Here is a 124,959-nt window from a genome sequence, read left to right as displayed (position 1 = left end):
AGGCAGGACCCCCCCTCGGAAACTCTGCAGTGCCTCAAAAGTAAAGGCTGTCAAAAGTTTTCTCCTCCATTATTTCCCCTTTGGAGTCAGAGAAAACGCCAAACGGTCCAACAAAGAATCTTATCAGAGGTGCAACTAAGAATAGATTCCATGGTTGAATAGTTTCTCAATTTTAAAATGGCAGAAATAAAAAGTGAAGCGTGAGTCCACCCAAAGAAAAATCCACAGCTATGCTTTGATAATCGATTCATTGTTTGATTAATCTGGATTCTTCATTCGTCTGTGTGTAGGGAAAATCTGTTTGCAGCAACATTTTAATATCGCAAGAAAAACTCAACAGACGCCTTAAGAGAGACATTTGGTCCAAATCAGTTGGACATCCTTATTTTTAACATTTATATATATATTTGTTTCAATGAAGGGGGACAATGATGTTTTCCAGAGGGGAGCAGTTTAAATGTGGAAGTCAGAAGATACACAAAACCAAGTTTCAGGTTCCAGCTCTTATATTTTTAAATTCTCTAATAAAGTGAATCATTGGGGGTCCATGACAGTTGATGAACACAAAACAATGTGACGATTTAAACTTGGGATAGGATACTGTGATTTCATTTTAAACGACTTATTGATTTGTTGAGAAATATTTGACAGATGAATCAACAATTAAAATAATCATTCTGTGCAGCCCAGTTATAATCACAACTGGCTAAAATCCCAAGGGGAAATCCTCAAACTGGCCTGTTTAGTCCAATGAGCAGGTCCAAAACCTAAAGATGCTTAATCCTTGATCACTGAAGGCCAAACGTGAAACTACAGAATACTTTGCTTTTTTTATGTATAGAAAAATGACTTTTATTTTATTTATCAAAGTAAAAGAGCGTGTGGATGTCTGGACACGTGTTGTAGATGAATAATGGTAATGTGTGGACAAAAGGAAGGTTTGAAGGCTTTCAAAGTCACCTTCTCTATGTCAGACCCATTACAGATGCCCACCCTCATTCCATCCCACCAGGTCCACCCACTGACGGCTCCTGCTCTGAGTCAGCCCCGGGTGTCATTAGTACCCCGGGTGTTATTCAATTCATAACCACTGGCTGCGACTGTCAGTGTCGTAAGGCTACGAGACTTGGCAGACAGCCTTCTTTCTCTTCCTGTTACATCATTCATGCTTACCTGACTGGAGCTATTTCTGGCCTCCACAGTACTTTGTGCCGCTTGAATAGGCAGCCTTTTCTTTGGAGCATCTGCAGATGAAGCAGTATTCAGTCACAGGTTAAATCTGAAAAACCTTTTCCTGTAGATATCCTACTTGTATATACTTTCAGGTCCCTGTCTGGATTTGGACAATAAATCATTAAATGAAACGTCGGCGACCGCAAGGACTGCAGCTGCAGATCCGCGTGTGTGTGATCCTTCAGAATAAGGCACCGTCCCTGTGAATCACGTCAGGCCTGGACTGTCGCTGCGTGGCTGAACTCAGCTCACCCTCTCCCTACTTTACATTCCCTGATAGTTCGAGTTGAAGGGTTTGCTCGATTCCCTGTCGAGTCTCTGTTTCCTCTCCATCTGCTCCGTTCCCATAAGTCAGTGTCTGCTGTGTCAGAGCTACTTCCTGAAGGATCTCTGCTCCAAAAAAAGGCATTCGACATAATTTATTATCGGGTTTTACAGACTGCGCTATGCATCCTCTGATTAAAGAAAAAAAAAAACTATGCAGCCACACTTTGATTTGTTAAGCCCCTTCTCTCATTTAATCAGATGGTGATAGATGGTTATAGCTCTGACCTCGTTTCCTGAATCTAGGCTACTCACACATAACCTACATTTCCGCCAATTGATCCGGTGCTGCAGCCCTTCACAGGCTTATTGTTTATGATACATTGCCACATAAGTGAACAGTATGTGCTTGGTGGGGTCATCTTGGCTGCTTGATACATACACTTGTAAGAAAATATTGTGTTGTGTGTGAGGACCATGTAGACATTTCTCATCGTAACTCAAGCAGTCAGAGAGATTTATGACTGTGGGCTATTATTAAATTTCAGCCTTCCACTGTTGAAAATCCAATTCCTTTTTTATTGATCCTCCTGATGTAGCGATACATTTCAATGGCTGTTTTAGTGTTGACACCAAAACACTGCAAGTAGCAGGAACTGACGTGATCGCCTAAACAATTACAACGTTTTCGTCAGTTACATTTTTGTCTTCTTGGTATAACATTCAATTATTTTATATCTGTTTTGAAAGCGGGACTTGACTTTAAATGAATGTTGAATCCCGAGCAGATTTTGGCTTTTAGTTAACCCACATGCATGTGTTTTCATGTGTGTGGTTGTGTTGAGTTGACATCAAGGTGGCTTAGGGGTGAATGGTAGCAGAGGTTTTTCGTCACTGCTGCAGGTGGATGTGAGTCAGTCACTGCAGTTGAGTGTGCATGTGCATGAGAGTGTGTGTATGTTCCTGTACCTGCTTGATGTAACAGCATTGCACTTAAGCTGCCAAGTTGGCCTGAGTGTGCGTGTTGCATGAAAGAAATGTGAAGTAGAAGAAGTGAGAGTCAGAAAAAAAAGTGCTTAAGAGTTATTTTTCATGAACTTTTCATTTTAGTGTCGGTTACTATGGCAACTGATTACAATGAGGAAAGTATTTTTGGGATAAGTCATGAATTGCCAATCAAAATGCAATTTCTCAGAGGGGGGGGGGGGGTGAAGGTAAGGGTTGGGTAACATAACACACGTTAAGCTTACGTTTTGCATTCACTGATACAGGCGTGTGTGCGTGGTGTGCGCACATCTGCAAGCGTGGTGAGGAGATCTGCTGTAGTGTGTGTGTGTGTGTGTGTGTGTGTGTGTGTGTGTGTGTGTGATGTGTGTGTGTGTGTGTGTGTGTGTGTGTGTGTGTGTGTGTGTGTGTGTGTGTGTGTGTGTGTGTGTGTGTGTGTGTGTGTGTGTGTGTGTGTGTGTGTGTGTGCGTGGTGGACAGCAACGGATTGTAGATCTTTAAAGATGTATGTGTGAGTTACGTCAAAGCTGGTAAAAAGGTGCTGCAGAGGGAATCTGGGCTTTAACTGTACACTGAAAAATCTCAAAACACTTTTCCCTTTGAATGCTTATACAGAAAAGACATCTGCAAAGTTATATGTGGAACTATTTAGCAAATGCTAAATAATGAAATACCCGCATCCTCCCTCTACAATTAGTATTCCTGCTGATAAAAATGATAAATACAATCTGTTAAATCCTGAACTATGCTTTAGCCTTTTACTTGCATGTAATTGAACTGTAGCGTGTGTTTCTGTTTCTGTGTCTCATACTGATGCATTCCAGCAGAAGGCTGCTCGTGTGTTTCTGGGTTTTGCTCTGACCTGAGCAGTTAGTCCAAATCTGCATAGTTGCACTTTTAGTTTCCTGAGTCAACACTCGTGCAGAATGTGAATTTGTACTTTCCGTGCAGAGACAGGAAAATATGTCTCAAATGTGCTGAAATTCCCTTTCTACATATACCGTACATTTTTATGCAGCATATTAAAAATTCACAGTGTGATTCAATTGATCTTGTTGCCTGTTCTCTGTGTAAGAGGAAAAATAGAGGAGCCTTCAGAGATAAAAAAAACAAAAAAAACAGATGGCGCTCCTGTGAGTGACTTTGTCTCTCTCTGTGTGTCACAGTGAAGAAAGCCAAACTGGATGGACCCCAAGGTAAGACCTGGAAATGGAAAGAGGTAGATCTCTCAGGGGAGAGCACTTGCTGTTATGTGACATAAATCTCTAAGGAGACAGAGTACATGTTACACGGTTCAGCTATAAATGGAAATAAAGGAATGGGCGAGTGGATAATGGATGGAAGACTCTATTTCTGCAGGAGCTGACTCTGAGGTTATTGTTGCTTTTCTAACTCACAGGTGTTTCATCCGTTTCTTCATCTCTCTTTCCTTAACAGAGAAGTTCAACACGTACGTGACTCTGAAGGTACAAAATGTGAAGAGCACAACCATCGCCGTCAGGGGCGACTTGCCCAGTTGGGAGCAAGACTTCATGTTGTGAGTCCTTCATCATCAAATCTATCTCTTGTCTTTATCTACCTACCTCTCCCTTCCTCTTTCCTCTCCCTTCCTCTTTCCTCTGCATTCCCTTTTCATCCTCTCATCTCTTCCTACATTTCAGCAGCTTGAGTGCTTTGTGTTTTTTCCTCTCGCTTGCTTTCGATCAACCTTCCTTCCTCCCTCCCCTCTTTTTTACTCCTCCGTCCCAAGTGCCTTTTATCCCTGTGTTGTTTCTCGTAGCTCTTCCTGTCTGCATCTGCACCTCCTCCTCTTTTTCATCTGCTCTCCCTCAGCACTACTGCTCCTCTCATCCTCCCGCTCCACCTTTGATACCTTCCAGCCCCTCTTTTTCCCCCTCTTCTGTCACTTCCTCTAAACACAGCTTCTTGATATTTATTTGCTCAGCCCCTCCTCTTCCTCATCCTCCTCCTCTCCCCATTCAACCTCACTTTCTACCCCATATTCTCCTCATATTTCTGCTCTCCAGGCATCACAAGCAGCTTTTCCCACTTTCAAATGACTTAGTCTGAGCTTGTGTTTCAGTACAATCTTTAAATAATTACTCAACAGTACAATACAGTGGGGTATTGACAATGCAGTCCTGTGCATTTGTATGATGTTCGGAGGCGTTGAAAGTTGTGCTGGGGTTGCATCAGTGAAGCTGTGTTATGTAATGTTTGGGCTGCAGAGGAAGCCTCATCCCCTCCTTCAAAATGCCTTTGAATGCCATGAATCAAACAGGCACTTCTTACAAGGAGTCACCACTGAGAGGGGAAATCCAGTCCCCCTATTTCTTAATTAAAGTTCCCACATTGTTGCTCCAGGCATGTGATACTATCACCTCCTCCACAGTCATCCTTACACTCATCCCTCCTTCGAGATGAAAAAACAAACGATATATCTGTATTCCAATACGTGCATATATATGTATTACTAATAATAAATGAGTAAGTGAACAATTTCGATAAAGTAGATAGATATTGATTGACAGTATAAATGGGGAAGATTAAAATTACAATATAGTCACTAAAAAGGAAAGTGACAAAAATATTTACTCAACATTAAATAAAGTAGAGAGGTTTCACTTTTACCGCATGCTAATTAAAAGATGGTTTTTAATTGGACTTTAAAAGAAGAAGCTGTTATAGAAGACCTTAAGGCATATGTTAAATTATTTATAATTTTAAATCTTTTAATGGTATTACATAGCTGCTAGTAACTCAAAGCCACCTGAAATGTGACAGCAGATGACAAATAGATACTACCGTTTTGTAAAAAAGTCAAGTGCCAATAACTTAAGGTGCCACTCATTGATGATGGACTGTATTTTATATTCTCCTATGTAAATTGACTGTAACTCTCAGGTAAACGATTTGAGTCTGAACTGTGGTTCTATAAAGTATGGAAATAGTCAAGTGAATACAAAGAACTAAAAATGTGCTTGCAGATAAGTTAGTTATTTTCCTAAATGTAAGTTAACCTTTCTCTCTTTCTTTCCCTTCGTAGTGAAATTAGCCGCCTCGACCTGGGTCTGACAGTCGAGGTGTGGAACAAAGGGTTAATCTGGGACACCATGGTCGGCACTGTGTGGATTCCCCTCCGCAGCATCCGGCAGTCAAATGAGGTTTGCTGCTAACCACCACCACCACCACTTGAGAAAGGCTGTAGCTGAACACTCTGTTCTCAGTCACACTTCAGGGGATTACGGCAGAGTTTCTGGTCGCACTTGCTATTTGTGTGTCATCTGCATGTCTGTCTGTGCACAGGAAGGTCCAGGGGAGTGGCTCACACTGGACTCTCAGGTCATCATGTCTGATAATGAGATCTGTGGCACCAAAGATCCCACTCTCCACCTGGTGCTACTCGACACACGCTTCGAGCTGCCTCTCGGTGAGAAAATCAATACGTAAATAAAATTCAGGAATCCTGAGTAGGGGGAAGAAATGTGAATATCAAGCTATAGGAAAACGTCAACCCTCGAGGAAAGGGGAGAGTCTCATGAATAAATTGTATATGTCTGCGTATTTCCACAGCATACAGTGATAAATGAACACCAATAATTTCTGACTGATTAATTAAGCTAAACTACTTTACAGCAGAATGTGCTCAAGGCTGTTTGTGTTTGCATCAGTGTCAGAGGAGAGGAGTGATTGTGTCTTTTCTTTCTCAGTGATCAAGCTCTTAGCATTGATTAGGTGTCATTTTCATACTGTTTCCTCTTCCTCTAGTCAGTATCTGACACCTGACTCCCCTATTTGGGAAGTTTTTTTCTATTTAAAGAGGGTTTGGCTTTTGGGCTACAGGTTAAAAGTCAAATTTTCAATTTCATAATGTTCTTAAAAATAGGTTGTTTTGCTTGAATTTGTCATCAAGTGGATTTCATTTATTAAATAGGACAAAACGCTGTTTCTGGATTAACTATTTTTAGAGATTTTGTTCTTTTGTACCTAATTTTGTTTGTGTGACTTGTGGTTTTCAGATATCCCAGAGGATGAGGCAAGGTACTGGGCGAAAAAACTGGAGCAGATCAACGCCATGCGGGACCAAGATGTAAGCTGTCACCCTGTTTGATTTAATACCCCAACACAGCCTCAAATTTAGGAACATAGCTAGATGATTCATATGTTTAAGAAAAGGAATCCAACTATACATTTGCCTTTCTCTTCACCCAAACCTTGTATATAGTAAAAGACCTTTCTCTCTTTCCATGTCACCAGCTGAGCATTTTTCATTAATGTGCATTTGTAATTCCTCTAGTATTCATACCAAGAGGAACAGGAACGCCCTCTCCGTGCACCGAGCACCCAGTGCTGTAAGTGACCGATACATTTTTGCCCAAACCAATCGTTTGTTTGTGCTGATCAAGAGAATTATGCGTGTAAATGTTGAGTTATAATTATATTACTTAAGCCCAGCGTATGCATTATGTGTGTAACCACACATGGGTTGTTTTGTGTTCGAGGGGAAAAAAGGGGCCTGGATCGTTGCACTATAACGGATCAATAGCAGTATCAGATGTCTGGAGGCGAGCTGCTCCAGGATGCTTCTGTGTCACTGGCCCTGTCTGCTGTGCTTGCTGAGCCAGCGGTGTGGGCAAGGTGGAAAGCACTCCTGTGCTTTCTCACCATTCGCCGGTTCCATTGAAGTATTAATAAAGAAAAATGAATGTTTATATTTAGACATCAGTTCAAATCTCGACTGACACACCTCCCCCCTTTCATTGCAGGTAACTGGAACCTATGGGGAGAACAACAAAGTAAGAACTAACTAACTTACCCCTAGTGTAATCTAGCCATGCAAATACGTTTTATTTGCCAAGGTGAATGTAAAAAAAATGTAACGTTACTGTAACTGCAATGACTGCAGCTTTCAGTGGCTTTGGTAGAAGATAGTTGCGTTGAAAGACAGTGAGTTTTGTGGAGTATTCTGATGAGTGAACTGATCCTTTAACACCAATGGATCCTTCGTTTTTAATCCAGTATGCTGCAGTAACTGCAGCATACTGGATTGCACTGAACATACTGCTCACAGAAACCTATAGTACATAAAAAATACAAACATATGCATCAGTGGGAAAAAAATCCTTCCATGTATCTCTCTCTCTTCCCCTCTCTCTCTCTCTCTCTCTCTCTCTCTCTCTCTCTCTCTCTCTCTCTGCCTGCCTGCCTGCCTGCCTGTCTCCTTCTCTATCTCTCTCAATCTGCCTGTCTCCCTCCCTGTCTATCTCTCTCTCATGCTGTGATGAACAGATGGTCTTATATAAGCGCCTCACCCACACCACTGCAGCGATTTATCTCATCTCTCTTCACTCAAAAGAAAAAAGGAAAAGGAAAGAAAGAGCAGGGGTGTAGTGATAGATGGCGAGCCAGTGCAGTGAGTGAGACAGAGAGGGACGCAGGGAGTGAGCGAGGCATGCAGGGACACGGGTGAAGAGAGAAACAAAGTTCGCTGCCGGTAATTAGTGTTTACACGCCCAGACAGATGGAGATGAAGGTGTAAGCATGGCACCAAGCGCCCTTGCCCCTCCCTCCTCAAAGTAGAGAAACAGTGATGGATAATGATGAATGATTGATAGATGGTGGTTTCTTTTTTTCCGACTGATTCAGCAGTGTTAAAGTCTCTAAGCACTTCCGTATGGGGTGTTAAGCTCTGATCTATGGGAACCACAGAAAACTGAAGCATCTCCTTAGTACGCAGAATGGATTTATGGTTGGTTATGGTGATGGAAAGAGAAGGAAGTCCCTGATGGTTTCCATCATGTGCTCCATCTGTGACTGCACTCTGAATGACCTATATGGGTTTCAGCAGTGGCACACTGCCACCTCATCTATGTTATCTTTAATTACTAAAGTACTAGAAGATTGGTTCAGTGCTGATTACAGTCTCTTATCTCTGCGCCACATGACAATGTCGACTGGGATCACAGCTCTCCTATTGGTTCCTCTTTTCTCTTGCTGTAATTTTGTTAAAATCTTGAACTTCCTTCGTCTCGCATTGCTTAACTCTGTGGAAACAACATACAGTAAAAAAGTGATTAATCTTTTCTAATACTATGACTCTACGTGCCTTTGTGTAGATGAGGATCCAGACAGTGCTGTGGACGACAGGGATAGTGACTATCGCAGTGAAACCAGTAACAGCATCCCCCCTCCCTACTACAGCACATCTCAGCCCAATGCCTCTGTCCACCAATATCCCATCAGCCACCAGCACCGCAGCTCCAGAAGCCCCTCCTACCCGCACTCGGGCAACAGCCAGGACCCCGACTACAACAATCAGAAGACTGTCAGGTGTGTGACGGCTCATTGTCAATTAATCTGTCAATAATTAATCAATTCATCATTTGGTCCAAGAAAGGTCAGAAAATTGTGAAGAATTCTTATTTAGAATTCCCATAACCCGTGGTGGTATCAGATAGTTTGTTTTGTTCAGTTAATGGTTAAATTCTGATTCAGTTCACGATTATTTGAAGCAGTAACACAGCAGCGTCTCACATTTGAGCTTGGTTTGGTTTTTGAGCTTATGTATTTCCGCTTGATAATTATTTTATTGCAAAACTATGTAATTCATAAAAGAAGAATTAAGACAATCCTGCTTTTACTAATTAAGAACTTAAATGCACACGTGTTAAAATGAGCCACAGCACTTAGTAGTAGCTCATGGTGGCTAATGATAGCCAGTGGACTTTAAGGAAAATTTGTTTGGTGATAAATGAGAAAAGGCATATAATTTAGGTTAGAAACCAAGTTAAAACAAGACTTTGTGTTTTAGTGCTAGTGGATCAGGTTTGACTTAGCTGAAGGACCTTTTCACGGATGACATTTTGTCCTGCCCTATAAGGACAAGCACATGGATAATGTCTGTGTCCCTGAACAGAACCTGAAAGGTACCCATAAACTGAAGCAGCTTTATTATTTCCACCTTTATTTTTCCTACTGTTAAATAAATAAAATGATCTTCTTTGAAAAAGGCCTATTATGAATACACTAAGTAATATTCTGCCAAGTGTGCATATGCGAGCCCATCACTTGTTCCACCATACTAAGGTGTGGAGACTTGGTTCGGACAAAACTTTTGAAATTACATTCAGGTTCAGGCCGGGTTTGGTCACGTTGGCTCTACTGGCTTCTTCACCCAAAAAATTGATACGGTTTTGGACCAAATAAAAACAAACAGAACTCGGTCGTCCCTACCAATCCTCTCCTTCTTCAGATTTGTGTATGATTCTACAATTTCTGGGCCTTCACTAACACATTTCTCACACGCAAAGAATGAATTCCTTCTTCATCAATTATTCAACCAGCAACCTAATGGTGAATACTTAAGATTATAGCTGGTTGTGTATGTTTATCGGACAGGGCAATTCCCCCCAGTCCATCCTTCTTCACCCCCTCCCTCCCTCCCTTCCTGTCCACGCTCTCCTCTCTCGACCCTCTCCACCATCCATCCTCCCTTCTCTCTGTGCCAATTTTCTTTTTTTTAAAGTCTCATTCTTTAAAGAGTATAAATACTTTTTTCCTCTGCGATGCCTATCTGAGTGTGTTCCTTTTTCTTTTGTTAGCATTCTGCTCTATTTCTTGCTGCTAGTCTGCTACTCTTGTATCCCCTGTGCTTTACATTGATTAGCCATCAGCATTATTCCTGGTTACCTCAAGACATGTAGAAAAGGGTCTAGTAGAGTACACAGTGTACATGCTGTGTTGTAATGAGTGCTGTGTAAGCATTTGCAAGATTATGGTTCATAAAGCTATGGTAAACCATTTATTTGACAAATGTGTACATGTTAATTAGTTCTCATATAACATGGCAATAATAACATGTCTTCTCTTCTCTTCTCTTCTCTTCTCTTCTCTTCTCTTCTCTTCTCTTCTCTTCTCTTCTCTTCTCTTCTGCAGCCCCACCGGGAGCTATGCATCGTCGGCAGAGTTGAGTCGGTGCAGCAGTCAGCTGAGCGAGGAGGATTATGGCGTTGAGTACGGAGAGAGGGACCCTTACGACGAGAACGACTCGTACCACTCCTGCCATTCCTCAGTCAGCTGCAGCAAAGGCTCTCCTGACTGGGACCCTGACGAGACTCAGGGGGCGTACAGCGATGAGGGTGGTTACAGCAAAGACGGAGGAGAGGAGGTGGCTCTGTACGAGGAGGAAGATGCCGGACTGTATGAGGGAGAAGAGGATGGCCTCTATGAGGATGAGGAGATGATGTATGATGATGAGGATTTGTACAACTTGGAAGGGACTCTCAGTGAGGACATGGAGCCTCCTTTCACTCCCACACCAACGTCAACTGTCCCTCCAACTCTCGATGTTCCTAACTCCAGACCTCCTCTAGAAAAACAGTCGACCCTTCAACAACAGCAGCCTGCTACTCAGCCCTCTAACCAAACATCCAACCAGGCTCATCCTCCTGGTGTGGCCGCAGCAGCACAGCCCCAATCTGGTCAACCAACAGCCCAACCACCTAAACAGCCCATAGCACAGCCACAGCCACAGCCACAGCCAGCCCCATCAGCTACTTCCTTCTTTTCAATGGCCAAACCTCTTACAGCTGCAGTCTCAGGCTTGGCCTCTTCTTTCCTCTCCTCGGTTCCCACCGCCCAGCCCGCCCAGTCTCAACCTCCAGCCTCTGCCGTATCCCAACAGCACCAGTCTGTGGCAGCCAGCTCTGTCCCTCCATCCCACCCGTCCACCGTGACTAACTCAGCCTCTCAGCACCCCTCCACGGCCACGGGTCCCTTATCCAAACAGATCCCAGCATCTGCAGAGCCCCAATCCCAATTCAGGGATCCTGCCACCACACAGTTGGCTGCCCACAAGGACCAGGCTCCCCTGCTGGAGGAAGAACCATGGCTAGAGGAGGAAATGATGTTGGAGAGTGAGGAAAGGACGCCTCCAGCCCAGTCGGAGGAGATGTTCCCCATGGAGGAGGAGGAGGAGCAGTATGAAGATAGCAGACCCCCGACGCCAGAAGAGTTAGAAGAGATACCACCTGAGAGGTAGGAGATGGGGGTTAAAGGGAATGAGAAGACAAACAATGCAGTTATCATGAATCCCAGAAGGGTGTCAGACATTTTTGATAAAAATCTAAAACAAGTGTTGTTTTCTTTTAGCCCTCCAGTTATTGAAGAGCCCAAAGAGCCAGTCGATCCAGCAGTCAGAGCCAAACAGAACTGGCTCGGGCTTTACAACAGGGTCTTAGAGCAGCTGCGGGAGGTAAGGTCATAGGTTTATCAAAGGTTCACTCACTCCAAACTTCAGTCCACAACAGTCTAGTCCACTTCTTGAGTTGTAGGCCCCCCGATAAAAATATATTTCTGAGGTCAAGAGCCTCTAAAAGTCTCTACCAAGTCTTTGAAATATGTATATGTGGTGCATTATTAATGTGAAAGACAGGGTACATACAGGAAGTACTTGAGTTCTATTTTGATAAGTTTTAGGTTTTTTTACTAGACATCAGGAAGCAGTCTTAATGTGTTTCATCTTCTATAATTGATCCCTTTTGGCTTTCCTGAAATAAAAACACTTGACAGACATTAGACATTATATTTTAGTTTTGCAGCACCACGCCATTGCTTGACAAAGTACTGTTTGATTGAGTTGTACACGTTAAGTTTTGCTTGATCAGTTTTCACTTGCATATTTTGTTCATAAATTATGTTGCTATTCATTACTTTTGAATTCAGTTGTGGATATGATTAATCACTTGCTTCAATGTTTATGTTGCTGTATGTCACGTTTCATTTGTGTGCACTTGGCTTCCCTTTGTTTGTCCTTTTTGTTTGTTTGTGGCAACCCACTTTGTTTTCTTTCTAGTTTCATGTCATTGCCATAGCGACACTCGCATGCACTTTGCTCGACCATCATTGGAGCATGTTGAGAGGTAGGTACAACATGACCTGGTTGCTTGAGAGAAAGAAGGAAATGCATGGTATCATCACAGTACACTGATAACAGAACAGGCAGTGAAGCCCCCATCACAGACAGGCTGATGCAGTAATGCTAATTTTGATGTTTAATAAAAGGGGCAGACAGATATGAGTCATGAGACAGGAAGGTAGCAAAACCCTGGTAGAAGACCGGAAGGGAACGAAAGCAGATTCACTGAAAAGGAACTGGTGACATGGTGAAGGTTACAGACTGGGGTGATGAAATATTACGCAGTAGTTGAGAGAGGTCACGGGTACACAGGGAAGCACAACTGTGAGCCACAACTGAGAAACAGGTGAGCAGGTTGACGAGACCATAAAACAAAGTCTGGTGACATCTGGTGGACGGCTGAAGAACGGCAGGTCCGGGGGAGATGAAGGGGAAAACCTGGCCTGGCAGAAGGGAGCAAGGGTGGGAGACAGGTGGGAGGAATTGGGAAGCAGACGGTGACAGTAGCAGATGTCATGTTTTACTCCCTACAGTCTTCAGACAGGCCCAGTCACTTTGCACATTCATATTTACAACAATTGTATCCTTTCTCTTGTATCCTCAAAGAACTGTCATCCAGTTTGATAGGACAGGACATACATGGGGCAAAAATTTTAGATATGAGGAGTTTGGTGAAGCAGTTTCATTAGCAGATAACTTTCAATCTAGCTATTCAGCTGTATTCATGTTGGATACGTAGACTAGAAAATGAAAACTAGAAAAACTAAAAACTTGAGTTAGTAACTTTATTTTACTGAGATCACTTCTGCTTCTTCTCTCAGGCTCGAGGAGAGACTTCCAACTCACTGTGGTTCGGTAAAGGAGGGTGAGTGTCCACTGCCAATTCTTCCAGTAACACACAATACATCACACAGTGTCAAGGTATTACAATAACTATAGAGGTTAAACTCCATAAAAATCTTCCTTAGATCATCGTGGAATCCTGTCCTTACGATTGAAAATGCCCTTTCTTTAGTCTGGGAATCCTCCTTTCTCATTCACTGGCTCTCGGCCAGTGAGTATTGAACTGCGGAAGGCTGTCCTGACTTAGCTGGCAGGTCATTTGTAGATGAGGCAGACCTCGGAGTAGAACTGGGGCTGCATACTAAACAAGAGCTAAGTTTGCCAAATAGAAACCCAGCAATTAAACCCAGGTGTATGGCGTGTCATTCCCACTATTTGAGATGAGGCAGTCAGTGTAATTAAACTTTCCAGTGAAGTCCTTGAGAAGTCCTTGACTGGAGTCGCATTAGAAACAATGACTGAGGGAAATGCATAAGATTTATGGTAACAAATTCGAATTTCATAGCAAGAACTTGTGATTAATAATAAAGGATTTGATGAATAATTTGACCAACTGTAAATACTGATGATTATATAATGCCTTACCTTTCTTTTTCAGAGTGGGAGGTGCACTCTACAGCATTGACAGCATGCCTGACCTTCGCAAAAGGAAAGCCATTCCTCTTGTCAGAGATCTGGTGAGAAACACACCACAACATGCACCTGTCTTGTGGGGTTCCCTGAAATAAATTGTTATGCAGACATTATTAGTTTCTCTGAAAGTTTTACAATTTTTCTGCCTCTTGTGCATTGTTGTTACATTTTCTTAAAAAACCTCTGAACCTGATCTTTCTCTTACCTTTTTTCTCGCAGGCTAACCATGTTGATTTGGTCTGTATTTGATTCGCATATGAATTTAGAGCTCACATACAGTATGTGTAGTGTTAATGTAATAACAGTAATTAATCAATTCATACTAGAGGTCAAGGCATACTTGTCATGGCACAGTGATGTGCACATACACATGCACACAATGTACAAAAAGACTCACTTGATATTCCTAACTTATGTTCATATCTGTTTCTTTTTTCTCCTCCTGTTTCTTCAGGCCATGGTGAGTCCCACACATAAATCAAATATAAATCTGACTTCCACATAGAATTTAGCATTCCAAGACAAACACTCTTCACCCTCTTTTTCACAGTCTCTGGTGCAGAACTCTCGTAAAGCTGGCATCACATCAGCCATGGCTTCCACCACTCTTGGAAATGAAGAGTTGGTGAGTTTCCTCTTCCCTGCTTCATTTTTTAAAACTCTGTCCAGGGTTTTCCAACATCTAATCATCATCAAACTTACATTTCTTTTCTCTGTGACCTTTGCAGAAGAGCCATGTCTATAAAAAGACTCTACAGGCTCTGATCTACCCCATCTCCTCCACTACTCCTCATAACTTTGAGGTGTGGACAGCCACCACCCCCACCTACTGTTATGAATGTGAGGGGCTGCTGTGGGGTATCGCCCGCCAAGGCATGCGCTGCTCCGAGTGCGGCGTCAAATGCCACGATAAGTGCCAGGACTTACTCAATGCCGACTGTCTGCAGAGTAAGGATACGCACACTTTTGCACACATGCACAAGTTAAACACTGTAAAGCACGTGCACCTCTTCTGAATGAGGTATACACACACCCAGTCCTCCACAAAGACCCAAACCTATTTAGCTCCTCTTCTGTATCCTTCTGCCCGATTGACATCCCATTATTCTTGTCCTCTATCCACTCTCATATTCTCCTCCTTCTTCCTCTCCAATTTATCTCCTGAGTAATGTGCTGTCATACCTCTGCCTCTCACTTCTCTCTCTTCCAGCCCTAGCCTTTGCATCTAGACACAAGAAGAGACTATCTAATTCCCTGCTGATTTTGGAGTTAATCTATACAGTCGCTCCCCTCTCTTCAAAGACTCTTTTAAAATCTTGGTGCCAAATCATCTGTTGGTCCTATACACTGTGTATATCTAATGTTTTCCTGACCAGGTCAGGGGTTAAGAGAAAATATAGTTTCTGCCATAACATTGGGAGGTTTGGTGTTTGATCCACAGCACATGAAATGTAAAAGTATTTCAAAATTGATGTGATGCCAACTTAGCTGGGCTTTAAATAGATGAACTGCAAGGAACCGGGAGATAAGCCCCTGTGCCTATGAGCCATGTTACCTTGAATATATTTTACACTGTCCTCATATTCTTCGTACACCCCTCACTGTATTCATCGGTCTCATCAGGAGCTGCAGAGAAGAGCTCCAAACACGGGGCTGAGGACCGCACCCAGAACATCATCATGGTCCTGAAGGACCGCATGAAGATCAGAGAGAGGAACAAACCGGAGATCTTTGAGCAGATACAGGAAGTGTTTGCCCTCGACAAAACAACACATGCCACGCACATGAAGCAGATCAAGCAGAGCGTGCTCGACGGGACCTCAAAATGGTCGGCAAAGATCAGCATCACTGGTTAGTTTATTCCTTATCTGAATTATGGATTTAAGGAGAGAGGGACATACAGGACAGCTTGTACAGCCCATTAGTTGTTTTGAGCTGTTTAAATGAAACCGATTTACTCTCAATAATTTCTGTTGCGGATGAAGATACTATAATGTCTTACAACAGTGGTCTGGTTTTCTTTTTTAAACTATTGATGAGAACAATTTTCTCTGATTATTATGACCTGATGTGTACATTGTGAGACAGCTGCCAGGGTTTTGTTTGAATGTCTCCTGTCTCTCCCTCAGTGGTGTGTGCTCAGGGCTTGCAGGCTAAAGACAAAACAGGCTCCAGTGACCCGTATGTCACTGTTCAAGTTGGGAAGACCAAGAAGAGAACCAAGACTATCTATGGCAACCTCAACCCTGTCTGGGAAGAAAATTTCCACTTGTAAGTGGGGTGTTTCCCAAGATTATGTTTTATTTAATGTCCATTTTATTATGTTACCCAGAGTTATGTATACCTATGTATTTGGATCACAAGATACCGTACTGTACTTACAAATAAGCCTTTTTCTCATTCAGTCCACAATTGTGATTGTTCCTCTGCACAGACGTTGACTTCTTCTCTTTGACAACATTTTCTGTCTCTGCCTCATCTAGCGAATGCCATAACTCATCCGACCGCATCAAGGTCCGCGTGTGGGACGAGGACGATGACATCAAGTCTCGTGTGAAACAGAGGTTCAAACGTGAGAGCGATGACTTCCTGGGTCAAACCATCATTGAAGTCCGCACTCTGAGCGGGGAGATGGATGTCTGGTACAACCTAGGTGAGTGTTGTGAGATAAGAAAAAAAGGCGATGGAGAGTTAGAGGTGGATAAGCGTCAGTCACACCGAGATAGCAAAAAAGAAACGCGTTGTTGAAGTACATGTCTGTAGATTAAGATATATTTCAGACAACTAAGCAATACGTGTTTTCTTTTTTCGAGAGACAAGAGAACAGATAAGTCTGCTGTGTCGGGAGCCATCCGGATGCACATAAGTGTGGAAATCAAAGGGGAGGAGACGGTAGCTCCTTACCATGTCCAGTACACCTGTCTACATGAGGTCAGTCTGATTTGATCTGGATGAAATGTTCCAAGTATTTTCATGATTATTTACACTTGAAAAAAACATTAAATAAGCAAGAGAAGCGCTCTATTTCTAGTTAAGCAGTTCTAGTTAATTATTTTCTTCTGTCCTTTTCCTTTTAGACTTTATCATTAATAATTTGTCTCAGGTTATTGAGCCTTTTTCACCAGTGTATAGGGGGATATGAAAATCCATATGAGACTGTCATGAAGGCCTATAGACTATTTCATAGTTTAATTATAATCCTGTTACCCTGCAGGATTGTGAGTGACAACCAGAAAATTGGTAAAGAACAGAGAAATAGTCTTGGCGGCAGCTTTGTTCAAATGGCTGAACAGCAAAATCTGAATGAAGCTGGATTCAAACACATTTTTAGTTTCCTTTTGTTTTCAACATTGTCCTACATCACAAAAAAACTGTCTGGAAAGATGCTTTTGAAATTGATCCTTCTTTACATTTAAGTTCTTCAACTGCTTCATCCTAATACTAACACAACTGCTATTGGTACCACTACACAAAAATATACTTATACTGCCCTTTCTCCATGTTCAGCATCTGTTCCAGTACACCACTGAGGAGCAGAACGGCGGTGTAGTAAAAATCCCTGATGCCAAAGGAGATGATGCCTGGAAGGTGTATTTTGAGGAGACGGCTCAGGAGATAGTGGACGAGTTCGCCATGAGATACGGAGTAGAGTCCATCTACCAGGCCATGACGTCAGTCCCTCTAACATCACACAATGTTTGAGTTTGAGAGTAACAGTAATTGGAGGAGATTAAATCAGAAATTAGAGTAATTGGTTTTGTTTTACTTGCGACCAAAATAGCTTTAGCTTTTTGATTTTAGATAGATAATGACTAGATGCTGTTTATTTATTCATTAATACAGTGAAGTAGAGGAAGTAAGTTAGTATGTCTTCTTTTTTCCACTCCCACCCCGCAGCCACTTCGCCTGCTTATCGTCCAAGTACATGTGCCCAGGAGTGCCCGCTGTGATGAGCACCCTGCTGGCCAACATCAATGCTTACTACGCCCACACCACCCAGTCGTCCAACAACGTGTCTGCCTCGGACAGATTTGCTGCATCGAACTTTGGCGTGAGTCCCTGAGAAATACTTTATTATACATAATAATAAATACTGATATTATGTTCCTTCTCCATAAATCTGACAGAAAATGACAATAATGAGTTTAAAGTGGCCCAGGCTTCTCCCCCAGACATCCTGTCAGCTACCGCCTTAGATTTGTTTAGTCAAAAGTAACTGTGTGGGTGCGGCTTGTTTCTGAGATGTTTGTTCTGTCTTTGTGTATTTTCCTCTTAGAAGGAGAGGTTTGTCAAACTGCTGGATCAGCTCCACAACTCCCTGAGGATCGACCTGTCCATGTACCGGGTACTGACACTTTCTCTCTACCCTAACAAATGCAAAAACATTTAGTTTGTACTTACTTACTTCTACAGTCTCTTGGTTGCTGTTTGCAAACCAACTCATGTCGGCCACATCTGTTTATGCTGTTTCTGTGTGTACATGAGTATGAGACAGTCTTTTCTCTGTTTTGAGTTAGATGAAAATGCTAACATTTACGTTCTTTGTCTTTCTAGGGATCTGAAAATGTGTGAACTTTTTATGCATTTTCTAATCATTGCTGTGTGTGTGTGTTTTCAGAATAACTTCCCTGCCAGCAGTCCTGAAAGACTACAAGATCTCAAGTCTACTGTTGATCTCTTGACAAGCATCACATTCTTCAGGATGAAGGTAAGAATTACTTTTTCTTTCTTTTCTTTCTTTGCCTTTTCACAGAAGCTTGTTACTTTAAGATAACCATGGGACACCAGTTAGTTAGTTTCCAGTTAGTTAAGTAAAGTCACCTCAGGCACAAGCTGAGAATCAACTTAGCATTTCCCTATCCAAACTGAAGACACAACCCCCTGCCAAGACCGTGTGTCTCTGACAGACACTTTTTGTGGAGTTTTCGATTTACCCAGATGTGGTGTAACATTTGCTTTCAGGTCCAGGAGCTGCAGAGTCCCCCGAGGGCGAGCCAGGTGGTGAAGGACTGCGTGAAAGCCTGTCTCAACTCCACCTACGAGTATATCTTCAACAACTGCCACGACCTCTACAATAGGGAATATCAGACAGACCCTGTAAGTCTGAGTGTGTGAAAGACAAGTGCTGCAGTATTCTTACTTATTAACACTTCTACTTTGCTGTCATCTGGTAGAAAACTGTGTGAATCCTCAACCTATTTCTGTTTCCAGTCAAAGGCAGTGCCTCCAGATGAGCAGGGTCCCAACATCAAGAACCTCGACTTCTGGTCCAAACTCATCACTCTCATCGTCTCCATCATAGAAGAGGACAAAAACTCTTACACGCCTTGTCTTAATCAGTGAGTGTCTCCTCACAACATCAGTCTACTTCTAATAATGTAACATGTAGAGACAGTGATGGAGATTTTAAAGCCAGTTTACGCTTTAAAGACACTAAAGCACAAAATATCAAGTAATAGAATGTGAGGAGGAGAGTGTCAGAGCATCAAGAGAAACACAAACATTTCAAACAGTCAGACAAACATTCTTTGTTTGTTTTGAAGCCACAAGAATCGTCATGTCCGTTCAGAAATAAAGAAGATAAAGTATAAAGAACATAAAGATTTGTCTAAGAACGTCAGACTGTAACAAACAAAGCATCAAAGTGTACAAATGACAACAATATATTATATTGCTGTGAATGATTTTTATTTGCAATTCACCCTCAGCCGGAACGGATAGTCCTTTCTTAACAGCTTTTGTGGGTGCGTGGGTGTAGTTTGGATTTGGATCCTAGCCTTCTAGAAAAACTGTAAATTCAATATTATGATAATGAATTTTATTGAACTCAGTTCTTTTGGGAGACAATGAGGACAATTTCATGGTAATTTAATATCACTGGGATGCATTTTTCTCTCTGTAGCAGCTAAAAATATACAGAGGACAAAATGACAGAGTTGTCTTGTTAAATAATAATGTACCATTAATGGATATAGAGCCTGATTCAAGCCTGAGTTCTGCCTCTTCTAGGTTTCCCCAGGAACTGAATGTGGGCAAGATTAGCGCTGAAGTCATGTGGAATATGTTTGCACAAGATATGAAATATGCCATGGAGGGTAAGTTCTGTTTGTGTGTCTGTGTGTGTATGCGTGTGTATGTGTGAGTTATTGTGTAGAGGTCACAGGCCTTGGAGGAGCCATTAGTTTGTGTCACGAGTGTGTTTTCAAGTGATTGTTTTATTATGTGTAAACTACAGCACATTTGAAGAACGAGTGGAGAGGTGGGACTTTTTTCATCCTGTCTTTCGCTTTGATATTCAGAGCACGAGAAGAACCGCCTGTGTAAAAGTGCAGATTATATGAACTTGCACTTCAAGGTGAAGTGGCTCTATAATGAATACTGCAAGGAGCTGACCACTTTCCAGAAGCACGTCCCTGAATATCCAGCGTGAGTATCTTCCATAGAGCATGCACACTTTTCCTGCTACCTTTGCCACAGTATTCGAAAACCTCACGTTGCACGTTCTTTTTTTCATTCTGTAGCTGGTTCGAGCCATTTGTCATCATGTGGTTGGATGAAAATGAGGAGGTGTCCAGAGATTTTCTTCATGGAGCCCTGGAGAGGGACAAAAAAGACGGGGTAATTGCTTTTATCTTCACCTTTCACTTGTAAAATATGCTTCCTGGCATGCGAACGGTTGCTTGCTGTTGCTTCAGCAGGAAAAGGCATACATGAATTTCCCAAAATGTCAAACTACTGCTATAACAACCAATTCCAGTTTTCTTACAAAGTATTTCAAAAATGTTGATCTGAAAAGCATAGAAAATAGAAAAAGGAAATAATGTGAGACAAAAGTTTGAGTCAAATTAATCAATTCAATCCTGTTGAGGCAGCGATAAAAAACAACCTGAAAACTTAAATGTGACCTACCTGCAGCACCCCCCCACCCTCCCCCCCTTAATTTTTTAAAAATATATATTCATGCATTTCTCATGCAGATTCTGGCAGTTCACATAATTTCTCCTCACTCAGCACATTCCAGGCTGAGAGGGGCAGGTTGAATGTCTCAAGGCAATCAATAATGACTCGATACCAAAGGCAACTGGAAGAAACTTCTCTGCAGAGAGGAGCAGATGCTACAGCACAAGTCGATGTGTACTCACAGACACACACACACACCATGTAGCGTTTCACAATTCGTCACGCTCACGCCTACATATCCAGGCAGCAATGAGGTCGATACAAAGCAGCTGAAGATTCTCCTGGCTCATATGTCAGGGATCCTTTGGGTCCAATTAATGTCGCCCGAGGCAGCTTCTGCTTCCCTGTGTCAGCGAAACCGCGGTCTCCCGGCCCAGTCATACACCAGAACACTGTTCACTTTTTAGGCTAATGGCCGGCCTGTTAATGAGAGCACTGCTCCTCATCATAACTCTCTGATCACCTCCATCGCTCTAACACAAAAGGCTTTCAGAGGAATCTTCCCGACAATCTTTTGCTGCTAAAGAGGGACTAATTTCATTGTCTGTGATGTGTAACAACACTGTGAACTCTCCCCACGGGGTCGCCCTCAGTGGGAATTGATCCTCCCGGTAATTTCAGTGCTAGTCAGCTCACATCAGCACCATGAAGCGGCCTCTCATACTTTTCCCCCTGGTCCCGTTCTTTCTTCTCGTTCTCCAGTTCCAGGTCACGTCAGAGCACGCTTTGTTCTCCTGCTCGGTGGTGGACGTGTTCTCTCAGCTCAATCAAAGCTTTGAAATCATCCGCAAACTGGAGTGTCCTGACCCGCAGATTGTTGGGAACTACATGAAGAGATTCGCCAAGGTGACTTTGGCCTCCTAATGTTCACAAAACACTTTTTTACCTCAGCTATCACTGCTTAAAAATATCTTACATGTCATTTCTCGCTGTGCTATGCTCTGATAACATTATTTTTATTTGTCTCTCTCAGACCATCGGCAATGTCCTGTTGTCTTATGCTGACATCATAGAGAAAGACTTCCATAACCATGTCAAGAAGGAGAAAGTGGTAGGTGTTTGAGATATCACAACGTCTAAGACCACATGATGTTATAGACAGAAATGTTTGGTTAACGAGGGAGCAGATACAAATTTGTGTTGGCACAAAAATAAAGGGCAGTGAATAATACTGAATAGTTTCATTTGAGCTGCTCCAGCAAGGCTTTGTACCAGTTTTGTGTACGTGGCCAGGCTGATTAATTTCAGCACAATAAATCCCTCCTCAGTGTAACGGCCGTGCCCAGGTTGCAGTGTTTGAGTGAATTAGGACTGTGTAATTAGCTGAATGTGGCGTAGAGTCGGGGAAAGTGGGCCGCACTCCCAGAGAGACCAGGAGCCCTCGGAGGAGCAGTAATTACTGAAATCCCCTTCTTCTCCTGTCCTGCATCACCAAGTGTTTTCGCCTACGAAGCTATAAAAAAAGTTAGGAGGACTAACTTTGATTGATTACAGCAAAATGCTGTGTTTGTGTGTGTGTGTTTGTGTGTAATGATTTTTCTCTCTCTCTGCTCAGCCGTGTATCATCATCAATAACATCCAGCAGCTCAGGGTTCAGTTGGAGAAGATGTTTGAGGCCATGGGAGGCAAAGATGTGAGTTTCAACACACACTGTTATCGTTGGGATTTTGCTGTTATGACATGACCCTCGGATAAATTATATCCATCTTCTTCCAGCTCAACTTGGATGCCAGTGACTTCCTGAAGGAGCTGCAGAACAAACTCAACAGCGTCATGGATGACCTCAGCCGCATTTTTGCAGTCAGGTTTGTGTGTTGATTCCTACAAATGCGATGCTGCAACAAGCATCTCCAGTGGATGATTGTCATGTTTGTTTGTTTGTTGGTTGTGTTGCAGTTTCCAGCCTCAGATTGAGGACAACGTGAGGCAGATGGGGGATATCCTGGCTCAGGTCAAAGGTCAGACTGTACCAGCCAATGGCAGCGTGGTTCAGGAGGCCGACAACGTCCTACAGCCCATCATGGACTTTCTGGACAGCAAGTGAGAACCTCAGCACTTTTCAAGAAACAACAGACTGGTGTTTCCATGGTTTTCATCAAATCTTTGATCAGATTCTTCATCTTAAATCCGATATTTCCCGATTTTAAGCAAATTTCTGCTTTTCCAAATATTATATCTCATATTTAGTGAATTAAATACATTTTACAATTACAATTCAAGTATTATTCTGGAACTGGAATTATAAAATACAAAAAAGGCCCAACAGTCCCCTCACGAAACCACATTTATATTCACTAGACCCAGATTTTATACACTCATGAATATCAGTCCCCTAAAGATTAAAGAATTAAAAAATATATAAAGGCGGGTCTTTCCTGACCCACATCTCGTCCTTCAGCGAAGATTCAGGGTAATTGGTTAAGTTGTTATTGTGTGATCTTGCTTAGAGACAAACAAACAGATAAATGGTGAAGAGATAATCTCCCGGATGAAGGTCAATATAAGCTTTAGTTGTGTCTTCATATCAGTAAGTGAGATTCTGTTTTGTGTTTCAGTCTGTCGCTGTTTGCCAAGATCTGTGAAAAGACCGTCCTGAAGAGAGTGCTGAAAGAGCTGTGGAAGCTGGTGATGAACACAATGGAAAAAACGATTGTTCTTCCAACCCTCACGGATCAGTCGGTATGAGATGATTCTAGTATTAAAAAAGACATCACTCCTATTTATTTCCATCTTTCCTTCTGATTTTCATTGCTTTTCATTGCTGCTTCCCATTGTGACTGTACATTAACTCATCTATCCTGCCATTATCCCATTCTCTCTACTCTCCTGCTTTTCATAGGTTAAAGTAAGTATGTGTGAGTGTGAGTGTGCTTATGTTAGTGTGTATCTGTGTGTGTGTGTGTGTAGCCTCTGTGAGCATGACAAGACACTTATTCAACAGGAGCCGTAACACCACTATCAGTGCATTACAACCTGATTTTAGGTGCACAGTGCACTGGTGACAACGTAACACATTCAAAATATATTTTCCATTTAGTTTTCACTCAAGTTTACATGCGAAAACTAAATTTAGTGTAGCGTTTGTAGTTTGACTCTTTTGCCGTTCACTCCTCAAACTCATCTCTTGTGTTTGCAGCTGCTTGTTCTCACTTCACCTCCTGAACTCACCTCCCACTTTACAAACCACCTGATCTCTTAAATGTCACTTTGACTGTACTCACGCGTCGGTGTGTCCGTCTTCTCCACAGCAGGGCACCCAGATGATCTTCAATGCTGCCAAGGAGCTGGGCCAGCTTTCTAAGCTCAAGGTGATGGACATATAAGGCAGCAACAGTGACAGAACAGCAAAAATATGAAGTGTTGACTGACTCCTGTGTTTGATCTGTCCTGCAGGAGCACATGGGGCGAGAGGAGGCCAAAGCTCTGACTCCTAAGCAGTGTGCAGTTATAGAGCTGGCACTGGACACCATTAAGGTATTGTGCTGTCTGTTACACCAACATAGCAACATCAACCTCCGCCAAGGCCCAACAGTCCACTTATGAAACCACATTTTTATATTTATTTGGATCTGCTCCAACTTGCTCACACACACATAACTATCAGTCCCCTGAAGCTTTTTCTTATCAAGATGAAAAGCACACATGACCTATTCTCTGGGAAATCATTGAAAATGTTGAAAAATGCCCTTTCTCACAATGTTAAACATACGTGGGAAAATCCGAACTAAGATTTAACATGTTCTTCACTGACGGGAACCACATCCTTCAACCAAGTTTCACATTAATCCATCGAGAAGTTTTTGTGTAATCCTGCTGAATACAAACAAACCAACGCTGATGAGAACATAACCTCCTTACGAAGGTAATAATGAAAAATGGTTCTCACGCTCTAAACATCAGAGTGTAAATATATTATTGTTAGCTTCAGTCTGTCGGTATGTAAACACCAACATAGCTGTTTGCTTTACATTAGTGCCGATTCAGAGATGTTTTCAAACCAGTCAAACTTGAGTGTTTTCTTTGTTGATTTTCTCTGTGTGTCTCTCTCCTCATCTCCACTCTAATAAGTCTGCATTTGTCACATCTGTTTACGCAGCAATACTTTCATGCTGGTGGCGTGGGCCTGAAGAAAACCTTCTTGGAGAAGAGTCCAGACCTGCAGTCTCTGCGCTACGCCTTGTCTCTGTACACGCAGGCCACGGACAAACTCATCAGGAAGTTTGTCCTCTCGCAGAACGCTCAGGGTAAAACTTTAATCTGGATAACACACACACACACACACACACACACACACACACACACACACACACACACACACACACACACACACACACACACATACAGTCACAGAGCAGGTTCAAATAGTTTCACACAAGTGCACAGTCAAAGAGCTCTGGTGCTTATTCTCACTGTTAGTACGGTTTATGGAATTAAATGGGATTAAGGGATTAAATAGAGTAACTTGCTTACAGTGCTGGGAGAAATGTTTAATCCATTGCTTCACTGAGTTATAGCAGAAATACTGCATTGCATTTATATATACTGTATATCTAGTTAGATAAAGAAAATGAAAAATACATTTTACACATTACTTGGCCTGGTGTTCAAACCAGTATCCATGACTCACTCTGTAGAACTGTATTTTCATCTTTTAATGCTGCTCTCTGTCTCCTCAGTCCACGGAGGGAAAGGGGTCAGGTACTCGGCAAACGAAGACACACCGCCAGAGAAAGGTACGAGTCAGCAGTGTTCCAATGTAAAGTCTGCATGTCCCCCAGATCGAGTGGAGGCTGAGAGGCGGATGAAGCGAGAGCTTTTTACTCCAAAAAACTTGTGTCACAGTTTGGATTCTCTCATCAAGTGTATATAGAGTCAAGAATGAATTACCAGCTTTTATTACATTACAGTTTGCCATTTTCTTAGAATAAGAGCGAGCACACAAGCTGCTTTACCCAGCCACACACGGCTCATCTGATTATCACAGAGAACGTGTGTGAGTTTCTGCAGGTTTAAATATAGTTCACAATCTGCTGATCCCAGCTCTTCAAGTTGTATATCTCAGCTATTCTTATTTGCAAACAGCAAAAAACCCAGGTTTAGGCCAAAGACAAATGGGCACAATGTAACACACACACACACACACACACACACACACACACACACACACACACACACACACACACACACACACACACACACACACACGTGATCAGTCCCTCACTGAGTTTGTCTCTGCAGCATCTGGAGTGGACTCTGTTGGCGAAGTGATCATGACCGTGGATATCTTACCCCAACCAAATGGAGAACACAAGATCAATGTCAAAGGTAGAGAACAGTCCTCATCAGTGTCATGTGTTCTAACATCTGTCAGCTATGTGTCTGTATCTGTTCTTCTTCTGCGCCTCCTCCTACCTTCCCTCTGTGCCGGACTTGACGTGCCCTTGTTTTCCAGTGGTGGCTGCGAATGACCTGAAGTGGAGGGCGCAGGGCTTCAGGCCTTTCGTGGAGGTTTACATCATCGGCCCTCACCTCAGTGACAAGAAGAGGAAATTTGCCACCAAGTCCAAGAACAACTGCTGGTCTCCAAAGTTCGGCGAGAGCTTCCAGTAGTGAGTACCCACTCTACCTGCTTCAGAGAAGGTTTGACCAGATGATCCAGATCCACCAGTGTTTCTATTTGTAGTATGTTTCTGGGTCGTCTGTCCGTCTCATTCTTGTGAACGCAGTATCACAATGCTTTGAGGGAATATCTTCAAATTGGTGTAGGTATTCAGTATTCAGCTTGGACTCAAATAGAGCTCCTGCTCCAATAAGCAGTGTTGGAAACATGACACCTAGATGAACTCGGTCATTCAATGAGATGAGAGAGCGCCTCACTTCGCAGAGTGTCATGATATGGAACATGAAGCACTGGGGGAAAACAAACTTATACTGACGATGGGAAAGAAGTCAATCTCATTTTCAGCAGATTTCCTGCATTTGGAAAAACCCACATATAATTTGGTGTGAAACAAGTACAATTTAACTTAGACTCAAACATTAAGTTCAATAGATTTCAGTGCTCAAAGGTCACAGTTACCTCATAGGAGTCTAGACATGTGTATGTATGTATGTCTTCTGAAACTGCAGTGGTTAAAGAGACAAATTCCATTTTGTCTTGTTGCAGCTCCCTCGGCACTGAGGTGGGTCCAGAGAGCTACGAGCTGCAGGTGTGCGTGAAGGACTACTGCTTCGCCCGGGAGGACCGCACCGTGGGAATGGCCTTGCTGCAGGTGAAGGAGATAGCCAGCAAGAGCAGCATCACCTGCTGGATGCCGCTGGGAAGACGGGTCCACATGGACGAGACGGGCCTGACGGTGCTGCGCATCCTTTCCCAGCGCAACAACGACGACGTGGCAAAGGAGTTTGTGAAGCTCAAGTCGGACCAGCGCTCGGCTGAGGAGGGCCGCAGCTGAGGGGGGAGGAGGAGGAGAGAGAGAGGACACACGTGTGCACAAGGACAGCAGAGACCGGAGCGACATAGTATAATGCACACATGTCGTAGTCACACCCACATAGATAGGCAACCATGTGCAACACACAAGCACACACATGAAAACGCTCTATTGTACATATATCTGCATACATTATGCAACATTTACATAGCAATGATATCAATGCAAACACCGAGGAATAGGTTTTTTAAGAATCCGGTTTCATTTTGAATATTTCAACAGCTCGACTCAAACCTCTCAGTTTAACATTAGCCTCACATTAGCAAGCACCCGTCACTCCCTCTCCCCTACAGCACCTTTTTATACGCTGTCAAGTTCGATGTGATAAAACGCAACGCAGAACAACGACCGTGTGAATCGATTGAGAGAGACCACAATGCACTTTGCTTCTGTGTCTTCAGGAGGTCCGTCCCCGCCCTGCTACGATCTGTCCGTCTGCCTGCCTGTGTTCCCCCCCCCCCCCATTGTTTCATCTGCTTCGTCTACTCACGGTGTGGTGACGTGATGTGTGAGGTGACGATCAGGCACAGATCATGATCACAAAACAGAGGAAACACTGACCTTAGATCAGTGTCCAAAGGGGAAACATCTCTCCCAGTCTGTCCTGTAATGTACTAAAGTCCTGCATGTTGACTCCAGGACACTGTGATTGGCTCTGATGCAACCAAGGCAACCACTCCCCTCCCACACACACACACAAAAAAGAAAAAGGACGCCTCCAATATTGGACCCATGGGAGCATGGTGCATATAACCCTGGTACCGTAATGTTTTTATAGATCACACCCGACGAGACTTTGTGATCCTGGAGGAAACACAGTGGAGCGGTGACGAGCCTCACGTGCGATGGTGTTGACCACAGTGTGCTTTTTTTTAAAGAAAAAAATCTCTAATTGCTTCACATCCCCAAACGGGGCAACACTCCGGCATCGAGCACATCCACGAGCCCTGGAGAGCACATGACCTCCTGAGGGATCCGTGGACTGGGATGTGACTTTACGCACCAAGGTCGGTGCTTCTGCTGGCAGACGGCTGCTCTGCCACAGACACACACACACACTGTCTTTCATGAGGGACACTGTGGAACTTGAAAAAATGTAGTAACAATCCACCTGAAGCCTGAAAGGACTCGTCCCCCTGTGGAACACTCTCCTCCTGGTCGCCTGCACACGCACCCAAACCCCCCTCTTCAAGGCAATAGTGTGTGTTTGTACGTCCACTCGTGGTTTTTAGCACTAAAAGAACCCTGTGTGAACACTGCTGTGTCTTTTGTTAGTGTGTGTGTGTGCATGTGTGTGAAGTTGTGAGTGTGCGTGCGTGTGGGCTGTGTGTAACACCTGCTCAATGGGCTCGGACATTGTGAGCAATATACTGTCCCTACATCCCCCAAATGTCTGCGCTGTCAGTTTAACTACAGGAGCACCAACTGCAATATCCAGATCCAAGAGATGGGAAACTTACGATTCTTTTCTCCTTTCTTTTTTTTACTTGTATATTTTCTTTTTATGGACTCATGAAAAGCTTTTCCTCACATATTTTGGATACGAGAGAAGGAAAGTGTCTGTTGCTATTTTTGCCTTCAGCCGGACCAAATTTGCACGAACCAGGGCTCATGTTTGTTTGTTTGTTTCTCAGAGAAAGAAGCCATCGGAGTCACCGCCAAGCAGGGGCGGTGTTCAAGTGTCAGTCTCGCCATGTGCTTTCGATGATCCCCTTTATCGTTCACTCGCCAAAAAAAGTTTCACGGTCTGGCTCAGCGCTCAGCGTGAGAAACTGAAGCTTCATGATGTCGGTAAAACGCTGCAGGATGTTTTTTTTTCTTTTCCTGTCAGACATCTCTGCTGGCCTGTCACATGTTTTCTTTACTGAATACTGTTGAATGCTACCAAATACAAATCTTCTGAATGTTATTGATCCCCAGCAGAGCCGTCTTTCTTTCTACAATCGACTAATCAGCGACATCTAAAATCAAGACCTGCTCGGGAACTCACCGACTCATGCATTTTGATTGAGGCCTCCAAATTTCACTGAAATCAATGGATCATGTTTCAGTCCTGCTTGTGTTTGTGTGTGTTTCTAGAGGGGGAGGGGTGAACTCGCGTTTTGAAAGGAGCCTTCCTCCCCTTCTAGTGTGAACCACAGTGCAGTTATATTCTTCTTCATGTGTTAATAACTAAGTCATCCCAGGGCTCAAGATGAGACTTGACGAAAAAGCAACAAAAAATCGAATGAAGGTCCACTTCAGGGCTTAGTCGGTTGCCTGCTTCATGTATTTACGCAAACAGACGACACTGCACACACACACACACTCTCACACACACACACACACATCTCTGCTCAAGCACAATAGGGCACATGTACGATGACACACATGCATGCATGCACGCCGACACAACTCTGTTGAGACCAAACGATGCCCACTCTGTGAATAGAACCAACTTACAATTGCATGATGGGAAACTTTATTGTGCCAGCACGTGTCTCTTCGATGTGACTTGACTCTTGTTTGACATTTCTCCTTGTTTTTGATTTCCTGAGCTATGTAATAACGATGACTCATCAATGTTGTTTCCTTTTTCTGTGTTTTTCAACAAGGCTTGTGAATACGTCTCCTGTAACCAATATGAATGTGAACACAGAACTCGCATGAGAGAATTATTTTCTACCGAGGATGTTTCTAATTTGTTTCTTATCATTATCGATGGTTCTTTAATGAGGAAGAATTGGAACTGGAATGCAGCCTGATTGTGATCTGCTTCCTATTAAAGGGACGTTTATGTCACGATCTAAACGACTGCTTTGATTATTGTTTGTGTTCATGAATGTGTATTTGTTCTGTTATTAGCAAATTAAAGCATCTGAGCCTTTAAAGGAAAGACGTTTTAATCCACATATTAAAAAGCCATGAATCAGAGCAGTGTTGGACCAGACGCTGTGTTCGCTCACATGGAGACAGCTGGGTGTTCTGTTGACACAAACCTGCAGCTGGAACAACTGGCTTCCACTGCAGAGAGCGCTGGGTCTGTTCTGTGTGACCTCTGACCTCCCTGTGAGGGCGGGGGGGGCGGGGGGGCATCACACAACACCATTTCACACAAGTCGAACCACATGTTGGAGACGCTCAGACCACAGAGGGGAGAAGAAGCTGGAAAACAGCAGCGGAGGGATTCGAGAACCTTTTGTGTTTGAACTAAGATTGAAACAAGAAGAGTGTGTTCATGTTTTTATTATTTTATTGTTGGTGTTGAAACATTAGATCTCAAGTTGAGTAAGCACAGACGTGCTTTGAACCAGGACAGGACTGATGGCTAGTTTGATTCAGGGCTGTTAACTAACAAAGACTTCCATTATCAATTCGTTTTCCAGGTCTTTTCTGTATGATTAAAACATGAGCTCTATAGAAAGTCAGAAAATAGCAAAAATAAATTTCCATCCCTTGTCAATTCAATACAACAGCAAACTCTTGCATTGATGCACTTATATTTTATTGTATTTATATATCTGTCACTTGGGCTTAAAATATCTATATTCTTGCCAAATATTTTGTTGTGGATTGATCACATAAATCATATTTCTTTATATAATATTGGGGAGAGGCCTTAGATCATTTTTTCGTCTAAATTAGTTAGTTATCAGGATTGTGTGGTGGATGCAGGATGACCTGAGGAAGATCATTCTCATCATTTTGATCCCTTCTTCATGTTGAACAGAGAAAAAACGAAAGCTCTTCCAATACAAAGGCTTCATGAGAGAATTTAATCATCAAATCGATTTTTAATTACTTTTCCGTCAACGCATCATTTTTGCATTGCTCTGAAAAACCTGGATTTCTATTTGAACGTTCGATCCAGGTTCCGTGCATCATTTAATACTTGAAGAGAGCTGCAGATTTCACACCCATATTAGTCATAGTGTGATCTGCGGCTCTGATGCAGGCATCTCTACTGCCACCATGTGGTGAAGTGGGCAGCTGTTCCACTCTGCCGCACTCAGCAGAAAAAGAAGAAAGAAAGAAAGACACAAGATACAAGTTTCTTATTTTACAGTAAAAAATGAAACCAAAAACAAGACTTTATTAAAGAAGCATAAAAAATAAAACTCTTGATACATTTCTCATAACCGTCAAGTCAGCTCAAATTATATGATTATACAATTTTCCCGGGTCACGGTTAAAAGGTCCATAAACTTTCAAATAAAATATATTTCAATTTTAAAATTTCTTCAATAGTTTTCTCATTGTTATAAATTGCCTATATGTAGTACACAGGAAATAAGGAAAATAAAAAATGGAAAATAAAAATAAATTTGAAGTAATAAAAAGGGTCACATTATTGTCTGGGATATTTAGGTAAGCAAATAAATTGTAAAAAATAAAAAGTATAAAAAGTTTTTTTTCTTTTAAATCTTAAAAATTATTAGCTAACGCCAGGTGGCTTGAAGACATGCAGATGGTTAACTTACAAATAATGATACATGTTCTTTAGAAGCTACACTTATCTTCAATTAAGTCATTTTGCCTTTTAAAACGAGATCCCAATGATTGTATTCAGGGTATTTACACACACACATATGCACAGACGCCCAGGTCAGGACTGAAACCTAGTTAGCCGACGTTTTTACATTTTGGTTCTGCATACAAAAGAGACTTAAAGCAAAAATAGGAGAGCGGAGGCTTGAGGGGAGTGTGTCACCCCTTACTGGCATAGCTCTCTTTGCATCCCCCCTCTAATCACAAAAAAGGTCAGAGGTCACTGGCTAGCATGCCTCAGGAAACCCTGTTTTCAAACCTTTAGGAAGGAAATGGGGGAGGGGGTTACGTTTGGCTAAAAAAAGTAAAAATCAGAAGTCAATCTGGAGAAAAAAAATGGTACCTTTTTCTTTAAAAACAATTAATCTACTGTACATTAAAACCCTAACATTCTCTCATTGGCCAGTAACGTCCCAGTGCAGCACCAGGAATCTCAATAAACCCATCTGGCAAAAAAAAACACAACACATTTTATTTCTTTAACACGGCGACTTGGACAGTTTGGAGAAGGGCTTCGAGTTCGGCCTCAACAGACGCACGCAGCGGTCGAAGCTCATCAGGTCACTCAGACACATTCGCAGCCCTGCATCTGTTCTGAGCGTGTACGGGTGAGGGGCTCGACTGCAGAGCCCGGCGAGGGGATGGGTTACCGGTTTCGCCGAGAATGAGAAACAGGGGTTGTCGGGTCTATGGTGGGACGCTGCGGGAGACTCTTCAGAGAACTTAAACTCTCCCGCTACCAACTGCGTTTCATTGGTTTGTCAGCGGCGTTCAGTAGGGAGTTGCACCGAAGCACCGAGGGATAACCTTCAGGCAGACGACCAGTTCAGCTCCTGGGCCGATTTGTTTCTACATGTGTGGAATCTAAATGAATCATCTGCTGCGCTCGACCAGGACAGCTGCTTATTAGATTCCCACTGCCCCCGTCACCCAACAGCACACAGACCGTCAAGACAGCAAATAAGTTGAAGGTCACGCTGGCTGGAGCACCAGAGCACAGCAGCTACTTCCCGTTTTCACCAATTATTACTCTACAGATTACCCTTGGTATTAAAAACCCCGCCCTGATCTGCGAGCACGTCTGGGGAGCAGGACGCACTGTGACTGCGTTGCCCTGTACTCTATCGACAGGATCTGAATGTGAGGACTGTGAAGGGACAATCAAAGAAAAACCAGCGGAATAAGAAGCAAAACATTCTGCAGCTGCTGGGATTTGAACACAGAGTGTCTGGAAGCCCTGGATGACCTAGCTACTAGCTGCCATAAAAGATACGTTGATTCTTTTCCTACTGTGTGAAACATGTGATTGATTGCGTGTGTGTGTGTGTGTATGTATGTGTCAGAGGAAGCCCTTAAGAATTAGGTGTGTGTCGTTTGAATTAAATCGTCATGGCTTGTCTCATTGTATGAGCCGATTCCATGAAATGTTCGGAAGGGCCACAAAAACGTACCGGGGCGGCAACGTCGCCCCAAATTGTCCGTACAGTATTAACACTATAGGAGGCAGTTACTGCAAACTCTTTAAAAACACAAAGACAAAAACAGAACACGACCGCCTCCGGAGTTACCCAGTAATGCTATGAAACACAGGACAAATCAAATCGCAAACAGCTAACCATATAGTGCACTACATTTGGCCAGGAGTACAGCGCTATATGAGCATGACAGTGTGTCATCTGAGAGAGTGCCATACAGCTTTGCTGTGAGAGTGGGGTGGAAGACCAAAACTTAACAAAAACAGTAAGAGCTGTTTCTTTTTGGCTTTTTAGTTTTTTTAGTTTTTTTTTTACATTTTAGTTTTTTAGAAGAGGGGCTGAGGATTACAGTGCATGAGAAAAAAAAAAATGCTTCGACTCGAGCCCCTTGTTATTGTTTCATGTGGGAGGAGCGAACGTCTCTCCTTGAGCTGGACAAAAACATTCACGAGTGACATCAGAAAAGCCCTATCTGATCCTAGAGTTCAAAACATGTCTGTGAGCCACACACTCGACAGTCAAGAGTCAAACACAAGTAGAAAACACGGAATGAGTCGATCCGAGTGTAACAGAGAGGATGTGAGAGGAAAGGGTCTCGGTGTGGATGGATCAGAGCGTCGGCTTCCCATAGGAGTGAGAGTGAAGCAGGAGGAGGGGGGGGCATAACAATGCAGAGGTGAAGAACAGCATGAGCGAGCGTTACTCTCACACATGTCATGCGAGAGAGAGAGAGAGAGAGAGGTGAAGTGATTGTCAGGCAGCCCAAACGTACAGACCTCAGACACATGCCTTCATTATCACTAATGGTTCGTTTCTGACTTATTCAAGAGGATTAAATTAATGTGAATCGATGCAGCGGCCACATTTGAAACGTGAGGCAGACTCATCCAAATTCATCCAACACGTTATTGAGTTTGACCAAGAACAACAAGACGTCTATTTATAGCATTCATTTGGCTTCACTGATGGCTAATTTTTCTTCTGTGGCAACGAGAAACAAGGAATTCATCCTTAAGAGGTCCCTCGGGCGCATTGTTCTGCTAGGTGCCTGACTACATGCCGACCTTTGTCAAAGTCCCAAGCTTAAGAGGATAACAGCCACCCCGCCGCTTCGTGTCACAAACAGCATGAATGAGAGCGGAGGAGAAATCGGGTGGTGTTGGGGGGGCATTTGTTGCAACTGTTTGAGTCCTGTCAAGAACATTAAAATAAGGAGTAGAAAAGTGCAGGCCTCAGTGACAACTTCATCGAAAAATATCTGTTAAGTACAAAAGTGTCAAAAGGAAAGGCTGTGAGAGAGAAAGCAGGCAGAGATGTGAAGAAGCCAGGATGAAGAAATGTGGAGACGGACCGGCGGCCAGTGGTGCACGCTGCTCCGGCTCCAAATGAAGGCCTGAAGAGAGATAAGACACTAGGTTCCTTCCATAAAGTTCACCGCCGAGAGACTGTCTGAGCCCCCGTGGCTGCAGACCAGTTTCTAGTAACTTCACTCTTAAAATAAGTCAGTCATTATTATTATTGTTATTATTCATCTTGACAGATATCAGTAATAAATCAACATCCGCGTGGTATCATCATCTCTAGTAATGTATTTATTATGGTCCGTCATGTGTGTGAAGGGTCTTAGTGTGAATCCTTCCACCGCCTCCGCCGGTGCCCCACCCAGTCCTCTTCCTGCCCCCACCCCTCTTATACCCCCCCCATCCCCGATCTCTTAGGAGAAGATGCGGATGCACTGTGTGGTGGGGATGTGGCAGACAGGGCACTCCGGCTCACTTGACTGGCAGATTTGCCCGGCACACTCCATGCAGAACAGGTTGTGGCCGCAAGGCACCAGGGCTGCCGTCACCTCGCTCTCAAAACACACGAAGCAGTCCCTGTTGACCCCGGGGCCGACCCCGACCAGGCCCGCCACCCCAGAGCCGCTTTTCAGTCGACTCAGGATCCCAGAGCTGAGGCCCACGCCGCTGCTGCCTCCCTCGGAGTCAGTTGGGGAGCCGCCGGGCAGGGAGGAGGCCGAGCAGGAGGAGTAACCTGTGGACGAGCCCCCGGAGCTGGAGCTGGATGCCCCAGAGAAGGAGCCGCCTCCTGCGCTGCCTGACTGGAGCCAGGAGAGAGTGCTGAGGGGGTCACTTTGTGCACGACGGGCCAGGGGGTGATCAAGAGGACCCACACCTGCGTCCTGAGGCAGAGTTGGAGACAATCGTGGAGTGATGGCGCCGCCACTGAGCCCACTGCTGTTGCGACGTAGAGGCTGCTGCTGGGAGGAGCCGGCTGTTTTATTGCCGGTTCCACCGTTGGCAAAAGGAGCCCAGATGTTGGCAGCACTAAACTCAAAGCCCAGTTCATCTGAGGAGGGCAGCCCCGGGGTGGAGTCACCCCCGAACGTGAACCCTCCTCCTGTGCTGCTGGAGCCTGTGCTAAAAGGACTAGTGGGACTGCCCCCCTCGTTGGCTTTACGGGCGGTGCTGAAGCTTTCTGAGTTCACACCGCCGTTGTGCGCTTGGTAGGTGGATGAGGAGGACACCTTTCGGCTGGAGGAGTGGTGCATGGACATGGGAGCAGTGGAAGGAGGGGAGGATGGAGGAGGAGGAGGGCCAGAATGGTGGTTGTTAGCCCTGGACCACAGAGCCGATGGCAGCCCTCCGTTCAGACCGGCCAGGCCTTCCAGGCTGACATCGGTGCCGTTGGAGTGGAAGTCATTGTCTCCCTGCAGGTCGACAAAGGTTCCAGTCCGCAGGGTGATGTGGGTCTCGATCTCCTCTCTCGCTCGGTCCACGTTCTCAGGCATCCCGGTCACCTCGAACACGGGGTCCTTCTCTCGACTGGGTGTCACGATGTAGGTGTGAGTCTGCTGCTGGATGCGTTTGATAGTTGCTCCCTTTGGTCCAACAACTAAACCAACCACTCTGTAGGGAACCCTCACCTGGATCAACGATACATAAGGAAAGAGACGTTAATGACTGAAAAACTCAAACTTGACTTCGTAGAGATGATAAAACAAACATCAAATCATTTCTTTATTAGTTGGTAAGAGTAAGACAAAAAAAAGGAGGAGGATAACTAAGTCCCAGGGGTTTCTGTACCTGTATGGTGGTCTGTCCTGGGAGGTGTGGTGGTCCAGGAAGAGACCCTCCTCCTCCTCCCCCTCCTCCCCCTCCTCCTCCGGGTGCGCCAGCTTTGCAGCGGGACGCCCGGATCATAGAGAAATGCTCGGCCGCAGAGACAATTTCACGTTTGGCCATCTCCACATCCTCTCTGCGCCCTGTAACGATGAAGACGGGTTCCTCGCCCCTCACTGGAGTCTTAATGTAGGTGTTTGTTTTGGCACGCAAGGCCTTGATCTTACAACCTGGAAGATGGCGAGAGAAGAAGCTCAAATTAGTTAAACACAAAAACACTCAAATAACCCCAAGTGTGGGTAAACAAAGTGTTTATTAATACTTTATTAAAAAGAATGATACTAGAGCCCTGCAACAAATATTTTCACTGAGGTTGCAAGGTCCAGTTTTGGTGATTTTGATCCAGTAGTTTGTGATGCTATTGTTTCTATTTAATCTCCCCTCACTAAAACAAACTGGGCATTAATCGACTTCTCAACTCTAAGCAGCCGAGTTCAACAGTGCAATAAACCACAGCCTTTAAAAAGACAAGTTGAATGAAAACCTTGTTAAAACCCGCAGAGACAAAACCCAAACGTGTTTCGAAGGACTGTAGTTGGAACCCGTCTGCACCTATAAATAAGAGGAATTGTGTGAAAATGTGGGCAAATAGTGAATCAGCGCACTGGAATCCATTGTGAAGGGGGAAAAAAATTATAGGGAGGTGGAACTCCTGCAGATGTCATATTTAATATCAAGACTTCAAATCATATTCAAATTTATAGTTAAATCACTCTGCAAGACTCAAAATTGGTATTTGTGCATATCTTGCTGTCATTTTGCAAATATATCAAATCCATTCATATGAATATATTATATAAACATATTTGTTATTTAAATGTAGTGCTGTTTTTTGTCTGTTGTTATTTGAAACATTGCTGCTGTAACAAGGGAATTACCCTATAGATCTGTTATCAGAGCCAGTTATAGCAGCATGTCTGCACTTTATTTATTTATATATATATATAAAGTGTTCAATGGCTGCTGCACTGCTTGTGTCAACTCATGTCGCCTCCTCCAGCAGCGCCTCCTCCCGTGTGCTCCTGTTTCTTTAAATATGGACGCTCGGTTCCCGGCGACCAATCGGGCGCACGGAGTGTGATGTCATTGTGGGAAGCAGAAAGCATGGCTTTTTCAAACAAAGAGAACAATGCCGTAAGGCTGCCGCGGCCGCCACAGGTAAAACCACAGCCCGGGCCGTGGTTAAAGAGTGGTGCGCGTGTGGACGAGAAACAATAGAGACGCGTGAAGTGGGAGAAATGAAGGCTGCGTCTCGGAGGCGAGCGGCGGCAGCAGACTGGGTGCAGGGCGTAACACCGCCCAGTCCCGTGTTGGTGGTTCTGTCTAAATCTGCTCAGCTCACACAACAAAGATCTGACACACGTATCACAGAGTTGTGAAAATAAACTCAGTGCGAAAATCGGCCTCCTCTGCTGCGTGGAGGGCTCAGCGAGCAGGTCTCGGTGTGTTTCCTTTGTTAGGTGCAGGCAGCTAGACATGTCCAGACTCCCGACAATCTGCCGCTTTGTCTGACCCTCTCCCACCCCTCCCCCTCCTACTCCCCAACCACACTCTTGTCAACGCATTGTCTGAATATCGCTCAAAAGCACATGTAAATACAGCAGGTTTGGCTTTTTTACGAAGTGATCGCGTTATGGTGACGTTAGAGACACACGCTGTTAGTGCAGGGAGAGCAGAGAGGCTCGAGCAGGCTAATTCAACTTCACAGACCCCTCCTCCCCCTCCAAAACAAGGAGCCACCCAAACAAAGAACCACCAGGCTGCATGCTGCCGCGACAAGCTGCACATACACGTACACAATGTATCATGACCACAACAACAACACAAAGACACACATTCATCTTACCTTGTCTTCCTACGATTTCAGCCACATGCTCGGAGCTGGGCACAGGCACACATTCAGTCATGTTGACACTTCTTTTCCTGCTGCAGAGGACGGAGCTTTGTTCCCCGTGGAGCATGGGGTGCGAGCCGCTCATGTGGTACCCGCCGGAGCCATAGTACTCCGGGGATGGGGAGCAGGACGAGGGCGAGTCCCGCGACCCACCGGGATGCTCCAGCATCTGTAGGTCCATGTAGCCCCCTCCACCGACGCCGTTGCAGCCCTCGGAAGGGGGACCCGAGGTCCCGTCCAGAGAGTCGACCAGTCCGCCCCCACAGTCCACTTTCTCCAGGGCCATGAGTGACAGCTGGTCCAGGGCGAAGCGGAGCGCCTCTTGGTGGTCCTCGTCCCGGGACTCCTGGTCCGTCTCTCGGGTCAGACCGACCCCATTGTGCTGGCTGCTGATCACCATGTCGTGGTCCAAAATCTCAGGGTGGAATAAAGGGCTAGGCATAGTCTCTCCGTGGATCTCACATCAGATCACGGATGCCTGTTTGTTGGGAGTGATCTCTTTCCACCTGAAAAAAATAATAAAAATAATAAGTTAATAGTTTAGTTTCTTGTTAATAACAGGCTGGCGGGCAGCAGCGTTCAGCCGCGAATCATTCATAGACACCAGCAGACTGGAGTTGTGTTGATTCGGGCGCCTCGCTTTGTCTGTTGTTGCTTCTTGTCTGACAACTGAGACCATCCGGGCGGCTCGAGTTCCCAGAATAAAGCTAAACCTGCTCTGACACAAGTCAACAATCTGCCTCCAGACACCGACACCCCTTTGTGTTTCTAACTGTAGCTGCTGCCGTGTGAGCGCAATATGTAAATGAAACGAGGATAGGGGCTGTTGTTAGCTCCAGCAGCCGAAGCTAGCAGGCTAACTCCACATAGTCGGCACTCAGTCACGTTGCCGACCCCTTTGTTTGGGAGCACCGCAGCTAGCTGCTAGCTCCGCGCTGTCAGTCCAACTTGGGCTCTTTCTCAAAGGCAGCCGAGCTCAATTTTCTAAATTAAACAAGTGCTGAAACCACACGAACTTACTTTATCTTGCCTTTGTCGACGGGCTCCTGTCTTCGGCTGCGGTCCAGCTCTCGTAGGGGGGAAAATGAGAAGAAGCCAGGAGAAGGAGCAGGAGGAGGAGACCGGAGCTCAGCGGCGCTAGGGGAGCTAGCGGGTTAGCTACCTAGCTAAACGGGGGGGCGTAGGAGAAAAACGGTTAAGAACGAGCACCGTTGTGTTGTTTTCTGTCTGGAGAGAGAAGCCTTTCCCCCGGGCAGAGTCACTGGCTCCTCGTGCGGTTCACCGTCAGGGACACAGCGGCTGGAGGGGAGCAGTTACCTTTTAGTTCAAATATAAAGCAGTGGTTTTGGGCTCTCTGATGCTGCTGCTGCTGCTTCTGCCGCCGCTGCCGCTGTTGCTGTTGCTGCTTCTGCTGCTGCTGCCTGACCCCGGTCGCTCCGCCGCCTTTGTCTCGCCAGGCGCACGCCGCTCCGTCTCCCGCACACGGCACTGACGTCACCCGCGACCCAACAATGGGTTCAAAGGCCACATGCAGCAGGAGGAGAGCAGCATCCACCCAAAGCCACTGTCACAGCCATTGTGTCTGCGGGACGCTGGTGTTCGATCCCCCTCCTGTTGGTGCAGGTCCCGATAAATTGTGCTCACGGCTGGGTGTGTTCATCATGGCTCCCAATGAGATGTTTTGGCTGCTCCAGCTCCTGCACTGGAGGATGCTCATGCAGTGTGTGCGTGTGCATTTATGTAAACATTAAAAGATCTCAGATGGGCAATTATTTCATGTCAAAACGTAAGAATTACAAAGAAATAACCCCAAGCACCGACCATACTAGTGTTCTGAGTAAAAAAGATCATTTATATGTCAGGTTTATGTCTATACTCACATGCCGATACAACAAAGAGTTGTGTAACGATAACAACAATGAACTGTAGAACATACATGTAGTACATAGCACCTTTCAAAATGCAATCTGATGGATCACACAGCACTACAGCACGGCTGCTGAAACAAAAACGTGTTTCAGATGAGGAGAGTAGAAATAATAAAAATTTTGCTAAGATCAGAATTTTCCAAAAGCACACTTATAAAGATGTGTTTTTTAAGAGGCAATTCGAGAGGAGAATGAGTTTGCCAGACAGAGATTAAACGATCCCTTTCTTTATTTGTGCCAAAATCACTCTTGGACAACACAAAGAGAATTTACAATTAAAAAGACACATTGTTGTTTTTCCTCAACATACCTGTGTCTGAAGTTTTTATTTTATTTTTCCTTAATTTACAAGTTGACATGGGTATCAACAGGCTTTAAAATGTAATGACCTTTAAAGAAAACAACCCTTCATCCTAAAATGAGAATCCATCTTCCTCTACCTTGAAAGTATATGGAAGGTAATAGGAGATACATATCACCCAATAAAGCACATTACTCCACCCAGTGTATCAATCCCCTTATGAAACCACATTTAAATTCACAAGATCCAGATTTTTATTTGGATCTTGACCAAATTGCTCACACATAAATATCAGTCCCATAAACAAATCAATGACCTCTTTGCTGAGGTAATAACTGACCCACAAACCAATAACAAAACAGCTGTATTTATTCAACAGTGTCACAGTGATACAGAGACAATAATGAATCTTGTAATGAGGTACAGTACACCAGGTTATGAGGTACATGAGTGTTGCATTTGTTGTTTTGTATTTTCTTACGGTACACACATTTTCCTTTACTGAATAAAATCAAACATGGCAAAACAATACTGACAATTTTTCTGTCAGAACAAATAACATGGCTTAAACCAGGGGTGGGGGACCTACGGCCTCCGAGCCCTATAAGCCCATCGGACAATTTATAAATATTTTTAAAAAAAGGGAACAATTTTTTTTTTTCTTTCAATAAAACAAAAATAATAGCAGAATATTGGGTCCTTCAGTCTGGCCCCTTCTGGTTGTATGCCAGTCAGGTCCCAGACATACCTCGAGACACAAATATTACAAATCATTGCTGACAAGCATCATGGCAACTCTCAAGAAATGCAGATGCTTTCCAGGAGAAATGGACAAAAAGAGAAGAAAATTGAAGTGAAAAGACAAACAGGTGTGTTTAGTATGTGGGGGCCATTCTCAATGTTTAACAATTCTGATCTCGAGGACCATCACAGCTGGAACCATGTTTAACTAGTAGAGTTGCAAGGACAAAAGCTCTTGGATAAAGTAAACACTCTTGAGCAGAGTTCACATGAAAGTGACATATAGACAGCTTTTGTGGGGCACAAGCTAATTGCTAAGTAAAGTATTCCAGTTTGCCAGTTTGTTGAAAAAAGCTTCTGCAAAACAGATTACTGATATGGCACAAGATATATATTAAAAAAAAAAAACACTTGACGCCAGCACAAGAAACGCACAGTTTTTTCTCTCTGGCCTGCGATGAAACAACAGACATAACAAACACATTTTTGTGCGTGGGATCGCTGCTGATTAGGACGTGAGGGAGGACTGGCTGTCTTAGCAAGCCATGCACAGCACTATGATAGGTGGGGATTAACTTTAATACAGTCTTGATTTTGCAACAAGGTCCCTAAACTTTAAAGGGACCTTTTTGTAAATGGAGTCTCAGCTATGGCGGAAGGGAATTCGTGGCATTGGTCAAAACATTAAATAATCTTAGTATCAATGAAAGTGATTTAGATGTATGCTACTGTCTCAATCATAAACACATCAATCATATTCCCTGCATCACACTGGTATTATGACAACATGAGGGCTGCACAGCTGCCAGTTCAAGAGCCTACTAATGCATCCTGAGACGTGCGATGGTTGAATCAAGGTAATATGCCAACACCGCCAGGGAGAAAGTAAAACACCTCATGGAGAAGAAGGGAAAACCTGTTGTGCAACTGAGTGATAGCAAGCTGCAGAGTGATCTGGCCTTCCCAGCAGACATTTCCAACAACCTCAAGCTCCAAAGTCCCCACCAGCCTCTTAGCTCCTTGCTTTCAAACGTGGGGCACTTACAGCTGTGGTAACTGCAACTAGAAAGGGGGGCAACACTGTGAACTTTCCTGCTATGCTAGGACATCTGAATACGCTGGAGAGTCTGCAAAACTCCTTCAGGCGTTTGATGATTGTTACAGGACATGAAAGGTAAACAAACATCACATTCGCTAAGCTGTTTAATGTGGAACCAGCTGATGTGCCTGACGACCTATAACATAAAATTATCAAAACTACAAAGCAACAATGAGCTCAGAGCCACCACAATTTCTGCGGGAATTTTATAAATTGTATGCGCGTCCTGAAGAAATACCTAATTCAGAGCAGACATGTAGTGACGATTGCGTCTCTGTTTGGGACAACATGTGGCTGAGAGCAGCGTTTTCAAAGCTGAAACTGGCAAAGACTCAAGACTAACCGTTGCAAACCTAAAAACCCGGCTGCGAGTTGCATGATCACTACCATCTGCCATCTGACGTCATCAGAGACGTTAGTGTGATATTTGCGTTCAATCATTTAGTATGCCTCTTGATGGATTTTCTCAAAATGAAATGGGCCCACCCCGGACTTAAACTTTGTAAACCATGTAAACAAAGGTTATCATGACAAATAACAGCACTTTGAATTGTAAAACCTTTATCAAATGAGCTCAATAGGATCATTCACAGCCACACGAGTGCTGCGTGCATGTAAACATACTGCAACCTACTAAACACTACCTACAGTGCCAGAGTTCAAATATAAGAGCAACATGTGCTTCTTGAACAGTTAAAAAGGAACACACTTGAGGTTCTGAACATGAACTGATACGTCTCTCACACAAACACACACACACACTTTTCATTCACATACATCAGGTTTGTGTTTTTAACTTTGAGCTTGAACAGCTGTTAACTGAGTGTAACACTGCATTGAGCACCATCCAAAACTGTCATACAGAGGTAAAAATTTAAACTCAAAGTACCCTTTCAGGGTTACATAGTCAAATATAAAAAAGAAGAAAAGAAACAGATTTTTGTGTATGTTAACAAGACTTGCAGAACTTCTGCTTAGGGTCTACTTCATGTAAACCTTTATAAAAAAAATCTTCATGGAGCCAATTTCGGGTAAATAAAACCAGTTTACCAGCAAACATCACGTCGGGCCTGTAGGAGAGATGAGAAAGAGACAGGTTACAGGTTTAGTACTTAAGCTTTTTAGAGTAAAAGATTAACAAAGTCTGTAAATGGATAGAGAAATACAAGATGATGGCAGCTACACACTGATCATTAGCGTACCTTGGCTATGATTCCTCCTTGTCCACCTGCTCAACCTTCTCTTCTAATTTTTCTTCTGCTGCTGCGGCTGCTGTGGTGTCCTCTATATGAGCCAACATGTCAGCCATGAGAGCCTCCTCGAGCCGCCTCCTCACACTCTGCACCATGTCCTCCTGCTTCCTGTAATAAATAAATAAGAATAAATAAATGAAAGCTAGCACCAAGGAATTACAAACCTATCATGGGAAATACTTGAGGAGCAAAAGGATTTTGTCACAACATCCTCATAAGAACTGCATGTATTGCCATTTCATGTTTTTATTCACTGTGCACAATATTTACTCGGTTGTTTTAAATCACATCCCAGCAAAACACAGAGGGGATAATTTAAGCCTTAAGTTTTGGTTTGAGTGACAGCAGGGACACTCACCACACTGACCAGAGTTAAAGCAGCAAGACAGGACAACAAGAGCACAGTGGATGTCTTCCACAGCCAGTCAGACAATGTACGTGATTATAGTCGAGTCAGTTATTACCAAGATATGTTCTGCAAAATCTATTTTATAGTGGTGGATCGCCGCTTCAGGTTTGGGGCAGACACACATTGGGCACACACTTGGTATCCAGAATTTATGAAGGGCGCATTTAAAACAGTGAACTATGGGGGTCACACTTGTCAAATACTTTTATTCTGAATATTTTAAGTATATTTAAAAAGCATATTTACTTACGAAAAAAGTTGAAATATATTTTTACCTTACAAAAATAATGAGGTACTATTGAGTACAATTTTATTTATGCATTTTCAACTTCAGTACATGTTTGCGTACTTCCTGCACCACTGGTACCAACTGATAAAAACATCTACTTAATATAGATCGATGATGGCACCGCTGTGCTTCACATGTGAACCTCTTACCTGATGTCATCATCAGTCACTACGAAGGCTTTACAAAGAGGCTGGGATGTGTTCAGCCACACTCCAGGATTTTTCTCCACCGCAGCAGTGAGCTGTCCGGTGACGGGGGCAGGGCTGGTGTGCAGCGCACTGGCGATGGAAGAAAGCAGTGTTTTATCTGAACATGCAGGCCCAACACCTAAGGACAGTAAAAAAAAAAGCAGAGGGACATGTTAAGCTTGTAGAAAAATCTTACTTTGAATTATACATGGCAGTCATGAGGCTGTTACTCTCACCCTGTAAACCTTTGGGAAGATCCATAGTTTTCACCAGTTCCTCCGCAATATCAAATGCATTTAAGCCGCTCAGCTTCCTCTCCCAGAACAGCTGAAGATTGAAGCAAACCAAGAAAAAAAAGGGCCTTGTTAAGTTTTTAACAGAATGTTCTCCAAATTGAAGTAATGCTTTTTGTGAAATGTATACAGATATCTGCTTCAGGGCAAATTCACCCTTCAAAACTAAAAAGAAAGTCCTGACAAATCACCAGGCTTTCAACTCTGAGGAAATGACTCAAATTACAATTAGCAGGTAAAGCTGATTCCTTTGACTCTCATGCAGTTTAACTTTTTACTGATAAAGAACTGAAACGTGCTCGCAGACTCACTTGCTTGGGTTGGTCCACAGCTTTCTGGGGATCTGTCTTCACTTTGTTGTTGGGGTGATTTGTTACCTTGGTCACCGGCTGCTTGAAGATGGAGGCTGTCTGTCGAACTGGTAGTGTTGTGTTTAAATCAGGTTTCAGCTGTAAGGAAAATGACAACATGAATCATTGAACCAATCTTTTATCATGATTAAATAAACCTTTTCAGAGAAATATTTAAATGACGTGGTACTGAATATCTCCTGTGGTAAAGTCTCATAACATCTTAACTATTGCTTAAGTGGGAAACTTAGGCAGAAGAATGTTGTTTGGTACAATGAAAGTGATCATACTTGGCATTAACATGTGTCGAGTGGATAGATTTTAAGTACAGGAGTATTGAGTATGCACTGGAATAGACAGGGTCTGTATTGTCTGGATTTCTCCTGTTTGTAATTTCCAGTATACAAGGTACGAGAAGTACATTCCTTCCTCAAACCTGTGGATCCATCAGGATTTTGGTCATTTCGTACAGTCCCAATTTCCAATTCTGTTCGGATCATGCCAGATGCAGGTTGATGCCAAGTGTGAACACATGAACTTATTCTTGGGGCCTCTTTCAAAAAGTACAATAAAAACCACTGTGATTAAATTATGTAAAACAATAACATGAAGAGGTCTAAGGGGAGGTTTATATATAAAGACATTGTACATTAATAGTTTAATTAATATTGTGTGAAACCCTCAATGACCGACTTTTTGAGGATTGTGCACATTTTGTCCACGACTTCAGATTCTTGCTTACAGGTGTGTGAATGTGTTTTGAACCATATTTGCTGCAGCAACTGGACCAAAAAACATAAGAGCAGGAGTTTCTCAGATTGGGATTCGTAAACCAGGGTTTATGGACTTGTAATGAGTAATTTGATGTGAAACTTTTGTGTTGCATCTGTGGCAGAGAACAGGAAATCTACATGTTTGCAACTCCTAAGGCATTTTTATCTGACTTCAATTATACACAAACCCCCACACACACACACACAGGCATGTGACTACATTCTACATCATCTCTCCAGAAGTACAAATTCCATTGTCACATGTGCTCAGTCTGTTTGCAACAAAAATAGCTTCATACCTTCATTTCTGTTGAAGGGTATATTTTCCCACCACTTCAAGCATTTCTGCTCCATAATACAAAACACAGTCTCACCCTGATTTGATGGTTGGTTTCGTAGTGATGCTTGTGCCTGCTGCGCTGCACTTTGGTCAGGAGAGACCTTCCAGCCCGGGAGTGGCTGGCATTCACATCTGGGTGTAGGTTTCCACTCAGACCACGGACTAACTGGGGCTTGTTGAGAATGCACTTAACGGGTATACTAGAATGAAAAACAGAAAAAACAGTATCACATGACTATTCGCAGCAAGAAAGTTCCTGGTTCGAATCCTTGTTTGGGTCTGTCTCTGTGAAGTTTGCATGTTCTCTCCACGTGTTTGTGGGATTTCTCCAGCCTCCTCCCCCCATCCAAAGACTTGTTGATCAGGGTTAAATTAGTTTGGAGAGTCTAAATAGATTGTAGGTGTGATCGTGAGAGTGAATGATTGTTTGTGTCTGTATATTTCGTGCAACCATCAAAGAACAAGTGGTGAAGATAATGGATGGATCATAACACTTCACAACCATACCATTATTCAATTAAATAACCAAACAATAACATTCAAATGTAACACTGAATTGTCTCACCAACCTATGTTGTTGCCATGTCCCCAATCCCACCCAGTCACAGCCCTGGGCCGCTCCTTCAGTGACAGAGCAATTAACATCAAGTGTCTAAAGGAGACGTATAGCAGGTCTTTCCTACCTGCACCTGTTAGGTTGTATAATCATCTGTGCTCCAAGTAGAGCACAGACCTCACACACCATTTCTGGGACTGAGCTAAAAATCTGGTTTAACTGGTTTTACTGGGCAACACTCATTCAGTATGTGCAATTCATTGGGTGACTTGCACATCGTCACACTGTAAATATTGTGTTGACGTCATGTATTTCAATTCCATCTTTATATTCCCATATTTACTTATTACCGATGCTTATTTTTTTGTGACTGTGCTCTGATGTGCTGAAACGCATCTCATATCCTTATTGTCGGTCCAATCAGGGATTATCTTATCTTTTATTGCCTGTTTGAGTTGGCAACGACTTATCAAAATCATAACAATAATGATAATAAACGAACGTTTAGATTAACCTTCTTCATAGCTGAGGCCACTTCTCAGTTCATTCTGATTGTGGAGACTTCTTCACGGGCTCAAGTTGGATTAAGTTTTCTAAGGTCAGCTCAGTGTGAACAGTCTTTGAAAGGGATCGGAAGGGGAAGGTTTTCCCTCCATTACAGATGCATTGACAAGGAGTCAGATGTCACAGAGCACATTAGTACAAAACCCACACAGTGTTTCAAAGCGGGGAATAAGTAGAAACACTTGAGTGGATGTTCTTCCGGCGAGTCCGATAAGACGATCTGAGGTGGATTCATTAGCTGGTGCGGCTTGCTAATTGACAAACAGACTCGCTGCCCATTCAAATTGTGAATTGTAGACGTTTCGGAGACTTGCGGGTAGATTGCATAACGCTGAGCTGCACGTGGGACAACTTATTCTTTGTCTCCGTGTTGTATCCTGGAGGTTTCTATCCGAGCTGCGGTGAGAGTGGCGGGGCCCGTCGCACCGCCAGTCAAGCGTGTGTAAACAATGAAACTTAGCTAGCTAATCAAGCTAGCAGCGCCGCTAACGTCAATAACGTCAGCGTAACCGGCGGCTAGCATATCAATTAGTGCAGTTTAAAGTTTCCCGGTGTGGTAAAACTACAAATCCCTGCAGCCAAAGTTGAGCTACATTGACTTGTAGTGTAAATAAATAAGACAGACGCGTTCATTAGCAGCTGAGTGTTTCCCCATTACAGGACGTGTGTATGTGTGTGTGCATGCGTCTATTTCCTGCACGCAAACTTTCACCGTAACATCTGCGCCTTTTTAAAAGTCCCACCTTTTCCTCTCCATGGTCCCGCTGCGTCCCGCTTTCCTCGCCTGTACCGGGGGCTCACGGCAGATCTGAAGCCAGCTCTGTGCTCCTCGTCCCGGTCATGAATTTTCTCACCGAGTTCCGTTTGTTATCGATCCTTCTGTCTGTCTCCGCGACCTGTGCCGCTGTGGATCACTCCGCCGGCCCCGTCACAGGAACGAGCGCCGCAAATCCATCCGCCACACCCCCGTAAAGGCTAGTCCGTATAGTACAATGATCTCACATACAGCAACAGGATCTTCTTCTGGTGTAATGTGGAAGTGTACGCGCTTCCAGGTGCATTACCGCCCCCTGCAGGATAAAGTATAATTGACACAATATACTGGAATTTATGGTTTATTCTCATTTTGAATGAATTTTTTTTTTTAAACAAACCTTGATCGCGCCAGTGCAAGAGACAATTTTTTTTTAAAATGCCCCCTCCCAATAGTTCCCCTCCTATAACCCACCATGGGGTCTTCCATGGACTGTTCAACCATAATTTAACAAGAGAGGTGAAACATGATTGTCCTCTACTCATGCACAAAGAAGATTATCTTATATTTTCTCTGCTGCATGCGACTCCAGAGTGGAGGGTTTCAATTTATTAATTTGGACAGTCGACAGCTCACATAACGTTATGTCATGAAATGAGGTCAGTTTCCTGATGCTGAGATCACGTGGGTCTTACAGTAGCAACTTGATATGACTCAGATATGACTTCTACATAAAAGTAAGCAGTGGTGCAGTGACATCATTGGGGACCAAAGCTAAGCTCCACTATTGTGTTTGCATTGTGGAAACGATAAATGTAATTTGACATGAGATTGAGAGCAGGGAAACAATGAACTTCATTATCAGTTAACCCATTGTAAGTGGAATAAATATGCACAAATGTAATACAGGATAAATCTCACATATTTTACTTATTCTCATCAAAACAATTACAGCATGACATAAAGAAAATATTTTTATTTTGTGAATCAGGTTTGATCCACGGCTCACACAGAAATGATGATTACAAATAAATACCTAAACCCAAACTGATCAGGAAAAGAAAAAACTAAGAGTCCATTTATCACCCCTCTTTACATTTTCCTTCCATTCATGTTTTGGGAGAGGAAAAGTTGAAATGCCAAATCGTGGTGCATTTCAGCTGGATGTTGGTGGTGAATAGGTCGATGTTGACTGAGCTGCAGGGTGAAGATGACCGGCTTCCAGTGGCCTGGCATGTAGGTGGACAACAGCGCAAGGTACCGGCTGCAGCAGGTTCTTTTCATTATTTAAATCTTTGAGTTAAATGTAGAACTGACCTAGAAGCAGAAAAAAAGAATAAGGACCAGGCCAATCCAACATCAAGGCTAGGAAGAAAGTTTGAGTGATTTCGTTAAAATTGGGGTGTAAGGATAGACATGATTTGTACAGACACTTTTCCGAAAACGCCACAGAGAAAGTTAACCAAAGCCCGACAGGCTCTTTATATTGTATCCGAACTGGTTTCCCTGATTACAGGCACAGGCAGCAGAAAGCCATTGGAGGAACCAGCCAACCTTACGAAACCCAAATATCATTTCAAACACTTTCTCAAGTCATTTTTCGAACATACCAGACTAAGTCGGGTATCCACACGATAATAATAAACTCAATTAGTGTTTTGAAAGCTGCAGATGAACGGCCCTACTCAGTTACGAGAACATAGGTTTTAAAGACATGCTCAAATAATTGAGCCCCCAAATATATTTTTTTTTTATCTCCTTTTGCAGATCTACTTTATTAGTAAGTTGCAGAATTGTTAAAGACATTAAGAATTGCAGTTGTTTAAGGTTTTGTAGCAGTTTAAAGATTTGAAGGTGACACCAAAGGTTCAACACTAAATATGTCCAGTGGTCAAAGGTGTTTTAGACATTTCTTTCATAATAGAAGCTGCTACAAACATACAAACATACACTGTCCTGGATTCTGGCCTACTGACTGGCCTAAATGCCTGGTTTCTTGACTCTGAGTTTAACTCAATTCTCGAGTCCCAGCTGAAGACATGTAACCCTCAAGTATCTAACCATGGATTGTTTTCCAAAATGATGGATCGTGAGGTGGAACCATTCACAGCAGGTCTCTATGGGGAAGTACAGACCTGAATAAAGGCCAAAGGCCCCTGGAAGGACATGTCCTTTATTTCAATCAAATAAACTCAAAGATTAGATGTTGGACATTAGAAAGATAAACAAAACAGCAGATTTCCCACATCTTTTTATAAAATAAATGTTATAGGTACTCTTTTTATTGTATCAAGTATGAATACAAGGAACATGCAGCCCTACAATCCCAACTATGCTCGCTGACATAAATAAATATGTCACAATGCCACAATATGTGATATGTCCTTCAGAGTTTCTGGAAAGTATTTCTGTCAGATGGAGGCATGTAGTCATTTCATGCAATGGCCAGTCAGGATTAAAATCAGAAATTGGGTTGAATTTCCATCCATCGCTGCCCGTGATCTCCATATGCAGGTCTGCCCCTGTTTATAAAATGTAAACAGCCCGTCTGAGAGGTACTACCCTCCTGTGCCATTTTTGCAGGAGAAAGATCTGTGCCCAACAAACTTGTATAGCTACACAAAAGACCTTGATGCTGCACGTAGATGGGTGTGGGCCTTATCAAAATCAAACACCCCATAAATGTTTTATACATTTGCTGAGTAATTATCTTTTACCATCCAGCTTTCCAGAAACAGATAGATTAAGAGCATTTTGAATTGATTAAATAATACAGCGTAAAAGAAATATGACTGAATAGTTTTAACATTCAAAAACTAATTTAGATGTACAACAACAGTAAGCAGTGCCAGAGTATTGTCTTCGGCTCTAAAAGTGAGTGCGGAAGTAGCAGTGAATCCATTTCCTAAAACAAATATGATACTATCTACACATGATGTTTTCCTTACTCAGCAGACCCACCTCATCCACTGACTCTTAACACCTGCAGTCATCATCTCTTACCTGGCTGCCATTACTCTTCCTTTTTGAATTTGCCGTTGATGATGGGAACATAATCCAAAAACAACCTCCAGTCTGTGAAGTGGACAAGAGCGACTCCTCCAACGCCGCCCCATAGAGCCAGAGTGGGGATCCTGTCAAGAGGGTCAAGATTTACCACACTGAGCATATTTAAAGTGAATGTAAAATGAAATCAACTGAAGTGATCGTAGAAGGTTCAATGCACAACTATGCTGTTGGTGAGATTCTAAGGAACCGGCACAATTAGTAATATTATTCAAGGTCAAGCTGAAGACAAGGACTGTTTGGTTCTGAGAGGAAAGATCCAGTTGATTTGTCAACAGGGAAGTTATTCTTTGCACAATGAACATCAAACATCAGGCAACAAAGATTTCTTTAATATAATCCAATAAGCAACATTAACTTAAATATTTCTTTGTTTATTGTCTTGAATACTAATAGGATTTCTTATTATAGCTTCACATACAAAGGTTGCTAGTTCCTTTCCACTTCAACTCAGCTGCCCTCAGACCAGTCAACATTTTGAGACACAGATTGACAATTTTTTCTGTCTTATCTTGAATGATAACAACAGCATCAACCTTTCGACTGAGACCAGTCAGCTAGTTCGAGTTAAAGTGGTCGTGTTGACACTTTTAACCTGAAGTTAGCTGCCAGGAAGCTAAAGTTAGCTCGTCCCTACTACAGCTGTGACCTCGGCTAAGCTAACAGCTAATGTTAGACAAGGACACGTTGAGCCTCTGACGGTCCTGAGTCTGTTCCTTCACTTCATCCAGAGCCCGATGTTAAAATGGAATCTTACCACGACTTGGCGATGGACACGTACTTCTGACCGATGACTTTAGTCAACATTTTGTCTGAGATGTTTCCTCCTGACGCCCGGTGCGCGGCTGGAAGAGCTCAAAGGAAGTAACGAGTTGGCTTTGGTGATAACTACTACGCATGTGTACAATGTACTTCCGGTTTTTACCAAAATAAAAGACCCATTTTCACAGTACAAGCTGGAGAAATCAGAATGGCGGCCCATAGTTATTTCTCTGGTCTCAGCTAAGGGATGGAGCCCTGAGTCAAAATAACTGCTATACACCCCAGTTTACATTATGTGCATACAAGGAGCATGTTGTTACAGATAAGAGTGTAAAATAAATTAAATAAATAAAGTGTTTGAGTTTCAGATGTAAACAGCGTGGTGGCCAAATCCAATACAATTCAAGTAAATAGAAATCAATTCTTTACATGTAAAGAAAAAAAAAGTAGAAAAGAACTAAAACGCCTCAGTTCTGCTCCTTTGGTGTGTGTTCTCGTGAGAACTGCTATGAGGAGGATAGCAGAGGATCTTTAGGTCTAATAAGACACTGTTTCAAGTCAAATTTAAATATTTTCCAGTTTTTTTTAAATGTTTGACTAATCGTACACTATTTACTTCAATTCTATTAGATTTAGCTGCAATGCTGTTTACCCCAGAAAGTGTTTTGTGAACTCAAACACTTCAACCATCCTTCCATCAGAATAGTGGTGAGTAGATGAGTGAATTAAAATTATTTGGTGAACTATCCCTTTAACTCAAATTAACATTTGTGTATTTACCAACAGCAAACCTCAAACCAGTAAGTACTCCCGCACTGGATTAACCTATTTGCTTCTATGGCTCTGTACAAAATATAATGAAGCTGCAATGTGCATAAGACTGCAGTGTTTTACACAGTGCTGCTCATGCATGCACCCTAGTGAACAATTTAGTTCTTAAGAGTCTTTATTGGATAAACTCAAATAAAATATTAGGATCAACAAAACCCAGGTTCACTTGGATTACCGGAAAAGGAAAATCAAATCAAGTGTTATTTGATTTATTGAAAAAGTCACTGGAAAAAATGCGCTTTGTTATGAAAAATGGCACATTTATTGCTACATTAGACACAACAGTCCTCGGTATCTACTTTATATATAAAAAATAGGAAACTGGAGGCACTTTGAGGACATAGCCTACATAGATGTTGTCCCCAAACATGAGTGAAGACAGAGATATGTTGCAGGTCACCTGCTGTGCAGGACAGAAAAGGGTTTGTCAACAAATAATATCAGGTGTTTGTCTTTAAACTTGGATACTGTAGACAAACATATCTGTTTTGTTAAGAAATAAATGCACAGGTCTTCAGTAGCGATTTTCCATATCACAACAACACCACATTTTTCCTGCAGAATGGGTAGGGTAACTTACAAAGAAAATAATGTTTGGGGCTAGTCCATGGGGCAAGATTTGTAAAGAACTGACAGGTAGAGGTAAAACAAATACTGTCACATATCAGTATCGGCTTACGATAATGATTAAGCAGATAAGGACACATCATACAGCTGTACATACATATCAATGCACATGCCAGTCAAGACCAAAATTATATTTAACAGAACTAGTACATAATACATGAGAAGTTTTAAGTTTTTTCAGTGTCAGGTCGAAGACCAGGTTATTACTCATCTTACATCTAATGATGGACACTCAAGCAGTGAGCATCGATGAGTGTAATTCTTCATTTAGATGTTCAGAGACACTGTCAGATGTTACTGAAGTATATATGTTTTTATACATCTGTATTATAGAAAAGGTACAACTTATAAATCCTTAAATGCAACATTATCCACCATGTAGCAGAGAAGTATTCAGGCACTGGTGAGCAACCATTATCAAAACTCCCAAAGTCAGGGAAATGACTAAGGCCACCCTATTTGATTCATTTTATGCTTCATATCATAATGAAACACTGAATTATGTTGCAGATTGACCGACCCCTTCTGCCCCGTTCTCAAACCAGGCAACAAGCTCATCACAGAGTTGCACGTCAGGGACAAGACAGGGGTGTATGCAGAAGAAAATAATTGTTGTGTCATTCAAAGAAAAACTGTTGCAAACACCAGAACAATTCACTTACAACTGGCTTGACGGGTTTGTGTTCAAATGCATTTTCTTTCTTTAAAAAAAGAGCAATATCACAACATGTGATGGTACAGCCAGATCATTTTGTCATTTCTAACATTTCTAAGCACCTGGCACGAAAAAATAAAACACCTCACTTTGTTCCTGGAATCTAAACTGAGAGTCATCTTACATTTAATCAATGTAAACAAAAAAAGGAAAGAATATTCCAAATGATAAAAACAAAACTCATACATCTATATTACAAAGTAAAAAATAAAACAGAAGAGAAGGGAAACGTCGAATCAGTTCTAAAATAGGAAGATCCTTACAACATGATTTGCAATTGTTCGAAAGGGAAAGAAATAAAAAAATCCCTAAATGCTCAACAAGGAGCAACAACCAGAACAAGTCAGTCAATGGCAAAGTTTGCAGTAACACTCATGACCCCTTCAATACTCTGAAACTGCTCTGAGACTTACATGATGCATGTTCAACACGTTGTAACAGTGTCTTTACATGATTTGTTGTGGGCAGGCTGACGTGAGTCAGAGGCTCTATGATGAGCACACGGCTGAGACTGAGTGACTGGCTTGATGAAGGTTTAAGATTTGAGGAGGATGCTTGTGTGCTCGAGTCCAACAGCAGCCTCACAGAGGGAAGGTTGGGATGTCCACATCTAATTAAACATGCGTGTGGATTCATTTTGTAAAGAGTCTTTGCTTGTGTTTGCGCCAGTGGTGTATCTCTCTCCATTCCACTTACATGGCAGTGACAATAACGCATGTACAGGACATAAAGAGATAGGAATCAGGGATACAAGATTGAAAAGAAAAAATTTCGACCACATGTTTAAGTAGCTGACTGTGGAACTTTTTAGCAAAGCATCAAATAAAAAATAAAAATACAGCCAGGATTACCAGCATATCAAAAAGAAGAGTCAGCTCTGTGATTGGCCACTCGATCCTCCCTCTGTGTCTCCAAACCTGCCTCAGTTATTCAGTCATTACATTAGAGGATAGCAATGGTGTTTTTTTAAATCTTCAACAAACACTATGGCCTGTGTCTTTAAACAGGTTTTTGTTCAGACATAACATAAACTCAGATGTCCGTCTTTGCTTCTATAGAATGTAAGACCTTCCTTTCAGATGGGAATGCCAATAATTATCCAACGATGAAAATCCTAACTCTGCTCACATGAGCAGTTGATCCAAAAGTTTTATTTGATCCAAACAAGTTTTGCTCCCAACATGTAATGCATTTTTCAAAATGTTTTACAAAACATCACAAGAAAGTCCTGTATCATGTCCAATTTCCACAGTCTCCAAACCAGAGTCCTTGTGGTAAAATGGATGAGTGTGCTTCTTCATCAGGGATGTGGCCACCTGCGTTGTCAGTATTTGTGGTGCGTGTATGTGTGTGTGTATGTGTGTATGTGTGTCACACACTTTCCAAAAGTTGCTTAACATACCGAGATGCATGACAATGATGGATTAAGGCCACGTGTTCTAAGGGCTGTATAATCAACAGGAACTGGGAAAAAAAGGAGAATGAAATTAATAACATTCTCACAAAAAACACAACAAAAAATATTTTAGTTCATTGTAGTATCTCACAAATGTGACCAATCCCACTGTAGAGATTCTGATGACTGACCTGAGAATTACATATGGCTAACAGGGTTGTGTCCATCTCCACCCAATCCAGGGTGACCCCCACCAAGCTGCATCTGAGGGTCCACACCTGACACTTTCTCCTCCTCTCTCCTCTTGAGGCAGGCAGCCTTTGGATTCAGATTGCGTTCTTTTGGATAAAAAAGGACAAATATACCGATTAAGATCACAATTGAGGAAAATTGAACTGATCGCTTAGTGCTGACATGAAAGCAGAGCTTCGGACATAAAAAAAGTGCCAAAGTAGACAGAGGGAAAAATTATGGGTAAAAAGCAAGACAGGAAAATGAAAAGAAGGATGAGAGATACAGGGATTTGGCAGAAGGGATATAATTCCTCCAAAAGTCTCCCTTTCTCCTATTACTCATTTTTCAAAGTGTGTGACTAGCACCTTCCATCCAGTGATGATGAGAGGCGGTTGGTTGTCCAGGTGGATGGGACTGTCCTGTGTTTACCGACCTACCTCGCACCTGCTTCTCAAGGCCCATGATGACCTGGACAGCCTGGTGCAGGATGATGAGCTTTGTCTGGGCCTTGTCGTTCTGCATGTGGACCTGAACCATCCTGCCCAGCTCTCTGAAGGCTCCGTTTATGTCGCGAACACGCACCCTCTCCCTAGTGTTGTTGGCGTGGCGGCGCTCTCGCTCCCTCAGCTCCTTCTCCTCGGCAGTGAGGTTTTCATCAGTCACAGCGACAATGCTGCAGCTGCTAGGAGAACGGAGGAGGGGGGTTGGAGGGGCTGGTTAACAAACCCAAATCACAACCCTGGCTGAACCTTGGCTAAAACTTTAGTTGTACTGGTTTAAACCCGCAAGTATAAGACAGTGTTTTATTGTTTATCCTCGTGAGAATTGTTCTAGTATTTAGAAATAGTTTTATCTTTTTGTGTCTGTGTAAGTTTGAGGTTGACTTTAAGCCCTTGGACTAGATGAGACAAGATGAGTGAGATTGCTGAGAACAATCCCAGTGGAGTCTTTGCAGTGTCGCAGAGGAGGGAGGAGACAAACGCATGAAATAAATTCATAATAAATATTATTCCTTTATAAAAAATAAATTGACATGAGCGAGTTCGACATAAACGATTTTCAGCCATGAACCGATGAACTACCGATCAAGATACCACAACTGACTCGAGCGACCGGGTCTAATGAATATTTCGTGTGCTACGCAGATATTTTTTTTTCAAGTTGTCGTTAGGGTCCACGATGGAAGTGGAGGGGATGTGGTGACTGTCCAGCAAAATGAAGATATGAGAGAAAGGGAGAGCGGGGAAGCAACACCCTCTGCCAAGTACAGTACATAGAGAGAAACACAGAGATAAAGCCGAGGGGAGAGACAGAAGGCCCCGTGTTAAATACATCAGCACTAAGAGATGCATTTATCTGAATGTGAGGAGAACAGAATCACAGTTGCCATCTGTAAAAACGAAAAATGACAGGGGGAAAGGGGAGTAAATGTATGAATGTAAAGGGTTGTTGAAGCACAGACACAGCAACATAGCTGAAGATGGGTTGATACACGTAACGACAGACAACCCTGCTTTCATGCACTAACACTCACTATGGGTCAAAGGTTAGAAAAGAAAAATGTATGTCTGAAATGAAAATGACTTTATCTTTTAAAGTATAATGAGGCAGCTGTATATTCAGAAAAATGAATAAATGAATAGATGTTAATCCAGTCAAGGGAGAAGCAGACAGATGTGTGAACATGTTCAAAGGGGAGACAGACAGGCAGCTGTGAGACAGGCCAACACATCAGAACAAACAGCCGTCCTGTGTGTGTAACCAGAGGACAAAAAACTCAGAAGATGAGCTGGAGAATGGGCATGTCTTAAAAACAGTCACGCAGCTTCATTTCTTTTTCTCTCCATGGTTCGGTTTGATCGTTTTTCGGATCAAGTGGAAAAAGTATAATGCAAAAATTCTCATCTGAGAAAGCAGTATTTAGTAACCACCACGTGTAAAGTGAGGTTAACTGACACACGTTATTCAAAAAGATTTTAAACGTCCAACATAACATGTCATGAGCTCAGAAGTGAAGCTGTGTGGAAGTTTTCGATTTTTGTTTGGATGCTTCCCCCTCCTCCTCCTTCCGCCCTGGACCCCCACTGACCTCGAACTTGCTGCTCCAGGTTGACTATAACGTTAACGGCCTGTTGCAGTACGATCAATTTGGTCTGCTGTTTCTCATAGCTCAGGTGGAGCTGACACATGCGGCCCAGCTCCTTAAAAGCCTCGTTGATGTCCCGCACACGTAGCCGCTCGCGGGTGTTGTTTGCCATCCTCCGCACTTTCTCCCGCTCAACCTTAACCTCCACTGGCAGATCTTCATCATCCTCATCATCCTCATCCTCATCATCCAGACTAGTGAAGAACCAATGGCAGATGAGAAGGTAAGCAAGCAACAGTTGGGTGATTCACTGACAATTACTTCTGAAATTCCCTGAGCAATAAAATTTGCTACCAATGTCAGCATTTAGTTAAAAAAAATCGAAAAAAGTGTGGAGCACATTAGTGTTTCGTTTTAGAAATATGGCTCTCCTTGACCAAACAAGAAGAATATGAACAGCAATGAGGCGCAGCAGTGAAGCTGTAACTGAAATAAATAAAAATATTTATGGATGGATTATGGATAAAATTATGTAATTTCCAGCTGCGGCACTGTTTGCGATTGTCACTTTAAGACTGTCAAGATTAGTTCCCATTTCATGAGGGGTGGATCATTGGCCATGTAACTGTCTCATCTGTAGTTCAACTTTATGGATTGGTACCGAGTACTGGGTGACACAAACATTGAGGATAAATGTAAGTATTTTAGGTAGAAAATAGGAACCTGATAAATCTTTAAACCAAAGTAAAACTACTCAAATGGTATTAGAGTTTAACCGTAAATTACATCAAAGTTTAAAGTTGTTAATTATGAATAACATGACTGTTTGAAGTATTGCTCATCTTCATGTGATGATGAGGTAAAAAATATTACAAGAATATATGTTTAACGATTAGTCTCTATCAACATGCAATATAACCAACACATAGACTGGTATCCTTAGGTCTAATGTTGAAATACATGAGATATTAATTAGGTAGGAAGCTAGACATGTTGAAACGTTTAAAGACTGTTTTAAAAATAATGCTAAACTACGGCAGCATCAAACAGTACGTCATATGTCCGGATGGATCAATATGTTCCTGAAAAGAATTGTAGGTTCATCGACACCTTGTATGAAGTCGGTTCTTCATGTCTTTTTTCTCATCATCTGACTTGTCAGTAAGGGAGCAGTTGTCATCATCCTCCTTGCCTTCTCTTTTAATATCTGAAGAGCTGGAACGATTTAGGCCTGCAAACAGAATTCACACATAATGGTACAGATATCAATTAGACCCATACATGTATTAGCTACCAGATCCACAATAGGAACTGGGATATTTGCCCAGTCTGATATGAAAACTAATCAGAGAGGAAAAGAGCAACAGAAAGTCTCACCATTAAAACCTTCAGCCTGAGAGCCTGGACCAGATGTGGAGCCGTGGTGACCATGCAGAAGTCCTCCACTAGAGGGCAGACCAACAGAGTCCTCGTGGTGACCGGACACCTTAAAGGAAACAATTCAACTATTTTTCAATTCCCTTGTTGAAGTTTGTAAAATTGGAAAACGTACAACATAGTAATGATAACCTCTCTGACTTTGAGCCCACTCTAACAATTTTAAATGTATTCAGTCATTGGTTGATTGATTGATTGCTACTATTCACTTTTCTTACCAGCCCAGGAAGGCGACTGGCCAATCCAAGTGCTGCAGTGTTGAAGCCAGGGGGAAGCCCTAAACCAGACGTCAGTAGAGTGTGCATTTCAGCCAATCCTGGAACTCCTTGGGCGTTGGTGTGGCGCTGGAGAACATTGATGACTTCTTCCAGACGGTCCTCCATTTTGCTCTGCAATGGAGGGTGAAAACCATGAACAAAGAACCAGATGCATATTTCTAGAATTGTTTGTATATCTTTGACATACTTAGAAAATATTTTGTTCGATATATCAGACAAGAAAGAAAAAAAAAGAGGAGCACGGACTCACCATGGTCTGAATGCCACTGTCAAAGTTAGGTGAAGGTGTGGCCTGGCCAGAGGAGCGAGCCCACTGAGATGCAGAGCCTGGAGAAAAAGATGAGGATCACAAGGTTCATTCAGACATTTGAGCACTGAAAAAATATCAACTGATCTTATATTATATAAACATTTTAATACAGAAGTAACACTCACTGCACTGTTTTTCATGTGCTGCACTGGTATAGTTTCTTACAGGCCCTTGTTATGACACATTGTATCATTGCCTTTACCTTATTGTCACTAGTGCATTGTACAAACTTGATGTATTTGTTGCACTGTCCTTCAACTATAAGTCATGTTGCAAACCTGTTTTAGCTCGCCTGGGAAACTGTAGAAAATAGATCAGAACCTGTTCACTCCCTGTGAGACTGGAACTAAACTGGTTGTAGGTATCAGAACACAGATATAATAATGTATTCCTTCTTAATGTGTGATGAACCAATTCAGAGACAAATAGGGAAGCGACCCCACCCTCTTTTTATTTTCTCTTCCTCTCTCATAGGTTATATTTGGGTGGGGTGTGTGTGTGTGTGTGTGTGTGTGTGTGTGTGTGTGCGCGTGCGTGCGTGCGCGCGTGCGTGCGTGTGTGTGTGTGTTTGAAAGATCAAGAGAAGATTCGGCTGTGGATACATTTACTCATAGTTCCACTTGCATTATGTACAGAAAAAGAAACCGTTGTCTATGTAATTTTTATAATTGCTCAAGAACATAAAACAACCAGACATTCAATAAATACATGGATATAATACCAGCATATGTTCCCTTTAAATATTTATCGCTGAGACATTTCTTACAACTACCTTACTACTATATCAGATGACCTAAATTTCAAGATAGTCTTGCCTGCCAAACTTATCTCAGTTCTATGTTTGTTCAGTGCTAGCACATAAAAAAAGGTCTGACTGAACTCGGTGACACAAGTGCGAAGATTCAATCTGGGTTATTTAAATTATGTAGACCAATCTGATTTATCAAGGGTGTTCCTTAACAGTGCCAAGCTCATGTTATAAGATAGCAGTCAGATATATTGTGTTTATTTTGACTATGCTTCACTGACGATACTGATACTGATCATAATGAAATTTGCACCAGAGAAATTGAAGGTCTATCAAAAATAAAGGATCTCAACATGTTTCCTTCCACATTTCACCCAATAGATGGAGCTACATTGTCACTATGAACCATTCACAGTCTGAATGAGAACAATACATTCGTCAAATAATGGAAAGTTTAATGAAACAGCAGTCGATAAGAGCCAGCTGAGCTTTAAACCTCAGGTCAAAATGACTGCAAGTACTGACTCACCTGAAACAGCTTGAGGTGAGCAAGAGGGAGTAGATGGGGATGGAGGGAAGCCGTTACTGTTCGGGTCTGAAGGATAGATCTGGACACAGAAGTTTTTGTTTATAATCAAATAAACACAATTAAGAAAAATAAAGTACTGTACAAAGAATGTTGCCTAAAAATATGCGTTTTTATCATTACTTACAGATGCCAGGGCCTTTCCGATCTCATCACCTGAGCTTCCAGGAGCTTGTCCCCGATTGGCTTGATGGAGAAGGAGCACACAGCATTTTGCTCAGAACTTGACCTCAATAACAACTCAACTATGTCACAGAATAACAGGAAAACATTTAGAGCACATTTTTTACAAAGAAAGGATCAAAAACTTAAGGGTTTACCCATAATAGAGTCACTTCCAACAATAGGGGGTGTGTGGTTGGAAACACCAAAGCTGCTGGAGCCAGAGAGGAAGCCAGCAGGATGAGCCCCATTCACCTCGCTACCATGCAGGGGGTAGTTTTGTGGAGAGAGGGGCAGTGGCTGCCGTTTCTAGTAAGCAAAAACAGCAAACAAAATGAAATCCACAGAAATAGGCCCTCGATGATACATTTGTCAAAAAGTGTCAAAAACCTCATTATGTCTACATAGAAAACAAGTCCAGAGTGTGAGGGCAGGGCTCACCAGTCTGTCTTGGGGGTTAATGGCTGTGAAGGGTCCATGCTGGCTCATATGGGGGGTGTTGCCCAGCATGGAAGAAAAACCCGGCTGAACCATCGACCCGGCCGGGCCCCATGGATCGGAGGGTGGGTGGAGGCCTTCTGTCAGGGGGCATCAAGTGGAGGAGTGGGGAGTAAGAAGGGCGAGGGATAACCAGCCACAGCAGATGAAAAGACAATGAAGGCCACAGATGAGACATGTCACATTACTATGATAACTTCATTTAACTAGGATGCACCATTTAAAACTCTGGCTTTAACACCTACATGTGGACTTCCAGAAGGAACAATTAAAACTGTATAGGTAACACAAGGAAGATTTAATCAACTAATCTATGTAGTTGCACAGTGCTTTATCCTTATTTACCAAAACTGTCTCCCAACACAACACAATGAAGGGGAGGCAAATAATGTTTAACTGACCTTGCATGTAGAAAGGTGGTGGGTAGGGGTTTCCTGCCTTGGAGGATGTGTAACCAGCATTGTCCCTGTTAAATTCCTCTCCTGAGGCTGATGCATACACCTACAGAAAATACAGAGAGAACTTTTCAGCCTTGTGTTTAAAAATCTTCATAAAAATGATACATGACTATAAAAAAGATGAACTGTTTATCAAACTATAAATCCCAAGTATTGTATCTGTGGAATTTGTGTTACTTCATAAGGAAGTTATGTAGGAGCATCCCTGTGCTTTTGTAGGTGGGAGAAATTATGATAAATAATGTATTATTTATCCTTAGAAAATAGTATCAAGACCTGTTCGAGTTAAGACTTCAAAATAAAAGAATTATGTTTATTAATTAAATACCCAATTAAAACCAGCTCTTAGGAATCTTTAAAAAACCTTGTTATGTTACCGTCTAGTTTTATTACCTAACTCAATAAACAGACTGCGGCAGCATATCTGCAGACTGGAGCACTGAGCTTTAAGTATTGAATGTGCGGTGTCAGTTGTTTTATTGGGTCCTGTCTACCATTTCCGTGAGGCTTTTATGTACCACCCTGTTAAATCAAAACATGCCGAGAATGGTCTACAGATACAAAATTCAATCTTTTTAGCACAGTGACTTGTGACCATATAGTGGGATCTGCTGTGGGATTCAGTCGACTTTCGAATGCTTATAAAGGCACCAATGTTCTGAGCAACCAATCCTTCTCAATCGAGTCTATTCTAGACGGAAATCAAGTATCAAAATGTGTCTGCAAAACTTATATCCAAATGGACTCAAGTTGTCTCCTGTAATTTGATTAAATGGAGAGAAAAGGAGAGGAAAAAAGAGGGGAGAGGAGAGGAGGGAACGGAGAGATGCACTCCTAATTACTGAACCATCTGTCGAGTCTTGGACGGCAGCCAACTCTACTGGCAGCTGGGAAAGAGGGATGGGGGAGGGAGAGAAAAAAGGGGAGGGCTGTTGTTCGTGGTGGTGGTGGTGAGGGGGAGGAAATAGGCTGCCCAGAGAGCGAGAGTGAGAGAGAAAAAATGAGGTGGAGTAAGAACCATCAAACCCCAGTATAAATTCCCTCCAGTGATCTGACGAATGCATTTGGCTGAGAAGAAGAAACGTGGCCATAAAGTAAAGGGTCTACAAATACAACACACTATAAATACATACTGCAGATGAGTGACTGGCTAAACAAGTGGCTTTTCCCCCCATTTTTTTCTTTGCCGCACTGGTGAAGATACACAGCTGTCAGGCTGGACGACCTGTATTGCAGCTTTTCTACTGCTATGCAAGCCAAGGAGAGGCTTAAGATGCCAAATGGGATGTGAAAATGAACAGAAACATGAAAACATGGGCTCCCACAGATAGAATGCAAAGTCTGAAATGAAGTTCAGGGATGCAGCCTTTCTGGAGGTTAGTACTCACTGATGAGGGCAGGCCAGGGGGCACCTTCCTGATCTTTTTTGGCTGGGATTCTGAGGGTAGAGAGACAAATCACATAAGAATACTTACACAAACATCTAAACTTATTGCAGGATTGAATTATACAACAACCAATGAAGAGATTCATATGGTCTGGGGGGCTAGAGTACCTAATAAAGGTATCTGACTTTGTGACTACTCATTAATGTCTAATAAACAGTTATTCTATGCCAATAAGATTAAAATATTTCTTCTGTGAGAACAGATTTCAGTTTCTCTTATTAAGAAGAAGAAGTGAGAATTCTCAGACACTTTTTAATACCGCATCAGGAGAAGTGATGATACACATCAACACCATTTTTACATTAAGAAAATTTAAGTTTTTCTGATATAAAACTAACAAGATCAGCAGGATTATGCAAAAAACGACTAAACAGATTTTCACAAAACTTGGTGGAAGGATGGAACATTAGACAAGAAAAAACCCAATCAATTTTGAAGCGAAGCAGCACTTAGGCAAATTCAGGATTTGTATTTTTGTATCACTTTCTACAACATTGCCATGCAACATTTTCTGGAATTTTTTCTGATTTTAGAGGGAAAATACCTATAGATCCTTATGACAATTAATCTGGCATTTTAAGGGGACTGATACATATGAGCGTGTACAATTTGACACAGATTGTATTTTAAAACCGTCGTCTCATGAGGGGACTGTTGGGCCTATGGTTTCTACTAATTGCCCTTCTTCTTCTGTGTTCAACACTTGAGACAGTCCTTTAGTCTTACCAATGGGGTCCTGTGAGGGTCTCCTGCGAGTGTTGCTCCCCTCATAGGAGGAATAAAACTGGGAGTTGGACTTCAGGCCAGACGGGGAGAGGGGATCAGGACTGGGCATCGGTAATCCATTGGGCATAAAGCCAGGCTAAAGACAGTAAAAGAAAAAAAAACGGTTTTGCAGTGTAACAGGACAGGTATGAAAGAAAATCTGATACTAATACTTTAATTCTGACAAATTTACCTGTGCTGCAAATGACGAGTATGGCCCTCGGTCAGCCTTCCCTGTTAGGAGGTTGGAATATTCAAAAATCAGGTCATGAACGTGAGAAGTAGGCTTTTATGTCAATATTAAATCACAATCTGGCAATTCCCTATTCCTCTATTTCAGTGCCTCCATCTGCTGTGTGAGTATACATGATGATGTGTAGTATTTATGGCTGTGAAATAAAAAACAACAACAAATTGGACTATTATAAATGGTTCAGGGCAATTGTGCCCAACCTCTGTCCCCTCCCGTGACAGTTAAACAGAGGAGAGCTATAGCCACAGTCCCGGGGGAAAGCCTTGTTTGTGCATGGGTGCCCTTTACACCCCCCCTGCCCACACTGAACACACAAACTGGAACACACAAACAAACCCCTCCTCCACATCCTCCCTGATTACCCTGCTCCCTTCATCCATTGCCACCAAACCATAAAAATGCTTTACTCTGAAGTGGTACATTATCGTCTAACCTGTGAAAGGCAGCTCTCTCGAATAAACAACTCAATGCTTAAGCTCAGTCACACTATCCATTGAAATAAATGTGTGCATTTCATGTTCTTCAGTTGTTAAGTCCTTTTATTAGGAACACAGAATGTCCCCGTTTAAAAAAAGATGTGAAAGTTGTGGTTTCGGTGCTCAAACAGCTTAGTTCTACGTAAACCTTCTTACCAACAATCCCAGGTCCAAATATGGGGGCAGAGGCCATCCCCTGCTGTTCACCATAAAGACCTTCTTCTCCATAAGCCTGAGGGAGAGACAGCAGAGGCTTTAGGGATATTAATATACATGAATTAAATCAAGTAAAGCCAATTCAATTATGTAACAAAACAAACTGGTCGAATTGGTTAGTAAACATTGTCCAGTTTTGATGTGAACACTTAAACAGGTCGGACAGTATTCTGATCTGGCATTATAGAAATAGAAAAACACAAATTACAAAAAATAGTTTATTTTTGAATATACATTACATCTGTGAGTGCACATCACTTCTTTTATTGTTTGATGTAAGGTCATAAAATCTATACAAAGATTACAATAGAAATTTAGCTAATTATTTTCCTAATCCTACATTAGCTTGTGAGCATTATGTCTTAAAGCTGATTCTCAGATGTCCTGAGGTGATTACCAAAATGAGCCTCAACATTTAGGAAATACTTCACTACATCAATGAAAACTTACATATAGGTGGTTGCATTTCATTTTAATGAAGTCTACAAATGAAAAAACTAAATCCAAGGGCATCGGTCCAGTAGATGCGCCATCGCAGTGTAAAGCTTTATCAATATGCTTTTCCTTCCAGGCAGCGTTTAGGGTAGCCTTGTCAGAACATGGGTTGAGCTCAGAATATCTTGTACTTTAAGCTGTCTATTGATGTAAACCTATCATTTGATCATCCAATAACTGAAAACCTGTTTGATAAAGTATCAGAAATATACTAGACTGGAAAATTGAGGCTCTCTGAACAAGTGGAAATACCCAATGAAGTACAAACCAATGATCTATGAGATATACAAATGTTAATGAGAAACTCATTATTGTGGCAGAGTTGTTTCATAACTCCTTCTGAAAAGTGTAATGTGTAACGTGACATAGTTTTATCGTTCACTGTGAATATGTTTACGCTATTGTTCGGAGATCATGTGTAAAATGTTCCCAGTGTACAAACTGGTGCTTTATTAAAAGGTAAAATGCAGGCCTAGCACTTCATCATCTCATAGTATATCACTAAGTTTCAGTGTAGTAAATGAGGATGAATCGTACCCGTCCTTGGTTGAAAGATGTACTGTTCTGTTGTCCTGGTCCCCAGTGACTGGACCCACTCCTCTCATCTATACCTGGAAGACAAAGATTAGGCCCATTAACCTCCTACACATTCATCAAAGGTGTTCAAGCTTTGCTTTGGAAAACCGAGTTCAAATTCAGAGAACGATGACCTGCGTTGATGCAGGTTTTTTAAGGTCGCTCAGAGTAACCTTCACAGCTCACACAGAGACAGCACAGTGACAGTCACATAACATGGATATGGGCTGTGGGAAGTTTGAATAATTAACACCCAGTATGAAGCTTCCCGAATCATCCTCGACATTCTTCATTCTCCCACTCCACTCCTTCACATTTTCCATGGCAACAGTCATTCATCAGCCATCTATTCTCTCACATTTGGCCGACACCTTCGTCTCCACGCAGACGCAAAGTCTCAATCTTACATGGCCGACACACAAATTGTCCCTGGCCAGAGCACTGCAGCTTCCACAGAGGCTAGCGTGTTTAAAATGAGTGATTTTTAAAGATTGGTGAAGCAGAAATATCTGCCCGTCCTCTTCCTCTCCATCTCCTCTCATACTGCTACACACCATCTCTAGGGGAAAGCTGAAGCTTAATTGCGTACTGATTTGCATAATTGTGCATATTAATGAAGCTTGGCTCTATGAATATTCATATTTTTGTTTTGTTGTCTAATTAAAAAGCGGAGAGGGGAGGGGGATGGGGTAGAGGCGGGATCGAATCATGACAGGATCAGCAGTAGAACAGAGTGATGGGTCCACAGCAGTGAGAGCTGCTAGATTGCCGTGACAACTGTGATCTATACGCACGACACCAGCAGAATAAGAGATGAAGGAGGCAATGTCTTGTCCCATGTCTATGGCTGACTGTCACTCTCCCTGTCAATCAAATACAATAAAGCAAACGCATGAACCATTTGTTTCTGCTGGAACTCATGAGTATCAGAGTTTCAGACAAGAAAGGGCTCTTAATCAATATTTTCCTATTCCTGGGGCTTTTGTGTATTAGAAGTAAGATTTTCAACATGTTAACTAACCGCACAGTATAAGTGTATTATATAGTGCATATTTAAGAAGTGTAAGTTACTCCTATGTATTTATATTCTGAATGTAACTTGGCCTGCTAGCATCAGTTTCGAACTGTTCTGCTAATTAGAAAGACAGATATTTTCTCGTTTTTGCTTGTAAGCCAAGAAAGGTAAACTGTCACCATCCATTCCACAAATAGCAGGATAAGTGCAGCGCTCACTGTCTCCACAGCCATCTTCTATTAGAAAACGTTTCTCCAGCCAGGTGAGAGGTAAAAGGTGTAATAGATGACTGGCTGTGAGGAAAGTAATCTGAGAACTAATGAAAATTCACACCTGGAGGAATGGTGTTGTGAGATAAATGTTAATGGTACATGGAAGAGTAGACATGAAATATAAGGTGTTAAATGATTTTAAATAGATGTAAATTAACTCACTTCATGAGCTGATCTGATGACAAGTAGAGGAACAGAACTAAAGGGAATTTTCAGCAGGTTTTAAAACTTGCTGCAAATAATACTGATCTCTTGACTTAATTAAGGTAATCACAAAAGAAAAACAGTGAGTGTAGGAAGATGGTCTCTTATCATAAACTCCCCCTAAACTTAAACCTATGTATCCTGTAATATCACATTGTCCTCTCTACAAACACTATAATATTATAATGCAGGTTTATATGCCATCAGTGCTGTTTGCAACTTTTTGATGGCATCACAGAGTATAGCTAAATCGAAACTAAGTAAAATGTGTAAATAATATGTGAAAACCCAGTATTGTTTGGGTTGTTGTCCCTTGGCCTGTTCCACCGTCCTGGGCAGAGTCTTGGAGTAATAAAAGAGTTATAACAGATCACTGTGCAAATTATTATCGCATATAAATTAGACATGGGACCACAGAGGTATGAAACTAATTCACATTTTGACTTGAGTGTCAAAAGGACTTTGCCAGAACAGACAAGCTTTATTAGCGCCATTATCAAAACCTTGAGGAAAAACATGAGTAGTGCGGCGCTCAGACAGACTACCAGGACTGGAAAGGGAAAAACGAAGAAAAGGGTGAGTAACATCAGACAAATTCTCTGGTGAACCCCAATGCACTTCTCCTCCCAGCATGCAACGCCCCTTTGAACATGGATGGTCTATAATTACACAGGAAGAAATACTGGAAACAGACAGCCAGTCTGAGTCATAGGCTTTATGAGAAAAACCTCTTGAAACATACATTGACCAAACTTGCAGACATGTATTTTTTTCACAGGAACACTGCCCCAGGCACCTATAACTGAGTGTACCGTTTTGTCTACACACCTTCTTCCTTCCCTTGGCAAAGTGACTCACACAGACACAAAGCATGATGTCAGATCAACTCTCAGGAGAGTGAACACTGTAAATGAAATCCTGAACAATGTACAATAACACAGGCCAGGCTGCTGTAACCCGTGAGTCATTGGAGACTTCTCAAACACAGCCCACTGTGCCCTAACCCACTAAAACAGCTTAGAGCCGTTGAACTTACTATGTGTCAAATTACATATGCACACATTTGTCAGGAGTTACCTTTTTAAACTCCAAATCTATTGTAACTTGAACACTCACGGGCTCTGTGTGTTTAGTTCACATCTGTTTGAAAAATGGAACATTTCATGCAAATTTGAAACTACCCCCCTTCTACGTCTGCCCATACCAAAGTTTAAAAATATATTTTAGGACTCTCGGTTTCCAGTGACCAAAAAATGAAAGTGTGCTAGAAAATGTCTTTAACTGACTGGTAAAGGGATTGAACAGGCACATTAGGACCAGAGCGGAGATATTATCATCACTGGAAGCGCTGGCAGGGAGGATCCCCACAGCCACACATGTTAAACCTCCACATAACCAAAACCTTACCCATTCTGAGGTAAAAAAAGAAAAGAAAAGAAAAGGCAACGAAGTCTGAATGGAAAACATGTCGCAGCTGCTCCACAAAGAGCAGGAATACAGATTGAGTTCAAATTTATGTATGAATCTGTACCAACTCAACACAACTATTGATACATATTATCATATTGCACAAACCTCAATGCAACCTGATATTTCTTGATGAACGTGTTGGTAATTATCTTGCCAGCACTTCTGTGAACAATCTCAGTAGAGAATTATCAAATATACTTAAAAAAACGTTTCACATGATTGCTGCATCATTAAATTATTCTCTACAATCATACAGTATGTGTGTATGTATGATGCAGGACAGCTGTCCATATTTCTGAATGTAGTTACATTTATAACCTTTTGTAAAAACACACATTTTCATGCTGATACGGGAAGCTGTTCGTCAAGAAGAAGCAAACAACAAATATTTTACAGATAAGAAGAGAGGCTGCTTGATGCTCCAAGGGTAGATTTTGGTCAGAGAAAATGTTAAGGCAAAGGGACAATGCCATGAAGGGCCGCTGGATTGAACATCTGAGTCTCTTTTAAAAGCATGCACCATGGCTTGACAAAAGAACGTGCAAGTGGCTCTCAAATGAAAAGAAATAGAGCCCCATTCCCCCGCCCTGTCAATGCTTGCCTTGTCTTTCATCTTAATTCAATATTCCGTGTCATAATATGGCCAGTCACCAAAGAGCCACTGCACATCTATAGATACAATGGCGACAGTGGAAGTTTTGCGTAGGGCAAGTCGCTGTGTAGTTGCAGAAACAGACCCAGAAATGTTTAAAAGTTAACACATTGTTGTATATGTCAGCATAACAAAATAAAAAACTGAAGGAACTGTGATCTCAAGTATCTCTGAGGATGTTTAATAATAGTATCTAAATGTTTTTCTTAAAACTTGAGGTAAGTGCTGGGATGGCAATGTTTTTAATGAGGATGGATAATAATACACTGGTTGAAAATTTGTTGTATGAAGAGTAGAAGTAGGGTGGGAGTAGGATGAGAGAAAAAACTTTTTCACAGAGAGGTTCAAATAGAGGAGATTAATTGAGCTGTTCCCATCAACCCCCACCACTTCGGCCTTTGTCTTTAGCTGACTGAATGGCAACAGCTGAGAAGGTGAGGGAAGGGACACGTGCAAGGGGAGGGTGTAAAGAGGAAATGACACTTGGTCTAAATTACATAAATTAAGCGTAACATTTCTCCTAAAGTCCTTTTCAATAATCTGTGATCAATAATGACATTTTTTTAGAGCCTTTTATATTGTCTGTAGCTGCGTTATTATATGAATCATTTTATAATCACCACAAAAAAGGCCCCCATTTCTAGCTATGGGTGATAGAAAAGACAAATAGCTTTTTTGACTAGATCAATAAAAGAAAAGCATTTATTCTATTAACATTACACAGACGAAACAAATCTAGAAAAACCAAAAACCAACACAAATGATAAGAAAAACAGTTACTTAAATGTCCAGTGTGTAAGACTTAGGTTAAAGGGATCTAGTGGCAGAAATTGAATATAAAATATTGATGTTTTCACTAATGTGTTCAAATCTAAATAGTATGAATTTTTGTTTTCTTTACCCTAAATGGGTCCTTTATATTTAAATTTACATCGTGAGTGGGTCGTCTCTACCAGGCCGCGATGTTTTTTATAGTAGCCCAGACTGGACAAACTAAACACCTTTTGAGTATTTATGACGACTGAACACTCCCCCCTGGTTCTCTTTCATGTTTGGAAGGGGAGAGCGGGGTGAGGGGTATTCAGCTGCAACCTGAAACTTCCCCACTAGATGTTACTAAATTCTACTTACTGAACCTTTAAGCCCTGTCCACACCAATGTGGATATTTGCTAAATGAACTTTCATCTGCATTTGGACATCTTTCTTGCATTAAACTATAGGACTAACATGGACAGCAGGGATAAATGTATTGGTCTTACCTGAACCTCCAAACTGACTGCTGGCGAGAGTAGTCGGCCGGTTCTTGCCGTTTAAGGCTGGAGGCGCAAACATCTAAAATGAGAGGAATGAAATCGTTAAAAAAAACAGTGGGAGTTCATCTAAGAGTTAAATGAGTTGACCCCTATCGTATATTATATCCAGTATCCTATTTAACCAACTGCTACAATGGGCTAAAGCAATATACGCATTCCAGCATCGGAAGTCTTGTAAAAAAAGGTGGCGGATGTACGCGCTTCAGTCCCTGACTGGCTGACCCATTCAGGGTTACCTTGATCTTCATGCACATTTTAACCTGCTTGACAACAAATCGAGTTCTAGTCATTTGTAGTTCTGGTGGCATAATGAACTGTATAAGATGCATACTGAATCTTCAGAGGGATCTTACCGCGCTAAAATCCAGCAAGTCGTTGAGCTCCTTGTCGGTTTCCACTGCAGCCATGCTCTGCTGCTGTTCACTTGGCCCTTTCAGTCTCAGCAAGTGACTATAAGCAGAGGTAAGGAGAATGTGAGTAAATTTTCCCATTTGTGAGATGTTAAATATTTTACCTTTAATATAATACCTTGATTAAGATTATGTGACAATGTAATAGCTATGACTATTGGTGTAGTTCAGTGCCTAATCTTAAGTAAATGAGGGGGATATAGTCTTCTATAGTCTATAGACTACCCATTCGCAGAGCTGGAGATAGACCTTTGTTGATTCCACTCAACGGTGTTCAAGTAATGTTATAACTTAACAATTACACAGTGTTAAAACAACAAAAGCTTCCATTTTATAAACAATGTGTTATTTTAATTGTTGTTTGTGAGTCCTGTAGTTCACAACATTGTATTCTCCAGTTAGCCCGCTGAACTGATTCAAGGTAAATCCTCCCATGTTTGTGGAAGTAGATTTATAATATGGGTTTAGGAGGCTTAGCATGTCAAATATCTTAATGAATAGGAGGATTGATCCAAATTATAAAAGCAACACCTAACTTGTAAGAAATGCTTTATGACCATTTTATATAGTGAGACATATAATCCCAGTCAAAATGGACACTTACAATGACAATCTAACATTGATCATTCAGTATCTAAACAGTAGATTGTGCTTCAAGTGGAGGAGACTCAATTAATTCAGGCACATAACCTACAACCTTACTCAATCCGCTTTTAAGGGAAGGTTGTGCAGGCACATGTAAAACTTTCAACGACACATTTTAACAGTAAATAATCACGTATAACTATGTCATAAAATAGCCCATCCTTGCCTGAGACAAAGTGAGAGTTTGTCTGAAAGCCAATATCTAACATGGGTGACAGTGGTTCATCCACAGGCCACACTGTGCTTTGGCTGCTTCCTCTCCCTCATAAACCACCCTGCTCTGACAGCTCTTTTGAATAACTCACAGTCATAAGACAACTTGCTGGAGTCTCGAAAAGGCAATTTTCACCGTCAAGTTCACAAGTGGATATGCATCAAGTAAATGCAGGCCGTGTGTGTAAAATATCTAAATATATTATTACTAAATGAGTTGGACAAACCAGCAGAAACACTTAGCACTAGACAAGCACTTTTACTAAAGGTGGTTAAAGATGTTGATTAAATTTGAAGTTTAATTTTTCATACCACAGATTGTGTTTTCATCAAGCAAATATATGTTTACAGGTGGTTCAGCTAGTTTTGTTAAAGGTTTACTTGTTGCCACTGGAGCGTGTTGTCACTATTTTGGATGGTCGCCACTTTAAATAATGATGCAGAGTCTGTGTACCTCTGCAGGTTGCCCTAAAAACCTCGTACATGTTTCTTTTTTCTGTGAGTAACATGGTTATTGGTGAAAAACTTGGTGGAAGGACTCTTCATTGGGTCAGGAAAGAAGCCGTTACATTTTGGGGAGGTAAATTTAAATATGTTCTGATAAGGAGATTGTTGGGCCTTGGCAGGGGTATGCACTCCACTGACTGTCAATCTAGTGTGTCATTGATCTGTTTTGCAAATAGTTTGCAAAAGAACAAATAGTACATAAACATATAATAGTTCAAGGGATTTAAACAGTTTAATCTCCAAAGTCCCTTTTTATAATCCGGTGACAAACATGAGAAACATGGAAAAATAAGATTAAAAAAAATGTGTATGTAAAGCCGATAACTCAAAACTAAACTGCACCTGATTTTATTGAATAAAGTACGTATAGAGTATACACTTGACCATTTGGTTTTACACTTGCATCATCTAATATATAGTGTAAATGGTATATAATGTACATGGTATTGGATTGGAATCTTGAGCTCTTTCACTTTACTTAAATGTACTTTATGTAAAATGTCTCCACTCTTTTAACTTTCTTTACATTGAACCATGACTGAGGCTGATCCGTCCTTCTTGTCCAACACTTTTCTTTGTATTGTTGACCCATAGGTATGACAACATGAAAACTTTACACTGCAACTAGATCAAGACTAAAATGAAGAAGCAATGTGAACAGGGGTACAATGGTACCACAGTTGCTCAAAGACAGATGCACACAGTAATGACCCATTTACTGAATAATGTGTTAGATAGCTAACTAGCTGGCTACTTTATTGAACTCAAAGGGGAATTTATAATCTGAGATCCAGCCAAAATGTGTGGACTCTACATCATCTAGTAGTTTCTGTGTCAGTGAGCTGAGGTCAAAATGGGGGATAAGTGTTTTAGCCCCTCCTAACAAATGGAAGTGGCTTGTCTGGAGCACCCCCACCTTGGGCCTAGCCCATTTGGAGAAAACTTTAGAAGCACGAACGGCCAAACAAAATGTCACACCTGGTGTCAAGACGGGGGACGGTGTGATATCGGGGGACCGTGTTTTCATAGCTCATCGATGGGTTACACACTTTTACGTTTTCGAACTTTAACGAAAAAAACCTGTTGCCTGCGCTCCCGTCGAGCAGGGGACCGAGGCACCGATGAACACAAAGACTGGGGCTGCCCAAGTTAAAGCTGAGGAGTCAAAAACACCAGAAAACCGCACAAAACATCAAAAACGGCGTTTAAAAGTTGGACTAATTGTATATAAAACCATGCAGGGAGGACAGAATGTAGCTTTGGTCGCATTCGTGCATCGTGTTTGTTTGTTGTTGGCGAATGTGCGTGAAAAAATAACACTTCTGAGTTACACTTTTAACACGGGTTTTATTAGCATTGCTCAATTTGGTTGTTTACACTTAATCCGAGTGTCTTGAGCTACATCGGTAAAGCTGTAGAATGGGTAACGTGAACGTGTGGCCGTTTGCAATCTGAGCTAAAAACACGTCTAATACGTTTTTTTCCAACTGTTACGTTAACGTCGCGATGCTAACATTTGTTTGTGGGGGAGCTACTGGTGCTTCAGACAGCTAAACCCCGAGGGGAGCTAACTCAGTCTCATTACATGCTAACGTGCTGTAACGTTATAGCCACTTCGAGTGAACAAAGAAGTCTTTACCCGCACGCACCAGCGGCTAATACTGAGTAATAACACCGCGGAAAAAAACCTCGCTCGGGCCGAGGGGGAGACAAACCCTGAGACCCCGCTCTTCCCGGCGGAGGCTCCCACTCAGCGCAACTTAACGATGCGCGTAAAACTTGATTATTACTCCGGTAACAACGAGACACGCAACTTCTGTTCCGCATGCACGAGTGTGTGTTGATCCATTTACCTGGAATCAGTGATGTGGCATCCAACAGGGAGGAATCAACGACTGGAGTGGAGCGAGGAAAAAACACAAAGTTATGGAGAGGGTCCTTCCTTCCCCCCGTGGTCCGGACTCACTGCCGCGGGTTTGATATGGATGACGAAAGGCGAAACGAATCACTCCTCCGCCGCCTCACCTCGATGCCGTCTTCGTCACAAAACTGAAATCACGCATCCGACACGAACCATTACTCTGATGTTAGTCTGGTCCTCGGATCGTTAGAGAAAAAGCTCGCGTCTCATTCCCCGAGAAGACATTTTAACAGCCTCCACATTGTCGGGTTCCAGTGTGGTATCCCTCCGCAGTGCAGCCCACGGGAGGACGCTGAAACATCAGCGGTGTCCAGTTTCAGCTAAAACCGTGCGAAGCAGTTTTCGACGTTGTTGATGTCGATGCGATTCGGTAAAAAACTGTACAAAATGTCCCCGTGTCGCGTCTGCGAAAAGAAACACACGGAACGGTAGGAGCACCGATTTAGGGGGGGTCTATTTCCACTGGCGGAAGGAGATAGCGGAAAAGCCCCACAGAGCCGACCACTAGAAGATGGAATGATAATATCGGAGGGAGGAACCAATTGGATGCGAGGAACATTTGATTGACAGGAGGGACGTCCAAATATGTTTCAGCATCACCCTGTAGGGGAGGTTCCCTCCGCCTGCGGCTGCTCGCCTTTAAATGTTGTTCTCAATACTGAGATAATGTTCTTATCGTGTGTGTGTTCCTAATGTCACACAATGATAAAAATGCTATTATGTTTCAATAGGATTTAATTTTTTAGTGTTGAATATACTGACATAAGATCAAAGTTGGTGGTGACCTTGCTATAAACAAAATACACATTATTGCAACGAAAAACGATGTACATATCCCTACAGCCTAAAACATCCCCTTATATTAATGACTTCACTCTTTTATCCTGTAGTTTATTAAGTCCAATGTTACTTTAAATATTACACACACACACTACAAACATTACAGGTATCTTAGAGAATGTTAATTACAGTGTCTTATGTATATTGACATTATTACAACAAATAGTTAATATTAAATTATATGTTCTATTAACTAAAACCAAGTTTTATTGTTTATACCAGCGTTTAACACTAAAATAACATATGTAGTTACAAACTGTTTTGAGAGAATCCGAGCAATATTTCTAGCCATCATAATGCCCTACATTTGGGCAATGATAATATTAGAAATCTTTCCATATGTTGTTACATATTATGAATTTGTGCAATAGTTTGGTTTAGGGTTTGGGTACAGGGAAAATAAATCATGTGCAGTTGCAGAAGTCCCTGACGTGTTGAGTATAAAATGAGCAGGCAAAAGACAATATCCTCTTCTCTTTCTCAAACTGGAATCAAAAGACTTAGTTCACAGAGGTGGCATGGCCGCTGTTATTTCTTGAGTTGTATATCGGGTGGTTATGTAAACAGGGCTGCAGTTAATGTCAGTGTTTGTTTTGAGACCTTCTAGAGAAAACCTCAACTGGTTTGAGGGGGGAAACAACCTAAATAACATCTGTGCCGGCCTTTACGAGAAAACGCAGCCATCCACTGCACTTTGTGGTTCACAACACATGCACATATGGTTAGCAGCATGCGTTGCACACATGCAAGTCACACCTGTATGCCATCAACCTTTGTTCTCATGGTATAATATGTTATACCTTGAGAACAAAGTAAAATAAAACGCTGATTACAAAAAAATCTGAAAATGCATGCTTTGAATTGTACAGACAAAGACGAATGGAGTCGGATGAGAAAAGCTGCAGGAGCTTCATATGTTTTCAGCGGGTTGAGGCGCATTCAGTCAGTGTGAGCACATCAACCTCATTATGACAAAACTGGTCTCATGTCACCGCTTCACTTGTGATACTCCCACAGTACACCTGGGGAAAGCTGGCACATGTATTCGCCATGGAAGTGATCATATCGCAGCTCCACACGAAAACATCAAACAATGTTTGGTTTGTCGCCTTTAAAAAAGTAGGACAAGCGACATGGAGGCAAATCAACATCAAGGTTGAACCGTGAGGTGCAAGACTCAAGAGGAAAAGCTATATTTAGATTGGAACACCATTTTCCTAACCCCAAAGTGTGCACCCCATTCTCCACCCACTCTTTCCTGGGTTCTCTCTACTTGTAGACAAGCACTAAAGCTTTGTAAATGGGTTACCCCCATGCAGCCACCCACGCATCAGGTACAGTATGAAAAACCTAGGGCATCCTGTTATGACTTTTGGTTTCCTGTTTCCTGTGAAAAATACAGCTCCCCCTCTCTCTCTTTCACACTCACACACACACAAACACACTCACACTCACATTCTCATCACACACCAAACAAGAGCAGGGCTGGGATCAGCCGTCCCAAATATATCAGTTTTAGTGTTTGTAGTTAGAATCCTGGTTCGAGTATTTTTGGAATATGTTCGAGATAAACATCATGCATGCCTATGTAAATGATGAGGTGGCATGTTTGAACCCTTTGAATGAGTATCACTCAAATGTAGTGCTCTCGTGGTCAGCTTTGAGAAATGTAAAAAGCCGCAGCGTGGCGAGGAAGCCATTATGCTGTAAGGTGACAGGAGCAGCTGTTTTCCCCCCGTTCTTCACAACATTTAATTTGTTTTTACTCCATGTATACATCTTCTCATCTCACATGCCAGGGAGGAAGATGCACAAGTGCCAAGGGACCACTGAAACAGCAATAACAGCGGTGTGTGCTCGTGTGTGAACCAGCGACCCCCCCCCCCCCCCCCATCCACACACACTATCACGTTAGGCCCAAAATATAAAAATAACACTGTTTGTGACACACAACATGCGGCCCCTGCCACCCCCCCTGCCGAGATACCTGAGCATTCTTCTCTACAGGGGTCAGACCCATCACTCATTGATAATGAGCAGGAATCTTTCTGCGTTCCTGCCGTGGCTCTAGTCTGCCATGCTCAGTGACGCTGTGCACAGTTAATTGTCTTGGCACAAACTCAGAACCCCATTTCCTCCTCTTTTTATGTTGTGGCTTTCATTGATGCTGGAATTTTTTATTTTTTTTACATACTACACTTATTAGTGCATTTTCTGACCAAAGAATGTTTTTGCATTAGTTTCAGAAGGCTGTTGTCATCTTGTTTACGCTTGATGAGTCTAAAAGCAGCAATGTTCAGTAGTTGTGTAATAATCAAAGCGTCATCTATTCTTTTTTTACCAGGCTTCCACTTTTCTGAAGAGCCTTCACACATTGTATTTCACATTTCTTTCTGCAGGAGAAAGCACAATGACACATCCTGCTTTTTCCTAATTTTGAGCTCATCATCCCCTCCCCCTTTCTTGCAGATTGGAATTCATTAGCAATCAAAGAGCCACTGACAAACGCCCAATCCTAATTACCCTCTCATTTGCATGTTTGCATATTAATGACTGCAGACATTGCTGTTTTTCTGCTGCAGTGGTACCCCCCCCCCTCCCTCCCGTCAACGCTGCTCAGAGCCACTCTACATACTGCAACACTGTCTCTCTCAGAGCTCGAGGCCTCACACTTTCAGACTGAAGTTGAGAGACACTAAAGGGAGGACGTTGCATGATCACTCCAGACATTATACAAAGCTCAAATAGAGTAAAAATAGTGCAACTGTTTGTAAATATGTCAATTCTGTTTTCTTATTTTCTTGGATTTATATTGCATGTTTACTAATCTATCACTTTTACTGATGTCTTTGACTATCCTCTTTGCTGCTGCAACTCAGCCAATTTCCCTCTAATGGGACTAATTGAGGATTATCTTATCTTATCTTTCGCTATTAACCCATTCACACACACACACACACACTTATTCATACAATGCATCTATGTGCAACACTTTCTCCATCACACATAACTCGTACAAAGCCAGTATTTGGGGTTCATTATCTTGCCCAAGGACATGTAAGGGAAAATTCAACCGACCAGGTGTCTCACTACTGTGGCCTTGGCAAACAGGGAGTTTGCTACAGTGGACGGACACAGCAGATAGACACAGAGGAGGATTTCATATCTTTTTTCTTATTACGTTTTATGAAGCACCTCTCTGTATTAGTTCTGGCATGTCTTCTTTTTAATATTATGTGTTATGTAATGCCTCTTTGTATAAGTTCTGGCCTGTGTGAACTTGCAGCCAGTTGTTCCATTTTGAGCACCCGTGCTTGTTGTTAACTATGCAGAGCTTATTATTATAAAGACTCAAAAGGAACTCCGGTCAGAGAATTTCATTATTTCAAATCTCAAGATGAATTTCCATCACAAACTCTTCAGAAGATGGCATGGGGGAGAAATAGATCGAACCGCTGACCTGGTCAGTGGACGGGCCACACTACCCTCCTGAGCCACAGCCACCTACATCTCATCTTATGCTATTTTATCTCATCTTATATAACTAATGCAAAATTTACACAATTCAGCACTCAGCCATGGTATGTTATTTATCTTGAAGTCCACAGAGCCATATGCCTAATATGCTGCCCCCATCTGGTGAAACAAGCGTGAGACAGAAGTAATACTCCAGCAAATGAGGAAATCATGTTGGCATACATACAATTTATTGACAATTAGGACTTAATGAAGACAAAATGGTGGACGGTTTTACCATAGAACATCTATTGTAGTTAAAAAGAGGACATACACAAAATGAATAAATCTAAGGGAGTGAAATGCCCAAATCCTGACACAACGTAGAGGGCACTTGAATGGCAAATCCGTGGTCTGTTTGTTTTGTTAAAATACAAAGAAATTAGTCAGCTGTGAGCGACGGCAGTGAATCACAACACAGCTTGCTAAGGAGATTGATAAATCAGTCTTGTAACAGAAGCTTCTTTTCAAGGTCTGAATCTCTGGTCTTTATATAGGCAGCCTCAGCATCGCTTATCTGAAGCCATTGATACCAGAACAGGCTGAGGACGCCATTTTCAGTATCTAATAAACAACCCCAACACACAGAGAGGGCGGTGGGTGCATTTGAAGCTTTGTCGTGAGTGTCATACAGAAATGTTTTAAACACTGTGCTGAAGAAATCGGTCACATCAACAAATGGATTTAAACATTTCCTGGACTTACTCATGACTTGCTAACACAGACACACATAACCTGAACTGTTCAATACAATTATATGATTCTTACCCTTATGTTTGCATAATACATACAAAAAACGAATTTATAAATTAGCTGTTTCTGCCTGTACACATGTACAGATACTTAACCACCAACTGGGGCTGACACACTCGTACTGGAAGCTGCAGAACCCTTTGGAGGAAACAAGATGAGAAAAAACAACAGTGAAAAAGAGACACGGAAATTATGCAGAGCTACAGTATTTATCTATTTTATTATTATCATAAGAGATGAATCTTCCAGTTTTGATATAGTATATACGTCTGTATGACTGCAGGGTTGTAACAGTTTACCTGAAGGAGGACGTGGCACATAAGACGTGTATGTGTACGGTTTTAGGCAGCAGCTTTTCCGTGTTTTTATATAGTGTGTGAAGGGCAAGTAGATTGTGTGTTCAGTCTGCAGTGCACGTGGGAGTGCTTGGTTGGTTCAGCCCCGTAGTTTTACAAAGCCAGCCAACAGAATCTTCCTCCTCCGCCTCAGAACGCTGATAAACGTGTGGTCCTGCAACAAAACAATCCAAGATAAAATAACCCTAACCCTTATACTGCACAATCAAAATTCAAAGGTCGAAATGAACAAAGACTGTGGTGCTGACAATGAGTATTCAGTGAGTATGAATTTAAAATCATGTTAATGAATCAGCCACAGTTGCGTGTTAAGTGTAGGTTAATAAAGGACACCTAAGCAATGTTGTCAGGCTACAATTCTCTCTCATCGCTCTGAGACACAGTCCTTGAAATCCGAGGTGGAAACACCATGTGGTAGTTTAAGAGGAGGCTGAAATACAGTAAAAAGCTGAAAGAATATTTGAACCTATCACCAGCAGCAGAGGGTGACACCATCCTGATTTAGCCAGGATCACAGTTAATCCCAAATTGAATCAGAGGGCCATTATTCCTGTTCTTAGATTATTACCTCATTTACTATGTGGACCAGGAGTTCAAAGAAAGACATGACTCTACCATGACCTGGAATAGGATTCAAGAGTTTTATAATTGACATTTCAAATAAGACTGAAGTAAAAACACAGATTCTATTGAGAAAGACTAGATTGCGGAGATGTGCTGTGTATCTCTCCCTCACTACAGTCCAAGATGGGTAGTCCAAATATGGCCTTTAGTTCTTTAGTATCAGGAGGAGGGATGGGGTAGCGGCCGATCGACAGACTGCACAGAACAGAGGGTTCCCTGGAGTCTCTCAGGCTTAACAGTACACATGGACAGTACAGAGCAAAGTCAAGTTTTTATATTATATTAACAAATATGACTGTTAAAGCATTAAATGTCAGGTATCAAATGGCTAAGATATTGCTCTGAGGCCCATTATTAAAGCATAGATAAGAATATATGGTATATATATTTTTGTGTTTAAAAGTCCATTGTGTAGGATTTAGTGTCATCTATTGGCAGAAATTCACTATGATATTCATAGTTTTGTTTGCATTAGTGTATAATCAGAGAAAACTAAGAATTGCTGTCTTTTTGTCACATTATAAGGGGCCATTCATATGTACATGGGGAGCAGATCCACTACCACCAGTGGAGTCCACTGAGTTTCCCCAGTAGACCAGAGTGGACAGATCAAACACTGGTTCTAGAGAGGACCTTTGATACCATTACTATTAATATTTTGTTGTAATATGCAATTTCACCATTAGATGTCCCTAAATCTTACACATTGGACCTTTCCACCCAGGCCCTGTTTGAAATGAGGTTACTGATGTGACTTTCAATTGGTCAGAGTGATGGTGAAGAACGGAACAGAGTTCAGGTTTTCATAGCATAAAACTTACCGACATTAGGGATCACGTCTCCACAAAAGGAATTGGCCATTGAGTCTATGAGCTGCCCAATCACACAACTTGATCTCACCACGTGAATTCACCAGCGTCACATCTGTTGGTAAAAAGTTTATGCTAGGAAAACTTCAACAGACCTGACTTTCATAACAACAAGCTACAGTATATGACAATTATTTACATAAACACGAATTAGTCACTTAGATTTTATCAGTCGTTGGTACGTGCTAAGTAATACAAATGCTTTTCCAAAATTTGAATAAACTCAATATTGTGCATTTGCCTCAGAGAGGAAACTGTTATGACACACAAATGTCAATAATCAACTTAATGAAAATTCTCACACCTCGGTGCATGATTTGGTGTTTTTCTCTCAGGTAGGCAAGGCCTAAGGAAAGAAATTATTCAGGTCAATAAGTGTAAATAAGCATAATGTGAAAACAAAGTCAGGAACAGGCATGAAACCCCTCCAGCCCAATGACGAGTGTGTCTGCATAAGAAGTCCATGATTTATTTTGAGATCGATACAGTAAACAGTAAAGCAATACAGTAAACTGAAAGACTTATGAAGAAAACTTTTTCTCAAGACTTCATGAAACTGCTTTATCTAAACAGAACACTTTAGGCAAGCCACTGTTTTCTTTAATACCGATAACATCATATAATATGACAATAAAGCATGCACTCGCAGCAATGCTGACCATTCTCAGAATCTCTTCTGGGATCCTCTGTGCTTCTTTCAGCCCCTGGTCCACAGATCCACCATCCAGGACAACAGAGAGAAAAACAAAGAACATTATGGGAAATCACAAAACACACGATTTCAAAGGTGCATATCTTTACTGTGACTGTAATGTGCACGTACAGTGTGGTGAAGCTATTAAAAAGGCACAGGGGGTCTCAACTGGTGGAATGCACACACAGGGTTTTTCCTAACATATATAACACTCAGGCGCAGTGATTTAACCAAATGAACAGGAGAACTATCTGCTGCTCAGCAGAAGGATGGGCTTGCGTGTGTTTGAACACATCTACTATGAGTTTTTCACAGTTAATCAGCTTTTAAAGTGTTTGGTAAATCCAGATTAACCTGCAGGAGCTTCTGAAAGCTGCTCTAACGTGTTCTGCTGCCACAAAGGAAACATAGAAAATCTCCCTGTGTTCTTAACTGCAGAAATAAACTAGTAAAAAAATGCGTCATACAGCCAAGAGGGATGTCTGTCACAGATGGTGAAAAGTGTGAAAATTATGCAAGAGGACTGATGGTGAGGAATCGACTCAGTATGGTAACAAACTTCAGTTGACAAAAGCAAAGGATTAAAGGACATTAGTTTTCACTTAGTGATTATATTTGTTTTACTCCTCTTGCTAATGTCTGTGTGTACTGTGAAAAACTGTAACCTGTGTTGTGCCTTTATAAATATTGTAATGATAGGAGTCCAATACACAAAACGCCCTGACCAACCCCCTCTCAAATAACTCTGACAATTATATGTTCTCCAAGATGTTACTGCTACCACAACAAGTCTCGCAGCATTGAGACCTGACTTTTCACTTCTTAACAATATGTATTCCAACAATATTTGTGCTGCTGTTACAAGATGATCAATATCATTCACCTCATCTGTCAGTGGCCCTAATATTTTGGCTCAATAGTTCAAGAACAATTGGGAAATATAACCAAAAAATCTATTCAGGGATGAATGGATAAATACAGCAATACACACACAGGCGGCCTTCTCCAATTCTCTCATCACGTGCTCCATGCAGATCTCTCCATTGCTGTGAAAGGCCCACGGTGTAGGGAGAGTTGCACTTATATGCTCTCGGACAATCTGGTTCCTGAGGTCAGGTTTAATGTCTCGATGAATGAGCTGAAAAGAAAAGAGGGTTTAGAGAGAGGATGTATTCAGAATTCAGCAGTTTTATATTATTATTTAGATCAGTGAGGTTCCGAGCTCACCTTTCTGGCCATGATTATTCCTGGTGGTCTGTGGACCTCCATGCTGACTACACCTCCAGCTCTCAGGTACGATGGAAGTCCTCATCTTTCAGCTTGTTTCCTTCTTCTGCTGTTCATCTAAGACCGGCTTCTCCAGTATTTCTAAATGTGCCCTAGGAATGGGAATAAACCCTCTTTCAGATTGAATTGACAAATGACTGTTTCACATCTCATTGAGTATGTGATGTTAATAATTTGGTCAGTATAGGATAACTTACTCTGACACAACATCTGTGCTGGTGGAGCTGGTTAATCCATTACCAGTAGGAGCAATGTTTAAGGGAACTGGTCTCTTTTTAGGACCCATGATTAACTATGGATTCACTATAGCCTGGGGTGAGGTGACACTCACAAATATTAATTTACTAAGTCTGTACAAAAGGTATTGTTATTTCTGATCAACATTAGGATTTAACTGGGCTGGGAATTAACTAACTAGTTATTTTATAAATGATAGATTTTATTATACCCGGGTGAACTATAATCAAACCCACGCATGAGTTTGTTTAAATAATTATTTCCTGAGAAGAGATGCAAATCACTGCCTACTGGGATAGTGTGATGCTGCCTTTAGCTAAAGTCATCGTTAGCTAGGTTAGTGGTGTCACGTTACACGATGATACAGAAGCACGGACATCGTTACGGTCACTGTCTCAATGTGGAGTCAATACTTTTCAACTGGATCTACACAGAACTGAGTACTGGCAGAAATACAGCCGTCCCTCTCCGCTAGCTAACTCCATTTGCTAGCTGACCACGTTCAACGCTAGCTGTTAGCGAGCCACAGTTTCCGTTCCCTTCCAGCACCATTGTCCCACGACCCACCCGGCTGTTTAAATCACAAACACCCGCTGGTAGGCGCTGTCGTCTCGGTCAGTCGTCTACTCGTCCTTCCGCCACCGTCTTCGTAGAGGCTTTGATACCGACAGACAGACAGACAGACGCCGGGTCCGCAGATCAGCAGCGGGCAGAAGGCAACGGTGCTTCGGTGGAAGAAGACCCGCCTTTAGCTTATCTCTGATTGGTTCATTTTAGGCGTGAAGAGTGGTGATTGGTTTACATTTCCGACGGAGATCCAGATAAGCCAATCATAGTCACGACAAGGTGGGCTTTGTTCCATCGAGCCGAAACCCTCGACATCGACCTGTTGAGGGATATAATCTCGCGATGTTTCATAGGTGGACAGTCAGCTGTGCAGTACCAGTAAACAAGATTATGTGATGACTCTATTACCAACTGTTCACTATTGGAGGTAAATAATATACAATATGTGTTTCTTACTATTTTAAAACATTTTGCTGATATAAGCAGTCCCGTAATAAATCCATCTTCATGAAATTGGTATAATGCTCAGTTTATGTTAAGTTGGTGTGAGAGAGGTGATCATCGGACCTTACGATCGTGTCGGAGGGTGCAGTGTGTGGAGCGGCCGGACTGTAAGTATGCAAAGAGCCACATATACTTGAATCAACCCATGATTCACCCTTGGGTAGTCTCCAGTGTACATAACAGTTCCAAGTCTTAGCAATATGGCAAAAATAATCTAATGATTCAACTTATTCTGTGGTGTTTGGAAAGAGAATGTTTCACCATCTCCTAAGAAACACTCAGCATCAAATTCAGCATCACGTCCCCACACGCTAAAGCAACACCCAGCAGACATTACACATAATCAATAACGTTAGCAACAATAACAACCGTAGATATCTAACAAACATGAAACAATGATATGCCGTCCTGTTCAGTGCTGCTACAGAAGCAAGTACAAGGTTTTCTACCTGTTACATCTGATCGCCTTGAACCTGTGACCTGATGATATTACACTACAGCATCAGTTGAGTGGGTGAATGGTGTCCTGTGCTCCTGATGCCAGTGATGGCCTCAGGAGATATAGAGCGGGTTGTCCTCTGACCACAAATGTGGCAGTTTGATCCCAGTCTACCACATTCTGCATGCTTAAATTTCTTTGCGCAATATACTCAAACCCAAATTACCCCTGAAAGCTGTGCTGACGTGAGGTGTAATAGAGAAAGTGTGAATGGCAAAAAACTGTACTGTAAAGCAGTATAAGTACCATTTATAAAGCGATTTTGGGGCAGATCCAAATGAATAAATATATTTATTTATTTATAAACAGTAATGTGCATGATTGTTCAGCCTTGTCTGAGGTTTACTGCTCTACTAAGAGCTCTTCTGGTTTTGAAGGCTTTTTCTCTCACCACTCAACTCTTGCTTTGTGATTTCCCTTCAGCAGGTGGCACTCTTGTCCATTTTTTTTACAGCCTTCAGTCGTATGCGCCTGGGCTCTAGCTGTTTCCTTTGGACAGCAGCAGTGGCAGCTTTAATAAAATAAGAGAAACAGAGGCAGGCGAATCAGAAACAAGATCTGGTGAGTACGCTCTCATTCAGTTTAATCTAAAACATTTCTGCACCCTTTGTGGTCAACATCTCTTGGACTGAAAATGCTGCTGCTCCTCATGCAATAGGCCTACTAAGTCCAATTTAGGTGACAAGATTTCATTGTATCACTTTCGCAGAATTACGGCTTAAAGAATATAGATATTTATTTCTGTTGGTCATATTTCCCACATACCTTCTGATGGGTTGGACCTGGCTGATGAGGTCCGGCAGTTGTCGGTTTATGGTGTCCTGCAGCAACATGCTACAAACAGCAGCCGTGATGCTGAACCTGCCGAAAATCAAGTATGGCAGGATTTTACTGTAAACTCCTGCAATCAGAACATCAGGCGCTCTTTGTCATCGATCTGTTTATTTCAATGGGTTGCATCCATAGCCCTTTGTCACTTCTGACATTTCAAACATTGTCAAACATTGGTGTAATAAATATTATTAACTGGTTCATTAGCACAGAGCCATCACTAGTGGGATGAGTTGAATCTGAGTTTTTTCGAGTCCAAATATCTGCGACATATTAAAGATACGCACGAATCTGATTCTTTTGGGGATGAACAGAAAGATACACTGCTCTGATGCTAAAAATGTAATTCAACCTCCGGATAGCAAACTTTACACAGAAAGCTAAATGACAATGCACAATATATGGAAAATATGTAAGGCCAAAGTAAAATTTTAATAAAACTTATAGTTTGGACATTTATGGATTTCTTGACCATGACAGAGAAGATAATGTTCTTCGGGAGATTATATACTGTATGTGTGTCTATAAATTCTGTAGTGTCAAAAAATACTTTATTTTTTAATGACAAGACATTTTTTTATTAAGTTAAGCTGCAGTTGCTGTAACTCCATCTATGTTTTTGTATATAAATGGTCTGCATTTATTATATTATTTATTTATTTATCTATATTTTTGGTATTTACAGTTTTATTGGACTTCCACTGAATGTTTAACAAGTATTAGGTACACAGTATGTTCACTCATGTGTATCCAAACCTCTCTCTCTCAAAGTACTTTGGTTTGAAATCAGTAAATCACATACAGAGAAAGGATAGTGCCTATTCGTGCACCCTTGGAGTCAACCACTAGTCCCATGTTCCTTACGACAGTGGGGATCAGCTCAGGAAAGAACAAGAAGATAAAGCTGTAAGCAGCAGACACGCCTATCCGCCCCAGCGAGCCCAACACCTGAAACATGAGATGCATGTCTGTGGATAAAATAAGAAAGAAAACATTAAGAAAAGAGCCCAGATTGAATCAGTGTTCTACTGAGTGTGTATACAGTACAGACCATCAGGAACCACCTTGATGATCAGAGGCATGATGCCACAAAACATCGTTGAGGAGAAGAGGAGAATGGGTCTCGGAGCCCGGCTCACCAGCAGCCAAGAGGCTATGTACATCACAATGTCGATGGCTGCAGAGATGAAGCAGTTGAGGTAGATGTTTCCATTCATGTTACTAGTATTGAGAGTGAGGCCATAAAAGACCATGGACACAGACATCCTGCAGAAATACATAATCAAAATGGAATTAATATGGAATGCAGTGTTTTTGTAGCAACAACAACATCAACAATAATAATAATAATAATTGTTACTATATAACACTGATAAAAAAGCTCAAAAGATAGTTGCCCCACCTAAAATCCAGTTTTCTCATACTGATACCATTCATGCAAGTTCTTTTCAGAAGCTACAGCTTAAATAATATGACTTTGGAATTTGAAATTATTTTGACATCTGTAAAAACTGATTACCACAGCAGTACTACAGTGCAAACTTATCAAATATCTTATCTTGGTAAGATACGTTATTAGAAAAAAATCGAATTACAAGCACTGTGTCTTATGTAAATAATGATGCAAACACTGTCCAATGGCAAATTGGTCACAATATATTTTTTAAAACGTGTGTATCATACATGTGTAGTACAGAGATTTGATATGAAGAAAAGCTTATATTACCATATGAAAACACCTAGAATTGTAATATTCCTCATGTTACGGGTGCGTATCAGGTCCATAAATGTGAATGTCTGCTGGGCTTCGTCTTCAGGCTGCTGACGCAGACGTACAGTACATAAAAGGAAACAGAACAATCATGTAGCACACAGTGTAATGTCTACTTGAGTACAGAAAAAGCACAGCCTGGTTGCAGGTTCAGATTGTACTTTAAACTAAAAACACAATGACTTTGACATTTGTGGAGGGAAATCTGCACCATTAGCTCTAAGCCCTCTCCAGCCTTGAATAAGACCTCAGGGACGGGGACGCGTTCCTTTTTGCAGCATTGCGTATGACGAGCTCAGCCTCCTCCACCCGACCTTTCTGCAAAAGCCAACGTGGAGACTCAGGAATCAGCCTCAATAGAGAGACAAACGGGAGAACATTGAACATGCAATACAATTGTGACTTTTATATATGATTTTTTTCATACAGTATGGAATCAGACCATGTGAATGTGAATATGCAGCATTCACACTGACAAAGACTGGAATCAGTATGTGGAAACAGCGACAGGAAGACGCAGGAATGGGAGGCTTCTTTCTCCTCACTCCAAATAGTATATTTGCTACAGCTTATTTGCAAGCTCAGCCGGCCAAAGAGTTTTGTTTCACAGGGGACTCTCTCTTTAGTGAAAACTGATGCAGGCTAACTAGAACACATTTCACCCAAAGTCTGCCCTGAAGTTATTTGACTGTAGTGACTTTGAATTTCATTAGCTAGTGTTGTGTTGGTTAACAGTGGTAAAGTTGGAGGAATTCTTGGCTCTGAAAGATGTGAAAAAGACTTACAGACTCTAAAGCACACTCCCGAAATCCAAAAATAAAATCAGATGTCCTCTCTTTTAGGTTTATGTGTTTTTGATGTTGTTCTGTATCTCTTTGTAGTCGCCTGAGTCCCTAATGCGACCCTTTGGTGTCTGACTGTGATTTGGCTTCTCTTCATTATCTTGGAGGATCCACTCAGAGATCTTCCCATGGGTTAATACATTCATTCGCCCACATTCCCTGAGACTTACCACCATGTCGGAACAAGCAGGAGGCCAGGAATGGCGGAAGCAACCAGCAGCATCCTCCAGCCTAACCAAGGCCAAAACCCAGACTGTGGCCCAGAAAAGTGTAGCACACCCTGGCAGAGTCACTCAGCATCTCGGCCCCTGACCAAGAGGAGGATCAAGAGCATGACATTGATGAGAGAAAACATCAGGGTCAAGCCACAAAAAAACATCCTACTTCATCCTATTGGTTGGTATTGTAATGGGAACATGGAAAATAGTTAAAGCTGTCTGTAGCCAGTGGTGTTTGTATGTGAAGCTCAACTTTGAATAGCCTCAGCACACTTCAATGACTTTCTTCTACTTGTCTAATGGTAGAGCAAAAACAAACCACTGACACACTGCTCAAAGTTCAACTTTTGTCACAGGACGATTTTGAGACCAGTGGAAGTGCATGTACCCAGTATGAGCAACGTGAGGTAATTGGATATCGTGCCATCTCCTTTCAGACAGTTGAAGATACAGAACATGACCCAGCTGACAGAGGTGGCCTGGATCAAGGCATTGACTGGGGTGAAGACCAAGGTGAAGAAAAACACGGGCTTTCTGCCAAACCTGTAACACAATGCACCCAAACCACAGGGCAGCATTAATATACCTGGTGTAATGTCAGTAAAGTGGAACTGTTGGTCAGTAATCATAAAGGAGCCAGAAAGTCTGGTCATTCAGATTCTAAGAAAACCCTTTTCTGATTGTTTGGTTGGCTGTTGCTGTGTAACGTTGGCATGCCCTGCTCCTCTATGGTCCTAAAATCTATCTACCAATAGAGTAATCTCTGTCAGTGTGTATTTTTACTTTTTTTTAAACTCCTCCAATACGATTGACTTCAAACTTTATGTGTGCATTGCTGAGATCCTGCAAAAGTAGAGTGTCAAATGTGAAGTTCCAGAAAGAGCTTTTAACGTTGCTTTTATTAATGTTACTTGACTTGCAAAGAAATGTCAGAATGACATTACAAGTGCAGGGCAGCACCCAGCAACAAAAAAGAAGACTGATCCCACACATACACAGATTTTTTTTAGTTATTAAAAGGACTCACCGGTCTGAGAGGTGGCCACTAATAAGGGATCCAAACAGGTTTCCAACAAAAAAATAGGGACGTGGAAAAAGGGACCTTCCATGCATTGTCACACACCAGCTCCCACTTCAAATCAACAGGAGAAGACAGGTTTAATTCAGGTTACTGCAAGACAAATTTCATAGAAAGCACAAAATAAATATTCATATATTCACATTCATATTCTAATCTAATCCCAAATCCAACTAAATCACAACTACCAAAAAATAGAAAAACAATAGAAAGGTTCATCTGTAACCAAAAGTTTAAAGAAAACCCAAGAAGTGATAAAGTGTTATTATTATTAAAATTACTTTAATGCGTCGATAAAGTTAACGCAATAGTGCAACAGTCAAGTCAACTTCATCATCCTTCTCAATTGATTAGGGCAGATTACATTCATGCAATTTATAAACCAAAGGCTACTAATCTAAATTTCAATCATATGATCCATAATTAGACCCATTCTGCAAACACACACTCTGAGTGCTGAAGTTCTCCAGTATTAATTGTAAAGAAAAGGCTCTCTCTCTCTCTCTCTCTCTCTCTCTCTCTCTCTCTCTCTCTCTCTCTCACACACACATTACTTGATGCGCAACGGGTAAAAAAACCCTCCAATTTCGGACCACATTGATGACACAAAACGTATTGCAGCGATTGTGTCCATGATAGTGCTTGTAAAGTCTGAACCATGTGAACAGGGGTGAAATATTAAGGCCATCCTGGTGATTTTGCCACAAATGGAGAAGAAAAAGTTAATTTAATATATACCTTGTTAAAAGATAACATTTGATTAACAAACTAATAATAATAATAACAACACTGATAGTGTTCACTGGGGGCCCCTGTCTGTGCTGGGCCCTTGGAATCGTCCCAAACGCCCCTGAGCAGAGCCCTCCACTCAGATGATATGTACAGATACCTCAGACACAATGGTGGCAGTGTATCTCTCAGTGCTGTAGACCCAACCGTCCACACACTCCTCCGTGGCATTGCCCAGCTCCACTGGCCCCGTCTGGTTGGCGCGCACTTTGTACCGTGAGCAGCTGTCAGGTCCGATCCAGCTCCGGCGCTCGTGGAAGGGCGGCTCGACGTGCACGCCGTCGATCGTGGAGTTGCCCCACACTTTACAGCGGTGCTCGGGTGTATCCGAAACAAAAACCACGATCACGCCCATGTATCCGCAAGGAATCCCACTTGATCCGAGCAGAACAATTATACGAATTTGGAAAGACCCATAGTCGCCCAGAAACGACTTGGTCTCCTCGAAGTCGCTCATTGTTGTATTCGGCATTTGTGTCTGCAAAAAAAGCTGCAGCTAACTGCTCAGGTAAATCCACCCACAGGAACATGAGGCGAATGGCCTGCAGATCCAAGATCACAAGCTCACTTAACCGGTTGTCCTCATTGCATCATGTCATTTCAATATAAATGCTGTATTCATATCAGTCTTTTTATTTGGGGGGGTTATTATTTCACACAGTGGATCTAATCTGTGATTGTTCACATTGCTGCCAAGCTCTCCTTTCAAAGCACGAACGACAAGTTGCAACAAAATGCTTTTAAATCATTCACTGACTCATCCCCTGAGTCCTGTAATGTCCTGCTGCAGCTTCACGGTGCATTCAGGAACATGTGTCAAAAGGTCAAAATACAAAATATTTTCCCTCTAGCTTATATGTGGCATTGTCCTGGTTACATGGCTATGACAGTAAAGGGGTCACTTGAGTGCAGAGTCCTCAGGGTGTGGCTATATGTTGTCTCGAAAGATGTTTAGTTTCCCGTTTGGAGTACTGTAAAGTACATGGCGGCCTCCGTAAAGAGTACCCGCTCCTGATGTAAAGTGAAGTATTTAAATATAAAGGGCCCATTTCAGGGTAAAGAAAACAACAATTTGTATAGTTTAGATGAAACACACTAAGATTATCTTATATAAATTGTATACAAAAAATTCATCCCTTTCACTCAAATCTTACATTGGACCTTTAAGGTTAGGGTTTAATTAATGTCAGCCAATGTAATGTCCTCTGTAAACTCTGCGTGTGTCTGACTGTGTGTGACTTGTGTAGAAATGGCACTTCTTTCGTTTTTTTGTGATAATTTATCACCAAAAATAAAATATAAATTTCCATCAGATGTTGAAGATGGTCAAATTAGGTTGAAAGCCAAGGAATTTGTCCAACATCCATCAATGAATGATAAATAATAACCTAACACAGGTGATATATCAGATGAGTGCCCCAGATAGCAAAGTCTAAAACAGGTGCAACCATGTCTACAGCAATATAAGTGATGTTTCATAAGAATCCCCAAGGCGCAGCCTGTTTGCAAGCTTAAACTGGATGGGGACATTGTGCTAACAAGGACAATCAAACAGAACAGAGAGGGGGAATCCATGTGAGTAAACAGCCTGCCAGTAAGCAGAGACACCCATTAACATTCCCAAACTGTTGTTAGAACAACCAAGAGACTGCAACAGAATGTGTCTTCTATTTTCATATTAAAGCAGAAGTGGAGCAGTGTTCTAAAGTAACAAGTACCACAACATTGATATTGTAAAGGTCCGCTCAAAAAACTGCTCAAATAAAAGTGCAAAAGTATCCTCAGTAAAGTGCTTCAAACACTAATTTATACAAAAATGAGAGATGTTTAGAGGGAAATGATGGATTGACTAGCAATGTAAAGACATCTGATATTTGACATGGGGCCACAGAAAGAAGTTATCATATTGGGAAGGTTTAGAAAGCCCAAAGGTTTGCAAACAACTTCCAGATGAATATAAATAATTACAACATTTGCCTCTGAAAGTATCATAAATTACAAAAAAGGAGACGAAAAACATAATCACGTTAAACATTTTCCTTTCTGGGATGCAGCTTAAACAAGTTGAGTAACATCACACAGCTCTGTCCATCCGCGGCGACCCCTCGCCTCCTGAACGTCGCACCATGCAATCCTTCGGCCAGAGTGGTTACCATGGCAACACCTCTTTGGCCTGTGCATGGCAATGCCCTCTGACCCCCAGAGAGGTGACCTTTGGCCTCAGGGTCAACAAATGGGGTCAGGGGGGGTCAGCTCCTGCTAGAAGACAGTAAAAGCACTATCATTTGCCCTTTCCATATACCCTCATCTATGTAATTGGCGTATTGACCAACTGGCCCCCCATTGTCAGAAGCACCTTATCCTGTTTGCATGGCATAAAGTGGAGAGTGTTAATGATATTTACGCAACTGGTAAGTATTTTAAAGTTGGGTCTGTGCGTGTAAATCTTATGTCCTCGCATATTTTCCCCATCTCGCCTCTACCTCTAACACTTTCTGAAACACAAGAGTGAAGTGGTGGTAACTTAACTAACGAAGGCTTTTTGAGATTTAATCTATAACTCTTAGATGAACATGTTATCTTCTGGGTTACAATTGGGGAAACCTCTCCATTCATGAGGTACAGTTGAGTCCGGCCTCATCCCAGATTGCTTCTCCTCTCCCCCTGATGATCTATAACTCGCAGGTCCATCACTTGTCAATAACTCTACATTAATTTGAGAGACTGCGTGGCAGCGGGGACGCTGTATGTGGGGGCAGGGCTCTCGGAGCAGGTATGGATGGAGGCACGGAGGGGGAGCAGTGGCACATATAGGAGACAAGGACATAGGAAGGAGACGGGCGGGTGGAGGAGGAGAACAGAGAGGAAAATGAGGAAATGGAAGCAGGATGAAGGATGGGAGAGCTGAGCATGGACTGGACAAAGAGGTTGTGTTTCGCCCATCAACCATTCTTACACACGACTTGACTCAAATATCAAAACGCCTGTTCATTTGTCCAAATGACTCCTGGAGTCAGCAGGATTCTTGAGGTTTATAATAGCTGTTTGAGAGCAGAGCCCCTGACATGAGGGGGAATCCATCCCTCTCTTCCATCAAACCCCTGCAAACAGGGAGCGTCGTGCAGACGTGATTCACGACATGAGAAGGGCTATTTTTTTTATTTCATGCACCTGCACCAGATCCTCCTGAAACCACTCCAGATGCGTTGACCCCACCTGCCAGAGAAAGACTTCCGGTGTATGGGAGCTGACAATAAAAATGATGGCTTGTTCAATAACCATCTTCTCCTCTGTCGCACTGACATCAGTCCTTTGGGCTCGGTTGTATTTTCAAAGAGGAAGTGAACCTTCACCTCTCACCCCTCAACTCTGACCCCATAGTGCGTTGGGCGGATTACACCAGGGAGCGACAAACCTTGTCACATCATGACCTCTTTTCAAGTGACACAGAAATATACTGTACACAAACACACATACACACACACACACACACACACACACACACACACACACATACACGTTTGTACTTCTACCTTAGTGAGGAAACGCATTGGCATAAGGCATTCGCTAGCCCCTTAACCTAACCCTGAACATCCAAACTACATGTCTAACCCTTATACCCTAACCTTAACCTAATTCTAACCCTAAAACCAAGTCTTTAACCTTCAATGCTGTTTGAATAAACTGGCGAAAGTGTCCTCCCTTTCCCCCCAAAATGACCTTACTTAGTTGGGTCTGTGCTTAAAATGGTTCACACACTGCAGTCAACTGATGTTACTAAAGCTCTGCGCTGATGACATTTAAACAACATATATTTTCTAGCAGTATTAATTTTTCAAACTGTAATTAATGTTGGTTGTGAGGAGGCCTGAGGGACTGTTTCCAACCATCTTAGTATTTTCACTATAACCCATATGAATTTGCTATTTATTGCACCAAACAGAGAGTGTGCAATGATCAACCCCCCCCCCCCCCCCACACACACACACAAACTGTTCGATACAACGTGTTTACTATTTTGTATACAAAATCTAGGGATGGGGATATTTCTTTCTTTCCGGGACTGTTTGCCATCATCTCAGCATTTTCACTGTATAATTTAACTGTTTAATGCTCCAAACAGGGAATATGCGCTGATGACAAACACTCTGTTGCAACGTGTTAACTATTTTGTAAAAGAGATCCAGGTGGAAGACTTCGACCTTTCTTTTCCTTTTCTGCTATTGTTCGTCTTTAGATTTGTCACCCATTTCTAATAGACTTATTGCAGAACATTTTAAAAGGCTTCGGGGTGAGTATCGAGTGTGACTTGCTTCAGTGAATATTTCAGCCTAGAGGAATTCTTTGAAGTAATGGTCTGCTAAGTAACTTCACTGCATTGAGCTCAATAGTTCCTCCACACTACTTACAGAAATGATTTTCCTTTTGCATGCATCCATTTGCGAAAAATCGTAGCACGCATATTTGAAAATGAGAAATTATGTGCGACGTTAAGTAAATGCAAAGGTGTGAGTGTGTATACATATATTTGTATGTGTGTGTGTGAGCAGCGGAAAGGATTTCCAGATTTTCCAGCTCTCCTGCAAACTAATGGGTTATTTGTCATCTGCAGAGTAAAGGATTTTTAAAAGTCAAGCCAGGACCGACTCCCTCCCTATCCTTTCTCTCGCCCTCCCTCTCTTTCCCACTACCCCCCTGACACTCGCAATGGGAGATCGATAGGTTATTGATCAACTCTCTCTATCGCCAACCCACCAGACTAATCACCTTAACACCAGCCCAACTCTCTCTCTCTCTCTCTATCTCTCTCTCTTTCTCTCTCCTTCCCTGTTGCTCTCTGTTTCCGTCTCTCTCTCTGTTGCCCTGTCTCACACTCATTTGCAGTGTAAACATCACTTTTTCTCCATTTGGAGCTCAAAGCTGGCTTGATGAGTGTTTTCCACCCTCTCAGAGGTAAACACACACACAGAGGCTTTAAATTATCCAGATATTAAATTCACATCTTTGTAGCTCCTTCTCCACTTGTCAATAATAACCAAACAGAATCTCTGTAGCTGCGCATTTGATAAAACAAGGAGATTTACCACTAAGGCCGAGTGCTCTTCATCTATCTCTCGTTTCTCGCACTCCTCCTCTCCTGCACTCCCCTGCCTCCATCTCTCTATGTCTGTCTTTGTTCGAGGGCAAAATCGATGAGAGGTATGAAACTAGCATATTTCTCTCGCTGTGCTGAGGAGACCTGAGGGAAGCAGACACGGAGAAGATGGTTTACTGTACATTTCTTTTTGTCTCGTGAATGCCTGTTTTGGGGTTAGGGTCAATTTCTTAAACACGGTAAGATCATGGTAGATGCTGGTGATGCTGGTGATGCTTTCGGAGCTAAAATCTCCAATCTTTTCAGGGAGGACTTAGAAAGAAAAAGCTAAGAGAAGTGGGTTTTGACTGTGACCCTCACATGGTCTTAAAATGATATATGTGAACACAGGAAAATAGCTCAAAATAAAAAATTTGATTTATAAAACTGCACATCTGTTCTTAGACCTTCTCCACCCTACGCATACATAAATAATGAATGATCAGAAACCCAGGTCCTATTCAAACCCATAAATTATACAATTGACAATCCAACAACACATTAGCACAAAGAGAAGGCAACAGGAACAACAAAGTCTACGGACACAGAGGTCAGCAATGTTGTTGTTTTTTCTTTCTTTTCTTTCCGGCGCTGCTGTCGATCCAGGCTAAGCAAATGAAGTCCGATGCATCCCTTTTGGGTACAGGCAGCGGGAGGTTTTCCAGTGGCCCTTCTGACTTATAATCTGTTGCATTGCCTCTGTAAGGGGAAGATAAGAGTTTCCCCTTATAAGCCTTTAAACGCATTGAATGATGTGATGAAAAGCAGATAATCCCTCGAGGAGGCATCAGGTGACCTGTGACCTTTGGATATAAAATGCTTGAAGATGATATTGTTCTCACGGGGAGCTGGGGAACTGTTACGGAAGTGGTGTATATTTGATACTTGAATTCCCTCCATTTAGCTTTGAAAACACACATATACTCCAAGCCGGCAAACTCAACTGCGGAAACAATATGGCTGTGCAACACACACACACAGACACACACAAACACACACACACACACACACACCTCGCAGGAGAATTGATTGACTATTCTGTCTCAATACATCTCTCCTTCTGTTACTTAGCAACCGGTGCCTGGGAGGCTATGGATGGTGGAGAAGTTGTACCACTGTGCATTTTCAGTTGATAAAGAGATATGATTAGCGAAAATGTCACCATTACTGTTGCATGTGGTGAAAAGCAGGAAAAACCCAATCACTAATGAAAGAGGAAACATGAACTTCAGGTCTTGATGTTATTTTAAACCCCAACCCCTAAATTCTGGACTTTAAAGACACCACAGGAGAATTATAATCAATGACAAAAACATCACAGTCTGGTTCCTCAGTATTGTGCTAATTAAGCAAGTAGATTAAGTTCTTAAGCTCTTTTAACCAATGGGATCTTTTGAATTAATTAATGTAAAAACAAGCTGTTTTGTGTGGGCACGTTCACTTTACCGTCATAAGGCTGACGTATTTTCTTTTACTTTGAAAATGTTGATGACAGACTGACTATATTTTAAGATTATTTAAAAAAGATATAGTTTTTAGACCTTAGGCTTTGGCTTCAACACCTAAAGAGGAACCAAATCCATGCTACCACTTCCGTGATACAAACAATGAACTGCAAAGTAAATGTTTAAATCAAAATGTGATGAGGTTTATTAAACCCATAATATTGCTTTAACCTGGTCTTAAAAACAGTTGAGATCAAATTGCTTTACTTGATTATGCACATCGTGCAGTAAAACACTTTCAGCGTATTCAGGTATCTAAATGAAAACAATTTGTCATGTGCGTATGAGAGCATCAAATCATTACACATCTAAACCTTTCATTATTTCACATATAAATACAAATCTAATATGGACAAACAGTAATTTATCGAACACAACTAATGTTTTGATAGAATTTGCAAAAGAAATATATATGAAAATATCACCTTGTTGTTTGATACTAAAATCAAAAAAAAAATGAAGAGAAAAATATACAATTATATCAAATAAATATATCGATTCACCATATTGCTTCACACAATTATGAAAGGCTGAGTTTGGGCAAATCAAGAGCAGGATATCATTTGGGTAAAAAATCTTTCTTCCTTTGTAAACTCCTCATGTATCTGACAGTTCACTTGAATCCGAGTCTGTCAGCTTTCAGTCAACACACCTTTTGTGTTCATAGAGTCTTGCTCACAGAGTAAAATGTAATCAATAGGCCATTTTTGTTCTTCTAAACATGCAGTTAGTTCCACGATTCATTGTTAGCTGTGGACATGTTAGGTTGTTGTTATAGATCACTATATTTCTAATGCAGCTGTATTTGCACACACATTGAAAATAAGCTGCAGGGTTCCTCTCAAGCAGTGAACCTCAGTATAATTTTGACAATATCGCTGAGGAAAATCTTGAATACTTTTACTGCTGAATGAGATTTTCTTTGCTCTATTCTTTTTGGACTTTTAATTTGTTTTTCTGAGGGTTTACTAATTCCAAAGGCCTCTTTTAATATATATCCATTATAACAATCAATTCAACTGAAATTGCCGGTCTGTGATGAACATGTAACCAAAAGTTGTAGAAAATAGGAAATCACAAAAACATCTTGGAAGGTAGCTATGGGAACTTTGCACATAATTCCTTATAAACATGATCATCACTGTAAGATACAGTAAAAAATAGGCTAAGAGACGTAATCAAAACTTCAGCTCAAATCTAGCCTCATTAAGATTTTCAAGCTCTGCATCACACACAAACACGCACACACACACATATACACACGCACACGCGCACACACACGCACATACACACGCACACAAACACAGACATGCCAAAAAGTAGTTGATTATTAGAATCAGATCAATGACCTCACCATCATAACGTAGGCCTGTACTACAATATCCTACATGTTTTAAGACTAAAATAACTCGAACTAAATTTTAACCCAAACTAAAACAATAAGTGGTTCATTCCTGTTTTTTAAATTAAATAAACAAAATCGTATTCATTATATTAATCAAAGATATTAATCATAATCAAAATAACCTCTGCTGTTGAACCACATCGATGTAAGAAGCTGAATTACAAGCAAACACGGATCTGATGATTAACCCCATTTGAAGGAGGAGGAGGAGGAATAAAACAACACGGCTGACATTTATTTTTCCTCCGTATATTTGTGATGTCAGTCAGTCATGTGCTACAGGTCAGAGCCTGACCGCTGAAACCAGCGCACACCACCGCTTCTGTTTAGGAAACAGCGCCGAGTGGGAATGAAGGAATCGATGATCAATATATCGAACGCAGCGATCAATTTCTGAACTTTAGGGGAAACAGCTTAATCACGGAGCTTTATGACATCCAGAAATAACAGTCTGTGTAAATGTCCCTCTTTAATTTATGGGCTGCACTTCGGTAAAATGGTGTTTGGCGCATGACAATATTTATATTTGTGAATAAAATCTAGCAAATAAAATTAAAGAAGCTGTGATAAGAGCATTGAGTTCTGTTTTGTATATTTTGGGAGTATTTTGTGTGGGAGGACGTGAGGCCTATAGCTCACAGAGGATTCAATACATAACGAGCGCGTGTGTGTGTTTCCGTTTCTCCTGACTAATGTTCTTTATTTCCTAAAAACCACGAGGACTTAAATAATAACCTGTGAATGAATAAATAACATTATAATGATTTAATTCAAGATTTTATTCGAAAATTGCAATTTTGAATAAAAAAAAGAAGGTAATATGGTGCTGTTAAACTTCTGCAGGTAAATATTACATTGCTTCATGTTTGCACAGTGTAAATGTATCTCAACGTATTGGTTGTAAGTTTCAAAACGTGTTTTTTCAAAGCTCTATTTTTGTATTTTGTTGACCTTTGAGTCAAAGACAGAATCTGCAATTCCCCCTTAATGTTTAATAATCTAACTTAATACTAGCCTACGTAGTGAAATAATTGTTGTTCTCTCTTTTCAATTATTTCCTTATTTGTCCAAAAAATTAAATAAACGAGAACCTTTTAAACAGCAATGAAATAAAAAAGACAAACAGACTATTGACGAAACGAATCGACACAACTGGTTTAAAGCTCCTCAGTTTTCCTTCCTGCACACACACACACACACACACACACACACACACACAGAGACACACACAGACACACACACAAACACACACACACACACACTCAGACAATAAGATAAAAATGTTGCCGTGAGAAGTGAGCGGTTGTTACGTGCATCAATCACAGGCACTGAGCTCGGTGCTGATGTGTGTCCGTTTGTTTTTGTTTGTTTGTGAGCACACTGATCACAGCAAAACTACTGAGCATGTGACCGGGTGCAAAATTACAAACAGCAAATGTAGTTTACAACAAGTAATAATAATAGCAATAAACTTAATTTATATAGGACTTTTTAAAAACAGAGCTTACAAAGTGCAAAAAAAGTAAATAAGCCTTTAAGAGAAATAACACATATCAATAATATAAATGTCAGTAAAAGGTAATGTTGTTTATATCATTAAAATCCTTACCATTGTTATTATTATTATTATTATAATGGATAGCAGTATTAATGGTATTGGCCTAGTCTACTATAATTTCAGATATCAAAATTATTGATTCAGCACACACTCCAAAATGACAAAATTGCCTCATAAGACGTATCCATCGTCTTGCTCGTTTATTTATTCTTTTAAACCTATAGTAACCTATATCTAAAACAAAACAACAATACTAATATTGAATAATAATAAATATAATAAATTGATACCAAATCTCGAGAGTTAATCATTTTGTTGTATATTCAAAAAAAATTGTACCATATTGACTTACTAAATATTATTTTGTGAGGCCTGAATAAACTCTGTGAGGATTCAACCACAAACTGAGGCTGGTATCCGGTCTTGGTAAACTTCAAGTGAACCAAACCAGCGCGTCAGTGTCCTTTCAAGTCTGCTGCGTCTGGGATCCTAACTTTGTGACCTCCTGCCTCCCCCCTCTCTCTAACCGGCCTGCACCACGTCATTAATCTCTGTCAATCAATACTTCGATCAGGTTTATCACTAAGCGCATAAATGCAAAACCATACAGTCCGTGGGAAAACAAAGTTTATCTGTAAGGAACTCCTGCGTTCGGAAACTGATGCTGACTTTATTTTAGCCCAAAATTCGCGACGCATACGGGCCATCATCACCTGTCTGTTTCTGTCACACGTTCACAGGCAGCTTGACATGCACACATGCACACGCTCAGGTATAAATGTGCACGAGGATTTCACTTCTCTCAGAACTAAAATGTAAATACAGGATGGGTTCCAACTGTGAAACATCCAAAGTGGGACGTTGGTTCCAGCTCGTTTTCATCCAGGTGAAGGAAAACTATTAAGAATCCCCTGCTCGTACCCGCCCCACATTTTAAATACACAGAGGCGCGCTCCCTTGTCTCTGACACGTGGCTCAGCCTGCTCCTAGTGGAAGCGCTGTTGGTCCAGAGATGAGATATCGCCCTGGAGAGCTCCCGTCCACATGAACGCATAAAGCGCAAAGACGCCGCGGAGTCGTTCGGTTCTGATGCTGCATCGGAACAAGAGAACCAATATCTCCACCGCATCGGATTGATCGGGGAATTTTTAATCAATGGATTGGCGTTCGAACGTAATTTTATCGCTCCAGGAGGGTTAGAGGGTTAAGAGCGAGAGCGCGCGTCGCTGAGTGAGAGACAGGAGCGAGAGACAGGGGGAGAGGGTGGGGAGGGTGGGACTGGGGGGAAATATATCGTTTCAGCCATGGAGCTCACCATGGAGAACATTCACAGCGTCTCCTCGCACTCCCAGGTGGGAGACCTCATGAGCTCTCATCACGCACGGCCGTCTCCGTCCCCAAGCTCCAATACCAGGAATCTGGTCTCGCACGCGCCCGGCGCACGGTCAGCCATGGTCACAGGCATGGGCTCGCTCATGGATGGCTCCGGCGGGGATTACCGGACAGACCCGTCCGGGCTCTCCGGTCACCTGCACCCGTCCATCAGCATGTGCGAAAACGGGATGAGCCTCAGCAACACGTACACCACCCTGACGCCCCTGCAGCATCTACCTCCAATATCCACCGTCTCGGATAAGTTTCACCACCCGCACTCGCACCACCACGCTGCCGCTCATCAACGACTCTCTGCCGGGAACGTCAGCGGCAGCTTCACGCTGATGCGGGAGGACCACCGGGGGCTCGCCTCCATGGGCAACTTGTACAGTCACTACCCCAAGGAGATGTCCGTTTCTGGAATGGGCCACGGCTCGCTATCCCCTCTCTCTAGCGGGCTGGGCTCTTTGCACAACTCCCAGCAGCCGCTTTCGGCATACGGTCCGAGTGCGCACCTCTCCGCCGAAACAAAGATGATCTCTCCGGTGACAGGTTTTGAGTCCCACGCCTCCATGCTGTCCCGAAGTGACCAAGATCACCTGGCGAGGAGTTTAGGCGGTCACGGCCACAGCATGATCTCCAACCTCAACGGCATGCACCACCACCCGCACAGTCATCTCCACTCCCAGGTGAACGGCGCGGTGATGCTCGGGGACCGGGATAGGCACGGCCACGGAGCCGGCCAGGGAGTAGCAGGCTCGAACGTCCAAGCGGAGGAGATCAACACAAAGGAGGTAGCTCAGAGGATAACGGCCGAGTTGAAGCGTTACTCCATCCCGCAGGCCATATTCGCCCAGAGGATCTTGAGCCGGTCGCAGGGGACCCTCTCAGATCTCCTAAGGAACCCCAAACCCTGGAGTAAGCTCAAGTCAGGCCGGGAGACCTTCAGGAGGATGTGGAAGTGGCTGCAGGAGCCCGAGTTTCAGCGGATGTCTGCTCTCCGGCTCGCCGGTAAGATACTTCCCTCTCTTAATTAATATTTCACATTACACATAATCAGTCTTAAGTAACAGCCAGCCCCTCCCAACGTTGTTTTTTAAACTATAACCAGGAACTAAAGCAGGTGTCTAAAAGATTCAGCACCACGGACAGCTCCACCGGGCAAAATAAAGGGCACAGAGGCAGAGCAGCTTCACCACTGAAATGAACTCCCTCTCTGTTTCCTACAACCCGAAACAAACAAGTCTTTACAAAACATAACAGGAGAGCGGGTTTAATTGTAGTTCATTTAGATCTCTGGAGACCAGTGATGTTTATGACTGCTTTGGGCGTGTACATTTGCGTTTAAGCGGGCCGTTGTTGTCTAAAATCGTAGGTCTATATTTTTGATCGTCACATAGCAAATCGCCATTGATTCACAATAAACCTCGAAATAGTTGCCCTCCCTCAACGCCTTCGCTCTCCCCCCCTGTCTCTCTCTGTCGGACCATAAACACAGCCGCGGCGGTGGTGCGACCACTGGGCCAACCAGTTGCGCGCAGGAGAAACGGGGTGACCCCAGGCTGCCTGATCAATACGCCAGTTCCCACTCTCCCTTTTAAATGTGGCACACGGATCGATACTCGTATCGGAGCTGGAAGACGCAATAACCTCACGGTCTCTCCGGCTTTTCATTTAGTACTCTGGTGTAAAAGCTCTAAATTTAGTCTCTGTATGATCGCTCCAACTTATTACTATAGTGTGAGGGTTTTACGCACGGGCAGACGCGTCCTCCACATGCGTTGTCAGTGGAGACAAAATTAAAATGTGACTTCAAATATCAGCAGAATGTCACTGAATTGATGGATGACGCATCTATTGCAATTGCAGATTAAAAATCTACTAAAAGACACAGGTTGTGTTATTGAAAATGTAAGTCCAACCCAGCCAATGATCCCTGGATCTGTTTCAAGGCAACGTTAAGCTCCATGAACAGTTGTGATGACATATTGATTGTAACTGGGACTGGGATTGGTTACAGGGACAAGGTATATGGACAAGAGAATATACAGAAGGTTTGAGTTTTTTATTATATTTTAGATGCTAAAAAAACTAAAACCTTGATGATGAGGAGTAGTAAAACATTAACTCAAATTTTCACTCAAAACTCAGAAGAAGAATAAATGTCAAATGAGTAAATAGATAGATTGATAGATAAATTATTAAGTTAACACGTAAACATGCAATCGTGATGTTTTGCATTTGATTCATCTCTTAATTCAAGCTCTTATTTTGGAGAACAGCCACACTTTGTAGATAGATAGATAAATAGACAAATAGATAGAAGGATAGATAGATAGATAGATAGATAGATAGATAGATAGATAGATAGATAGATAGATAGATAGATAGATAGATAGATAGATAGATAGGGATTAGAAGCCAAGGCTGTGAGTGTCATTAATAGTGTAGCTCCGTCCTTTCAGTGTTTGCCTGGCTTTGCACATAGGAGATCAATATGGCTGTTTCCCCTTCCCAACCCCCTTCTCTTCCTCTCCTTGGTGCTCTCCCTCTCTGTTTTTCTTTCTCTCCCTCTCTCTCGCAAGCATATGAAAAAAACATCCCAATTTTTTTTACTGGTTAACCTGGCAACAGGCCGGCAGGTTGTTGGGCTTGAAAATATCAAAAGCCAAACAATTAGCAGGAGGGCGATGGGAACATGTTTTATAAAGTCAAACAATGCACACAGCCATTTTCCGCCCCTTCCTGCTCCCTCTCTCTCCCTCTGTCTCTCTCTGTCTCTCTCTGTCTCTCTCTCTCTCTTATACCAGCTCCATCTTTGATTGCCCATCAAACTTGCTTGTGCCATGAAAGATTAATGCCAGTCTGCCGCTCCTCATGTTTTCTGAAGATTTCAAATGGACCAAATAGGGATGTACAAAACTTCCATCGGCACCCGCTGCTTAAGTGCAAAAGTGAAAAAAAGCTAAACTGGCATGTGGAAAAAGAGCTGGAAAAGCTGGGGAGATGCCATTGATTGAGTGAGGGCAGGCAGGTTTGGGCTTTGTGTGAACAGCCAGATAGAGGCAGGGTAGTGAAAGGATCAATACCGACCTTAATAATTGATAAGTATAAGGGAGAAGGAGAGGGGGGAGGAGAGAGAGTGGTAGTGTTAGCGCATGTAACAGCATCTTCTAGGTAAGCAAAGTCAGATCTGTGGTTAACAGTGGAGGACCACACACCATGGTATCGCTGCCTAAACAACACGGCTGAGGGCGTGTAAGTGGTTTTGAGGAACACTGTTTACACCCCAAACATCCTGTGAAATACCGATAGCACAGATCTGACATCATGTGGGGATAGTGTAGACTTACACAGCTGAAAACTCACATCAGAACACAAAGCAAGAAAACAAACCTATCTGGGAATTTGCTGCAAGGAGGTTGTAATATTTATAGTGAAACTTGCAGGGCAGGGAAGCTGATGTGTTAACACCAACATGTGAAGAGCATCTTACAGTAGACAAAGAGCATCAGAGCATCCAGTTGCCTATCGAGTTGTAGTAATGAGTGTTTTCTGCTCATGTCAGCGAATCCTTAAAGCAATCCAAGGTTGTGATGTCATTTGATTTTAAAGGTTGCTATGCTTTATGGGGATTGTAATATGTCTTTATGGAGGCATGCAAACACGTGTGTGTGTGTGTGTGTGTGTGTGTGTGTGTGTCTGTGTGAGTGGTTCCACATGCACATATGTGTGTGTGACTGGGTTATAGAGTGTGTCTGCACTATACATTGTTCAGGCTTATCTGACTCGTTCTGAATCGGTATTGATTTCCTCTCCTCTGCTCTCTTCGGCTCTCTCATTCTCTCTATCTCTCTCTCTCTCTCTCTCTCTCTCTCTCTCTCTCACTCTCTCTCTCACTCTCTCTCCTTCCCTCCCTCCCTGCCTCCCCCCTTCTGGCTCTTCTGGCTCTGAACCAGCAAAGCAGATCCTCTGCCTTCCACCGTGATTTCATCGCTGCTCTCTGGTCATCCCTGTCTCTGCAACTGGCATACCTCATCTTGCATAGCCATCACACTGGCACACAGCACGCTCAGTAAATAAGTGTTACCATGACACGACCTATACAATCTACATACTTTTTAACAAACTCAGTGAACAAGGTTGACATGCAGAAGCATATACACACTGTCAAACAACCTCCCGCCAAACATTTGAAACATCGTTTTATGTCATGCACCTAATGAAATAAGATATTTGTGGCACTAAATGACCAAGAACCACAGATTCATCCAAGATATGAGATAACAACCATGCATCTTATCTTAATGATAACAGCCTCACTTTGTTTTATAAAACATCGGTTAACTATACCTTCATGTCTCACACAGTTTAGTGTTAAAACATTTTCCAATTTTAACTTTATTATCCTCAAGGGGAAATTTATCACACAGGAAATGGTTTAATTGTTATATTATACAGTCTATAGTTCTATAGGAGAGACTTTATTGACATAAACACAGACATATAGACAGTTCATAAAGGCTGAATTTATTTTAGCATTTGAGCCTCATTTTAACATTATATCATAAAAATCCAGTTTTCATTTATTTAAAGAGAGTTGTTTTACAAATTTTATAAATGAAAATTATAATTAGAATAAACAATTTGAATTTTTATTAGTTTTTGTATGGCTTCACACGGGCTTACGTTCATATTTCAGAAAGCAAGCTGTTGGTATTCCGCCCAGGCCTCACATTTCTTTGTATTTCAGCCAAACATTGTTGTCACCATTCTCCGCAAATGAAAGATCCCACGAATATTTTTCCGAAAAGAAGATTTTAACAAATTTAAAATACGTCGCATTTAAATCCCTGTATAAATCGACCGCATCAGCAGCCTGTTGAGACAAAATGCATATTTTGTTTAATATCACACTTTTATCAATTGTTTGAGGCGTTTCAGAAACTAGTTTTTACGAGATTCGTTAAAAAAGTCGAAACTCCGCATGTCTGACAGAAGCTTGTGCTCTCTTTGGGGAAACGTAATAATAATATTTTGTGATTTCCGTGTTAAACAGAGCAGACAGGGGGGGGAAGTATGGATCAGCGGAGGTTTTATAGACTGTAGGTGTGCATGTGACAGACTGTGCAGCTGCCCATCACTCGTCTCAACACGACAACACAGGCTTTACATCGACAAAGAAACGAAAGCTTTCAAATAACCCGATCCTGGTCAATGGGGAGTGTTTTAAGGCTGAAGGGACGCTTTGCTGTCACCGCTGCTGTGTGTTCTTGTAATGCGGGTGTGGAGGAGGGGGGGGGGGGGGGGGGGCAGTTCGAGCGTCTTTTTTTTCTTCTTTTTTTTTTAAACTTCCCATCTATGAATGGGCCTATAATATGATCAATTGAATCAATAACCGTATCCATCTGAGGGGTGTGATTGACGCCAAACTGTTTCTCGCCTGCAGTAGTCCGTCCAGGGCGGGAGAGGGCCCGTCTCACCGCACACAAAGCCCGATCTCATCCCTCCGTCCAGGCGTCGACTACCACTAGCAGCAGCACGGTGCGGTTAGTTCACCGTCTGCCACCCTCCTCTCTCTCTCCCCCCCCCCCAACATCCCTCCCCTCCTGTGTCATCTGTACACACACCCACACACCTTTTAACCTTTTCTGTTTTCTTTAATTGTTAATTGTTAATTGTTTAATTGCCCACATCTCAGTTTCATGTGTGTTTAACGTGAACGAGACACTTTAAATGACATCCCGCTGCCATGTGACATTCACAAACTCTCAAAGAAAGATGGCCGAGCTCGAGTTCCTGGTCCTGTTGTTGTGTAATTCCGCCTGTTACACACTGTAGCTATAATCAACTGTTGTTATTCTTGACTGCGAGTGTGAGGAAATGAAAGTTAAAGGCCTCCTCTCATCAACAAAAATATATGTTTTGCATTCAAACTCATATGTTGAAGAGGGAAAGATATGTGAACAAGTCTGTTGATCTGGAGTCAGTGATAATGGACATTTCAATGATTATAGCACTCTTGTTTCTGGTAAAGAACAACATTTTGCATGTACATTTTTTGTTTTTCAATTAAAGGGCAGCAATACATGTAGTTTTGAATTTGCTATTCGCTAATCAAACTAGTTTGAGGAAACATGAAACATACTGAATGAACACCAGTGGGTTTTGCTTTTGGTTATAAATTCCTCTCACATACTGACATGTGCTGCAATAACAGGCACAAAAAAAAAAAAATCCACCCACTCGTCTTCACATGTAAGTGCACGGTCAGTACAATGGCAGCCATTTAAGTGATAAAGCAGAGCTGCTCTTAAAAGGAGCCACGAGTGCAACTTAACACGCTGCACAGCCAGCGAGTTAATCTTTGGACCCACAAGAGGTCGAGATTAAGCAAAGTGGCAGTTGGCTGATACCTTTAGCATCGTTGACACCAGGGGCGTATGAAAGAGGCGACGTGAGCAAGTGCCACTTGAGACCGCAGAGTCGTCCCCTGCCTTGTCTCTTCAGAAACGCTCATTTGGTAATGAGGCACCTAAAGATAGCCCACAAACGTGTGCTGCTCGTCTCCTGAGGGGTGTCTTTAATGAGCAGCTCCCTCTTTGCCCTTCCCCCTGGTCCTATTCATTGCTGGGGATGTCCACGGGGCCAGAGGACTCTCATTTGATATGGACCTATTGATTATCTGCGATATGTATTGACCATGCAGGTTCGCAGGCCTTCTGCTAACTCCCCTGGCTTCACTTGGTTAGTGCTGCTGTGGAGGCCTCCGAGCCACGGAGCCGCACTCGGGCTGATGGAGGAGAACCGGAGTGGTGTTGGCATTGTAAAATGGCCGGTAGCGCGAGTTGTTCGAAAACAGGCATTACATATTAAATTATCACTATATTAGCACTAGCATTCAGTCATTACATTAGGGAGTATTGAGTTGGGTTGGAGACAGCACTTAAAGAGCCGTGAGGAGATTCTGGCATGGCTGGGCCTGAACCAATTGAATAAACGTTCCATGAAATGGTTCTGAGGTGCAGATCAATCAATATGGGGGGCTATCAATCTGAGGGCAAATTAAAACAATTGAGAAAAACAAGCGGAGTTGAAGAAGTCGACGAGGGATGGAGTGATGTATCAGTGGAGGCTCTGCTGCAGGGACAAACACGTCACCTCCATGTGCTGCCGTTGGGGGTGGAGGTGTGTGTGTGTGGGGGGGGGGCGTCCTGTAATTATGCTTTGCTTGCAGTAACAAAGCATGAACAATGGCAATTCAAACACATGCACGCTCACACACAGGCATGCATGCATACACATGTGCACATTTATATTGATCCCCCCCCCCCCCCACACACACTGCCCACTCACAGTCAAATCTGTTTACTGCTGTTGTCTAAACCTGCTGTAAAGTCATCAATCATTTGCATACACCACCTCCACACAGGAGCCAGCTTTATTCCCTCTCTTCCCCTTCATCTCCCCCCCACCTTTTCCTCCTCCACACATGTGCACCAACACATCAGGACTTTGTTTATTTGTCTCAGGCACGCCCACAGACCATACCTCGTGCACACGCACACTTTTCTCCATTCTTAATAGCCCCAAATAAAAAACAACCAGGGTCACAGATGAGAGACATCGTTGTGTCCTCCTCCAGAGCTCTCAGACTGGATGACTGCCACATCTCTCTTTTGTTCTTCCACAGATAAACAATTTCTATCTGTCTGTCACGAAGCGCGCTCTTGAGCTATATTACCCAACACACACACACGCACGCACACACACACACACACACACACACACACACACACACATACACACACACACAGGCATGCACGCACGCACACACACCTCGGGTCTCGCGGATCGATGGGGATCGATCGGGTGGGGAAGGGAGCCCTGATTACTGGACCACGTGTTCGGGAGAAAACCGCGGAAAATCGATCATTGCAGCTTTTTAGGGCAGCAGAACAGAACAGACTCCCTCCAGTCTCCACAGCCGGGGAGCCGAGCCATCTGACGGTGCATCCAGGCACGGAGGAGCGCTTCTTTATCAGCATTTCACATCACGCTCCTCCGGTTTCAACACACAGGCCCACAGTGAAAACAATTTACCCCCCATAGCCTCATTTAGCCCCAGGAGAATTTCATCATTACAGAGTGAAGGTAGTTTCTTAGTGACGATTAAAATATAGAATAAATGAATTACAATATACAACACTAAAATATACAATCAGCACACTTTACAAGTCTGCAGGGATCAAAAACCCATACACACTTTGGTTTGATCCCAGTGATTCCAAGATGAGTACCATGTGTCATCATACGGAAGTGGGCCACTTCAGGCAGTGATGATGCACCTCTGGCCTTTTGGCCCAGACAAAATGGACAAAGTGGCCCACTTGTAATGTAGCAATCTGTAATCTGCAGGTGAACCTTAAGTTGCGGACTTGTTAAATAGCAAATGTAGCTCAAATGTATGTTTTGACAAACTATCAGCACTCTAGGTCAGGTGTAACCCGTGGTAAATAGTGAATATGGCTCAAATAGCACAAAACAAATTCTTGCCAACATTTACCCCTTTGCTTGACATGGGATATTGCTATGGCTTACATGAAAAGTGGGAACATTATTAACACAAACGTGATACTCGCACTTGTTCCATCTTGGAAACTTGAGCAAAATGACCTTACATAACATAACACTTAATCTACTCGACTCTTTTATCCAAAGCCACTTAAAATAAGTGCATTCAACCATGGCGGTATAAAAAACCCACAACAACAAGAATCATGTACGTTATGATTCTAATTGCATTATTATGATGTGCCACCACAACCTTTTTGCATTGCTGTAGCCACACCACAAGTACACAGCAGGCTCTAAAAAGTGCTCTTCTGTACATAAAGAACATTTGTGTGCGGGGTAAAATTACACTGAATAGTTCAAACAGAATATAAACAATTTAACTCGTCCTTCCTCCATGTTGTGGCCATTGCACTGACTGAAAATGATGCTTGTTGTGGTTTTGTAAGTTGTGGTCCATTACCCACCCACTTTATATCACTGATATCTATCTGCTTATGGCTTAGTGCCCTCTGTAAGTTTTTAAATTGATTTCACAGCCTACAGACTGACCTCTGTTTTCCCTTCATGTCACCGCACCGTGAATCTTAAATTATCATCCTCCCCTTTTTTGCAAGTTGTAGACAGACAGGGGACATAAAGAAATTGATCAAAGGAGAGCTCGAAATCTGGATGCTGAAGTTCAGTTGCTCAAAAATATGCAATTTTGCATCCGCAAGCTTTATTGTGAGTGTATAGTTCATGTTTGTGGCAAAACGTATGATTTAATTAGTTTGTCTCTAAGGTGCAAAAAATCGAAACAAACAGAGTCTTGAATCTGCGATGTTGGAGTGTACTCGATCACACCGACACAAAGAGCTTTCTCACCAGTTTGAAGCTGCTGTGGACAAACACCTATAGTCCACATTTAAAAGTGAAGAGAAGATAAAGCCAATCGACTATCATGCAAGCTTCAGATGTATTTTAATACCAAGTGTGAAAAAAAGGACATGTTACAAAAATGCACACAATTTAAAGGCTAAATTATGCAAAAGCCGCTTTTATTCTTTGAAGGTGGAGCTGCTTGGGGAGACTGGGCTAGGTGAGATTTCATGATTAAATATCTCAGTTTTCGACATCTTGCTTTACTTTCTGCCTTTTCACTTTCCACTCTCTCTTTTATGTCGCCTCCATCCTCTCCCCTCACATGTCACTTTATAAGCTCATGATATAGGCATACTTTACATTTGAGCAAGTAATCAAACCCAATTAAATTAAATATTAAAATTCACAGAACATTAAACATTCATTATTTTTCCTATTCAATCTTGCATCCTGTTTCACCCTCTGATTCTTCCCTCACTCAGTTCAATGTCTTTGTTATTTTCCTTTAGGTCATCATCAGGCCCCTAAAACATCCAAACCTGACCATGTTGTCATATATTGCATCATTTGTTTCTCCACTATATGCTCTATTGTGTAACCTTACAGGAACTTTGAATATCTCAGTAGCAATAAAACTCTCCTCTCTGTCCGTCTTCTCTCCTCTGCCTGTCCCCCCCTCCCTTCTCTCTCCAGCATGTAAACGTAAGGAGGAGGACCGAGGACGAGAGCGTAGCCAGGTGCCAAAGAAGCAGCGACTGGTCTTCACCGACCTGCAGCGTCGCACCTTGGTAGCCATCTTCAGAGAGAACCGCCGCCCCTCCAAGGAGATGCAGATCACCATCTCCCAGCAGCTGGGCCTTGAGCTCACCACCGTCTCCAACTTCTTCATGAACTCACGCCGCCGCTGTACGGACCGCTGGGGCACAGAGGAGCTGGGCCACGGGATGCACGGCCACATGCACACGCCTCACGGAAACAACAACTCACAGATCCAAGCCGGTACCTCCTCTGCGTCCACGTTTTCTAAGGCCTGACGGTGGCAGGACAGATTGTTGAACGGATGCACGGGGGATGGAGGGGATGGGGGGTTTCTCACTGAAGCAATGGGCTGCTACTCTGATCCTGCAGCGCTTTAGAATGTGTATTTCAGATCATCTGATTCATCTGCTCACAGTGCTGAGGACTTGTGCAGATGAATCGGATCTTCTCAATCCTCGTGTTTTTCTATGAATTTGAATGTTATTCTCGTAGGGGCCTCACATGCATCTCAAATTGTGACCCCTGAAACCAAAGATCCAGTAGCTTTCCACCCACTAGCTTAAAATAATCCACCTGAAAACCAAAGAAAATCCATCCACCTTCAAACACCGCACTGTGGGCCTGGCAAGGGGAGGATGAGGGGGGGTCAGGTTTTTAAACACACCAAAGAATCACTCATGACAAGGAACCGGTAGCTTTAAGACAGGGAGCCTTTAACCGCCGCACGTTGCTCTTCACAAATCAGACAGAAATCAGACAGCACATGTTTCTGTTGGGCCGTGATCAACCACTCGTCATTTCAGTAACACGCACTGTGGCTGATTGAAAGCTGCGTGTGTGTGTCAATTGGCTAGGTCCTTTTGACCCTCTTACCACACACACACACACACACACACACACACAAACACACTTCAATTTAGCAGCTCTGCATCACTGCGTGCGTGTGCCATGCGTGTGCAATGGTCACGTCCTGCATGTGATCCAGGGGTGTAATTCCTCTGCAGTGATTCCCCTGCTCCACTTCAGAGTAACAGCGCCACCTGCTGTCCGTTCAAACCACCTCTGGACATGTTGAGAGCTTGTTGCCGTAGTCTCAACTCACATCTCCGGCAGGCCCACACCACATCACAGCCTGCACTGCAGATTTCTAGTAGGACACTACGAGTCAAGCATAAGTGTAGCCCCGCAGACACCAAACACACAAGACATCCTTTTATACATATAAGAATGTTTATTTCTTAAGACTTGTTGTATGGCTACACATGGCCACAGCCCGTGTAGCCACATGAGAGGGTAATTTCAGGTTAAGAGGAGAACAATCAAACTGGGACGACGCTCCCCACGTTCCAAAAGGTGTCGTCCCGGAGTGTAGGGAGTAAATGGGGGGAGGGGGGGGGGGGGGGGTCTGCCCTGTTCTAGTGGCCAAACGCAGAGGTCAAACGTCACAATATAGGATCCCGAGTGCCAATGATGTTTGCCTCTTTATGATAATCAGAGAACAGGCGCGGCCCGCTCCTTCGCCACGGGCCCCACTGTGTCTGGCCTGCGTCATTACAACTTTCAGACTGCGAGCACTATACGGGCGTGTAGCCTGTTCCATACCTCAGAACCAAACATTGACGCGGCGTGAAACACAATGAAAAATGTCTGTAAATAGTCTTTGAGTTCATCTCTCTCTTGTCTTATCTATTCTCTATTTATCTACTCTCTTGCTATCCCCCTCCTGTTGTGACTTTCTCTTTTCGTTTTCCCTCCTTACTATTGATGCGGGTAAAATCAGTACCATAGACACATGGTTTCTCTCGTGACTATTGTGCTATGCTGTGCTGAAACTATATGTAAAGAAGCACCTTGTCAACCAAATGTAAAAAAACTTAAATATTGAAAAAAAAAGAAGAAGAATCAACACGTCATAGACTGATCCTATGCACAGACAAGGAGGAGATACCACAAGTGACTAACTGTGCATATTTGTGAATACCTGTGTGATGGACCGTCTGGACCTCTTCCTTGATCTCTGAACTTTGACCCCCTTTGAACTGGACTGTCACTGCATTCCTCTGCTGATAGTGTGTTTTGGTTACCATGAGAAGCGCCTCATTTTATCTATGCCTTTTTATTTCTTTCTTTCGTGGGCTAAGCCACTGGTTGTGTAGCATCTTGTAGCGGGAGATAATCATATTAGAGAGGAGACGCAGACAGAAGGAAGAAGGGGGCAGCCGAGGAGGCAGGAGCACCAGGCAGGAGGCCCGTCATCAGACTGGTAGGAACCCTCCGGATGACATTCCTCTGCAGATCAGGTTCTGGTCGTGATGTGGTGCACTATAACTGATTCCATGTCCGAGGTGTCATGCAGGACTTCTACTAGAGTCCAGATGGGGAAAACATTGTAGACTTTTAGTGCAGATGATTGAAAATCAGACACAAAACCAAAAACTGTAAAAAAAAAAAAAGATGGACGACACGTCTGTACTTTCTCCCGCTATCTGGAGATGAAGCCAAAATATTCTGGATATGAATGCTGCCATCTTGCAGATTTGGAGGCAGAGTCTGAGCAGTAGCAGTCGGGGGATGGACCTGTGATGGCGAGGTTCCAGCGGTATACATGCTTGACCAATCATGAGGCAATCTGAGCTGTCATTCACATACCGTCAAATAGCTAACTAAATCAGTGTGATAAGGCCAACCTACAATGACCAAAACCATCTTTTTGAAAAATATATCTAAAAAGTATTTTTTCATTTGGTTCATATTCAATCAACTAACATGGAGGAGGCAGGGTTTATGAATTATCACTGTAGGTGGCGATCCAGATGCTTTGGCTTCTTTCTAAGGGAGAAATGTTGTCGTCTGTCTATACATACGGTCTATGCCCAAAACCAGAGAGTCATGGAAACAGCTGTGTGCATGTGTGTGTGTGTGTGTGTGTGTGCGTGTGCGTGTGCGTGTGCGTGTGTGTGTGTGTGTGTGTGTTGTGTGTGTGTGTGTGTGTGTGTGTGTGTGTGTATGTGTGTCTACCCTCTCAGAATAGAGTGGACTGTGACAGCCATCAATACCAAAGATACTTCAAGCATGCTGAGTTCACACTGGACTTGGGACATGCACACAAGCAAACACAACACGAATACCAACACACACAATGCAGATTCCATGATGGGTGCAGATACGCTCCTATGTGCACATACACACAGACACACAAACAGAGCAGTCGTGCCGCATGGCAAACACACAGAGGTGTTTGTTATGTGGGAAGAGTTGAGTGCCTTTTTCCTTCAACCAGGGGTTGGACTGCTCTGAACACGCACACACACACACACACACACACACCACAGGTGATCACACAAGTGAAGGGGGGCACACACTGGGTGAAGGGGGGAGAAACACTGGAGAGTTCCTCATGACGTTAAAAAGCCACTTTTGTTTTGAAAGGACTAACTAGTTTCCCCCACAATTATGGGAAAAGATTGTTTACCGCCATTTTTTAAAAACATATTGATAAGATGTCATCTAACTGAGTCCCCTCCATGATACACACACACACACACACTCCCACCAGAGATATTTTTGTGTAATTTATAATCGGAGTGTGGGTGTGTGTGTGTATCTGGCAGTTTACAAAGCCCTCTGATTTCACTGACTCAAATCTGAACCTTCTCTAAAATCAACCAATGAGCACCCACCGGTGTACCCCCCCCCCCCCCCCCCCCCCCATCCAAAACCTCTTAGCTGGTCCCTGCGTCCAGGTTGGCATCGCAGCGAGGCAGCCACGTGTAGACAATTCATCTCGATATACCTCAAATCTTTATTGTAAAGGTAATGTAGTGAAACAATAATGACAATGTTTAGCAATGAGAGTGACATTGAAGTCACACGGCGACATGATTGTTCTGTTTTGTATTTCTTTAAAGGAGAGTGTGTCTTATGGTTTAACATCTTTTTTAGTCATTGTTGTAGGTTTGCACGCCGTCCTTTAAGAGAGAGACTAAGAAAGAAACAGGTGGGAGGAGTATACAGGGAAAAGATGGAGGGTAATTAATCATACATGGCCAAGAAGGAAAGAAATCAGAAAATGTATCATGAATAATAATTGAAAACATCAGATAAGATGTCAAGGACACTCTCCTTTCTGTTTTACATCACTTTTTGGCTTCTTTTGTGTTGGAAGATTGTCTCCTATGTGTGTTAAAGTGATTTCCCATATTTAAAAAAGAGATCCAGCCGAAGCACCTCTGTTATTAGGGGTGTGATGAGCAATTCTTTTATGCATGGATTCTATATAAGTGTATATAAACTGCAGGATGAACTGTACCTCTACAGGTGGAGGAGAGGGGGAGAAACAGGGAGAAATCTACTGGTTTGGGTTTCCAAATGATCTTTACATTCTGTTTTACCTCTGTTGTCCTTTATGTGCTTTTTGTGTAGTTGTATAAAAATGTGTATTTGTATGTGTATCAGCTTCATCACTGTGTCTCCCGCCACCCCCACCCCTCCGTTGTAACCCCCTCTTCACACTTCCACCGTCTGTATCTGTATTTACCGCTTGTTTCATCACATAAGTGTGAGCGTGAGTCTGTGTTTGAGTTTCCCTGTTTTGTTCCCGTGTTTCCGCTCCAATCTGATTTCGATCGGCCCGGGTGTTTGTCTGCTTCGGGAGGCTAAACAAACAGACAGCCGGGCAGCGGAAATACGGTTTCTTCCACTGCATCAAAATGGGATCATTTGCTTCCCCCCCCCCCTTCAGACAGACCACGTAGCTCTGGAAGCCCCAGTGTCGATGTTCTCTTCCTCTTCCCTTACCAATCAATCAATCAGAACCAAGTGTCTTTGTGATGGTAGAAGACAATCAATTTCAAATAGAGCAGAGACAGAGTGGGGAAAGATGGAGGGAGAGAGAAAGAGAGCGATGGAGGAGGGCAGAGAAGCTGGCTGCACAGGAGAGATGGGAAGAACGGTGGAAGGACGGCTCTCAGATGGATCGGTGTGTATGTGTGTGTGTGTGTGTGGTCACCTTTAACCTCTTCAGAATGACCTCTACAGTGGGGGCCAAGGCACACAGGACCCTCCCCCGGCTATGAGGGAGGTGGTGGTGGGGGGTCTGGCTTGTTAAGTGGACATCTAATCGAAGATTTTGATCAAATGCCTGCACACGCACACACACATTCACACACACACATGCACACACACACGAAGACACACACACACCCACACACACACACCACAGAGCCTTTCTTCTGACGTTCATCTCAGACATACAGTGCATCTTCCAGCTCTGCCCTCATCCTGTGGAGTTAGAATCAAGTCATGGGACAAGTAATCCACTAAGTGAAAACCAGTATGGGTAAATTGTGTGTTTTGACTAAAACAAATAAAAAAACAAGCAATTGGCTGACTGGCCTTTCATTTTCTGTCTGATGGTCTCTTACCGTGGTGCTCTTTTGCCATCTGGTGGCGAACATCTGTACATCATATGATGAACATAGGACTATATGTACTTTTGGTCAAGGGCTTCATGGTTTGGTCTAAGATTAGTAGTTCAAAATAGAAAATATACTTCTATACTTAGTAGCACTAAGTATTTCACACACTCATTGATGTCAGTTTTCTATTCGTGCAAGAATGTTCACTAGATTCATTTACTATTCTCTGGGAAATCATTGAAAATGTAGAAAATGTCCTACCTCAAAACTTCTAGATTCCCCCCCTTATTTACACTTCCCAGAACCACACTGCCCCCCCCCCCCCCTCCCCCCCACCACCAAGTTTTGTGGTCATTCAGTCATTTTAGTGTAATCTTGTAAGAAACAAACATGCAGACGAACCAACAAACAGACAGGGGTGAAAACATAACCTTATCTTAAAGGAAACTAAATGCTTCAGCACCAGGTGGCCCTTAAGTCCATCACACAGCTACATTTTGAGCAGAAACCTAAAAGAAGGTTTATCATCTCATATGGATTTTATATTTTCACCATGGACTTTTAAATTTGTTATTAAAATTGCGTACATTTTTATTTATTATTGCTCATTTGGTTTAACAATTGTAAAATAAAAAAATGCTCATTCTAAATCTGTAATGAAGGGTTAGGGTCCAAGTGTCAGGTTAAATAGACAACATCTTTTGTCTGTTTGACAGCAGCGGAAATGAGCTGTTAATACAACACTGGCATGTCGTCGACTTTAAGGCTTGTTTAGACATTTGTAGGCAAAGAGTTACTTATGTACACATCCAGCAGTTAAAGAACAACACTAGCATTATTCTGGATTTGGCTTTACTCCTCTTTTAGTTTTTTGCACAACACCAACTCCTGAAGGAATCGTCTGACTCTCCAGCTAAATGCTGCACAACGTTCACCAGCTATAATTGATATCTGTCTCTGTGATGCAGCTTTTTGGTTGAAAACAGTTTCCTGCTGCTGCCTACATGAGAATGTTGAATAATGTTGCTTATTAAACCAATGACCCTAGGGATGTTGAAACCTCCTGAGAGCTGAGGACACTTCTGTGTGGTTTTGTCAACATGAGCCACCTCTTTCACATACAAGTGGTACAACACATAATTTATATCTACATATATCTATATTTATTCCAATTTACATTTTCTTGTGTTTTTAATGTTCAACACTTTCAGTTTCACATTTATTCTCAAACATACAACGATCATATTGAAGTTGTGTAACGTGTATGTGTGTGTGTGTGTGTGTGTGTGTGTGTGTGTGTGTGTGTGTGTGTGTGTGTGTGTGTGTTTTCTTAACCTCAGCCCTTCGGTTTAAACGTGACACAAGCCAACAACAAAGAGGGACACAGGACGCAGCTGACAGAGTCACATCATGCTTTTATGACGAAAAGGGAGTTCATTTACAAGACAGACGGTATATAAAACATACATTGAAATAAAAAAAAGTGATCTTGTGTGTGTCTTTTATAGACAAGTACATTATTGTCATGTCCCTCCCTTTGAGACCAAGCAGCCATGGGACTGAGCACAATGTGGGTGATCCCTGGAGAAAAGAAGCAGCATGTTAAATCCTATATATTTCTATACCTACACTATTTACAGTTCAACAGTCATTTTCCTCTGTCAGACATGGCAAGGAGGTCTACAGATTGGATGACGTGATATGGCTAATATACCTAATATGTACAGTTTCTGTTTCTTCCCATCCAAGGATCAACACATCCAGAATAGAAATGTGACAACTGAGGTGCAGTGAGATGTCCGTGAAGCCAGAGAGGAGGAGAGTCCAAATTTGTTTCTTGCTCTTTAACAGTCACTATTGTGAAATGTACAACTTTTCTGCATATATTAGCTCTGTATTTAATTGGAGCGCTCAGCACCCATTCCTAGGTTTCATAAGTCACTAATGGACGCGTAAAATATGCACAAGTGCAAAAAATAAAGTGATCAATGAAACATTTTCTGAAATTTATAACGAGGTCGGTGCCAGGCTGATAGAGAGAGAGGGCGAGAGCGAGAGAGAGAGAGAGAGAGAGAGAGAGAGAGAGAGAGAGAAAGAGAGTGAGGATAAGTTGACCCCATCCTAATTTGAGAGATACACTTCAGTATTTTCCATTAGAGGGCTCCAACAAATACAGAGCTAAACCAAAGACACTTTCCTCTGAGGAGTAGGGGAGGCGAGAGAGCGTCACGTCGGCTCAGACCTGGAGAATAAAGTCGGAATCCGGCACCATCTCGTTCTTAAAGAAGGAAAATTGTCTTGAAACGGTACAATGGAAACCTAGGAATGAGTGCCAACCAGGTCTGGGAGAGCTCTGCACACCTCCTCCTACTCCAGATGGATTCTGGGTCAGTGACGAGGTTCAAGATAGATCAATGTAAGTATGCCATTAATAATCCTATCCCCCATACTGCATTGATCAGTCCCACCGTCCTGCTTGGAATATCAATCGCTTTATCTACAGTTTACACATTTGAACGGATCCTCTGTTTGTGTGTGCGTGTGTGTGTGTGTGTGTGTGTTCAATCATCCCAAGTGAAGAAAGAATACAGTTTCTCTCGTGAGATGAACGCTTATTTAACCGTATCCGTAAACGCAGGTGCAACACATTTGGATGGCCTCACATGCTCTTTTTTCCACCAGTCCCATGGCCAGCGACAATGGCACCCATCGCTCTCCGTACAAGTGCAGGTGAGAGTTTGGCAAGACCAATCACTGTTTACAAAAGGCATGCATAGATTAAACCTGCTAAGACCACGAGAGAGAAAGAACCGATCAGTTGGCGACCAGCTCTCGGTCCTGTACAGAGAAACAATGATGTAGTGATATTTGAGTCAAGGTTGGGGGGGGGGTCATTTGTCAAGAATCTGTCTAGAACCAGGCCAGGTTTGTTGCTCTTGATCAGAGTGGGAGGCCTGTCCTGATAACGCCTCTGCCCACACAGGCGCCCCGAGAGCAAGGCATTGCTCCGAGACACCCAGAGCGCAGAGGAGATCATCACGTTATGGCTATGACACAATCAGCGAAGCACTGACCTGTGAAACTAACAGTCAATTTGCTCTCGTAAGTGTTTCACTGTATGAGACCCAGAGCTGTTGGTTTATTTTCCTTCCACATACAATACTGGTACAGCAGCTGCAACAGTATGGTCCCAAGTTTTTGCCGTTGCTCCCTTCGACCACTGGGGGTCAGTATTGCCACGTAGAAAGGGGGAGGGGGGGTGGGCACTCGCACTTGCTCTGGTCAAGGTTAAGATGGAGCGGTCACTGTCCAAGGTGCTCTAAATAAAAGAATCCTTCAGCAATGCTCCGCTACATGTCGGGTCACACGTCGTATTTACATATTTCTACTCAACAGATTTCAAAGAGCTGAGATAATAAGCCAAGTAATCACCCAGTCAGCTGAGCTCACTCCTCCGTCATCCCATTACTGCTCCTCTCAGCTCATCTCAAGTCTAATCCAATCAAAACAGCAGCTGTAGGATCTGGAGTAAGAGATGGATTCATTTAGGGCCAATATGGAGTCAGGAATGACAGAAGGCTGCAGAGACGCCTTCTTAAGGGTGAGGCTGGCATTTTTACAAAGCCCCCTTAAAATGTACGCTTCAAAAAACTGATGAATCATACATGTTTGGCTGGTTAGGACGCCATGGTTGTCAGCGTCTGAGGGTTTATTTTATTTTGGTCTGCATATATCTGAAGCGTCCACCCCCCCCATGGAAGGCATCCCTAATAGTACTGTTGCTGCTGTATATGGGGTGTCTAGACTATGCTTCACCAACCCGAGGCAAGGTCGAACCACAGGAGGTGGCAGGGGGATGCTCAGCCTACTTTCTCAAGAATCACGACCCAGGAGAAGAATCAGGCTCGAGCTTTTCGCTGGTATCTACAAACACCAAAGAGTCTGCTTTGCCTCAAAGGCCGCGCACACTGGCACCTTGTTCTTCTGAAGAGAACGGCTGAAGAACTGTCCTTGCTCAATCAATTCAATGACTAACGTAATCAGAAAACAAATAGTTTAAGTAGCAGGAGCATTTAGTAGGAAGGGAACTGAGTGCCTTTCACTTGCAAGGACTTGTGGAGCCTCAAATTATAAAAGTGCTCATTTCCAACCCTGACCAAAGGTTAGTGTGAAAGGTCTGCTCTCATAGCGAGTGCAGAAAGTGACTGAGGCCCCACAACAAACCCAACTGAAGACCCCCTTTCTACATGTGACAGTTAAAGTGACAAGATGTCAGCAGAGAAAATACATACATTTACAGTCCATGGGTTTTCATATCCAGAGAGAGGTCCCAGAGTGGCACTGTGCAGAGCGGGAAAGTTCTGCAAATGGTCTGTAGGAATGGGCAGGGTGTGAAATGGGTATCAATGTTCATTCTTTTTTTTTCTTTTTTTCATTTAGGAACCTGGGTCACCCCTTCCATCTTTTGTCTCCTACGATCCGACCGATGCTCCATGTTCGATGGCACCATGAGGAGCAACAAATCATAGCACGACAACACCGACTCACCGACCGCACAGAACACGTGTCTACTACCACACAACCATACTCCAGCCTAATACTGTGAACAGGGACAACAAGGGGTCGGGAAGAAATGCAGAGAAGACGGGACACATTAAAGAGGGGAGGAGAAAAGGGAGGGAGAAGGACAAGATCATAAAACGAAACACACCCTCATCTATGCTTACATTTGTGATTGATGCCTACACAATAACACCATCAACAATCACTGCAGACATTCTCATTGTCTTCTAAACCTACATTCCACTGAGAAATACCAGGGAATGGAAACATAAAACAGGGGGTTGGCTCAGGGAGGGGAAACGTCTGTGAGGGCAGCGTCCTGTTCTCAACACCGGGCGAGCCAAAAACCGGCCGTCGACACAGTTAAAAGCGATGTTTAAAAAAAAAAAACAGGCCAATGTATTCATCTATTCTCATTTGGCCTCATGCATTTTTAACGAGTCTTCAGTTATTCATCCTGACACAGAAGTCGAGGTTTCATCATTCTTCACCAGGGACAAAGATGGAGATTGCAGGATCTATTTTGCAAAAAGTTTTCAAGATTTGAGGCTCATTTATACATGGGCCAAATTAATCCCAACCAGTTTAAACTGTGTTGGACGTGTGCTTTAGATCTGTGGATCAACTTTTTTAATGATCCTTTAAAGTGAAGCAAGACTATTAGAAACCCCTATAATGAACATATAAGAGTCTTTCTTCTATTGCCATTTAGCCATTTAATGTTATTTAAAAAACATTATAGAATTGGAGGACTGCAATTTTGAATCTCTAGTTTACATCCATCGTAAATGACATTCTGATTAAAGGCCTTTGTACATGAACGGCAAGACAGATAAATGTCAGGAAATAGTGCAGGCGAAATTTTGACTCACGTGTCAATTCACATTAACCGCAATGCAGGTCAGCGAATACATGATGAGAATTAAAAAATAAAAGGGATCATCAAGATAATCCGGTGTGTTTACACCCTGTTTTTTTTTTCAGGGTGTCTGGATTACAGGATGTCTGTCGGACATCACAGACCTGCTGCAACAGCTGGCACCGTAGTTTTATCTGAAGTATTGGATAAGAAGGATTTGAAGAAGGTCCTGTCAGTCTCAGCTGCTCATTCAGCTCAAGTGGCTGGGTCACTCGCAAGTAAGTATCCTTTTAAAGACAAACATATTAAATAAATCAGAGGAGTACTGTTACTCCTTCAAAATGTGACATTATCAATAATATGCATGCTGATTGGTTGGATGTGTGTAGGAGAAAGTAGCTTAGCGAAATAGTCTCACGGATTTAACAGGCTGCATTGAAAGGTTTGCTTATCATGTGCAAATTAATCGCGAGACAAAAATGCATCTAGTGTGCAAAAGCCTTATGTGCCAGGTGAAGTAAGGTTTGTCTTAATCTTCAGTCTAAACAAATAATAAGCTTAGTGTGGGAAATCCTTCCTTAGCTCCTGAGAAGCTCTCAAGTGACTTTAAACTGGTGGCACCGTTAAACATAGGAAATAACCGACTAAAGACGAGCTTTCGGTCTTCCTGGTTTCAGTTGATCTTGGGGTCAAGTGGACTCAAATGATTTGGTCTTGAGAACAGAACGGTGCCTCACGGAGGACAAGGAGCCTTAAAGGGGGTGGACAGCCAAAAGGTCACGAAGAGCAACAACTGAGGTAAATAAAAATCGGAGGACAAACAGGAAACAAAGGAACACTTCAAAGAATCTTTTTTGTCTTTTTGTTGTTGTTGCGTTTTAAAACCACAGTACTACTCTCCACTCTACAATGCACATGGCGTGGGTAGGGTTAACACGACTTCATTTACATTTGAATCCTCGATCTCCAGCCAGGGACCCCTCCCAAAGGAGGACCCAGTGGGGGTGTGTGGTGGTTGGGGGTTTAGGGGTGGGGGTGAGGAGGGGGGAATGCACTGGGCTAGGGGGGCAGAGACATTTGCGCATTTGCCGTCTCAGAGGCAGACAGAGATCAGTTGGCGGCACACTCGGAGATGGGGCTGCGGCGTGTTGTCAATTTGTATGTTTATTCATGTGCGACGGTGATTGTTGTTCCCTCCAATGCAACTAACCTTTGTGTTGGTTTTGTGTGAGCGTGTGTGTGGCGAGGTACAACGCTGCACAGGCCCGGTGACAGCAGATGTCCTTTTGATCATCGCGACAGCTTGTAGGATGGCAGTGGCAATAATATTATTTCATATAACTAAATCATACACACACTAGT

General features: G+C 42.4%; 7 protein-coding genes and 1 pseudogene across 10 annotated transcripts; 2 read left to right on the top strand and 6 right to left on the bottom strand.

Moving 5' to 3' along the window:
* Positions 1-3,661: 3,661 nt before the first annotated feature.
* LOC128455073 (protein unc-13 homolog A) lies at positions 3,662-30,138 on the top strand (the record flags this gene model as incomplete). The annotated part of the gene is made up of 41 exons (XM_053438705.1): positions 3,662-3,698; positions 3,940-4,039; positions 5,549-5,666; positions 5,809-5,932; positions 6,522-6,592; positions 6,800-6,854; positions 7,269-7,298; positions 8,619-8,832; positions 10,438-11,538; positions 11,653-11,755; positions 13,240-13,283; positions 13,860-13,938; positions 14,349-14,354; positions 14,445-14,519; positions 14,623-14,842; positions 15,518-15,745; positions 16,024-16,165; positions 16,378-16,547; positions 16,710-16,825; positions 17,402-17,565; positions 17,792-17,945; positions 18,171-18,239; positions 18,513-18,602; positions 18,857-18,991; positions 19,106-19,233; positions 19,904-19,989; positions 20,194-20,320; positions 20,416-20,512; positions 21,557-21,700; positions 21,828-21,905; positions 22,410-22,487; positions 22,571-22,659; positions 22,751-22,894; positions 23,410-23,533; positions 24,103-24,162; positions 24,248-24,328; positions 24,951-25,098; positions 25,531-25,587; positions 26,093-26,179; positions 26,307-26,463; positions 27,021-30,138. Coding segments are annotated over 41 exons (5,619 nt in total), but the record flags the coding sequence as incomplete, so codon positions are not given.
* Positions 30,139-31,378: 1,240 nt separating this feature from the next.
* Positions 31,379-39,847, bottom strand: LOC128454657 (RNA-binding protein MEX3B). Its single transcript, XM_053438115.1, has 4 exons — positions 39,447-39,847; positions 38,379-38,932; positions 36,437-36,702; positions 31,379-36,276 (listed from the first exon to the last, which is right to left on the bottom strand). The coding sequence occupies exons 2-4, from the start codon at positions 38,866-38,868 to the stop codon at positions 35,065-35,067; spliced, it is 1,968 nt and encodes a 655-aa protein (XP_053294090.1). The 5' UTR covers positions 38,869-38,932; positions 39,447-39,847; the 3' UTR covers positions 31,379-35,064.
* A 1,159-nt stretch (positions 39,848-41,006) lies between these two features.
* On the bottom strand, positions 41,007-48,446 carry mbd3a (methyl-CpG binding domain protein 3a). The gene is made up of 7 exons (XM_053438114.1): positions 48,254-48,446; positions 46,425-46,590; positions 45,239-45,376; positions 44,871-44,961; positions 44,596-44,773; positions 43,698-43,856; positions 41,007-43,565 (listed from the first exon to the last, which is right to left on the bottom strand). Exons 1-6 carry the CDS (start codon positions 48,265-48,267, stop codon positions 43,703-43,705), a joined length of 741 nt encoding a protein of 246 aa, XP_053294089.1. The 5' UTR covers positions 48,268-48,446; the 3' UTR covers positions 41,007-43,565; positions 43,698-43,702.
* A 729-nt stretch (positions 48,447-49,175) lies between these two features.
* LOC128454655 (cytochrome b-c1 complex subunit 10) lies at positions 49,176-52,969 on the bottom strand. Of its 2 annotated transcripts, none has more exons than XM_053438112.1 (3): positions 52,088-52,152; positions 51,268-51,398; positions 49,176-49,581 (listed from the first exon to the last, which is right to left on the bottom strand). In XM_053438112.1, the coding sequence occupies exons 1-2, from the start codon at positions 52,135-52,137 to the stop codon at positions 51,278-51,280; spliced, it is 171 nt and encodes a 56-aa protein (XP_053294087.1). In that variant the 5' UTR covers positions 52,138-52,152; the 3' UTR covers positions 49,176-49,581; positions 51,268-51,277. The 2 variants fall into 2 exon arrangements, with proteins under 2 accessions (XP_053294087.1, XP_053294088.1); XM_053438113.1 differs by lacking the exon at positions 49,176-49,581 and adding an exon at positions 50,424-50,786 and having other exon boundaries at positions 52,088-52,969.
* A 149-nt stretch (positions 52,970-53,118) lies between these two features.
* Positions 53,119-75,741, bottom strand: tcf3a (transcription factor 3a). Of its 3 annotated transcripts, none has more exons than XM_053438108.1 (20): positions 75,243-75,741; positions 71,968-72,064; positions 71,561-71,633; positions 66,649-66,722; positions 65,557-65,632; positions 64,865-64,905; positions 64,633-64,768; positions 63,847-63,896; positions 62,402-62,501; positions 61,944-62,080; positions 61,661-61,811; positions 61,468-61,526; positions 61,284-61,362; positions 59,947-60,023; positions 59,637-59,807; positions 59,359-59,467; positions 59,092-59,212; positions 56,261-56,577; positions 55,853-55,999; positions 53,119-55,729 (listed from the first exon to the last, which is right to left on the bottom strand). In XM_053438108.1, the coding sequence occupies exons 2-19, from the start codon at positions 72,019-72,021 to the stop codon at positions 55,860-55,862; spliced, it is 1,965 nt and encodes a 654-aa protein (XP_053294083.1). In that variant the 5' UTR covers positions 72,022-72,064; positions 75,243-75,741; the 3' UTR covers positions 53,119-55,729; positions 55,853-55,859. The 3 variants fall into 3 exon arrangements, with proteins under 3 accessions (XP_053294083.1, XP_053294086.1, XP_053294085.1); XM_053438111.1 differs by having other exon boundaries at positions 56,333-56,574; positions 75,243-75,736; XM_053438110.1 differs by lacking the exon at positions 56,261-56,577 and adding an exon at positions 57,985-58,235 and having other exon boundaries at positions 75,243-75,732.
* Positions 75,742-79,835: 4,094 nt separating this feature from the next.
* map2k2b (mitogen-activated protein kinase kinase 2b) lies at positions 79,836-85,201 on the bottom strand. The gene is given in 10 exon segments (XM_053437915.1): positions 79,836-80,557; positions 80,719-80,929; positions 82,221-82,323; positions 82,573-82,614; positions 82,928-82,972; positions 83,956-84,100; positions 84,190-84,248; positions 84,251-84,289; positions 84,292-84,341; positions 84,447-85,201. Coding segments are annotated over 8 exon segments (567 nt in total). The 5' UTR covers positions 84,536-85,201; the 3' UTR covers positions 79,836-80,557; positions 80,719-80,929; positions 82,221-82,225.
* A 1,274-nt stretch (positions 85,202-86,475) lies between these two features.
* On the bottom strand, positions 86,476-92,042 carry LOC128454567 (organic cation/carnitine transporter 2-like; annotated as a pseudogene).
* A 10,449-nt stretch (positions 92,043-102,491) lies between these two features.
* onecut3b (one cut homeobox 3b) lies at positions 102,492-113,033 on the top strand. The gene is made up of 2 exons (XM_053438533.1): positions 102,492-103,572; positions 112,693-113,033. Exons 1-2 carry the CDS (start codon positions 102,492-102,494, stop codon positions 113,031-113,033), a joined length of 1,422 nt encoding a protein of 473 aa, XP_053294508.1.
* The last annotated feature ends 11,926 nt before the right edge of the window (positions 113,034-124,959 follow it).

The sequence above is a fragment of the Pleuronectes platessa genome, chromosome 13, assembly GCF_947347685.1.
Source record: "Pleuronectes platessa chromosome 13, fPlePla1.1, whole genome shotgun sequence".
NCBI lineage: Eukaryota > Metazoa > Chordata > Actinopteri > Pleuronectiformes > Pleuronectidae > Pleuronectes > Pleuronectes platessa.
This window is presented reverse-complemented; position numbering and strand designations above follow the sequence as displayed.

Bases quoted from the DNA above. Each gene is read 5' to 3' on its own strand.
- LOC128454657 (XM_053438115.1), bottom strand. From the start codon at position 38,868: ATGCCTAGCCCTTTATTCCACCCTGAGATTTTGGACCACGACATGGTG. The intron at 36,703-38,378 runs GTAAGATGAATG...GCCATCTTCCAG, and splicing joins TGAAATCGTAGGAAGACAAG to GTTGTAAGATCAAGGCCTTG. The intron at 36,277-36,436 runs GTACAGAAACCC...TCGTTGATCCAG, and splicing joins CAGGACAGACCACCATACAG to GTGAGGGTTCCCTACAGAGT.
- mbd3a (XM_053438114.1), bottom strand. The intron at 44,962-45,238 runs GTGAGTCTGCGA...TTCAATCTTCAG, and splicing joins CTGTGGACCAACCCAAGCAA to CTGTTCTGGGAGAGGAAGCT. The intron at 44,774-44,870 runs GTGAGAGTAACA...TACTGTCCTTAG, and splicing joins TCTTCCCAAAGGTTTACAGG to GTGTTGGGCCTGCATGTTCA.
- LOC128454655 (XM_053438113.1), bottom strand. From the start codon at position 52,137: ATGTTGACTAAAGTCATCGGTCAGAAGTACGTGTCCATCGCCAAGTCG. The intron at 51,399-52,087 runs GTAAGATTCCAT...CCCTCTTGACAG, and splicing joins GTGTCCATCGCCAAGTCGTG to GATCCCCACTCTGGCTCTAT.
- tcf3a (XM_053438108.1), bottom strand. From the start codon at position 72,021: ATGGCTGCAGTGGAAACCGACAAGGAGCTCAACGACTTGCTGGATTTT. The intron at 71,634-71,967 runs GTAAGATCCCTC...CTCTCATTTTAG, and splicing joins ACTTGCTGGATTTTAGCGCG to ATGTTTGCGCCTCCAGCCTT. The intron at 61,363-61,467 runs GTAAGTAATGAT...TTCTGTGTCCAG, and splicing joins TCGGAAAGGCCCTGGCATCT to ATCTATCCTTCAGACCCGAA.
- onecut3b (XM_053438533.1), top strand. From the start codon at position 102,492: ATGGAGCTCACCATGGAGAACATTCACAGCGTCTCCTCGCACTCCCAG. The intron at 103,573-112,692 runs GTAAGATACTTC...TTCTCTCTCCAG, and splicing joins GTCTGCTCTCCGGCTCGCCG to CATGTAAACGTAAGGAGGAG.